The following is a 144,179-nucleotide window of genomic DNA, read 5'->3' as shown; positions in this document are numbered from 1 at the left end:
TCTCTCTCTCTCTCACACACTCCCCGTCTTTATCTCTCTCACACAATCCCAGTCTCTCTCTCTCTCAGACTCCCAGTCTCTCTCTCTCTCTCTCACACTCCCTGTCTCGCTCTCTCTCACACACTCCCAGTCTCTCTCTCTCTCTCACACTCCCAGTCTCCCTCTCTCACACACACTCCCAGTCCCTCTCTCTCTCTCACACTCCCAGTCTCTCTCTTTCTCTCTCACTCCCAGTCTCTCTCTCTCACAAACACACTCCCAGTCTCTCTCTCTCTCCCTCACTCCCAGTCTCTCTCTCTCTCTCACACACTCCCAGTCTCTCTCTCTCTCACACACTCCCAGTCTCTCTCTCTCTCTCACACACAAACTCCCAGCCTTTCACTCTCTCACTCTCTCACACTCCCACTCCCAGTCTCTCTCTCTCACACACTCCCAGTCTCTCTCTCTCCTCTCACACACACTCCCAGTTTCTCTCTCTCTCTCACACTCCCAGTCTCTCTCTCTCCCACGCACTCCCAGTCTCTCTCTCTCGCTCAAACACTCCCAGTCTCTCTCTCTCTCACACACTCCCAGTCTCTCTCTCTCACACACTGCCAGTCTCTCTCTCACACACACTCCCAGTCTCTCTCTCTCTCACACTGCCAGTCTCTCTCTCTCACACACTCCCAGTCTCTCTCTCACACACACTCCCAGTCTCTCTCTCTCTCACACTGCCAGTCTCTCTCGCTCAAACACTCCCAGTCTCTCTCTCTCTCACACACTCCCAGTTTCTCTCCCTCACACACTGCCAGTCTCTCTCTCACACACACTCCCTGTCTCTCTCTCTCTCACACTGCCAGTCTCTCTCTCTCACACACTCCCAGTCTCTCTCTCTCATGCACTCCCAGTCTCTCGCTCTCGCTCACACACTCCCAGTCTCTCTCTCTCTCACACACTCCCACTCTCTCTCTCTCTCACACACTCCCAGTCTCTCTCTCTCACACACTCCCACTCTCTCTCTCTCTCTCACACTCCCAGTCTCACTGTCTCACACACTCCCAGTCTCTCTCTCTCACACTCCCAGTCTCTCTCTCTCTCACACTCCCACTCTCGCTCTCTCACACTCCCAGTCTCTCTCTCTCTCACACTCCCACTCCCAGTCTCTCTTTCTCTCACACTCCCAGTCTCTCTCTCACACAGACACTCCCAGTCTCTCTCTCTCACACACTCCCAGTCTCTCTCTCTCACACTCCCAGTCTCTCTCTCTCTCACACTCCCAGTCTCGCTCTCTCACACTCCCAGTCTCTCTCTCTCACACTCCCACTCCCTGTCTCTCTCTCTCTCACACTCCCAGTCTCTCTCTCACACACACACTCCCAGTCTCTCTCTGTCTCACACAGTCCCAGTCTCTCACTCTCTCTCTCTGACACTCCCAGTCTCTCTCTCACGCTCCCAGTTTCTCTCTCTCTCACACACACACTTCCAGTCTCTCTCTCTCACACTCCCAGTCTCTCTATCTCTCTCTGTCTCTCACACTCCCAGTATCTCTCTCTCTCACACTCCCAGTCTCTCTCTCTCTCACACTCCCAGTCTCTCTCTCTCTCTCTCACACTCCTAGTCTCTCTCTCTCTCACACTCCCACTCTCTCTCTCTCACTCCCAGTCTCTCTCTCTCTCACTCCCAGTCTCTCTCTATCTCTCTCTCACAAACTCCCAGTCTCTCTCTCTCTCTCTCGCACACACACTCCCAGTCTCTGCCACTCACACACTCCCAGTCTCTCTCTCTCTCTCTCACTCACTTCCAGTCTCTCACTCTCTCACACTCCCACTCCCACTCTCTCACTCTCCCAGTCTCCCTCTCTCATACTCCCAGTCTCTCTCTCTCTCACTCCCAGTCTCTCTCTCTCTCACACTCCCAGTCTCTCTCTCTCTCTGTGTCTCACTCCCAGTCTCTCTCTCTCTCACACACTCCCAGTCTCTCTCTCTCTCTCACACTCCCAGTCTCTCTCTCTCTCACACTCCCAGTCTCTCTCTCTCTCTCACACACACACTCCCAGTCTCTCTCTCTCTCATACACACATTCCCAGTCTCCCTCTCACACTTCCAGTCTCTCTCTCACACTCCCAGTCTCGCTCTCTCTCTCACACACTCCCAGTCACTCTCTCTCTCTCTCACACACTCCCGGTCTTTCTCTCTCTCACACAATCCCAGTCTCTCTCTCTCTCAGACTCCCAGTCTCCCTCTCTCTCTCACACTCCCTGTCTCTCTCTCTCTCTCTCACACTCCCAGTCTCTCTCTTTCTCTCTCACTCCCAGTCTCTCTCTCTCTCACACACACTCCCAGTCTCTCTCTCTCTCCCTCACTCCCAGTCTCTCTCTCTCTCACACACTCCCAGTCTCTCTCTCTCTCACACACTCCCAGTCTCTCTCTCTCACACACACAAACTCCCAGCCTCTCACTCTCTCACTCTCTCACACTCCCAGTCTCTCTCTCTCCCACGCACTCCCAGTCTCTCTCTCTCGCTCAAACACTCCCAGTCTCTCTCTCTCTCACACACTCCCAGTCTCTCTCTCTCTCACACACTGCCAGTCTCTCTCTCACACACACTCCCAGTCTCTCTCTCTCTCACACACTGCCAGTCTCTCTCTCACACACACTCCCAGTCTCTCTCTCTCACGCACTCCCAGTCTCTCTCTCTCTCACACACTCCCAGTCTCTCTCTCTCACACACTCCCACTCTCTCTCTCTCTCTCATACTCCCCGTCTCTCTCTCTCTCACACACTCCCAGTCTCTCTCTCTCTCTCACACTCCCAGTCTCTCTCTCTCACACACTCCCAGTGTCTCTCTCTCACACTCCCAGTCTCTCTCTCTCTCACACTCCCACTCTCGCTCTCTCACACTCCCAGTCTCTCTCTCTCTCTCACACTCCCACTCCCAGTCTCTCTCTCTCTCACACTCCCAGTCTCTCTCACACACAGACACTCCCAGTCTCTCTCTCTCACACACTCCCAGTCTCAATCTCTCTATCTCACTCTCCCATTCTCTCTCTCTCCCTCTCACACACACTACCAGTCTCTCTCTATCACTCTCACACACACTCCCAGTCTCTCTCTCACACACACTTTGTCAGTCTCTCTCTCCCTCACACACACACCCAGTATCTCTGTGTCTCACACTCCCAGTCTCTCTCTCTCTCACACTCCCAGTCTCTCTCTCTCACACACACACTCCCAGTCTCTCTCTGTCTCACACAGTCCCAGTCTCTCACTCTCTCTCTCTGACACTCCCAGTCTCTCTCGCACACTCCCAGTTTCTCTCTCTCTCTCACACACACTTCCAGTCTCTCTCTCTCACACTCCCAGTCTCTCTCTCTCTCTCTGTCTCTCACACTCCCAGTCTCTCTCTCTCTCACACTCCCAGTCTCTCTCTCTCTCACACTCCCAGTCTCTCTCTCTCTCTCTCACACTCCTAGTCTCTCTCTCTCTCACACTCCCACTCTCTCTCTCTCTCTCACTCCCAGTCTCTCTCTATCTCTCTCTCACAAACTCCCAGTCTCTGTCTCTCTCTCTCTCGCACACACACTCCCAGTCTCTGCCTCTCTCACACTCCCAGTCTCTCTCTCTCTCTCTGAAACTCTTCCAGTCTCTCACTCTCTCACACTCCCACTCCCACTCTCTCACTCTCCCAGTCTCTCTCTCTCACACACACTCCCAGTCTCCCTCTCTCATATTCCCAGTCTCTCTCTCTCACACTCCCAGTCTCTCTCTCTCTCACACTCCCAGTCGCTCTCTCTCACACTCCCAGTCTCTCTCTCTCTCTGTGTCTCACTCCCAGTCTCTCTCTCTCTCACACACTCCCAGTCTCTCTGTCTCTCTCACACTCCCAGTCTCTCTCTCTCACACACACACTCCCAGTCTCTCTCTCTCTCGCTCTCTCTCACACACTCCCAGTCTCTCTCTCTCTCTCTCACACTCCCGTCTCTCTCTCTCTCACTCTCCCAGGTTCTCTCTCTCTCTCTCACACTCCCAGTCTCTCTCTCTCTCACTCTGCCAGGTTCTCTCTCTCTCACACACCCAGTCTCTCTCTCTCACTCTCCCAGGTTCTCTCTCTCTCTCTCTCACACTCCCAGTCTCACTCTCTCGCTCTCACTCCCAGTCTCTCTGTCTCTCACACTCACTGCCAGTCTCTCTCTATCTCTCTCTCACGCACTCCCAGTTTCTCTCTCACACACTCTCAGTCTCTCTCTCTCTCTCTCTCACACTCCCAGTCTCTCTCTCTCACACACTCCCAGTCTCTCTCTCTCACACACTCCCAGTCTCTCTCTCTCACACACTCCGCATCTCTCTCTCACACTCCCAGTCTCTCTCTCACACTCCCAGTCTCTCTCTCACACTCCCAGTCTCTCTCTGTCTCTCACACACACTCCCAGACTCTCTCTCTCTCTCACTCCCAGTCTCTCTCTCACACACACTCCCAGACTCTCTCTCTCTCACACTCCCATTCTCTCTAACTCTCTCACACTCCCAGTCTCTCTCTCTCACACTCCCAGTCTCTCTCTCTCTCACACTCCCAGTCTTTCTCTCTCACACTCACACTCTCTCTCTCTCCCTCACACTCCCAGTCTCTCTCTCTCACACTCCCAGTCTGCTCTCTCACACTCCCAGTCTCTCTCTCTCACATCCCAATCTCTCTCCCTCTCACACTCGCAGTCTCTCTCTCTCTCTCACACTCCCAGTCTCTCTCTCACACACTCCCAGTCTCTCCCTCTCTCTCACGCTCCCAGTCTCTCTCTCTCTCTCTCACACTCCCAGTCTCTCTCTCTCTCTCACACACTTCCAGTCTCTCTCTCACTCACACTCCCAGTCTCTCTCTCTCTCACACACTCCCAGTCTCTCTCTCTCACACACACTCCCAGACTCTCTCTCTCTCACACTCCCATTCTCTCTAACTCTCTCACACTCCCAGTCTCTCTCTCTCACACTCCCAGTCTCTCTCTCTCTCACACTCCCAGTCTTTCTCTCTCACACTCACACTCTCTCTCTCTCCCTCACACTCCCAGTCTCTCTCTCTCACACTCCCAGTCTGCTCTCTCACACTCCCAGTCTCTCTCTCTCACATCCCAATCTCTCTCCCTCTCACACTCGCAGTCTCTCTCTCTCTCTCACACTCCCAGTCTCTCTCTCACACACTCCCAGTCTCTCCCTCTCTCTCACGCTCCCAGTCTCTCTCTCTCTCTCTCACACTCCCAGTCTCTCTCTCTCTCTCACACACTTCCAGTCTCTCTCTCACTCACACTCCCAGTCTCTCTCTCTCTCACACACTCCCAGTCTCTCTCTCTCACACACAATCCCAGTATCTCTCTCTCTCACACACTCCCAGTCTCTCTCTCACACTCCCAGTCTCTCTCTCTCACTCACACACACTCCCAGTCTCTCTCTCTCACACACTCCCAGTCTCTCTCTCTCTCACACTCCCAGTCTCTCTCTATCTCTCACACACTCCCAGTATCTCTCTCCCTCTCTCACATTCCCAGTCTCTCTCTCACTCTCACACTCACTCTCTCTCTCTCTGTCTCACACACTCCCAGTCTCTCTCTCTCTCTCACACACTCCCAGTCTCTCTCTCTCTCTCACACTCCCAGTCTCTCTCTCCCTCTCTCACACTCCCAATCTCTCTCTCTCTCTCACAAACTCCCAGTCTCTCTCTCTCTCTCGCTCACACTCCCAGTTTCTCTCTCTCTCTCTCTCACTCCAGGTCTCTCTCTCTCTCTCTCACACGCACAGTCTCTCTCTCTCTCTCACACACACACACTCCCAGTCTCTCTCTCTCACACACACTCCCAGTCTCTCTCTCTCTCACACTCCCAGTCTCTCTCTATCTCTCTCTCACAAACTCCCAGTCTCTCTCTCTCTCTCTCTCTCATACACACTCCCAGTCTCTCTCTCTCTCGCACACACACTCCCAGTCTCTGCCTCTCTCACTCTCCCAGTCTCTCTCTCTCTCTCTCTCACACACTTCCAGTCTCTCAATCTCTCACACTCCCAGTCTCTCTCTCTCACACACACTCCCAGTCTCCCCCTCTCATATTCCCAGTCTCTCTCTCTCACACTCCCAGTCTCTCTCTCTCTCACACTCCCAGTCGCTCTCTCTCATACTCCCAGTCTCTCTCTCTCTCTGTGTCTCACTCCCAGTCTCTCTCTCTCTCACACACCCCCAGTCTCTCTGTCTCTCTCACACTGCCAATCTCTCTGTCTCTCACACACACACTCCCAGGCTCTCTCTCTCTGTCTCTCACGCTCCCAGTCTCCCCCTCTCATATTCCCAGTCTCTCTCTCACACACTCCCAGTCTCGCTCTCTCTCACACTCCCAGTCTCTCTCTCTCACACTCCCAGTCTCTCTCTCTCACACTCCCACTCTCTCTCTCATCACACTCCCACTCTCTCTCTCTCCCTCACGCTCCCAGTCTCTCTCTCTCTCACACACTCCCAGTCTGCTCTCTCACGCTCCCAGTCTCTCTCTCTCTCACACACTCCCAGTCTGCTCTCTCACGCTCCCAGTCTCTCTCTCTCTCTCACAATCCCAGTCTCCCTCTCTCACACTCCCAGTCACTCTCTCACACTCCCAGTCTCGCTCTCTCTCTCACATACTCCCAGTCACTCTCTCTCTCTCACACACTCCTGGTCTTTCTCTCTCTCTCACAATCCCAGTCTCTCTCTCTCTCTCACACACAAACTCCCAGTCTCTCACTCTCTCACTCTCCCACTCCCAGTCTCTCTCTCTCTCACACTCCCAGTCTCTCTCTCTCTCTCTCTCTCACTCCCAGCCTCTCTCTCTCACACTCCCAGTCTCTCTCTCTCTCTCACACTCCCAGTCTCTCTCTCTCTCACACACTCCCAGTCTCTCTCTCTCTCACACACTCCCAGCCTCTCTCTCTCTCTCTCTCACACTCCCAGTCTCTCTCTCTCACACTCCCAGTCTCTCTCTCTCACACTCCCAGTCTCTCTCTCTCTCTCACACTCCCACTCTCTCTCTCTCCATCACACTCCCAGTCTCTCTCTCTCACACTCCCACTCTGCTCTCTCACACTCCCAGTCTCTCTCTCTCTCTCACACTCCCAGTCTCTCACTCTCTCACACTCCCACTCCCAGTCTCTCTCTCTCTCTCACTCCCAGTCTCTCTCTCTCACACTCCCAGTCTCTCTCTCTCTCACACACACAAACTCCCAGTCTCTCTCTCTCTCTCACACTCCCTGTCTCTCTCTCTCTCTCTCTCTCACACTTCCAGTTTCCATCTCTCTCACACACTCCCAGTCTCTCTCTCTCTCTCACACACTCCCAGTCTCTCTCTCTCACACTCCCAGTCTCTCTCTCTCTCTCTCTCACACTCCCAGTCTCTCTCACTCTCACACTCCCAGTCTCTCTCCCTCTCTCACACTCCCACTCTCTCTCTCTCCATCACACTCCGAGTCTCTCTCTCTCACACTCCCACTCTGCTCTCTCACACTCCCAGTCTCTCTCTCTCTCTCACACTCCCAGTCTCTCACTCTCTCACACTCCCACTCCCAGTCTCTCTCACTCCCAGTCTCTCTCTCTCTCACACACTGCCAGTCTCTCTCTCTCTCTCACACACAAACTCCCAGTCTCTCACTCTCTCACTCTCCCACTCCCAGTCTCTCTCTCTCTCACACTCCCAGTCTCTCTCTGTCTCACACACACTCCCAGTCTCTCTCTCCTCTCACACACACTCCCAGTTTCTCTCTCTCTCTCACACACTCCCACTCTCTCTCTCTCACACAGACTCCAGGTCTCTCTCTCGCACTCCCAGTCTCTCTCTCTCTCTCACACACACTCCCAGTCTCTCTCTCTCACACACTCCCAGTCTCACTCTCTCTCACACTCCCAGTCCAATTCCAATTCCAATTCCAATTCAAATGCTTTATTGGCATGAAAGTTTACAGAGAACCATATTGCCAAAGCTTACATAGCAAAAAGGTACAGTTTTCCAACATTCTGTAGGTGTCAATCGATTTGACATTTGTTGGGTACATACAATATTACTTTTAAACAATATTAATTTTAAACAGTCTTTGTACTTCTTTTGGTATGTTCAATATTAATTTTAAACAGTCTTAATTTTAAACAGTCCTCAGGGTGTGACATGTTGTTACATATTTGGCCCCAAGGTATGGTCTGTCTCCTTCTCCTAGGACTAATCTGAATTTTGACAGGTCATCCAATTCCTTGAAATCTGGGGTTGTTTGGCTTAGCTTGTTGAATAATATGTTTCTTGATGTGTTGAATTTTTCGCATTTTAGGAGGAAATGCATTTCTGTTTCAACCTCGCCGGCCAGACATTGATCGCATATTCTATTCTCTCTAGGCTGCCAGGATTTCTTGTATCTGCCTTTTTCAATTTCCAGTTGGTGGTCGCTTAGTCTGTACCTGGTGAGGGTCTGTCTCTGTTTTGTGTCTCTGATGGTCGTGAGGTAGTCTGCCAGTTTATATTCTCTTTTTAGGGCCCGGTAACATTCTAATCTGCTTTGGCTTTCGGTTATTTTGTTCCAATGTTCCAGGTAGGTTTCTTTGCATTGTTTAATGATTTGGTTCACTCGGATTGGTGTTTGGACGGCTGTGTTGGTCTGGGGCTGGTCAGGGTCCGGCTGAGTACTTAGTTTCAGTAGCAGCTGACTCAGGGGACTCTTTTCTGGGTTTAGCTCTTGGGTCTGAAAGGCTTTGAAATGAAGGGTGTCTGGGGAGCTAGATTTGAGGTGATTTAGGAAGTTTAGTGCTCGTTTTTGGATGTTTATTATCAGTGGGTATCTGCCTAGTTCGGCTCTGCATGCATTTGTTGCCGTTTTTCTTTGGGTGCGAAGGATGCTTCGGCAGAATTCTGCATGTAGGGCTTCTATTGTGTGTTTTTCCCATTTAGTGTAGCTTTGGTGATTTAGCGGGCCCCATACTTCACTACCGTACAGTGCAATGGGCAGGATTATGCTGTCAAATATTTTGAGCCAGATTTTGATTGGGATTTGGATGTTGTAGAATTTTCTTTTTATTGCATATAGGGCTCTTCGGGCTTTTTCTTTTAGTGCATTCACTGCTATGCTGAAGCTCCCTGATGCTGTAATAGTTAGACCAAGGTAGGTGTAGCTCATAGTGTGTCCTATAGTGGTATCACTGAGGGTAAACTGGTATTTGTTTTCCTGACATCTGGGCCTTTTTTGAAAAATCATGATGTTGGTTTTCTTTAGATTTACTGTTAGGGCCCAATTTTGGCAGTATTTGTCGAGTAGGTCTAGTTGTTGCTGTAATCCCTGTTCTGTGGGAGACAGCAGAACCAGGTCGTCCGCATAGAACAGGGATTTCACTTCTCCATCCAGGAGACGGAGACCTGGTGACTCGCTTTGCTCCAGCATGTCTGCTAATTCATTTATGTATATGTTGAACAGGGTCGGGCTCAAATTGCAGCCCTGCCGGACGCCTCTTCTCTGGGTGAAGAAATCGGTGCGTTTGTCTCCAATTTTGACCCCGCATTTGTTTTTCAGATACATTGATTTAATAAGGTCATAGACTTTGCCCCCTATTCCACACTGAAGAAGTTTATAATAGAGCCCTTCGTGCCATATAGAGTCAAAGGCTTTCTTGAAGTCGATGAAACAGGCGAATATTTTCCCATTTTTTGTTTGGTGTATATGTTTTTCAATGAGGGTGTGAAGGGTATAGATATGGTCGGCGGTGCGGTGTTTTGGAAGAAAGCCTATTTGGTTTTTTCTGAGGATATTATGTTTGTTAAGAAAATCAAGTAATCTACTATTTAGAATACTGCAGAATAACTTCCCTAGACAACTGTTGACACAGATGCCGCGGTAGTTATTTGGGTCTGATTTGTTTCCACTTTTATATATGGGGGAGATTAGTCCTTGGCACCAGATATCGGGAAAACAGCCTGAACGTAATATGATGTTGAATAATTTGAGTACCGCACCCTGCATCTCCATATTGCTGAACTTGAGCATTTCATTTTTGATGTTGTCTGGGCCACAGGCTTTCTTTAGGTGGAGAGATTTTGTTTTTGTGGCCAGTTCTTTCCATGTGATTGGGGAGTCTAGAGGGTTTTGGTTGTCTTTAATTGTTGCTTCTAATGTGTGGAGTTTTTCTGTGACCTGATGTTGACTTGGGTTTGTTTCGTTTATTGGGATGTCTTTGTAGAGGTTTTCAAAATGTGTTCTCCAGATGTCGCCATCTTGGATTGGTAATGCTTGCAATTGTGTTGTACTCAGGTTATTCCACATTTCCCAGAATTGTTTTGGATTGGTGGAGTTTTCAATTTCTTCGAGTATTTTGTGGGTATAGTTTTGTGTTTTGTTCCTAATGGTGTGTTTATATCTTTTGAGGGTTTCATTGTATCTAGTACGTAGGTCCGGATTGTTTGGTTGGCGATGCTTTTGGTTTGATATTTTTCTCAGGTCTTTTCTGGCATTTTTGCATTCGTGGTCAAACCATTTCTTATTTTTATTTTGTCTTTTGTGACACTTCCTCTTCTGTTTCACAAGGTCGGCTTTTACAGCTGCCTCATGGAAGATCATATTTATATCCTCTATGGCCATGTTTACATCATCTCTGGTGATCTCGTATGGGTTTTCTTTAAATTTTGATATTTTACTTGTGAGATCAGGTGACATTAGTGCTGTGATGAATTTTTCTCCACTGTCTGGGGCCCATCTGTATGTCTGGTTTATTTTATGGAGCTTACTGGGTTCCTTTTTTGTGTCTGTAGTTTGGGCAGAAAGTTTAAGGTACATATTTATTTGGTTATGGTCTGAGAGGGGGGATTGCTGCCTGACAGTGAATGAGTTGATATCGCAGGGGTCCAGGTCAGTGATTGTATAGTCCACCACACTAGACCCAAGCGTTGAGGAGTATGTGAGTCTCCCTAGGGAGTCCCCTCTGAACCTACCGTTAACTATGTACAGGCCTAAGGCTCGGCAGAGTTGCACTACCTCCCTACCGCTTTTATTTATTTCATGATCAAGGTTGTTCCGATTTGCGATGGCTGGTGTGACATCTAAAGGGGTCTGGCCAAACACATGGTTGTTTCCCTGTGGGTCTATGAAGTCAGGTTCACAACCGGTCCTTGCATTTAGGTCCCCACATATTATCACCTTTCCTTGGGCCTGGAAATGGCTGATTTCCATGTGGAGAGTATCAAATAACTCCTCTTCGAAAGATGGCGATTCCATTGGAGGTATGTAGATCGCACATAAGTAAACATCTTTTTTTGCTATTCCTATATTTTTATCTAGTTTTAGCCATACGTGTGATTTTCCCTGTTTTACCGGTGAGATGTGTTTGTCCAGTTCTCCCTTATACCACACCAATATTCCCCCGGAGGTTCTGCCCTTGCGTGTTTTAGTGTTCTTTACTGAGGGCACAATGATTTCATGGTACATTGGAGGACAGTGGGTCGGCACGTCTTTTTGGCACCATGTTTCTGTTAACACAATTATATCAATGTCTTTTATAGCTTTTAGGAATTCAGGGTCTGTACTCTTCATCCCAAAAGTTCAGGAGCGGAGGCCCTGGATATTCCAGCAGCTTATGTGGAAAGAACGCATTTATATAGTTCAAAAAAAAGAAATAAAATGGACCTATTTTGTGGGATGAGTGTGGAAACACTATTTTCTATAATGCTAAATGATGATTTAGTATAAATTTCATGAGGCATGCACATATATCTATCTAATAATAGTAATAATACTGATAAGATAACAATAATCTCTCTCTCACACTCCCAGTCTCTCTCTCATCACACTCCCACTCTCTCTCTCTCCCTCACACTCCCAGTCTCTCTCTCACACTCCCAGTCTGCTCTCTCACGCTCCCAGTCTCTCTCTCTCTCACACACTCCCAGTCTGCTCTCTCACGCTCCCAGTCTCTCTCTCTCTCTCACAATCCCAGTCTCCCTCTCTCACACTCCCAGTCACTCTCTCACACTCCCAGTCTCGCTCTCTCTCTCTCACACTCCCAGTCCCTCTCTCTCTCTCTCACACTCCCAGTCTCTCTCTCTCTCACACACTCCCAGTCTCTCTCTCTCTCACACACTCCCAGTCTCGCTCTCTCTCACACTCCCAGTCTCTCTCTCTCACACACACTCCCAGTCTCTCTCTCTCACACTCCCACTCTCTCTCTCATCACACTCCCACTCTCTCTCTCTCCCTCACACTCCCACTCTCTCTCTCACACTCCCAGTCTGCTCTCTCACGCTCCCAGTCTCTCTCTCTCTCACACACTCCCAGTCTGCTCTCTCACGCTCCCAGTCTCTCTCTCTCTCTCACAATCCCAGTCTCCCTCTCTCACACTCCCAGTCACTCTCTCACACTTCCAGTCTCGCTCTCTCTCTCACACACTCCCAGTCACTCTCTCTCTCTCACACACTCCTGGTCTTTCTCTCTCTCTCACAATCCCAGTCTCTCTCTCTCTCTCACACACAAACTCCCAGTCTCTCACTCTCTCACTCCCAGTCTCTCTCTCTCTCACACTCCCAGTCTCTCTCTCTCTCTCACACTCCCAGTCCCTCTCTCTCTCTCTCACACTCCCAGTCTCTCTCTCTCTCACACACTCCCAGTCTCTCTCTCTCTCACACACTCCCAGCCTCTCTCTCTCTCTCTCTCTCACACACTCCCAGTCTCTCTCTCTCACACAGACTCCCAGTCTCTCTCTCACTCACACACACACACTCCCACTCTCTCTCTCACACTCCCAGTCTCTCTCTCTCACACTCCCAGTCTCTCTCTCTCACACTCCCAGTCTCTCTCTCTCACACTCCCAGTCTCTCTCTCTCTCTCTCTCACTCCCAGTCTCTCACTCTCCCACCCTCCCACTCCCAGTCTCTCTCTCTCACACTCCCAGTCTCTCTCTCTCTCACACGCACCCAGTCACTCTCTCTCTCTCACACACAAACTCCCAGTCTCTCATTCTCTCACTCTCTCACACTCCCACTCCCAGTCTCTCTCTCTCTCACACTCCCAGTCTCTCTCTCTCACACACACACACAGTCTCTCTCTCTCACACACATTCCCAGTCTCTCTCTCTCCTCTCACACACACTCCCAGCCTCTCTCTCTCTCACGCACTCCCAGTCTCTCTCTCTCGCTCACACACTCCCAGTCTCTCTCTCTCTCACACACTCCCAGTCTCTCTCTCTCTCACACACGCCCAGTCTCTCTCTCACACACACGCCCAGTCTCTCTCTCACACACACGCCCAGTTTCTCTCTCTCTCTCACACACTCCCACTCTCTCTCTCATCACACTCCCACTCTCCCTCTCATCACACTCCCACTCTCTCTCTCTCCCTCACACTCCCAGTCTCTCTCTCACACTCCCAGTCTGCTCTCTCTCTCTCACAATCCCAGTCTCCCTCTCTCACACTCCCAGTCACTCTCTCACACTCCCAGTCTCGTTCTCTCTCTCACACACTCCCAGTCACTCTCTCTCTCACACACACTCCCGGTCTTTCTCTCTCTCTCACAATCCCAGTCTCTCTCTCTCTCTCCCAGTCCCTCTCTCTCTCTCTCACACTCCCAGTCTCTCTCTCTCTCACACACTCCCAGTCTCTCTCTCTCTCACACACTCCCAGCCTCTCTCTCTCTCACACACTCCCAGCCTCTCTCTCTCTCTCTCTCACACACTCCCAGTCTCTCTCTCTCACACAGACTCCCAGTCTCTCTCTCACTCACACACACACACTCCCACTCTCTCTCTCTCTCTCACACTCCCAGTCTCTCTCTCTCACACTCCCAGTCTCTCTCTCTCACACTCCCAGTCTCTCTCTCTCTCTCTCACTCCCAGTCTCTCACTCTCCCACCCTCCCACTCCCAGTCTCTCTCTCTCACACTCCCAGTCTCTCTCTCTCACACGCACCCAGTCACTCTCTCTCTCTCACACACAAACTCCCAGTCTCTCATTCTCTCACTCTCTCACACTCCCACTCCCAGTCTCTCTCTCTCACACTCCCAGTCTCTCTCTCTCACACACACTCCCAGTCTCTCTCTCTCACACACACTCCCAGTCTCTCTCTCTCCTCTCACACACACTCCCAGTCTCTCTCTCTCTCACGCACTCCCAGTCTCTCTCTCTCGCTCACACACTCCCAGTCTCTCTTTCTCTCACACACACTCCCAGTCTCTCTCTCTCACACACACTCCCAGTCTCTCTCTCTCTCTCTCACACACTCCCAGTCTCTCTCTCTCTCACACACTCCCAGTCTCTCTCTCTCTCACACACACTCCCAGTCTCTCTCTCTCTCACACACACTCCCAGTCTGTTTCTCTCTCTCTCTCACACACTCCCAGTCTCTCTCTCTCACACAGACTCCCAGTCTCTCTCTCTCTCTTTCTCACACTCCCAGTCTCTCTCTCTCTCACACTCCCAGTCTCTCTCTCGCTCACACACACTCCCAATCTCTCTCTCTCTCACACACACTCCCAGTCTCTCTCTCTCTCTCACACACACTCCCAGTCTCTCTCTCTCTCTCTCACTCCCAGTCTCTCTCTCTCTCACACACACATTCCCAGTCTCCTTCTCACACTTCCAGTCTCTCTCTCACATTCCCACTCTCGCTCTCTCTCTCACACACTCCCAGTCAATCTCTCTCTCACACACACTCCCAGTCTCTCTCTCTCACACACACTCCCAGTCTCTCTCTCTCCTCTCACACACACTCCCAGTCTCTCTCTCTCTCACGCACTCCCAGTCTCTCTCTCTCTCTCACGCACTCCCAGTCTCTCTCTCTCGCTCACACACTCCCAGTCTCTCTCTCTCTCACACACGCCCAGTCTCTCTCTCACACACACGCCCAGTCTCTCTCTCACACACACTCCCAGTTTCTCTCTCTCTCTCACTCACTCCCACTCTCTCTCTCTCACACGGACTCCAGGTCTCTCTCTCACACTCCCAGTCCCTCTCTCTCTCTCTCTCTCTCACACTCCCACTCTCTCTCTCATCACACTCCCACTCTCTCTCTCTCCCTCACACTCCCAGTCTCTCTCTCACACTCCCAGTCTGCTCTCTCACGCTCCCAGTCTCCCTCTCTCTCACACACTCCCAGTCTGCTCTCTCACGCTCCCAGTCTCTCTCTCTCTCTCACAATCCCAGTCTCCCTCTCTCACACTCCCAGTCACTCTCTCACAGTCCCAGTCTCGCTCTCTCTCTCACACACTCCCAGTCACTCTCTCCGTCTCACACACTCCCGGTCTTTTTCTCTCTCTCACAATCCCAGTCTCTGTCTCTCTCTCACACTCCCAGTCTCTCTCTCTCTCACACAGTCCCAGTCTCTCTCTCTCTCTCTCTCTCACTCCCAGTCTCTCTCTCTCTCTCACACACTCCCAGTCTCTCTCTCTCTCACACACTCCCAGCCTCTCTCTCTCTCTCTCTCACACACACACACTCCCACTCTCTCTCTCTCTCTCTCACTCCCAGTCTCTCACTCTCTCCCACTCCCAGTCTCTCTCTCGCACACTCCCAGTCTCTCTCTCTCTCACACACACCCAGTCTCTCTCTCTCTCACACACACAAGCTCCCAGTCTCTCATTCTCTCACTCTCTCACACTCCCACTCCCAGTCTCTCTCTCTCTCACACTCCCAGTCTCTGCTCTCTCACACACTCCCAGTCTCTCTCTCTCTCTCACTCCCACTCTCTCTCGCTCTCACACTCCCAGTCTCTCTCTCTCTCTCACACACACACTGCCAGTCTCTCTCTCTCTCTCACACACACACTCCCAGTCTCTCTCTCTCTCACACACACTCCCAGTCTCTCTCTCTCTCTCTCTCTCACTCCCAGTCTCTCTCTCACACTCCCAGTCTCTCTCTCTCTCTGACACTCCCAGTCTCTCTCTCTCACACTCCCAGTCTCTCTCTCTCACACACACTCCCAGTCCCTCTCTCTCTCTCACACTCCCTGTCTCTCTCTTTCTCTCTCACTCCCAGTCTCTCTCTCTCTCACACACACTCCCAGTCTCTCTCTCTCTCCCTCACTCCAAGTCTCTCTCTCTCTCACACACTCCCAGTCTCTCTCTCTCTCACACACTCCCAGTCTCTCTCTCTCTCACACACACTCCCAGTCTCTCTCTCTCTCTCACACACTCCCAGTCTCTCTCTCTCTCACACACACTCCCAGTCTGTTTCTCTCTCTCTCTCACACACTCCCAGTCTCTCTCTCTCACACAGACTCCCAGTCTCTCTCTCTCTCTTTCTCACACTCCCAGTCTCTCTCTCTCTCACACTCCCAGTCTCTCTCTCGCTCACACACACTCCCAATCTCTCTCTCTCTCACACACACTCCCAGTCTCTCTCTCTCACACACACACTCCCAGTCTCTCTCTCTCTCTCTCACTCCCAGTCTCTCTCTCTCTCACACACACATTCCCAGTCTCCTTCTCACACTTCCAGTCTCTCTCTCACATTCCCACTCTCGCTCTCTCTCTCACACACTCCCAGTCAATCTCTCTCTCTCTCTCACACACTCCCAGTCTCTCTCTCTCTCACACACTCCCAGCCTCTCTCTCTCTCACACACTCCCAGCCTCTCTCTCTCTCTCTCTCACACACTCCCAGTCTCTCTCTCTCACACAGACTCCCAGTCTCTCTCTCACTCACACACACTCCCACTCTCTCTCTCTCTCTCACACTCCCAGTCTCTCTCTCTCACACTCCCAGTCTCTCTCTCTCACACCCCCCAGTCTCTCTCTCTCACACTCCCAGTCTCTCTCTCTCTCTCTCACTCCCAGTCTCTCACTCTCCCACCCTCCCACTCCCAGTCTCTCTCTCTCACACTCCCAGTCTCTCTCTCTCTCACACGCACCCAGTCACTCTCTCTCTCTCACACACAAACTCCCAGTCTCTCATTCTCTCACTCTCTCACACTCCCACTCCCAGTCTCTCTCTCTCTCACACTCCCAGTCTCTCTCTCTCTCACACACACTCCCAGTCTCTCTCTCTCACACACACTCCCAGTCTCTCTCTCTCCTCTCACACACACTCCCAGTCTCTCTCTCTCTCACGCACTCCCAGTCTCTCTCTCTCGCTCACACACTCCCAGTCTCTCTTTCTCTCACACACACTCCCAGTCTCTCTCTCTCACACACACTCCCAGTCTCTCTCTCTCTCACACACTCCCAGTCTCTCTCTCTCTCACACACACTCCCAGTCTCTCTCTCTCTCACACACACTCCCAGTCTGTTTCTCTCTCTCTCTCACACACTCCCAGTCTCTCTCTCTCACACAGACTCCCAGTCTCTCTCTCTCTCTTTCTCACACTCCCAGTCTCTCTCTCTCTCACACTCCCAGTCTCTCTCTCGCTCACACACACTCCCAATCTCTCTCTCTCTCACACACACTCCCAGTCTCTCTCTCTCTCACACACACTCCCAGTCTCTCTCTCTCTCTCTCACTCCCAGTCTCTCTCTCTCTCACACACACATTCCCAGTCTCCTTCTCACACTTCCAGTCTCTCTCTCACATTCCCACTCTCGCTCTCTCTCTCACACACTCCCAGTCAATCTCTCTCTCACACACACTCCCAGTCTCTCTCTCTCACACACACTCCCAGTCTCTCTCTCTCCTCTCACACACACTCCCAGTCTCTCTCTCTCTCACGCACTCCCAGTCTCTCTCTCTCTCTCACGCACTCCCAGTCTCTCTCTCTCGCTCACACACTCCCAGTCTCTCTCTCTCTCACACACGCCCAGTCTCTCTCTCACACACACGCCCAGTCTCTCTCTCACACACACTCCCAGTTTCTCTCTCTCTCTCACTCACTCCCACTCTCTCTCTCTCACACAGACTCCAGGTCTCTCTCTCACACTCCCAGTCCCTCTCTCTCTCTCTCTCTCTCACACTCCCACTCTCTCTCTCATCACACTCCCACTCTCTCTCTCTCCCTCACACTCCCAGTCTCTCTCTCACACTCCCAGTCTGCTCTCTCACGCTCCCAGTCTCTCTCTCTCTCACACACTCCCAGTCTGCTCTCTCACGCTCCCAGTCTCTCTCTCTCTCTCACAATCCCAGTCTCCCTCTCTCACACTCCCAGTCACTCTCTCACAGTCCCAGTCTCGCTCTCTCTCTCACACACTCCCAGTCACTCTCTCCGTCTCACACACTCCCGGTCTTTTTCTCTCTCTCACAATCCCAGTCTCTGTCTCTCTCTCACACTCCCAGTCTCTCTCTCTCTCACACAGTCCCAGTCTCTCTCTCTCTCTCTCTCTCACTCCCAGTCTCTCTCTCTCTCTCACACACTCCCAGTCTCTCTCTCTCTCACACACTCCCAGCCTCTCTCTCTCTCTCTCTCACACACACACACTCCCACTCTCTCTCTCTCTCTCTCACTCCCAGTCTCTCACTCTCTCCCACTCCCAGTCTCTCTCTCGCACACTCCCAGTCTCTCTCTCTCTCACACACACCCAGTCTCTCTCTCTCTCACACACACAAGCTCCCAGTCTCTCATTCTCTCACTCTCTCACACTCCCACTCCCAGTCTCTCTCTCTCTCACACTCCCAGTCTCTGCTCTCTCACACACTCCCAGTCTCTCTCTCTCTCTCACTCCCACTCTCTCTCGCTCTCACACTCCCAGTCTCTCTCTCTCTCTCACACACACACTGCCAGTCTCTCTCTCTCTCTCTCTCACACACACTCCCAGTCTCTCTCTCTCTCACACACACTCCCAGTCTCTCTCTCTCTCTCTCTCTCACTCCCAGTCTCTCTCTCACACTCCCAGTCTCTCTCTCTCTCTGACACTCCCAGTCTCTCTCTCTCAGACTCCCAGTCTCTCTCTCTCACACTCCCAGTCTCTCTCTCTCACACACACTCCCAGTCCCTCTCTCTCTCTCACACTCCCTGTCTCTCTCTTTCTCTCTCACTCCCAGTCTCTCTCTCTCTCACACACACTCCCAGTCTCTCTCTCTCTCCCTCACTCCAAGTCTCTCTCTCTCTCACACACTCCCAGTCTCTCTCTCTCTCACACACTCCCAGTCTCTCTCTCTCTCACACACACTCCCAGTCTCTCTCTCTCTCTCACACACTCCCAGTCTCTCTCTCTCTCACACACACTCCCAGTCTGTTTCTCTCTCTCTCTCACACACTCCCAGTCTCTCTCTCTCACACAGACTCCCAGTCTCTCTCTCTCTCTTTCTCACACTCCCAGTCTCTCTCTCTCTCACACTCCCAGTCTCTCTCTCGCTCACACACACTCCCAATCTCTCTCTCTCTCACACACACTCCCAGTCTCTCTCTCTCACACACACACTCCCAGTCTCTCTCTCTCTCTCACATTCCCAGTCTCCTTCTCACACTTCCAGTCTCTCTCTCACATTCCCACTCTCGCTCTCTCTCTCACACACTCCCAGTCAATCTCTCTCTCTCTCTCACACACTCCCAGTCTCTCTCTCTCTCTCACACTCCCAGTCTCTCTCTCACACTCCCAGTCTCTCTCTCTCTCTCACACTCCCAGTCTCTCTCTCTCTCTCACACTCCCAGTCTCTCTCTCTCACACTCCCAGTCTCTCTCTCTCACACACACTCCCAGTCCCTCTCTCTCTCTCTCACTCCCTGTCTCTCTCTTTCTCTCTCACTCCCAGTCTCTCTCTCTCTCACACACACTCCCAGTCTCTCTCTCTCTCCCTCACTCCCAGTCTCTCTCTCTCTCACACATTCCCAGTCTCTCTCTCTCTCACACACTCCCAGTCTCTCTCTCTCTCACACACACTCCCAGTCTCTCTCTCTCTCTCACACACTCCCAGTCTCTCTCTCTCTCTCACACACACTCCCAGTCTGTCTCTCTCTCTCTCTCACACACTCCCAGTCTCTCTCTCTCACACAGACTCCCAGTCTCTCTCTCTCTCTTTCTCACACTCCCAGTCTCTCTCTCTCTCACACTCCCAGTCTCTCTCTCGCTCACACACACTCCCATTCTCTCTCTCTCTCTCTCTCACACACTCCCAGTCTCTCTCTCTCTCACACACACTCCCAGTCTCTCTCTCTCTCACACACACTCCCTGTCTGTCTCTCTCTCTCTCACACACACTCCCAGACTCTCTCTCTCTCTCTCACACTCCCAGTCTCTCTCTCTCTCTCTCTCTCTCACACACACACACTCCCAGTCTCTCTCTCCCACACAGACTCCCAGTCCCTCTCTCTCTCTTTCTCACACTCCCAGTCTCTCTCTCTCTCACACTCCCAGTCTCTCTCTCTCTCTCACACACTCCCAGTCTCTCTCTCTCTCATACTCCCCGTCTCTCTCTCTCTCTCTCTCACACTCCCAGTCTCCCTCTCTCTCTCTCACACTCCCAGTCTCTCTCTCTCTCTAATACTCCCAGTCTCTCTCTCTCACACTCCCAGTCTCTCTCTCTCTCACTCCCAGCCTCTCTCTCTCACACTCCCAGTCTCTCTCTCTCTCTCACACTCCCAGTCTCTCTCTCTCTCTCACACACTCCCAGTCTCTCTCTCTCTCTCACACACTATCTCCCAATCTCTCACTCTCTCACTCTCTCACACTCCCACTCCCAGTCTCTCTCTCTCTCACACTCCCAGTCTCTCTGTCTCACACACACTCCCAGTCTCTCTCACTCACACACACTCCCAGTCTCTCTCTCCTCTCACACACACTCCCAGTTTCTCTCTCTCTCTCACACTCCCAGTCTCTCTCTCTCTCACACACTCCCAGTCTCTCTCTCTCGCTCACACACTCCCAGTCTCTCTCTCTCTCTCACACACTCCCAGTCTCTCTCTCTCTCACACACTCCCAGTCTCACTCTCTCTCTCACACACTCCTAGTCTCTCTCTCTCACACACTCCCAGTCTCTCTCTCTCTCTCATACTCCCCGTCTCTCTCTCTCTCACACACTCCCAGTCTCTCTCTCTCTCTCTCACACTCCCAGTCTCTCTCTCTCTCACACCCCCAGTCTCTCTCTCTCTCACACACTCCCAGTCTCTCTCTCTCACACTCCCAGTCTCTCTCTCACACTCCCAGTCTCTCTCTCTCTCACTCTCTCACACTCCCAGTCTCTCACTCTCTCACATTCCCACTCCCAGTCTCTCTCTCTCTCACACTCCCAGTCTCTCTCTCTCACACACACTCCCAGTCTCTCTCTCTCTCACACACAAACTCCCAGTCTCTCACTCTCTCACTCTCTCACACTCCCAGTCTTTCTCTCTCTCACCCTCCCAGTCTCTCTCTCTCTCACTCACAATCCCAGTCTCTCTCTGTCACACACACTCCAATCTCTCTCTCTCCTCTCACACACACTCCCAGTTTCTCTCTCTTTCTCACACTCCCAATCTATCTCTCACACTCCCAGTCTCGCGCTCTCTCACACACTCCCAGTCTCTCTCTCACTCTCACACACCCAGTCCCACTCTCTCTCTCATACACACTCCCAGTCTCTCTCTCTCTCACACTCCCACTCTCTCTCTCTCACACTCCCAGTCGCACTCTCTCTCTCACACACACTCCGAGTCTCTCTCTCTCTCTCACACTCCCAGTCACTCTCTCTCTCTCACACTCCCAGTCACTCTCTCTCTCTCACACTCCCAGTCACTCTCTCTCTCTCACACTGCCAGTCTCTCTCTCTCACACACTCCCAGTCTCTCTCTCTCTCGTACTCCCCGTCTGTCTCTCTCTCACACGCTCCCAGTCTCTCTCTCTCTCTCTCTCACAGTCCCAGTCTCGCTCTCCCTCTCACACTCCCAGTCTCTCTCTCTCACACTCCCAGTCTCTCTCTCTCACACTCCCAGTCTCTCTCTCACTCCCACTCCCACTCTCTCTCTCTCCCTCACACTCGCAGTCTCTCTCTCTCAAACTCCCAGTCTGCTCTCTCACACTCCCAGTCTCTCTCTCTCTCTCACACTCCCAGTCTCCCTCTCTCACACTCCCAGTCTCTCTCTCACACTCCCAGTCTCGCTCTCTCTCTCACACACTCGCAGTCACTCTCTTTCACACACACTCCACGTCTTTCTCTCTCTCTCACAATCCCAGTCTCTCTCTCTCTCTCTCACACTCCCAGTCTCTCTCTCTCTCTCACACTCCCAGTCTCTCGCTCTCTCTCTCACACACTCGCAGTCACTCTCTCTCTCTCTCTCACACACACTCCCCGTCTTTCTCTCTCTCTCACAATCCCAGTCTCTCTCTCTCTCTCACACACTCCCAGTCTCTCTCTCTCTCACGCTCCCAGTCTCTCTCTCTCTCTCTCACACACTCCGAGTCTCTCTCTCTCTCTCTCTCAAAAACATCTCCCAGTCTCTCTCTCTCACACTCCCACTCCCAATCTCTCTCACACTCCCAGTCTCTCTCTCTCACACACACTCCCAGTCTCTCTCTCTCTCTCTCTCTCACACACACTCCCAGTCTCTCTCTCTCTCTCACACTCCCAGTCTCTCTCTCACACTCCCAGTCTCTCTCTCTCACACACTTCCAGTCTCTCTCCCAATCTCACACACCCAGTCTCCTTCTCTCACTCACACACACTCCCAGTATCTCTCTCTCTCTCACACACTCCCAGTCTCTCCCTCTCTCACACTCCCAGTCTCTCTCTCTCACACACACTCCCAGTCTCTCTCTCTCTCTCTCTCACACACACTTCCAGTCTCTCTCTCTCTCTCACACTCCCAGTCTCTCTCTCACACTCCCAGTCTCTCTCTCTCACACACTTCCAGTCTCTCTCCCAATCTCACACACCCAGTCTCCCTCTCTCACTCACACACACTCCCAGTATCTCTCTCTCTCTCACACACTCCCAGTCTCTCCCTCTCTCACACACTCCCAGTCTCTCCCTCTCTCTCACACTCCCAGTCTCTCTCTCTCTCACTCCCAGTCTCTCTCTCTCTCTCACACACACTCCCAGTCTCTCTCTCTCTCTCTCTCACTCCCAGTCTCTCTCTCTCACACTCCCAGTCTCTCTTTCTCTCTCACACACTCCCAGTCTCTCTCTCACACACACTTCCAGTCTCTCTCTCTCTCTCTCACACACTCGCAGTCTCTCTCTCTCTCACACACACTCCCAGTCTCTCTCTCTCACACACACACTCCCAGTCACCCTCTCTCACACAGACTCCCAGTCTCTCTCTCTCTTTCTCACACTCCCAGTCTCTCCCTCTCTCACACTCCCAGTCTCTCTCTCTCACACTCCCAGTCTCTCATTCTCTCACACTCCCACTCCCAGTCTCTCTCTCTCTCACACTCCCAGTCTCTCTCTCTCTCACAACTCCCAGTCTCTCACTCCCACTCCCAGTCTCTCTCTCTCACACACACACTCCTAGTCTCTCTCTCTCACACACACTCCCAGTCTCTCTCTCTCACTCTCACACACACTCCCAGTCTCTCTCTCACACACCCAGTTTCACTCACTATCTCACACACACTCCCAGTCTCTCTCTCTCTCTCTCACACCCAGTCTCTCTCTCTCTCTCACACACTCCCAGTCTCTCTCTCTCTCTCACACACTCCCAGTCTCTCTCTCTCTCTCTCACACACTCCCACTGTCTCTCTCTCACACACTCCCAGTCTCTCTCTCTCTCACACACTCCAGGCTCTCTCTCTCTCACACACTCCCAGTCTCTCTCTCTCTCTCTCTCATCCCAGTCTCCCTCTCTCTCACACTCCCAGTCTCTCTCTCACTCTCACACTCCCAGTCTCTCACTCTCTCTCTCTCACATACTCCCAGTCTCTCTCTCACACACTCCCAGTCTCTCTCTCACACACACTCCCAGTCTCTCTCTCTCTCTTTCACACTCCAAGTCTCTCTCTCTCTCACACTCCCAGTCTCTCTCTCTCTCACACTCCCAGTCTCTCTCTCTCTCACACTCCCAGTCTCTCTCTCTCTCTCACACACACACTCCCAGTCTCTCTCTCTCAAACACACTCCCAGTCTCTCTCTCTCTCTCACACACTCCCAGTCTCTCTCTCTCTCTCTCTCACTCCAGTCTCTCTCTCTCACACTCCCAGTCTCTCTCTCTCGCACTCCCAGTCTCTCTCTCTCGCACTCCCAGTCTCTCTCTCTCACACACTCCCAGTCTCTCTCTCTCTCTCACACTCCCAGTCTCTCTCTCTCTCACACTCCCAATCTCTCTCACTCTCACACTCCAATCTCTCTCACTCTCTCACACACTCCCAGTCTCTCTCTCACACACTCCCAGTCTTTCTCTCTTCCCCCATTCGCTCTCTCTTCTCCCCAGCTGTTCTCTCTCTTCCCCCCAGTCGCTCTCTCTGTTCCCCCCAGTTGCTCTCTCTCTTCCCCTCAGTCGCTCTCTCTCTTCCCCCTAGTTGCTCACTCTTTCCCCCCGCGCAGTCTCTCTCTCCACCCCACCCCCCTGCAGTCTCTCTCTCTCTCTCTCTCTCTCTCTCTTCCCCCCAGTCACTCTCTCCCCCCCCAGTCTCTCTCTTCTCCCCCCAGTCTCTCTCTCTCTCTTCCAACAACAACATGCCCTCAAAAAAACCCTCGGCACTGCCGGGCTCTCCTGCTAGTCTATATATATAAAATTGCCCTTCTGTCTGTCCTTCCATCTGTCTGTCTGTCTGTCTGTCTGCTATACACTCAAATGTTATAGAGCGTACCTGCACGTGCATTTCATCAAAAGAAAGGTTACGATTCCGGAACGGTCAAAAGCATATTTACTTTTTGCTCAGACACAAATTGTGCCGACGGTATACAAAAAACGTTCAAAATTCTGCTCATTATCCACTCATTAGCATCAAGTGATGTCAAGTTGACCAATCGTACAGTCGAGCGACCCGACAGTCGACCAATCGCTGCGTCATGCGGCGGGCCGTCCTAGAGTCGAGTGACGTGACTATTGACCAATCCTACACTTCAGTGACCTGACGGTTGACCATCGGTGCATGTGTGGGCGGGCTAATCATTCTGAACTGAGGTAAGTGGCCGCCATCTTGATTCCAAACTCTTCATTTCTTTTTCCCACTTTCTGCGTGTTTCTTTTCAAATCCAGAGTTCCAGCAAAAAAAAAATTGCATTAAAACACAAAGGCCTAGCAATTCAGTGGCCTGCGCCACCTGTTTGCATCCAAAGAGGGCGCTCAGTGGCTTTAGCGCCACTGGCCACACTGGCGGGGCGCTAATGGCGGCGTTAGCCTGTAGCGCTGCGCCACCACCGATGACGTCATCGGTGTGCGCAGCGCCCCGCTCCCGCCTCGATGACATATTTGGTCACGCCTGCCTCTTCAGCGCCGGCCGCAAATAGCGACCGGTTCACAGGGGTCTACCTGTGGCGGTAGTGGCGCTAGTTAAGGTGGAGGTGCGGCCCAAGTTCTTTTTTTAAAAAGTTAATTAATTTGTAAATCTTTTCTCTAACCTCTATAATTTTCCTACCTTTCACCATTTTTGCAGGCCTGGAAGCCGGGGCCTCTGTTTCCCAGCCATGCCCGAGCTAGGCACCTCCCGTCCCGCTCAACAAGCGGCCTGCGATTGCCGCCATCTTTGTGAAGGCTGGAGGGGCGGACCTGAGCCGAGCGTTGCCACCACCGCCATCTTAGTAAAGGCGGGCGGGGCAGGAGTCAGCGCGCGCGTCAACGTCGGCTTGGACCACGCGCGTCAACATCGGCCCGGAGCACGACCTGGGTCCGGCCGGGCCTCACGTGATAGGTCGCGCACCGGCCGGCTCTGAGCCGCTGATGAGCGGCAGCGTCTCTCTCTCTGGTCTTGAAGACAGCTCGGGCGGGGGGGCGGTGCTCGGGAGGGCGGGGCTCGGGAGGGCGGGAAGGGGGGGAAGGGTTACCCAGCAACTGGGCCCAGCCATCTCTCACAGCCTCAAGCCAGCTCACGCCCATTCCGGGGGCTTGTCTCCAGCGCAGGCGCAACCGCAATCGGCGGTCTTGAAGCTGGCTCGGGCGGGGAGCCAGGGCTCAGGAGGGCGGAGTGTGGGACTCGGGAGGGCGGGAAGTGGGGAAGGGTTACCCGGCAACCGGGCCCGGCCGTCTCTCACAGCCTCAAGCCGGTTCACGCCCGTTCCCGGGGCTTGCTCCATTTGTGGCCGCGGGCACGCGCCCTCTCTCTCTCCTTCCCTCTGTCTCTCTCTGCTCCCCCCTCCCTCCTCCCCTCCCCTCCCCCCTCTCCACCCCCTCACCCCCCTCCTCTCCCCCCTCCCCTCTCTCCCCCACCCTCTCCCCTCTCCCCTCACCCTCTCTCTCCCCCTGCCTCACCCTCTCTCTCTCCCCTGCCTCCCCCTCTCTCCCCCTCCCTCCCCCTCTCTCTCTCCGCCCCTTCCCTCCACCTCCTCTCTCTGCCCCCTCCCTCCCCCTCTCTCTCTCCGCCCCCTCCTCCCCCTCTCTCTCTCCGCCCCCTCCCTCCCAATCTCTCTCTCCACCCCCTCCCTCCCCCTCCCTCTCTCCGCCCCTTCCTCCCTCTCTCTCCCCCCTCCCTCCCTGCCCCCCTCCCTCCCTGCCCCCTCCCTCCCCCTCTTTCTCTGCCCCCTCCCTCCCCCTCTTTCTCTGCCCCCTCCCTCCCCCTCTCTCCCCCTCCCTCCCCCTCTCTCTCCCTCCCTCCCCCTCTCTCTCCCTCTCTCTCTCCCCCTCCCTCCCCCTCTCTCTCCCTCTCTCTCTCCCCCTCTGTCTCTGTCCCCTCCCTCCCCCTCTCTCTCCCCTCCCTCCCCCTCTCTCTCCCCCTCTGTCTCTGTCCCCTCCCTCCCCCTCTCTCTCCCCTCCCTGCCCCTCTCTCACCCTCTCGCTCTCCCCTCCCTCCCCCTCTCTCTCTCCCCTCCCTCCCCCTCTCTCTCTCCCCTCCCTCCCCCTCTCTCTCCCCCTCTCTATCTGCCCACTCCCTCCCCCTCTCTCTCTGCCCCTCCCACCACCTCCCCTCTCCCCCCTCCCTCCACTCTCCCCCTCCTCCCCCTCTCTCCCCTCCCTCCCCCTCTCTCTCGACCCCCTCCCTCCCCCTCACTCTCTCGACCCCCTCCCTCCCCCTCACTCTCTCCCCCCTCCCTCCCCCTCTCTCTATCCCCTCCCACCCCCCTCTCTCTCTCCCCCTCCCTCCCCCTCTCTCTCTCCCCCTCCCTCCCACCCCCTCTCTCTCTCCCCCTCCCTCCCACCCCCTCTCTCTCTCCCCCTCCCTCCCACCCCCTCTCTCTCTCCCCCTCCCTCCCACCCCCTCTCTCTCTCCCCCTCCCTCCCTCTCTCTCTCTCCCCCTCCCTCCCTCCCCCTCTCTCTCCCTCCCCCTCTCTCTCCCTCCCCCTCTCTCTCTACCCCTCCCTCCCTCTCTCTCTCTTCCCCTCCCTCCCTCCCCCTCTCTCCCCCCCCTCCCTCCCTCCCCACCCCCTCTCCCTCCCTCCCCCCCTCTCTCCCCCCTCCCTGCCCCTCTCCCCCCTCCCTCCCCCTCTCCCCCTCCCCCTCTCCCCCTCTCTCTCTCCATTCCCCCCTCCCCTCTCTCTCCCCCCTCCCCCTCTCTCACCCCCCTCTCTCTCTCCCCCCCTCTCTCTCCCCCCACTCTCTCTCTCCCCGTCTCTCTCTCACCCCCAGTCTCTCTCTCTCCTCCCCCACTTCCCTCTCCCTCCCTCCACCCCCTCCCCGCTCTCCCCCTACACCCCTCTCCCCCTCCCCCTCTCTCCCTCCCTCTCTCTCCCCCTCTCTCTCCCCCCTGCCTCACCCTCTCTCCCTTGCCTCCCCCTCCCTCTCTCCCCCTCTCTCTGTGCCCTCTCTCTCTGCCCCCTCCCTCCCCCTCTCTCTCTGCCCCCTCCCTCCCCATCTCCCTCTGCCCCCTCCCTCCCCATCTCCCTCTGCCTCCCTCCCCCTCTCTCTCCCCCCTCCCCCCTCTCCCCCTTCCTCCCCCTCTCTCTCTCCACCTCCCTCCCCCTCCCCCTCCCTCCCCCTCTGTCTCTACCCCCCTCCCTCCCCTCTTTCTCTGCCCCCCTCTCTCGCTCCCCCCTCTCTCTCTCTCACCCCCTCTCTCTCTCTTCCCCCCAGTCACTCTCTCTCTTCCCCCCAGTTGCTCTCTCTCTTCCTCCCAGTCGCTCTCTCTCTTCCCCCCCCAGTCGCTCTCTCTCTTCCCCCAGTCACTCTCTCTCTTCCCCCCCCAGTCGCGCTCTCTCTTCCCCCCAGCCACTCTCTCACTTCCCCCCCAGTCGCTCTCTCTCTTCCCCCCCCAGTGAGTCTCTCTCTTCCCCCCAGTCGCTCTCTCTCTTCCCCCCAGACGGTCTCTCTCTTCCCCCCAGTCGCTCTCTCTCTTCCCCCCAGTCGCTCTCTCTCTTCCCCCCAGTTGCTCTCTCTCTTCCCCCAGTCACTCGCTCTCTCTCTTCCCCCCAGGTCGCTCTCTCTCTTCCCCCCCCCCCCGTCGCTCTCCCTCTTCCCCCCCAGTCGCTCTCTCTCTCTCTTCCAACAACAACATGCCCTCGAAAAAGCCTCGGCACCGCCGGGCACTCCAGCTAGCCTCTATATATAAAAGCGGTACTTCTGTCCTTCTGTCTGTCTGTCTGTCCGGCTATACACTCTCAAGTTATAGAGCGTACCTACACGTGCATTACATCAAAAGAAAGCTTACGATTCCAGAACGGTCATAAGCATATTTACTTTTCGGTCGGACAAAAATTGCGCCCACGGCATCCAAAAAGCATTCAAAATTCTGCTCATTATTCAAAATTCCGCTCATTTTCCGCTCATTAGCATCGAGTGACATCGAGGTCGACCAATCGTACGGTCGAGCGACCTGACGGTCGACCAATCACTGCGTCGCGGGGGCGGGTTCATCACACGTGCGGGCAGGCCCTCCTAGAGTCGAGTGACAGGACGATTGACCAATCCTACACTTCAGTGACCTGACGGTTGACCAATCGGTGTGTGTGTGGGCGGGCCTAATCGTTCTGAACCGAGGTGAGTGGCCGCCATCTTGATTCCAAACTCTTCATATATTTTTCCCGCTTTCTGCGTCTTTATTTTCAAATGTACATTTCCAGCAAAAAAAATTGCTTTTATTGTTTTTTAAAAAAGTTAATTCATTTGTAAATATTATTATCTCTAACCTGATTCTTTTTCCTACCTCTCCCCGTTTTTGTAAGCCTCGAAGCCTGGGCCTCTCCTGCCCAGCCACGCCCGAACTAGGTAATTATCCCACGGCTTGTGGCAAGCTCCTCCCCCCCCAGTCTCCCCCGTCACGTTACGCCAACGGCTTCGGCCGCGAGGGACACGGGACAGGCACAGGGTGCGAGCGCAGCAGGCGACACACAGAAGCCCGAGGCATAAAGCATGGGAAGCCAGCAGGTGAGATGCGGCGTCTCTCTCTCTCGCTCTCTCTTCCCCGCTCGGCGGTCTTGAAGCCGGATTACGCTGGAGAGCGGGGCTCGGGAGAGCGGGCGGGACTCGGGAGAGCGGGGGGCAGGGCTCGGGACTGCGGGAGGTCGGGGCTCGGGCTGACCGGGGTGCTGCGCTCGGCTGGGCCATGTCAGTGCATGGGGTGGCGCGGAGCTTCGCGGAGCCATCGCCAGCAGAGGGGAAAGGGTCTCCTGTCTCCCCGTCAGTGCATGGGGCAGCACGGAGCTTCACGGAGCCATCGCCGGCAGAGGGGAAAGGGTCTGCTGGCTCCCCCCCTCCCTTTCTCCCCTCCCTCCCTCCCTCCCTCCCCTCCCTCCCTCCCTCCCTTTCTCCCCTCCATCTCTCCCTTGCCCCCCGCCCTCCCCCCTCCCTTCCCACCCCCAAACCCTTCCCACCCCCCCACACACCCCTACACACCGCACCCACCCCCCCACACACCCCTACACACCGCACCCACCCCCCCACACACCCTCCCCCTCCCCCCACACCCCCCCCCACACACCCCACTGCCCCTCCCCCCCTCCCTTCCCTTCCCCTCCCCCCTTCCCCTCCCCCTCCCCCCACCCTCCCCTTCCTCCCCCTTCCCCCAGTCACTCTCTCTCTTCCCCCCAGTCGCTCTCTCTCTTCCCCCCCAGTCGCTCTCTCTCTTCCCCCCAGTCACACTCTCTCTTCCCCCCAGTCGCTCTCTCTCTCTCTTCCAACAACAACATGCCCTCGAAAAAGCCTCGGCACCGCCGGGCACTCCAGCTAGTATATATAAAAGGATCCGTCCGTCTGTCTGTCTGTCTGTCTGTCCGCTATACACTCAAAAGTTATAGAGCGTACCTACAGATATGTTATATCAAAAGAAAGCTTATGATTAGGGGAGCGTCATAGGTATATTTACGTTTTGGTCAGACAAAAATTGTTCGGACAGTGTACAAAACACGTTCAAAAATTCGCTCATTAGCGGTTGACCAAGCCTACCGCTCATTAGCGTTGAGTGACGTGATGGTTGACCAATCCTACAGTTCAGTGACCTGATGGTTGACCAATCGGTGCATCACGGGGGGCGTTTCATGGCGTGTGTGGGCGGGGCCTAATCTTTCAAACTGCCGTTAATTCGGCCATCTTTACCTCAGCTTTTAGTTTTTTCACATTTTAACAGCTTCATTTTAACAGCTTGCAGCCGCGGGCCGGGGACTCTGGTTTTCCCCCCCTCGGCCCGGTCCCGGGGCTCAGCTCCGTTTGCGGCCACAGGCTAGGGACTCGGGCTTTCCCCCCCTCCACTAGGCCGCAGGCAAGCCACTGCGACGGTCCGGAGCGGGAGCCGCCACGCACAGCCTTCCCCGCGACGTCAACGGCACGGCCCGAGAGCCTGACCGAAGGTGAGCAGGGCTCCGGGTCACCAAGGCCCCTCACCTCCCTTTCCCCCTCCCCCTTTCCCCCTTCCCCCCACACACCCCCCTTTCCCCCTTCCCCCCACACACCCCCCTTTCCCCCCCACACACACCTTTCCCCCCCACACATAAGAACATAAGAACATAAGAAATAGGAGCAGGAGTAGGCCAATTGGCCCCTCGAGCCTGCTCCGCCATTCAATAAGATCATGGCTGATCTGATCCTAACCGCCAATCCACTATGACAGGACTATCTCCTGAATCTAACAGAATTAGACACACGAAACAGGAGCAGGATCAGGCTACACGGCCCCTGGGCCCGCTCCGCTACCCACAGGGCCATGACCGATCCGAACCTAGACTCATGTCCAAATTCCTGCCCACTCCCCGTAACCCTTAATTCCCTTTTTTTCTAGGAAACTGTCTATTTCTGTTTTAAATTTATGTAATGATGTAGCTTCTACAGCTTTTTGGGGCAGCATATTCCATGGACCTACCACCCTCTAAGTGATGTAGTTCCTCCTCATCTCAGTTTTGAAAGAGCAGCCCCTTATTCTAAGACTATGCCCCCTAGTTCTAGTTTCACCCATCATTTGGAACATCCTCCCTGCATCCACCCGATCCAACCCCTTCACAATCTTACATGTTTCAATAAGATCGCCTCTCATTCTTCTGAACTCCAATGAGTAGAGTCCCAATCTACTCAACCTCTCCTCATATGTCCATCCCCTCATCCCCGGGATTAACCGAGTGAACCTTCTTTGTACTGACTCGAGAGCAAGTATGTCTTTCCCCCCCACAGCCCCCCCTTTCCCCCCACACACACCCCTTTCCCCCCACACCCCCCTTTTCTCCCCCACACACTCCCATTTCCCCCCCAACACCCCTTCCCCCACCCCTTTCTCTCCTTCCCTCTCTCTTTCCTTCCCTCTCTCTCTCTCTCCTTTCCTCTCTCTCTCCCTCCCCCTCTCTCTTTCCCTCTCTCTCTCCCCCCCGTCTCTCTCTCTCTCTCCCCCCAGTCTCTCTCTCTCTCTCTTCCCCCCAGTCGCTCTCTCCCCCCAGTCTCTCTCTCCCCCCATCTCTCTCTCTCTCTCTTCCCCCCAGTCGCTCTCTCCCCCCCAGTCTCTCTCTCCCCCCCGTCTCTCTCTCTCTCTCTTCCCCCCAGTCGCTCTCTCGATCCCTGGGCCTCTCTCCCCACCCCCAGTTTCTCTCTCTCTCTTTCCCTCTCTCTCTCCTTCCCACACAGACAGACAAACTCATTTATATATATAAAAATTATTTCTACTTTTTTCAATAACAACATGCCCTCAAAAAGCCCTCGGCACCACCGGGCACTCCAGCTAGTCTACTTATACAATAGCGTAACCCGGGGATCCAACAGTGCATCCCCTGGTATATGAACTGGATAATGGGCCAGAAATTCGCGGCCAAAGGCGTGAGTGCGCTCGGGGTACTCACGCATCTGGCCGTTGGAAATGCCGGCGTTCAGCATGAACGGCGCATGTGGGGAACGCCGGCATTTCCAGACCTCGAGCACATGCGACTGCACAGGCAGCGCTTGCGCAGTGAACTTCGTAGATTTCATTCATGAAATCCGTGAGGGTAAGTCCTCAGAAGTTACACTTGAAAAAAGCAAGTGTAAAGTGGTTCATTGGCTGCGGAGGAAGAAACATTTTATCGTGGAGCTTCTGAAATGCAATATTTTTGTTTGGGAAAGGGAGGGAAGTTATTTTAAGAAATTTTAAGTAAGTTTTAAAGTTAAAATTTTTTTTTTTTTTTTTTTTTATAAAAGGGTTTTCAGAACGGTAGGTAGAAGGAGCAATTGTGGCTGTGTGAATGGAATGTGAGAATGAGTTATGTATGTATGTCCACATATATTCCTTTACGTATATGTATGTATGTTTTATATTCCTTTACTAATGTGTATGAATGTATGTTTTTAATTATGATTTTCCAATAAGTTACTTTCTCTGAAAGTCATAATTAAATAATACATTCATACACATAAGTAAAGGAATATATACATAACACGCAAAGGAATATATACAGACATACATACTTTCAGAAGCTCCACGATAAGAAATATCTTCCTCCGCAGCCTCTGGAGCAACTGTACCCATGCTTTTTTCATGTGTAAGTTGTAAGGACTTGACCTCACTGAAAGCAGTAATGAAAGCGGCGAATTATACTGCGCACGCGCTGCCTGTGCAGTCGCACGCGTTCTGCCTCTGAACCCCTTCGTTCAGAGGACAGGAAATGCCGGTTTTCCCCAAAAGCACTGTGCATGCTGAAAACCGGCATTTCATCCGGCCAGATGCGTAAGTACCCCGACCGTACTCGCGCAGTTGGAAGGGAATTACTGGGCCAACATTTTACATGTCAATAAAATGAAAAATTTAACAATTGCACGACTTGCCCCCTCGCATCTGCGACTGAGGGTCCAAGGAGGTGCATTGCGCAAGAGGTCATCATCGTACGTATCCTCACACTGTTCCCTTTGGGGAACTGTATGAAGTGGTGGAAGGATTTATGGCCGTGATTAACGCTCATTCTGTGACCGTAACCATCTTTGAACCAGCCATTAGGGTGGTTAGTCCTATGGCGGGAGGGTTTTACGGGCTCCCACAACCCATCTGAGGGGGGGGGGGCCCACCAACACCCACGGACGCAAGTATCCCGCTGGATGTCCACCCAGAATTTAAAGTTGGAACTCCGACTCCACTTGCCGGGACTGTCTGGAGTGGGGTTCAAAACCCTACTCCTTCTGGCCCAGCGGCGGGGATGCTTACTGCTACGCAAAAGGCCCACTCCGCACAAAAGGTGACACCCATATGTTTCCTGTGCCTTTTCCCTCCCCGTGACTGGAGCCCTATGCAGCCATTTCACGTTGCTAATCGGATTGGGCCTTTGTCATAGCGGTAGGATCCCCGCCGCTGGGCCAGATCAGGGTAGGGTTTCGAACCCCGCTCCAGACAGTCCCGGCAAGTGGAGTCGGAGCTCCGGCTCTAAATTCTGGGCTGACATCCAGTGGGATATTTGCGTCCGTGGGTGTGGGTGGCCCCCCCTCCTTGTATAGCTTGTGGGAGCCCGTAAAACCCTCCCGCCATAGGACTAACCGCCCTAATGCCTGGTTCAAAGATGGTTACGGTCACGGAATGAGCGTTAATCATGGCCATAAATCCTTCCACCACTTCATACAGTTCCCCAAAGGGAACAGTGTGAAGACACGTATGACGACGACATTGCTAAATAAATAAATGGAATTAAAAAAATTCTTTTAGGGCTTTTAAAAGTCTTTAAATTGCTTTAATTCTGTTTAAAACTACTTCAGATTACTCAAAATAATGTAAACATTTTAAAAAGTTTATAAAAGTTACCAAAATCTTCAAAAAACTTCCAAAAACCTATTTAAACTGCTGCTTTGCATGTAAAAATGCTTAGCAGCTTGACAGAAACATTGGGGGCGTGTCCAGTGAAACTGAGACCTCAAGGGGCGTGTCTCACTTGCACTGCACGCTCCTGGCTTCGCGCTGGCTGCACTCCTGGGCGGCGTGACGTCATACGCTGCCCGGGATTCTTCTTCTGGAAACACCAATTCCAGGCGTCCCTGGAGCTGATCGGCAGTAGCGCGGGGTAAGTGCAGAAACGGGGCTGCAAGCCCCGTTCACCAATTTCTGGCCCATTGTGTCTTTTACATATGCTCCTATGTACACTGCTCCAATCTTTCAATAGGCAGAACTGCTGAACACTCTGGTATGACAAGTCAGTGATAAAACAAAAAGCTGCTTTATTTTGAAGAATGCACATGACTGAACGAAAGGACCGATACCAGACTTTTAAAACGTTTTCCCTACAGTGCTTCCCACAACAACACAAAACAATAATTACACATTACACAATCCCGAACAGCAGATGGAATATTCACTTTTTGATTTATTTTCAGATCAGCTTTCAGCTGGGAAAACCAACCTGCCATATTATAATTCCCAGTTTAGGCCAAGAGCTGCTTCTAGACTTCACTGATCCTTAACATGGGTTTTCCTGTCCTTTTTGTTAATTCTGACCTGAGGAAGCGTAAGCTGACAAGATTTCCCTGACAACTACCTCTGCTGAGCTCAGATGAATCGAATCACCTCAAACAGAATAGGTGCGTATGATTCACTGAAATATCTAAACTTACTTTGTGTCTGAAGCATGCTGGTTCACACACCCCATCTGAATCTTAATCTCTACCTCCCAGCCCTGTGAATTTAACCTTTTGTGGCAAGAGTCAGAAATCCTAAACGTGGCATGTAAACGAGGGAAAGCAGGGAGCTAAGAATGAACTCATGGGATAGTCTGGAGATGACCATGTGGGGGCTGGAGATGTGCTGGCTTTATGCAAGTGTCATAGCTGAAATGAGAGCTAGCTTGAAAGCGGGTTTGGACGTGTAGTGGCAGAGTTGCGTATTTTATTATTATGGTAAGAGGTGTGGTAGGAAATAGTTGAACCTTGCTGTGAGAAGTATTCTGCTCATTCACGTAGTTCAGCTAAAATAAACTAGTTTGTTGGATTAAAATCATACTTTGTCTCACTGGAATGCTTTTCACTCCACCTTCCATAAAAACAAGAAAATGCACATGGGGGGGATGTGCATCATCACAGTATCCAGTACACACAGAGTTCAATGCTATAATCCCTGGGTCACACGATCATTTTAACTAGATACTGGACAGTAAATGTACACTCCAGATCTGCTTACAGGAGTGACCAGTGATGCCAAAATTGACAGAATATCTAGTGCAGACCCATGAGCAGCCCTCACTCCTATAACATTCCTTACACCTTCAACTTTGCAAACCCCCCTCACTTTCCTACGAGCCATTGCTACCTGTACCCCATTGAAGGATGCAGTGAACCATTGGATTGCCCAATTGTATTTTACTTCACTGTTGTCTTCTGTATGTCTTATTCCTCCAACCAACCTATCAAATATCCTATTCAAATCCTTGTGTTTCATTCCGCGAGGATGGATAGGCAGAGGCCACGTCATGCTCACTCCCTTATTGCCACTCAGCCTCATCTGTTCTACTGAACCCTTGGTTGACCATATCTATTCTCCCTCACCTAGTATTCCATCATCCTGCACACACTTATCTGCTGTCTGTACCTTTGTATACCCCTTCCCCTATGCCAGGTCACATTATCTGCCTAAAGCAGTGTGAGGGGAAAGCATGGGACTCTATTATCACCCTCATGCCTGTTCTATCTCACCAATAACATGCCCTCCCTTCCAATCATACCATCAGCAAGTCAGAGAAAGAATGGGGCAGAAGCAGAACCGAGAAACACTGCCATTAAGCGGAGAAAGATAAAGTTGCCAGGAGCATGGTAGAGCAAGCAGAGAGTGAATTTTATAAAATTTAATGAAGGCAAACTGCAAGGCAACCCAGAATCTAGAGATGATTTGAATAAATAATTTAAGTGAGGCAGAATGGGAATGGGTCAGACCTAACTGATTCTGGTTTATATAAAATTTAATAGCCAGACAGCTCTCAACAAAGCAGCAACTACAAACAATGGAACAAGTGGACCAGAGGCTGGAGCAGGAGAAATGAGCTTCATGAACATCAGCCTTGAGCAAGGGGATGGGCAGTCCAGAGGTAGGCAGAGCTGGAACTGGAGCGCAACAGAGATGGAGTGGAACCCTTTAAAAGGGGGCGGGTAGGCAGAGTTGAGAGTGGAACCCTTTACACAGGGGCTGGTAGGCAGAGTTGGAGTAGAACCCTTCACAAGGGGGCGGGTAGGCAAAGCTGGGAGTGGAACCCTTTACAAGGGGGCTGGTAGGCAGAGTTGGAGTAGAACCCTTTACAAGGGGGCGGGTAGGCAGAGTTGGAGTAGAACACTTTACAAGGGGGCGGGTAGGCAGAGTTGGTGTAGAACCCTTTACAAGGGGGCTGGTAGGCAGAGTTGAGAGTAGAACCCTTTACAAGGGGGCGGGTAGGCAGAGTTGGGAGTGGAACCGTTTACAAGGGGGCTGGTAGGCAGAGTTGGGAGTGGAACCGTTTACAAGGGGGCGGGTAGGCAGAGCTGGGGACAGAAGCGCAAAATAGCTGGGAGTTGAACCGCTTTCAAGCAGCTGAGCAAGCTGGCGAGAGGGAGGCAAATCCCAGAGCGAGGCCTATCTTGTTTTACACACTTTGTATAAAATAATAAATTGCAGGACAACGGAGTATTACAGTTTAACTCTTTTATTAAGCATTAGGTCTGTGATCTTACTCATAGCAGCACCAGTGGGGAAAAGCCTGGCATTAGGGCCCCTAGCCTGGGTCTTCCAAACAATAGTAGTCCTTACAGATGCCTGCAGGCCAATGACAACTCAGCATGTGATCACATGTGAATATAATAGGTATTCCTTACAGATGCCTGTGGGCCAATGATAATTCAATATGCAAATGCTACATCCCCTTTTAAAAGAAAAATGTTATGCATTACTTTTAAACCTTTCTTCTACATAATGTTCTCGGTAGCATAAACATATAAGTAAACTCAGCATTTAACTAGCACTGAAAACATCTCAACATTTCAATAACGATGTACAGTTTTTTTTTAGGGCAGCGATCCGCCTACACCCTTTGACAGTTCACAAGTCAAGGATAACTCTAGGCTTGACCTCTCGTCCCGACCTTGTGTGGTATGAAACTGAGCATGCTCCTGAATCGGTCAACAATTCAGGTTCAGGTTTAGGTTCAGGTAAGTATGATGTGTTTTGTGTATTGCTCTGTTCATCACACTCTGTTGAACTGATCCTCTCGTCGGAATGACAGTGTTGTTACTTGGTGTTCAGGAGGTGCCTGCGATTGCGGCGGTGCACCTGTCCTTCTGGGGTGCGGACGTGATATGATCGCTCAGTGTCAGCTGGCTGGATGACGACTGCTGGCTTCCAGTAGTCATGCTCCTGGATTCTGACGGATTCTCCATTGTGCAGTGGTGGCAGTAGTCAAGCTGACCTGTCATAGTATCTCTTTTGGTGTTGCTGTCTCTGTACATGTTTTGCATGTACTTGCTTGCAGCTGACAACCTCTGGCTGCATCTGTTGGTTGGTGCTTAGAAGGATTGAGTGAAGTCTGCGGCTCATCAACAGCTGTGCTGGTGACTTGAAGTTGTCAACCGGAGTGTTGCAGTACTCAAGGAGACTGATGTAGGGGTCTCTTTTGTCCGCTTTGGCTTTGTCCATGAGTGTTTTTGCAATCTGGACAGTTTTTTCAGCAAGGCCATTACTTTGAGGGTAATGTGGGCTTGATGTGACATGGGTGAAATCCCATGCCTTGGCAAATGACTCAAACTCTTTTGATTTGTATTGGGGGCCATTGTCTGAGACTAAAGTCTCTACCATGCTATGCCTGGCAAAGGCTGCCTTTAGCTTGTGGATCACAGCTGCAGATGTGGTGCTGTGAAACTTGTCCAATTCAAAAAATCTGCTGCAGTAATCAACAGTCACTATGTAGTCATCAACAGTCACTATGTAGTCCTCGTTGTTCCATGTGAACAGATCCGTTGCCGTGACCTGCCAGGGCCTGTCTGGGATACGGTGAGGTATCATGGGCTCTTTGACATTTGATGGGTGGCGTTCTAGACAAATGGAACATTTTCCGACAATGTCCTCAATGTGTTTGCACATTCCGGGCCAAAACATAATGTCACGTGCTCTTTGTTTGCATTTTTCCATGCCCATATGTCCAGCATGAATTTTTGTCAACATCTCTTCTCTGAGACTAGTAGGAATGATGATTTTCTCCCCTTTGAAGACGATTCTGTTGATTTGTGACAGTTCATCTCTGGTTCAAGAATTCAGATATGCTCTGAGGGCATTTCCTCCTTTCCTCAGGCCATCCTTCATATATGACTTTGCTCAGCAGTGTGAGTTGTGCATCTTTCTCTGTTCCTGCTCGGATCACCTTCAGTTTTGAGTCACTCACAGGTAAGCTGTTGTACACCATGTGCACCTGCACATCCATGCCTTCACTGAGGCTGCTGTCCTGGTAGCTAAGAGACTTTCTGGAGAGCGTGTCTGCGACAGGAATGTCTTTGCCTGGAAGGTGAATGATTGTGAAGTCGTACTTCTGTAGCTGAAGGATCATTCTCTGTAGCCTTGGTGGGGCTGCAGCTAGTGGTTTCCTCATGATTGACTCGAGGGGCTTGTGGTCGGATTCCACAATGACTTGTTGGCCATAGACGTACTGGTGGAAACGCTTACATCCAAACAGAATTGCATATAGCTCTTTCTCGATTTGAGCATAGTTGATTTCACTGTCTGGAGAGAGATCTGGAAGCGTAGCCGATGGGCTTTCCTTCTTGCAGTAATACTGCGCCTAGTCCGTACTTTGACGCGTCCACTTCTAGTCTGAGCTCTTTATTGGGGTCAAAGTAGGCAAGAACTGGTCCTGGTTCTCTGGTGATTAGGTCTTTCATTTTCTGAAATGCTGTGTCATGTTGTTTGTCCCACAGGAACTCATTGGATTGTTTGAGCAACTGACGCATGGGTGCATTGATTTCGGAGAGGCTCGGGGCAAAGTTGGCTAAGTAGTTAACCATCTAGTACTGTCTCTAGCTCCACGCAGTTCTTCGGCGGCTCCATCTTCTTGATGGCGGAGATTTTCTCTGGATCCGGCTTAATGCCATCAGTTGAGAGGTGTTGTGTATTTTGAATGTGTATTAGAATTGTCCCACATGGGATACCGTAGTGGTGATTTGCAATGCACTATGGGAAATGTAGTGCATTGAGTGAGGAAGCACATTGTAAATAAAATGGCCGTTAACTAAACTCTCCACCCCGCAGTCCTTCTTAATTGTTATTTAGGTAAGGGTATAAAATGCCTTGAGACACAACAAAACTGACGACGAGGACGATGGACTTGCGCATCACTTTGCACTGGAATCGGCGATGTTTAAAGTAAGAAGTTCCTGTCTTTTCTTAATGGCGTGCCCGCAGTTTAGTGCTGATGCAATCGCCTCGTAAAGGTGGCGGTTCGTGTGTTACACAAATAAGAAGGGGGAGAGCAACGATACAGTGAAACGAAGTGGAGGAAAAGGACTGTAAAAATAAAATTAAAAAGTGGAGGAAAAGGACTGTAAGGAGAAGAAAAAAGATAACAAAATGGCTATGCTAACCAGAGCGTTTGACCATTTGATGAAACGGCGAAGCAATGGAGTGCTTATACAGAGCGTTTCAGGTTTTTCGTGACTGCAAATGGCATTAAAGATGACGTGAAAGTGGCGACGTTCCTCAGTGTGATCGGAGCAAAAACATTTGGCTTGTTACGGAGTTTGATGCACCCGGATAAGCCCGGCGCTAAGACATATGATCAGATTGTGGAAGTTTTGGAAACACATTACGCACCCAAGCCGCTGCTGATTGCTGAGAGGTTCAAGTTTCACAAACGAAACCAAGGGGAGGGTGCGTCCATAGCTGAATATGTTGTAGTGCTAAAGAAGCTAACTGAGCATTGTGAGTTTGGTGAAACTCTAAATGACACTGTCCGTGATAGGTTTGTGTGTGGATTAAGATGTGAAGCAACAGAGAAGTGTATGCTCACGACTGACAAACTGACGCTTAAATCAGCAGTGGAGCTCGCTGTGTCTACGGAGTTAGCAGCTAAAGATGCACAGCTGTTGGGGGCTGCAACAAGAGTGCACAGGGTAGCAGCTACACCGGATAAGCATGCAAGGGGCGCCAGAGAATGTTACAGATGTGACTGCTGGTGTAAAGACCTGACCTGTCGGAAATGTAAAAAGAAAGGACACATTGAGCATGTGCGTAAAGGGCAAAGCAAATAATCCTACACAGAGACACACAAAAACAAACAAGGAAACACATCCAACTGGCGTTCTAAAAAGAAAAACCTACACATGGTGAAACAAGAACAGGAAGACAGTGACACAGACTCTGATGGGGAGCTGAATCTCCATGTGTTAACGGTGAATGGAGGCTCATCAGGCTATGGAGTCACTCTACTACTGGAGGGAATACCGGTCAAAATGGAGCTGGATACGGGGGCCGCTGTCTCCTTGATTTCAGAGAAGCTATTCAAAGAAAAACAACCACCTATCACTGATGCCGGCCAAGCGCATCTTAAAGACCTACACTGGGGAAACAGTCCCAATGCTGGGTAAGACTGAGGTCAAGGTGGAGCTTAATGGACAAACCGTGATGCTGCCAGTTTACGTGGTCAAGGGTGACTATCCATCCCTGATGGGCAGGCCATGGTTGGAGAAAATTCATCTGGATTGGAAAAAAGTGAATGCGGTGTCAGTCGAAGAGGCAGGGCTAGTGGCAGTGTTGACAAAGCATGCGGCTGTCTTTGACGGAGAATTGGGGCGTATGAAGGGGATTACGGTCAAACTCAAGGTGAAGCCTGACAGCCAGCCACGATTCCTGAAGGCCAGGAACGTTCCCTACGCCCTCAGACCAAAGGTGGAGGCTGACCTGGAGCAGGGGTCCTGGTGCCGGTTTCGCACAGTGAGTGGGCCACGCCCGTGGTACCAGTGATGAAGAGTGATGGCGCGGTTCGCTTATGTGGAGATTTCAAAGTAACAGTGAATCCTGTGCTCTCAGCTGAACAGTACCCCCTCCCCATCATTGAAGATCTTTTCGCGGGTCTAGCAGGTGGTCAGAAGTTTAGCAAGATTGATCTATGCCAAGCCTACTTGCAGATGCATGTAGAAGAGGACTCACAGAAGTACCTCACCATCACCACCCACAAGGGCCTCTACAGGTACTGCCGCCTACCCTTTGGTATAACGTCAGCACCAGCATTGTTTCAGCGGGCTATGGACCAGATCTTAAGCGGCATTCCAGGGGTACAATGTTATCTCGACGATATTCTTGTCACAGGAAAGGATGACAATGAGCATCTGCAGAACCTGACGAAGACACTGGGAAGACTTGAAGAATATGGCTTACGCGTTCGCAAGGACAAATGCGAATTTTTCAAGCCATCAGTGGAGTACCTAGGCCATGTCATCGACGCGGACGGCCTACACACAGCACCGTCAAAAGTGAAAGCCATTGCCGACGCTCCTGCACCTACAAATGTCGGCCAGCTGCGGTCATTCTTAGGTCTCCTGAACTATTACGGAAAGTTTATTCCACAGCTGGCATCACTGTTGAAGCCATTACATGACTTGCTGTGTCAGGGCAAGGCCTGGGCGTGGATGAAGGAGTGCGAAGCTGCATTCAAGAAAGCCAAAGCAGCTTTGACTGACCCCAGAGTGTTCACGCACTTTGACCCGTCGTTGCAGATTCAGCTGGCCTGTGACGAGTCACCTTATGGCGTCGGCGCGGTCGTGTCCCAAATCTTTCTCTGAGGCGAAGAGAAGCCGATTGCATTTGCGTCAAGGTCCCTGAGCAAGGCGGAGGTGAAATACCCGCAGATCGAAAAAGAGGCTTTGGGCATCATCTTTGGAATCAAAAAGTTCCATCATTACTTGTTCGGAAGGAAATTCACCTTGCTGACGGATCATCGTCCTCTGACATCGATCTTTGGTCCACACACAGGAATACCCTCCCTGGCAGCGTGCAGGATGCAGCGCTGGGCGCTGATGTTAAGCGCTCACAATTACAACATCAAATACCGGAGGTCAGCAGCACATGGCAATGCGGACGGATTGTCAAGACTTCCGCTGCCTGTGCCCTCTGAAGGCTGTGAGCAGAAGATTTTCTACTTTGACATGGTGAGCAATGCCCCTGTCATGGCCCGGCAGGTCAAGAAAGAGACCAGAGTGGACCCTACGCTATCCAAGGTGCTGGATCGGGTGATGTGAGGAGACGGATCAGGGGTGCCTGAGCTCCTACCTTACCTGTCAAGAGGGAAGGAGTTGTCTGTCATGTCAGGATGCCTCCTTTGGGGCATGCGAGTGATCATACCACCAAAGCTGCAGAAACATGTCCTCAATGAGCTGCACTCAGGACATTGTGGTATTGTCCGGATCAAGGAGCTGGCACGAAGCTACTTCTGGTGGCCCGGTCTGGATCATGAAATTGAAGTTGAAGCGAAATCATGCCCATCATGCGAGACAACCAGGGATACGCCAAGAGCATTGCCACTGCATCCATGGGAATGGCCGGCGACACCGTGGCAACGGATCCATCTGGACTTCGCGGGACCAGTGGAAGGAGCGATGTTCCTGGTCGCGGTGGACTCCCATTCCAAATGGCCGGAGGTTGCAGTAACGTCCACTACCACTACGGAGAAAACCATCGAGACTCAGAGAGATGTTCGGGCGATTTGGTCTGCCGGAGCAGATCGTAACCGACAATTGAACACAGTTCACATCCCAGGAGATGGAGGAGTTCCTCAAGAGCAATGGAATCCAGCACACGTTCTCCGCGCCTTATCATCCATCCACGAATGGATTGGCGGAGAGATTTGTCAGAACGCTGAAATGCGCGTTGAAAGCGGCAAGAAGTGATGCACCTCCTAAAGCAGCGCCTGAATGCTTTCTTGCTGAAATACCGAAACACGCCTCATGCTACGACTGGAGCATCTCCTGCTTACCTACTCATGGGAAGGCAGCTACAGACACGCCTTGACCTGCTGAGGCCAACGTCCACAGAAGCAGTGGTGCACGCCAATCAGCAGGATCAAGTCAACAGACGAGCTCAGAGGTCCAAAGAACGACACTTTGTGGTGGGGGGCAAAGTCCTCGCACGTAACTACACCACCCCGGAGCGGTGGGTCCCGGCTACGGTCATTCAAAAGACGGGCCCAGTTTCATACCGAGTCCGCACCGGAGACGACCAAACATGGAGACGGCATGTAGACCAGTTACTGCCAAGACAGTCGCCACAGGTAACCCAAGAAACAGAGGATCAAGGACCTGCTGGGGGCTCCAGCAGGGACTAGTCGTCCGACCCTGAGACGGTGGCACCATCCACTCTTGTGCCATCGAGGGAGGAAGCCACGCCTGCAGGGTCACGGGAGAGCCAGCCAGAGCCTGCTCCTGAGACTAGGCGTTACCCCCAAAGAGAAAGGCAGCCTCCAGAGTGCCTTAGTTACAGTTAGTGCTAACCTGTGTGCATGGGGCAGAATAATCCCCAGGGTTAGCAGAATGTAGAGGTAGTCTACCCTCTCTTCCAAAGTTATAGTCATTTTCAGTTATTCTGTTTTGTGGACATTCTATTTTAAGGGGGAGGAAATATGTTGTGTATTTTGAATGTGTATTAGAATTGTCCCACAAGGGATACCGTAGTGGTGATTTGCAATGCACTATGGGAAATGTAGTGCATTGAGTGAAGAAGCACATTGTAAATAAAATGGCCGTTAACTAAACTCTCCACCCCGGAGTCCTTCTTAATTGTTATATAGGTAAGGGTATAAAACCTCCTGAGACACAACAAGAGGCGATGCCCGAAATAACTGATCTCGGTGGATCCGATTATGTTTTTCTCGGGGTTGAGCCGGATACCTTTCTCCCGTGATCTTTGTAGCATCGCACGGACATTCCTGTCATGTTCCTCTCTATTCCTGCCATAGATGAGGATGTCGTCTACAATTGCGACTACTCTGTCGAGGCCTTCATAGGTTTTGTCGATCTTCCACTGGAATTCATCCTGAGCTGAGATAAGACCAAATGGTAAACGCAGAAATCAGTAGCGTCAAAATGGTGTGTTGAACGTTGTTAGCTTAGATGACTCTTCCGTGAGCTTGATAGTCCAGTATCCTGATCGTGCGTCCATTACACTGAAGTAATGTGCTCCCACTAGCTTGGGTGTGATGTCATCTAGCGTTGGTAGAGGGTAGTGAGGGCATTTGATAGCCCTGTTCAAATCTCTGGGGTCGAGACAGACTCTGAGCTTGCCTGTACGTGGTTTCTCAACCACTATTAACGCATTGACCCACTGTCGGTTCTGTTTCCCGGACGATGATTTCTGTATTCTCCATGCTCTGCAGCTCCTCCTTCAGGTGACTATGTAGAGCAAGGGGTATCCTTCTCGGTGGGCAAACCACAGGGGTTGCTGCTGAGTCAAGGTGAATAGTGCATTCACCTGGGAATAGTTCGATTCCTTTGAAAAATTCAGCAAACTCCTCCATGACTGTCTCCTTCTCAACTGGTGCTTTCAATGATAGCACTAGCTTGATGAGGTCCATGTCTAAACATGCCTTTAGACCTAGCACTGGAGGTGCTCGAGTGTCAACGATGTAAAAGTCCAACATCATGTCACTTTCTTTGTACTTGCATTTCATCACGCATGTGCCTTTTACAGTGAGCTGCTCACCCCCATAGCTGGTCAGTCTGCGTGAGGTGGGCTGTAGCTCACACTTATCCTTCAAGCTGTGATACTCACTCAGAGGAATTACATTAACCTGAGCTCCAGTGTCTAGTTTAAACTTAAGTTCTGTGCCCTGTTTTCCTATCTCAATATCTGCAAAGGCTTGCTCAGTCTCTGAAATCTGTTTTTTCTGTGACACAGAATCAATAAACAGTTCCTCTGCATTTGGCTCTCTATCTGGCATTTGGCTGTCACTCACTGTGTGTACTGCTATTCAGAAAACAGTCCTGTAAACTTTAGCAAAGTGGTTCCGTTTACCACATAAGAAATAGGAGCAGGAGTAGGCCAATCGGCCCCTCGAGCCTGCTCCGCCATTTAAGAAGATCATGGCTGATCTGATCCTAACCGCCAATCTACTATCACAGAACCATCTCCTGAATCTAACAGAATTAGACACACGAAATAGGAGCAGGATCAGGCTACACGGCCCCTGGGCCCGCTCCGCTACCCACAGGGCCATGTCCGATCCGAACCTAGACTCATGTCCAAATTCCTGCCCGCTCCCCGTAACCCTTAATTCCCTTTACTTCTAGGAAACTGTCTATTTCTGTTTTAAATTTATGTAATGATGTAGCTTCTACAGCTTTTTGGGGCAACATATTCCATGGACCTACCACCCTCTGAGTGAAGTAGTTCCTCCTCATCTCAGTTTTGAAAGAGCAGCCCCTTATTCTAAGACTATGCCCCCTAGTTCTAGTTTCACCCATCATCGGGAACATCCTCCCCGCATCCACCCGATCCAACCCCTTCACAATCTTATATGTTTCAATAAGATCGCCTTTCATTCTTCTGAACTCCAATGAGTAGTGTAGTGTATGTACTTTGCAGAAGGAACTATATTCTGCAGCCCCTGTATACTGCAGTACCAGTAGTGACCACCCCTGTATATAAGCCTGTGTAGTAACTTTTGCATAGTAGTTCCAGTTTGTCTCCACTCAATAAAGACCTGTTGTAACCAACTCCTGCAGTCCGTGTCTTAATTACACACGGACATAATACTGGCGACGAGCAGATCCGAACTTACCTACAGTTCTGCACCACCTCATGGGGATCCATCCCTGAAGCGAAGTTGTTAGAGGTCGAGGCCAGAAGGAAGAAAAAAAAACAAACAGAAGAAACGGGCGTCGACCGTGGGCAACCGCCTCTGATTCATCGGAGTTGAAGATTTGCAGGAGAGGCTGTCGAGAGCGGGGCTTGGTTATCCTGTCTATGGTGTTCCAGCTAATCGGGCTGGTGGCAGGTAGTACACTGATCCTTCCTGGGCTGCGGCGGGCTAGAGCTCGATCGGCTGGCTTTTCAACGGGGCCGAGCAGCGTTGTCGGGAAGAGGAGAGAGAGGGTGGAGCACACAGGGCGCGGCCGGTGCTACGAAGCCGGGCAGCGTACAGACCCGAGAAGAGGGAGGAAAGTGTCCCGTAGGGTTGCTCTGACGACGGGAAAATAAAAGAAATTAGAAGCGCAGAAAGCCGTGAGGAGCTGCAGTTTGCCACGGGAACCGCAGAGAGCGGCATTAGCAGCAGCGCGGGGGGGGGGGAAGTGCGCGAAGACCATAGGGCGTCGCCATCAAGGCATAAAACGCCAGCAACAGCGCTAGCAGCAGCGGAGAAGACGTAAAGCGCGGGAGGCGCCATCTTAATCCAGCGGGGAAGAAGGCAAAGCACGAGAGGTGCCATTTTGTTAAATCGGGGAAGGCGGCAAAGTGCGGGAGGCGCCATCTTAGATTTCCAAGATGCCGAAGACTGGCAATATCACTGCCTTCGATAATGCAATAGAAGACTGGACCACGTATGTGGAAAGAGTCGAAGTATATTGCAAGGCAAACGAAGTAGCCGATGAGAAAAAGGCATCGGTACTACTAAACTTAATGGGCGCAAGAACGTACGGCCTATTGCGGAACCTGATCACTCCAGCCAAACCGATGGCGAAGAGTTTTAACGAAATTGTTGATATCCTACAGGAACACCTAAATCCTACACTGCTGCTGATAGCAGAAAGATTTAAATTCCACAGGAGAAATCAGCATAAAGATGAGAGCAATGCTGATTACCTTACGGAACTACGCAAGCTATCAAAGCACTGCCAGTTCGGAACAGGACTGACAGATACTCTACGGGACAAATTTGTCTGTGGACTCCTGAGTGAAGGAACCCAGAAGAGGTTACTCTCAGAGAAAGAGCTGATGCTAGATAAGGCTTTCAGCGTGGCAGTATCATACAAAGCAGCAGCAAGGGGAGCTGCGGAAATACAGCAAAAGCCACAGGAATACGGCACCCACGAAATGACATGGGGATTTGAAAAATGTTATCGCTGCGGCAGAACAACCCATGACCAGAAGGACTGCTGGTCCAAGGACAAAATATGCAGGCAATGCGGAAAGATGGGACACATTGCACGAGTTTGCAGGTCTGGGAAGAAGACTAACGACAACAAAAAGGCTACTAAGGAACAGTACAGGAAAGTACAGAAGATGACGGACAGTAGTTCTGAAGACCAGAAGAGCGATAGTGAATCCGGGAACAAGAGACTAAGCTGTCTCAAATTTCACAACGTAATCGCAAAAGAGGATCACCGAACCATGTGGGTCACCCTCATGATAGCGGGGTCCCAAGTCAAAATGGAATTAGATACAGGATCAGCCCTGACCGTCATGAATCGACGAGACTACGAGCAGCTATTCTCACACATACCCTTGAAAGAGACATCCATTGTCTTGAAGACGTATATGGGGCAGAAAGTATACCCCAGAGGGAAAATAAGGGTGCCTGTCGAATACAACGGCAAGGAAATACCGAAATTGTATCTGTACATACTGCAAGATGGTGGACCACCGTTATTGGGACATGAATGGATCAGAAAGATAAGTTTAGACTGGCACTCCATTCAGGCACTGACGGTGGCTGGTAAAAAGGATGACGATGTCACACCTGGACGATTGTCAAAAATCTTAGCTAACGCCAAAGAGGCATTTCAACAAGAACTGGGAACTCTTAAAGGCGTAACCATCTCGATAAAAATAGAAGAGAATGCAATTCCCAAGTTTTTCAAAGCAAGACCGGTACCGTATGCAATTCGCCCAGCCGTCGAGGCAGAGCTAGAGAATCTGGAGAATGCAGGCATGTTATCTAAGGTAGACTGGAGTGAGTGGGCGACACCCATCGTTCCTGTCATGAAGAAAACGTTAAACAATAAGTCTGAGGACCCAAGGAAGGTTCGCATCTGTGGGGACTTCAAGGTGACGGTGAACCCAGTCCTTCACACAGTACAATATCCTCTCCCGAGGATAGAAGATATTTTTGCCTGACTATCTGGAGGGAAGCGTTTTACAAAAATTGACCTAGCACAAGCATATTTGCAGATGGAGGTTGAGGAATCCTCTAGGAAGTATCTCACGATAAACACTCACAAAGGTCTTTACCAGTATAATCGAATGGTATTCGGAGTAGCATCAGCTCTGGTGATATGGCAAAGAGCGATGGAACAAGTCCTGCAAGGGATTCCGGGGACTCAGTGTTACTTGGACGACATCCTAGTGACAGGTGAAGATGACAGTGAACACCTTGCCAACCTAGAGCAGGTGCTCACTAGACTAAGAGAACATGGGCTACGAGCCAATCGCCCCAAGTGCGAGTTTTTTAAGAAACAGATATCGTATTGTGGCCACGTGATTGATGAAGAGGGGTTACATAAGTCCCCTGACAAAATTGAAGCGGTGGTTAAGGCTCTAACACCTGAAAATGTGTCGCAACTGAGGTCATTCCTCGGATTGGTGAATTACTACCATAAGTTTTTGCCGAATTTGTCCACAATTCTGCACCCACTGAACGCCCTACTACAAACTGGAGTAGCATGGAAATGGAGCGATGAATGTAAGCGGGCCTTTCAGAAGAGTAAAGACCTAATCACTTCAAGAGAAGTATTGGCTCACTACAACCCATCACTACCGATAAGACTGGCGTGTGATGCATCTCCCTACGGCATTGGAGCGATACTGTCACATAAATTCCTTGATGGTTCAGAGAGGCCGATAGCTTTTGCGTCACGCTCGTTGACTTCGGCCGAGTGTAAGTATGCCCAGATTGACAGAGAGGCCTTCAGCCTGGTGTGGGGGTTGAAGTTGTTCAATCACTACCGGCACGGTCAGAAATTTACTCTACTAACTGTTCATCAACCTTTTGTCTCCATTTTCAACCCTCAGAAGGGCGTCCCAATAATGACAGCACAACAGCTACAGAGGTGGTCCTTTTTCCTAGGGGCACACCAATATGACAGGGTACAAAGGAACTAAACAGCATGGGAATGCTGATGGATTGTCGCGCCTACCGTTGCCGACGGTGGAAGAAGCACCTGCAGTGGATCCTGTGGAGATATTCCACTCGACCACAGTCAAATGTCTACCTGTGATGAATGCAAACATAGAAAAGGAAACACAAAATGACCCGACACTCTCCTGGGTCTATGATTTAATGGTGAAGGGATGGCCAGCACATGGCGAACCACTGTTGCCAGCATTCTCGCCGAGAAGAGAACAGCTGTCAGTGTGCAGAGGAACCTTGATGTGTGGAACCAGAGTAGTAATTCCACCCAAATTGAAGGATAGAGTGCTCAATGAGCTTCATGAGGGTCATCTGGGAGGGGTAAAAATGAAGAACTTAGCCAGAGCGTTTGTGTGGTGGCCGGGAATCGATAGAGAAATCGAAGAGATGACCAAGAGCTGTACAGGATGCCAGAAGGTCCAAAACGCCCCACCACAAGCCCCTCTACATCCATGGGAATGGCCCTCATCTCCATGGCAAAGGGTACACATTGATTTTGCTGGTCCATTTATGGACTCGATGTTTTTAATTCCAGTGGATGCACATTCAAAGTGGCCAGAGGTAATAAAAATGTCCTCAACCACCACAGAAAAAACTATCACAGTCTTACGAACCATATTCGCCAGAAATGGGCTGCCTGAACAGATTTGCTCCGACAATGGACCACAGTTTGTGTCTGAAGAGTTCCGGAGGTTCTTAAAGAACAATGGTGTTAAGCATTACACATCCGCCCCATATCATCCAGCCACCAATGGATTGGCTGAGAGGTTCATTCAAACATTCAAGAAGGCTATCAAGGCAATGTGCAATGAAGACATACCCCTACAACACAAGGTAGATAACTTCTTGTTTGCCTACCGGAATGCGACACATGCGGTTACCAACCAAACTCCAGCCATGATGTTCTTCAATCGAAGACTACGATGCCGCTTGGATTTGGTTAAGCCAAACATCAGAAGAGATGTGGAGAACAGGCAGTTTCAGAATATGAATGAAAGGCCGACCAGAAGTTTTAAGATAGGTCAACCAGTTTTGGCCCGGGACTACCGCACAGAGAAATGGCAGCCAGGAATGATCTGCACACGGCAAGGATCCCTAATGTATACCGTGGATGTTGGAGAGAGCATTGTAAGACGCCATGCTGACCAGATTCTAGAGTCACTGGAAAACGTCAATTCCACACCACGATCCGATACACCTGGTGATGAAACCGAAGTACCAATTGCATCTACCTCAGAATCGGTGATATTGGAAACAGACGAACCAAACAACGACGTTGATCCCGAATCAACTTTGCCAGAAGAACCTGATACCCCAAAGAGGCGTTATCCAGACAGAATCAGGAAGCCTCCTCAAAGACTGAACTTATAATTGCTGAACTTCAGCTAATGCATCTAGCAACTGTAATTGTAAATATGTTATTTAATTATTAATCGAATGTTATGTACTGTTTAGCTAAAAGGGGAGGAATTGTAGTGTATGTACTTTGCAGAAGGAACTATATTCTGCAGCCCCTGTATACTGCAGTACCAGTAGTGACCACCCCTGTATATAAGCCTGTGTAGTAACTTTTGCATAGTAGTTCCAGTTTGTCTCCACTCAGTAAAGACCTGTTGTAACCAACTCCTGCAGTCCGTGTCTCAATTACACACGGACATAATAAGTAGAGTCCCAATCTACTCAACCTCTCCTCATATGTCCATCCCCTCATCCCCGGGATTAACCAAGTGAACCTTCCTTGTACTGACTCGAGAGCAAGTATGTCTTTTCTTAAGTATGGACACCAAAACTGTATGCAGTATTCCAGGTGCGGTCTCACCAATACTTTGTACAACTGAAGCAATACCTCCCTATTTTTATATTCTATCCCCCTAGCAATGAAAGCCAACATTCCATTGGCCTTCTTAATCACTTGCTGCACCTGCATACTAACCTTTTGAGTTTCGTGCACCAGGACCCCCAGATCCCTTTGTACTTCAGTACTTTCAAGTTTCTTGCCATTAAGATAATAACTTGCTCTACGATTTTTCTTGCCAAAGTGCATAACCTCACACTTTCCAGTATTGTATTCCATCTGCCAAATCTCTGCCCACTTACTTAGCCTGTCTATATCCCCTTGCAGGTTTTTTATGTCCTCTTCACTCACTACTTTCCCTCCCATCTTAGTATCATCTGCAAACTTTGATATGTTACACTCGGTCCCCTCCTCCAAATCGTTAATATAGATTGTAAAGAGTTGGGGACCCAGCACTGACCCCTGTGGAACACCACTAGTTACTGATTGCCAGTCCGAGAATGAACCATTTATCCCAACTCTCTGCCTTCTGTTACATAGCCAATCCTCTATCCATGCCAGAATATTACCCCCAATCCCGTGATTTTTTATCTTAAGCAATGATCTTTTGTGTGGCACCTTGTCAAATGCCTTTTGGAAGTCTAAATACACTACGTCCACTGGTTCCCCTTTATCCACCCTATATGTTACTTCCTCAAAGAACTCCAGCAAATTTGTCAAACATGACTTCCCCTTCATAAAACCATGCTGACTTTGTCCTATTAAATTATTATCCAAATGTCCTGTTACTGTCTCCATAATAATGGACTCCAAAATTTTACCTACCACAGATGTTAGGCTAACTGGTCTATAGTTTCCAGCCTTCTGTCTACTGCCCTTTTTAAAATAAGGGTGTTACATTAGCAGTTTTCCAGTCTGCTGGGACCTTTGCTGAGTCCAGGGAGTTTTGGAAAATTATTACTAATGCATCCACAATCCCTACCACCAGTTCCCTCAAGACCCTAGGATGTAAGCCATCAGGTCCAGGTGATTTATCCGCCTTGAGTCCCATTATTTTACCGAGTACCACTTCCTTAGTGATTTTGATCGTGTTTAGCTCCTCCCCCCCCCCTTATAGCCCCGTTTGTCCAGTGTTGGGATATTCTTAGTGTCCTCCACTGTAAAGACTGATACAAAATATTCATTCAGTGTTTTTGCCATCTCCATATTTCCCACCATTAATTTCCCGGTCTCATCCTCTAAGGGACCAACATTTACTTTAGCCACCCTTTTTCTTTTTATATAACTGTAAAAACTCTTACTATCTGTTTTTATATTTTTTGCTAATTTACTTTCATAATCTATCTTCCCTTTCTTAATCAATCTTTTTGTTATTTTTTGCTGTCTTTTAAAGTTTTCCCAATCCTCTATCCTCCCACTAGATTTGGCTACCTTATATGCCCTTGTTTTTAGTTGAATACTATCCTTAATTTCTTTACTTAGCCACGGATGGCTGTCTTTTCTTTTACACCCTTTCCTTCTCAGTGGAATATATATTTTTTGGAAGTTGTAAAATAATTCCTTAAATGTACACCACTGATCATGTATCATCTTACCCTTTAATCCATTTTCCCAATCCACTCTACTCAATTCTGCTCTCATACCTTCATAGTCTCCTTTATTCAAGCTTAGCACGCTCGTTTGAGATCCAACCTTCTCACCCTCTAATTGAATATGGAATTCAACCATGTTATGGTCACTCATTCCAAGGGGATCCTTTACTAGGACATTTTTAATTAATCCTGTCTCGTTACACAGGACCAGGTCTAAGGTTGCTTGCCCCCTGGTCGGTTCAGTTACATACTGCTCAAGAAACCCATCCCTAATACACTCAATGAACTCATCCTCAAGGCAGCCCTGCCCAATTTGATTTGTCCAATTAATATGATAGTTAAAATCCCCCATAATTATAGATGTTCCCTTATTACAAGCCTCAACTATTTCCTGATTGATACTCCGTCCAACAGAGTTGCAACTGTTCGGAGACCTATAGACTACGCCCACTAGTGTTTTTTTCCCCTTATTATTCCTTACCTCCACCCAAACTGTTTCATTATCCTGATCTTTTGACCCAATATCATTTCTCTGTATTAGTGATTCCTTCCTTTATTAACATAGCCACCCCACCTTCCCTTCCTTCCTGCCTGTCCTTCCTGATCGTTAAATAACCTGGTATGTTTAATTCCCAGGCATTGTCACCCTGCAGCCATGTTTCTGTAATGGCCACAAGATCATACCCATATGTAGTTATTTGTGCCATTAACTCGTCTATTTTGTTACGAATGCTACGTGCATTCAGATAGAGAACTTTCAAATATGTTTTGTGACACTTAGTTCCTGCTTTTGCCCTTTTTATTACTTTACCTTTTACTCCATACCTTCTGCCCCTTCCTGACACACTCTGGTTTTTAATTTCCCCACTGCTACCTAAGTCTATGACCTTCTCTGTTGTCATTTTTATTATTTGCTCTCTCGGAACCTCCACCCCACTAGTTAGTTTAAAGCCCTCTCTACAGCCCTAGTTATATGATCCGCCAGGACTCTAGTCCCAGCACTGGCCAAGTGAAGCCCATCCCAACGGAACAGCTCCCTCCTGCCCCAGTACTGGTGCCAGTGTCCCAGGAAGCAAAACCCATTTCTCCCACACCAGTCTTTGAGCCACGCATTTAACTCTCTAATTTTATTTGTCCTAGCCAAATTCGCTCGTGGCTCAGGTAATAATCCAGATTATTACCCTTGAGGTTCTGTTTTTTAATTTGACCCCTAGCTGCTCATACTCCTTTAACAGAACTGGCTTCCTAGTCCTATCTACGTCGTTTGTACCAACATGGACCACGACAACTGGATCCACCCCCTCCCACTGCAAGTTTCTTTCCAGCCCAGAGGAGATGTCCTTAACCCTGGCACCGGGTAGGCAACACAGCCTTTGGGACTCTCACTCTCGGCTGCAGAGAACTTTATCTATCCCCCTAATAATACTATCCCCTACCACTACAACATTTCTATTTACTCCCCCCTCTTGAATGGCCCCCCGTTCCACGGTGCTGTGGCCAGGTTGCTCATCCTCCCTGCAGTCCCTGCTCCTGTCTCCACAGGGAGTAAGAACCTCGAACCTGTTGGACAAGAGCAAGGGCTGCAGCTCCTCCAGCTCTACCTCCTGGATCCCCATACCTGCCTCACTCATAGTCACATTGCCTTCCTTTGGCAGGGCCATGCTCCTTTTCCCCATTCACCTTGTTTCCACAATATCCAGTTTTTGAAGCGTTTTATGTCTGTGTCACTCATTTTTAGAACTCTGTTCTGAAACACGCTCTTAGTGCACGCAGTTAATAGACACACACCAGTCTGTTCACGCGAGCTGCTCGTGGCGCCGGTTATGGTTTTCAACTGTGCTTGGGCTATCTCGTGCGATCTAGCTATGTCCATAGCTTTGTCCAGCGTTAGCCCGGACCCAACATTCAAAAGTTTCTCGCTCACTTTAGCTGAATGTATTCCAAACACGATGCAGTCTCTGACCATCTCATCTTTATCTGCATATTCACAGTCTTTTACCAGCAGTTTTAACTCAGTCACGAACTGTTCAAACGACTCACTAGCTCCTTGTACTTTCTCCTGAAACTTGTACCTAGCGAATATCGTATTTGTCTTGGGCATCACATATGCTTCAAAACGGTCAAAATAACTTTTCAGTACCTTTGCTTCATCCGCGGTGAGAGACCATGTGTTAAAAATATCTCTCCCTTTTTCTCCGATCCACAGGAGTAGGTAGCTGCATCTTTCTTCCTCCCCTTTGCTTTTCAGCGGACCCGAGAACATCAACTCCACGTGTTGCTTGAACTTGCGCCATTCTCCAGGTAAGTTCAAAGATTCCCAATCCATTTGAGGCAAGGGAGCTCCAACGATGTCCATTTACAATCCCACTTCTGACACCATGTCTTGTTTTGCACACTTTGTATAAAATAATAAATTGCAGGACAACGGAGTATTACAGTTTAACTCTTTTATTAAGCATTAGGTCTGTGATCTTACTCATAGCAGCACCAGTGGGGAAAAGCCTGGCATTAGGGCCCCTAGCCTGGGTCTTCCAAACAATAGTAGTCCTTACAGATGCCTGCAGGCCAATGACAACTCAGCATGTGATCACGTGAATATAATAGGTATTCCTTACAGATGCCTGCGGGCCAATGATAATTCAATATGCAAATGTTACAAGGCCATTTGCAAACAAAGCACAAAGTAAAAAATGTTTGTAGTTAAGTGTCAGCTTATCAGTGAGTGAATCGGGAGTAGAATGGTCCAGGCAGGGGGTGGGCGGGAAGCTCCCAGTGGCAGGAAAGCCGGAGCAATTGGAGAATGCTAGGAGAGACCATCAAGAAACCTTGCTTGACGGAATGGAGGAGACCAAAGGGAACAGGGGAAGGCTAGGGCTGGCAATTTGAAAGCAGCAGGCCAAGGCTTTACAGTGGAGCACAAAGGGGACAGGGCAGGTAAAGGGGAAAGAGGCAGCCAAGTGACCCAAAATGTGATGGGAGACCTAGAACGGGGTAAAAAGTTTAAAATTTAAAAATATATTAAACAAAAGTCAACATTTTATGTAAAAAGTTAATATAGGGCTGGCAGAAAAACAAGATGGTAACACAGTGGGAGACCTCAACCAGTTACTCCACAGAGCTACCTAGTGGCTAAAGCCTAGTTACAGACAACTCTTTCCATACCAAATTTACACTGTAAATGTTTACATAGACAGCTTTAATGTTAAATGTTGAAATGAAAACAATTAAACAATGGGATGTTGGACAGGAAGTTCACAAGTTTTCATAACATACAAATATGTTTTACTGAATTAAATCAAATTCTATTTGTATTGAATGGTATTCTTGATTTTTCCTGGTGTTTTGGGGATCAAATTGCATGACTATTGTGAAAAAATTAGTTTTAATTTTTTTTTTTTTTTTTTTATACTCAATTTTTGTCCCATGCCAGTTTTAAAGCCGAGAATATAGAATGCAAGCTGTACCAGTTGGAGTTAGATAGCTGGTGTTTAGCAGTACTGGATAAAGTGCGTTGGGGTTAATTGCATGGGGGCTTCACTTTGGTAGAACTGGGGGATGTTCCTGGGATAGGGCTGTGGGAGTTTTGCAGCACGAGAACTCTGGTCAAACATTTAAGCTAGAATGCATGTGTTGTGATGTGGACGGATTACATTTTAAGCTCACCTTTAGGCTCAGGGAAAGTGACCTTTACATTCCTAATTTTTAAATCCAAAACCTGAAAAAGTGTATATAAAGCTCCAAGCAGTCAAGCAAATGGAATAGCCTCAATAATGGTTAATCAAAAAGGGAAGATTTTTACCTTTTCAGACCGGCAGAATGATGTGAATATTGAAATACTGAAACTTAACACAAAAATATTTTATTTCAACGCAAAAATAACATCCAAGCCAACAACTGTTCTAAATGTAGACATTTTAACTTTTTCCAACACTGGAATTTTTAGGATTTACAGAACGAGGAAATACTTTTCAGCAAAACTAACACATCCATCTGTAAGAAAATAAATTGCCATTTTGCCAAAATTCCCAGAAATTCTCAAGAGCATTTGGCAAGAAACTCATTTAAATCAAAATGCCATTTAAATCAAGAGATTACAAACAAAAACACTAACCAAAACTAAAGGCTATCCTCCTTGGATAGCATTGGCTCCAAGTTCCTGCAGTGTAGGTTTACCACTTAATAATCTTTTTCACAAATCCGTATTTCAATCTTTGGAAGGGTGTTATATTTGATGAGACAGCACATAAGAAAGAGGCAGATTAGAAAAGTAACCTGGAAATACTCAGCAGGTCAGGCAGCATCTGTGGAGAGAGAAACAGAGTTAACGTTTCAGGTCAATAAAGGTAATTGACCAGAAACGTTAACTCAGTTTCTCTCTCCACAGATGCTGCCTGACCTACTGTGCTGAGTATTTCCAGCATTTTCTGTTTTTATTTCAGATTTCCAGCATCCGTGGTATTTTGCTTTTGTAGAAATGTACCCCATTGTGCAAAAAGTACATTTCTAAACAAATCCATTAAATAAATACAACTTAAACCACCAAATGTATACTTAATTTTGGAGGTGTGTGCGTGCACGTGTGTTTGTGTGGGATGGGGCGGAGAGAAAGAGGAAAAAGAGGGAGAAAACGGGTTGCCGTTTAATATTTTCTGGGTGCACCTTTGGGAAATGCCTTCTAGAACCTAGGTTCACATCTGAAAATAAAAATTAGGCAAAGGTAAGTTAGCTACTACACTTCGCTCCAACAATGTCTTAGTTTTTCCAATACAGTGATTGATGGTTTGTAATTTTAATCTCTCCTCTTCTGGGACAGTGGAAAGGAGAAAATTGACAGGGCTAGGGGAACAACACAGCCCTGATCGCAACACCATCCAGCACAAGGATGTGCTCGCATGTTTTCCACATCAATATACTTCTACTATGCTTAAAAAATGTCCTTTGGTTGAGAATTTGCTGTGATTGCTGCAGCGTACTTTAATGCCTTAATAAGCTACAGGGGGTAGGAAAAGAAAGCATGTACACAGATGTGTGCTCACCACTACACAAGCAACTTGTATTGTGGGATTCAGCAAAAAAGGACATTTTGCCAACATAGTATTGAGGTGAACATCAGGTCGATTTAGAGTGGGCTTAAAAGATCAAATTTGGTATGAATTTTTTTTTAAACTGCTAGAACCAGAGCATAAGTATGTAACAATAACTGCAATTATGACTAGCCAAATCAGAAGCAAGCCAAATATGCACACTCAACGAGCCAATATATACAAACATTTCATTTTCCCCACTGTACAGATCAGGTCATAATAGGAATGCTGTCTTTCCAATTATAATAACCACAGGGTTGGAGATACAGCAGTACTAACTGTTAATATTAATTCTACAACTAAGGCAAACTCGAGTCAACAGATCACTGCTTACATTTGGACAAAAAAATGCTTTTTTTAAAAACAGCATATACTCGCCATTGTCTTTTTGGCATAGAATTATGCAACCCTCAGAGCATTTCTATGCATATTTCCTGCTAGAGTTCACTTATTAAACATCACTGTTCGTCACTTTATACCCAGATTTAAGCAAAAAATACAAGGAACACAACACAATTTTGCATTTTTTCCCCCCCACAGGAGCCCATGAACCGCAACAGTGATCGCCAAAGATTCCGGGACAGTATTTTTAGAAGACAAAGGGCCTTCCTTCTCTGTCTGAAGATATTGAGCATTCCCGCCTTCATTCGCAGATTGTTCTTTCTGGTTTCCTCTCAATAGGTCCTCATCAGCTCCCAATCTGGTTATTACAAATACATCATCAGCAATGGTCGCAAAACAAAACAACTTAAAAACTACTAGATTCAGTGCCACTTGTCTCAGAATAAATTAACATAACAAGGATCAGAAAAGAAGGATTTTATAAAAGAACTATTTCCGTATGAAGTTTACTTTTTAGTGCATCATTTAATATAACTCAATGAGGTCACCCTTTGTTTCTAAACTACTGAACTTGAGATTCTCAAATCCCTCCTCACAATTCATCTCTATACAATTGGAATCAATCTTGTTGCACCCTCTCCACTGCATATATAGATTTTTGTGGCATTCGTGACCAGAATTCACTCAGTGTGATCTGACCAGTGCATTGTGAAAGCCCCAGTATACGGTTTTGAAACATTAGGATCACATTGAACAGCAAGTACCATCTTGTAGTTTAAAAAAAATACCAGCTATCAAGCAGTGTTGAATGGCCCTTCACTGCTCCCAGAGGTCTGTTTGTAGCCACCTGTATCTGCTGTCTCCCTTTGTCCTTTTTATTTTGAACTACAGTAGTAGCGACTCGGGCCGAGTACGTGAAGGTTTGACCTAATTTTACTAACACATTGCGGTGTTTAGCTCCTTCTGCATTAGACATCGTCACCTGATTCCCACCATAACTTACAAATGACATGCAGTGAAAATCCTAAAGACCTGTACCCTTTCATTCTGGCACTACATCCCAGTATTCTACCTGCATTTAAAAAAATTATTTTACCACATATTTCAGATATTGAGAGTGGAGTCGGTTATCACTCCCATGCTCTTTTCCAAGTCTCTTGACAAGTTGAACCCCATTGATTTTATACTCATGCTACACATTTTTGAAACCAATGTACAATACTTCAAATTCATTGATGTTAAAATTAAATGCTCTAACTATACAACAGGTCTAAATACTTCTGTAAAAGTTGTGGCATCTTCTGTCTCTACTTCTTTCCCTAATTTAGTGTCAACAGGAAACTTGACAAGTTTTAAATTTGGTTGCAATATTCAAGTAACTAATATAGAAATAAAACAATAGGTGTCTGAGCACCAAACCCCTGCATCATTCCATTCAACTCTGTTCCTCCTCTCCTAACCCGAACACCCTCCCCCCCCCCACCCCCAAGTGCACTGTTCACAAATACTCAACAAAATATTGGATCAAATTTGAGATCAAATCACTGTACTGGTTGTTACTGGCACTTATTGCACAAAACAGTCCAACTTACAGAGTGTCTCTGAACATGGCATATCCATTCAGAGGGATCCAAAAACCGTCGGCCACAAAATTCACAGGGAAATCGGGTTGCTTTAGTTGAACGGTGATGTCTTATGCACCTCTGAATCCCTTGCGGGACAAAAAAGGTAAATCTATATGGGACTTAACGCAGCATTTTATATACTGAAACTTCATCACAGTATATTCCCTTATTTATAGTGACCATTTTGGAAAAATATCACATGGCCAAAGGCTAGTCTTTTGAAGCTATTATACCCAAACAGTTTTATTTACACAGTAAGTGTCCAGGTCATTTGCAATTATTGCTGTTGTGAGCTCAATGTCCTGTTTCCCCTGTTTAAAAGAGTGTTTCCGTAAGTTTTGTACAATCCGTTAAAGCGACAGGGATGATATGGAACGTGACCATTGGTAAAAAAAAATAGCAGTGTGATCAGAATGCAAGGAGAGATTGGATTGATCAATAACCAGCACTTGGATCTCACTCCGTGTGGATTGTGGCTTATCCCCATCCTAAACAGAACAAAGAACTCAACTGGGTGTGTCAGCCAATGGCTCAGTTGGTAGCACTCTTGCCTGAGTCAGAAGGTTGTGGGTTCAAGTCCCACTCCAGAGTCTTGAGAACATAAATCTATGCTGACACTCCAGTGCAGTGCTGAGGGAGTGCTGCACTGTTGGAGGTGCCGTCTTTCGGATGAAACATTAAACCCTCAGGTGGACGTAAAAGATCCCATGGCACTATTTCGAAGAAGAGCAGGGGAGTTATCCCCGGTGTCCTGGCCAATATCTACCCCTCAATTTCCATCACTAAAACAGATTATCTGGGCATTATCACATTGCTGTTTGTGGCTGCCGTATTTCCTATATTACAACAGTGACTACACTTCAAAAAAAGTACTTAATTGGGTTTGGGATGTCCGGTGGTCGTGAAAGGCGCTATATAAATGCAAGTCCTTCTTCCTTTTTGTAGTACCTCTGGATGCAGGAAAGAGGAAAAAGATGCTTCCTAAAAGCTCAAACGGAGGTGATGGCAGAGTAAAACCCCATTTCTTCTTCTCCACCGCATTAGTAATGACCCCACCCCACTCAGTGCAAAATGCAGCACCTCTTTGCGATGGCTGGGTGTCCAAGGCTTTGATGCAGAGAGCAGTAAAACGGTGCTAGAAGAAAGTGAACAGACTCAACAAAGCTGGGGAAAGGCAGGCAAGCTCCCTCAAACACTGCAGAGTTCATTTTTTGAGGGAAAAAAGTGAGCCCTTTAACACCAGGCTATACGCCTAAAATAGGAACCAGTAACCCAAAATGAAGTTAAATCCAGTGAGGCAAACTGATTTAGACATCTTTGAGGGGGAGGATGGGCTGATCTCTTGGGCAATTGCCTACCGTTAGGGAAGCAGACTCTCTTTTGTGGTGCTTTAGCACTGGCCAGTGCTGGGGTGACCTCCATCTGTGCCAATCAAGAAAGGGAGTGCAAACTAATAAATGAGCATCAACAATACAAAGAGTCAGCTGGAGCACAGTCCTTGGTGCCAGGGGCGAAAGAAATGACTGGCACTGTTCATTTGCGCCCAGCTGGCACGGAGCTGATGTATAAGCTGATTCTGTGCCATCTAAGTGATAGTTTACCATTTTTGGACTGAATGAAGCACATCATTTGAGGATCCATTAAACAGTTTCAGTGGACTGTGGTGCAAAAACCACAGGAGCTTCCACAAATAGCTATGTCATTCTTACTGGACAGGTGGCAAATGTAGTGGTGTTGACTACAATCTTGAAAGTCTGGCTACATTTCTCTTAGTGCTTTAGTTCTCTAGATGGAATTAGTTAGTGGTGGCAAAAAATGTCCCAAAGAGCAGAAACAAAAACCTGTGTGTCATTTTGAGACAGCATGAGGCCAGAGCATCTTCAGGCAGGTATTCACAGAATCACAGAAACCCCACAGTGCAGATAAAGGCCATTTTGGCCCATCGAGCCTGCACCGACACATATTCCACCCGATCCCCGTAACCCCTGCACCAACACATATCCCACCCTATCCCCGTAACCCCACGTATTTAATCCCCCTAACACTAAGGGTCAATTTATCATAGCCAATCAACCTAACCTGCACATCTTTGGACTGTGGGAGGAAACCGGAGCACCCGGAGAAAACCCACGCAAACACGGGGAGAATGTGCAAACTCCACACAGGCAGTCACCCGAGGCCGGATTCGAACCCGGGTCCCTGGCGCTGTGAGGCAACAGTGCTAACCACTATGCCACCGTGAAAAAAAAAATTAACTGGTGCATCAGACTTGACTCACCACTTGTACAGCACAGGAGTGAGAAACTTCTTGCAGGTGATGTTCCCAATATTATAATATTGCATCAAAATAGCTAATAGTTGCATTCCCTTATTACCCTTCCTTGCCTAAATGGTCACCCAAGGTTAGCCTCACCTAATTACAACTTACTGAATCACCTTGTGCTCTCCTTACATCTTACAAGTGTCCTGCACTATGGGTCTTAAACCTTCACTTTGGGTTTCTCAATAAACAAGTTGCCCCTCTTAATTAGTTATCTTGTGCCAGCAAGCCAAGAGTTCAGCAAGAATCCCAGGGGCCAAGGTACAGAATGATACATGGAAGAGGCCCCAATGCAGCTCACTAGGCCAAAGTAAACCACAAAAGAAGCTTGACACCATAAAGGACAAAGCAGTCTGCTTGATCAACAACTGAAACAGCCACTCCTTCCACCACCAGCATACTGTGGCTGCAGTGTGTACTATCTATAGGATGCACTGCAGCATGTCATCAAGGCTTCTTTGGCAGCATCTCCCAAACCCATGACCCCCCACCACCTGGGGAACACAATCACCTCCAACTCTCCCTTCAGTTCACATACCATCCTGACTTGGACATAACACCGTTCCTTCATCATCGCTGGGTCAAAATACTGGAACAGTCTACCGAACAGCATTGTGGGGGTATCTTCACCACATGGACTGCAGCGGTTCAAGGAGAAGGCACATCACCATCTTCTCAAAGACAACTATGGATGAGCAATAAATGCTGGCCTTGCCAGCGACATCCATATCCACAGAATGAAAAAAGATGCAGAGAAATAACATCGTCCTCCCCAAGTCCTGAATATCAGGATACTCGGGTAAGACAGTTTTCCAATTCAAAAGACTTTGGTTACTCCTCTACCAATGTGTCCAGATTGGATGAAAGGCAATGATGAGGCACCGCACAGATATCAAGAGCATTACTAGAGCCTGTATTTCTGTGCTCATCGTTATAATTGTACCCAAGGGGAAAATATATCATTTTATTACATACTACTAGTAAATTCCCCATGGTCTGATGAATGTTATATACACAAGATGCTCACTACATTGGGAGCAACTTCAGAACTTCGCTTCACAGCACCACCTATTGGCCAATGCCTGCTGCTTACATGCAGGATGTTCATTGAAACTGACTATGTAAACATTTAGAATGTTAAACGTTGAACAAAAATCATGATGACAACAAATATGCACATACACAAGGTTTTTAAATAATTACTAGTCAATCATTATTGCTTTGCACACAGGGAGTCAACATCAAGTGATCAAGAGTTGCGGGGTTGGAGGGTGAGAATAATTGGACCACAGTACGCAGATAAAGCCATACAGATATAATACAGTCCCTATTTTGAAGTTGTGCATTATTTCCTTATTTTTATATAAAACATTGATTTTATATTAAAGAGCAAAACTTATGGCAATTTGGGAAACAGAAAAATAGCTGGTTGCAACATAGGCTGGTCACTGCAGTACAAGTTAAGGAGCTAGGAGATGCAAGACTGAAGCACAACACCACCACCACTGGTGGGAGAGATTACAACTTGACAAGTTAACATGAGCAGTTTTGGACATAGGAAGTTATCATTGAAAAAGTTGAAACAAAAGTTTGACAAAAGCATCATGACAGGCAGGAAGATTCTGAGGACAGGAAGTGCGTGTAGATATAAGATTTCTGTCTGCCAGTTAGGGTAAATATTGCATGCTACTGTCCCCTGATGTGTATATAACTATATGCCACAAGGGTTCTTTGAAAGTGCATCAAGTGTCTTAATCTCTTAATGCACCAACTAACAAGTCAACTCCACTACAACCTAATGATCTTTCAGCAAAGTATTAGTACTGCTCACTTTTCTTTTCACCGTGGCTTTTCTGGAGTCTCTTCCTTTGGAACTCTTCAATTTCTATAACTAGGTCTGCTTCATTTAGGTTAACCTCACCAACCAGGTCAAAGTTGCACTTCACCTATTTAATAAACACACACATTAACATGTTTATTGTCAAACAACTGATGATTCACAGATTAATCATAGGACAGGTACATTGTACAGGAAACTTTCGATTAACCGGCCCCTAAATAACCAGAACGCTCTATCCACTGGCAAAATTCAAGAGTCGGTTCAGGTAACTTTTTTTTTACTTTTATTACTTTTTTTACTCCATTTGTTGCTGTGCAAGGGTGTAGCTGAAGCTGTTGCTAAGCTACAGAGACGCTTGCAACTTGTGCCGATTGTTTTGAAGCTGAGCAACGGGGTTTGTTGCTTTATACGGAGCTCTGAGCTCCGTATCTTCTACTATAGCGTTTGGTTACCCGGAATTGTTGATAAACCGGCACCACGTCGGTCCCGTCCGTGCCGGATACCAGAAAGTTTCCTGTAAAAAAAATGTCCCATAACAATTCAAGCAAATATTAGAATATCCATCAATTTAACTGGTCAGAGTCTGATCAACATGCTGAATGACATCATAAAGAGCAAATTTACTCCCCAGGAATCTTGAGTTATTAAAAATTAAGTTAATCAATAGATTTGTAAATCAATGATTCATTTAAAATAGATAAAATAACACTTGTATTTATTTAAAGTACAAGTATTTTCAATAAAATAGAAACCATTAGTTCAGTTGGCTTTGAAAATAAAACACATCATGTGGAAAGTCTTGAAACTACACTGATCACCAAAGATAAATTTTAGCCTTGATTTTTGGGAACTAATGAATAGAATATCTTTTATAAAATCAGATTTTAACCAAAACGATGATACTTTTGGCACAAATTGATGAAGCTAAACGTTAAACTAAATCACGACCATTGGTAAAATATTCATTATCTGCAGCATTTCTTGTTCATTACTGAATCATGTTTATTAGCCCTTAAACTCACCAAGACTTCTAGGACCAACCTTTTATAAGTCAGCTCATGCATTCCAATGATTTAAAAAAATCACCTAATACACTAATAATGTCAATGTTCTACAAACTTTAATTCTGATCTGCCGATTTTCTTTCATCTATATTCTCTATATTAAATTTTGTCCTTTTTTTTTTAAATACTAAACTTACATATTCTTCTGTGTCTTCATGTCCCACCATCCACTCTGGAGTGGATAACTATTCAAGTATAATGATGGCTGCAACTGACTAACAACCATTCCAAAACACCCGTTTTTTCCACTCAATAGAATAGAGTTGACTTTCTTGAGTCACTAAAGTGGCCATAACACATTTGGCACTTTTATTTCAAGCTGTGGCTCCAAGTACACATGAAAAACTAGCAGCCCAGAGACTAAATGCACCAAAACAAGTTATTTCATCATACTTATTTTCAGTTCTGACAAAAGGTCATCGACCTGAAAGGTTAACTCGGTTTCTCTCTCCACAGATGCTGTCTGACCTACTGAGTATTTCCAGCATTTTCTGGGGGGTTTTCTGATTTCTAGCATCCGCAGTATTTTGCTTTTTTATTTCTTCAAACATAACCAGAGTGGTAATGTTTGAATAGAGCTTTCTAATGAAAGATTCCAGGACAATAGGGAGACTGGAATTCAAAGCACTGTATTACACCATCACAAAGTTGATACCGATGAAGAAGAATTTAATGAAAAATAAAACAAGTTCAAAAAATACTGAAAATGATAGGGGTGTTAAATCTTTTTACTTTTTTGTAAATTATACAGCAGTAGTTGATATCAATTGGTGCTACTCATGGTCAAAAATTAAAATAAAGATTAGATTGTTTGATTGTAACTCAACCTCTGGATACAAGCGAGTAGTGTGCTCCAAATAGAGGGGAAAACAAGGGAGGACAGTATTCCTTTAAGACCATGGCACTGTATTGGTCACGTGCTATCCTCACTATCCACACACACACACACACACACAAACAGCTTTGTACCAGAATTACATCTCAGTTCTTGTGAAGTGGACAGTGACCACAGGTTTTAATACAAAGAAGTTGTTAAAATAGAATTCAACATTTACTACTCTTAAGAGCATTAAGTTGATGTATGATGGCACAGTCACACAGTGGAGAATATTAAAGTGCATGCTGCCTGGACTAATCTTCATTTAAAAATAATGTTATTCTCACACAATAACAAATAGAATTAGCAATGGATATCAAGATACTGCGTGCATGATGAAACTCTGCTAACACGGGCATAAGTCACTTGTAAATGATCAGGTCTTCCTTTTGCATAGGAAAAACAGGCGACCATAGCCATCTATATCCTTTTCCATCTCTTCTATATACATTGGAAAGTACCTTGTGCTGCTCCTGCAGGTGAGTCTCCAGCTCTGTCTGTAGTCCAGCTTCAAAGAAACAGAGGCGACACTTGTACGGTTTCACTGGGCTGTGGGTGTCCATGTGACGTATTAGGCTGTCCTGGCTAAGTGTAATGAATGTACACCAGTCACAACAGAATACCTTCCCAGGAAAGAAATGCAGCAGTTCAAGTTGACACTCTTTCACATAAGCCACCTGTCCATCTGAAGACCAAAGCATAGGCAAATGTCAGAGATGACATTTTTAATACTAGAAGGGAATACAGTTACCTGAATTGCTACAAAAACAGAAATACCCATAGATTTGTTGAGGTCGCTTGGTCCTTCTGTTTCTTGGTTTTATGTTGGCACACCCTGTTCATAGAGTCATGGGACTAGCATTGCCGAAGCAATTCTATAGAAAATGCCTAATCCCACTTTACCTCTAATAAGCAGTTTTAAAAGCATTAAAAAAAAATCCAAAAGATGTATACATGTACTTCATTCTCCCAATTCCAGCTATTCAGAAGCAGCACAAGAACAGGCCTTTTTTTTGTACAGCTCATGCTATGGTGAGGCTCCAGTGACTATATTAATGGAAATATTGTCAATCTACCACATGCATGGCGTCATCACCACGGCAGAGGAAACTCAACATAAAGGTCTCTGCCAGGCTGCCTTTGACTTGCAGTTAAACTAGGTGTTATGTTCATTAATAACTAGACATTCTTATTATGAACACAGCTAGCTTTTAGCTAGTCATTTATTCAGTACACATTCTCTAGGTACAGCATCTGTAGAGATTCAACATGTGTACTTCTGTGTGCAGGCTTCCATCTTGACTACTGCCTTCTGGGTAGCCTAGTGCATCGTGGGTAGTGTAGTCGTAAACACATACAACTAAATATACAGCTCTAAAGCTCCACCTAGTGTACTATTCTAGAATGACATGTTATTGATCATTACATCCCCCTTTCTTTGAGGTTAAACAAAATCAACATCAATCAATATCAAGAAAAACGATAAAGATGATATCAGTAACACTTTTGCTAGTGCTCTATAAACAAACATTTTCACAACTGTCAACACACTTTCAAAGTAGTTTTCTTTGTACTCAAAGATTAAGTCTATCAGGCTTTTTTACTTCACGTGTGGATCTTCTCAGCACGGGTAAGTCTGATGTGTTTTCATGAGATTGTTCTGGTGTTTCTGACATGTCTCACATCTGCCCATCATGTTCTCAATGTCCTTATTTATGCCAGGCCAATAAACAGTGTCTCCTGCTCTCCTTTTGCATTTTTTAATTCCGAGGTGTCCCTCATGAATCCTTTTGAGCATGTCTTGATGTAGAGCCTGTGGAATGACTATTCTGTTCTGTTTTAGTAATAGTCCACTTGCGGCACTCAATTCTGACCTTGTGAAAATATTTTGAACAGGAACCTTTTAGCCAACCATGATGAATGTTCTCTATTACTGTTTGTAATACTGTATCATTTACTGTTTCTTCTGCTATTTGCTTTGATTTTGTGTCTGACACGGGCAGCGCAGCAATGACCATACTCACACGAACATCCACGTCTTCTTCAGTAGAGCTCACATGACTCATTGCGGCTGCTCAAGATAGTGTTAGCAGATGCACTATGTATTTGCCTGGTGTGTAGATCAATTCAAAGTCATATCTTTGCAGCTTCATCATGAGTCGGTGAATCCTTGAAGACATCTCATTCAGGTTCTTTTTTATGATGGCAGCCAGTGGGCTGTGGTCTGTCTCAACTGTGAAGGTGGGAAGTCCATATATGTAGCCATGGAACTTTTCTAATCCAACTACCAAGCCTAGACATTCCTTTTCAATCTGGGCGTATCGACACTCAGAATCAGTCATAGACTTGGAGGCATAGGCAACAGGCTTCCAATCTTCACCCTCTGCTTGTAGCAAGACTGCGCCTAGGCCATCCTTTGATGCATCCGTTGACACTTTGATTCTCTTTGTTGGGTCAAAGAAAGTGAGTACAGGTGTGGTTGTCAGCACTGTTTTGATGTTCATCCACTCTTGTTCGTGTCTTTCTGTCCATGTGAACTCATTTGTTTTATGTAGCAGGTCTCGCAGACAGGTTGTCTTGGCTGACAAGTTAGGAATGAACTTTCCAATGAAGTTTATCATCTCCATGATGCGTAGCACTCCTTTTTTATCAGTGGGTTGGGGCATTTTGAGTATGGCGTTTACTTTTTCCATATCTGGCTCTATTCCTTTACCAGATAGATTATCTCCTAGGAAAGTGACTTCCTGGATGCCAAACTGACACTTGGCTTTGTTGAGCTTCAGTCCATTCCAGCGTATGCTCTGTAGCACTTTACTCAGTCTCTCATTGTGTTCTTTCAGTGTGGAGCCCCAGATGATGATGTCATCAACATAGACCCGAACTCCTTCCAGACCTTCAATTATGTGTTCCATCGCTCTATGAAAGATTTCAGATGCAGATATTATCCCGAAAGGCATTCTGAGGAAACAATACCTGCCAAATGGTGTGTTGAAGGTACAGTATTTGGTGCTCTCTTCATCCAGTTTTAGTTGACAAAATCCTTGTGAGGCATCGAGCTTTGTAAAGTATCTGGCACCTGACATTTCACTGGTGATTTCTTCTCGCTTGGGAATCTGGTAGTGTTCACATTTTAGGTTTGCATTTAAGTCCTTTGGATCCATGCATACTCTTAGATCATTGTTCTTTTTCTTTACACATACCATGGAGTTAACCCAGTCTGTTGGCTCTTTGACTTTCCTGATGACTCCTAGTGTGGTCATTCTGTCCAGTTCTTTCTTGAGCCGGTCACGCAGGGGTGCTGGAACTCTTCGTGGAGCATGTACCACTGGCTGAGCATCCTCCTTTAGCTGGATCTTGTATGTGAATGATAGAACTCCAAATCCTTTGAACACATCCTGGAAATTATTTACTACAGAATCCACTGAGTCATCTGGTCTGTTTATGGCACAGTTTATACGGTATACTCTCTTGACCAGTTCTAAGTCTTCACAAGCTTTGTCACCCAGTAGTGAATCAAGTCCTTCAGCCACAACAGAAAACATGAGATGATGCACTTTGTCTTTGACTGTCACTTTAAGTCTGCATACACCTAAGCTATCTATTTTCTGTCCATTATAGTTCTTCAGTAGTACTGACTTTTTCTGTATTTTGGGCTTTTCTTTCATGTTTTTAATGTCACTCCTACTGATTAAGTTTGCTTTTGCCCCAGTGTCTAGTTTCAATGTAATTAATGCTCCATTTACCTGCAGTGGGATCATCCATTTGTCCTCTTTTACTGCATTAACATTATGTTCAGCATTGTCCATATCTGAGGGCTGCACATTTTCTGTATCATTTTTGACATTGTCACATGACACCATTCGTACAAAAAATGTCTCACTTAAATCAGTGTCCTCAATCATATTGACTTGTTGCCCTTTCTTTGTTGTTACTTTTGAAAAGCATTGTTTGGCAAAGTGATTCTTTCCATGACATTTTGTGCACATTTTTCCAAACGCTGGGCATTGTCTTAACTGGTGTTTGTAACCACAGCGTTTACAATTAAAATTTCCTTCCTCCGATTGCTTTTCATTTCTGTTCTGCCCATGTTTCTTCCCCTTATAGGACACAGCACTGACAGCAGCACTTACTACAATCGCATCATTATTGATTTCACTGAAAGTCTTCGCGTGCTGTCGAGCTAGCTCACTGGCTTGGCATATTTTCACAGCATTTTCCAATGTCAGTTCGGTTTCTCTCAACAGACGTTCCCTGACCTTTTTATCCTGAATACCAAACACAATCTGGTCACGAATCATGGATGATTTCAGCTCAGAGAAATTACATATCTGTGCTTTCAGTTTCAGATCAGTCAAAAAGCTATCAAAAGCCTCATTTTGCTGTTATGTCCGAGAACAGAAAACATACCTCTCATAGGTTTCATTCATTTTGGGAGAACAATGTGTATCAAATTTCTTTAGCACATCGTCTAATTTTTCTCTGTTCTCCTCTGGATTAAATACAAATGTATTAAATACCTCTATCGCCTGTGGGCCTGCAACCATGAGCAGCAACGCTATTTTTCTTGCGTCTGGCTTCGTACCGAATCCGATGGCAGCAATGTAGAGTTCGAATTGTTGTTTGAAAGTCCGCCAATTGTAGTCGACATTTCCCGTGAGATTCAAAAACTCCGGTGGCCTCAAATTCTCCATGTCGTTTTTCACGATTTTCAGCAGATCTTCACCAATCCTGGTACCATGTTATGTTCATTAATAACTAGACATTCTTATTATGAACACAGCTAGCTTCTAGCTAGTCATTTATTCAGTACACGTTCTCTAGGTACAGCATCTGTAGAGATTCAACATGTGTACTTCTGTGTGCAGGCTTCCATCTTGACTACTGCCTTCTGGGTAGCCTAGTGCATCGTGGGTAGTGTAGTCGTAAACACATACAACTAAATATACAGCTCCACCTAGTGTACTATTCTAGAATGACATGTTATTGATCATTACACTAGGTAGGGAACATACCTCCCATTATACAATTATTCAAATAAATTGCTTTTAAAATGGGTGTGTAAGAAGATGAATAATCCAGAAGAACAATAACCACCCATGAACATAAATAATCCTTTTCGCACTTCTGCCTCGGCATGTTTGTGCTCTCGATTTTAGATCTACAGTATATGGTGATCAGAACACTAGTAAAGAGCACTAAGATGCAAGGCAGATCTTTTAAATTTTAGCAATGTGCCTGAAGCTCCAACTTTAAAAAGGGAATCTTTTAAACCTCCAGCATCAGTCTCATTCTGGTGAATCTGACAAGGCTGCCAAAGTGCATCAGAGCCTTAGGAGCGGAACAACCCAAATGCGATAGTTTCATTCAATTGGGAACTTCCGAATATTCATCATAGTAATAAAACAAGGTTGTATTTGTGCATATCCATGTGATCTAGGTGCGGAGTGAAAATATACTTTAGATTCAATAAATTTATTAACACTAGCAGATAGCCCACAGTTTTGATGGCAAGTCGGATGATGTGTTGTTTTACAAGTACAGGACTTTTATACCATGTAATGCACGCTATTCTGCTAAGGTAGAACTGTGTTCCTTGAAGACCAAAACTTCTAATTAGTGTGTAATTGTAGCTTGGTCAGGAAATTTTGCAGACTGGAATGTGCTCTTCAGTTTCAACTCAGGACCCTGTATTTTAAGATTACAGATGCAATAATTAATATAAAATTCTTGATGGTAGCTTTGTTTAAAGTGTCAAATTTATTACCTTATACTGAGTAATGGGGAAGACACTCTTCGTTATTATATGTACTTCAAAAACACTCACATTTATATAATGCTTTTAATGTAGTAAATGTTGCACGTATAAAGATGAAAAAAATTCAAACAAATTATCTGGTTAAAGACGTCTGTCCATGAAGTTTAAACTCTCAACCTGACAGTCCTTTGCAGAGCTTTAAATATGAAATACTTAATTGGAATAAGACCTTACTTTTGTGTTCCAGAATGTGATTGACCAGTCTGCTTTTGTGCTTGGTGTAGTAGAGGCACACAGGGCAATGCAATACTCCAGATTCCCCCTCAGTTGAAGCCAGGCCAAAATCTTCCTTAAAGAGAAGTGTACTCTCATTTTCACTCTCTGCAATGCGACAACTTTCTTCAAAGGTGTTTTTATCCATCTTCCTTGTAGAATAACTCAGATCACCTACTGGGAGTTCACATACTTCTGCATGCTGAGAAAGGGCATTTCTGGAAATAATTCAAAGACAATAAAGAGTGATCTTGCGATGTCCTTCTCAGACAACACAGTAAATAAAATTGAATTCTTTCTCATTTTATTTTCTAAACTTTTTCCAAATTTTACATTTTAAAAACAGCCCAAGCATTTTGCCAGGTAGATGCTGAACAAATTTTAAAAGATGGGCCAATTAGAAGTAAATTACAATACATAAAATTAAGAGACAAAAAAGCCATAACTGACAAAAAAGCAGAGAAGGAAAAACTACTGGAGCTAAGAAACGATCAAGACTCAACCAGGTTCTATATTCTATTGGAAAGATTCCAGACTCGGGCAATTAACATATCAAAGAGCAAACACCACCATCGGAAGGCCAAGTATCAGTATGGCCTTGCCATAAAAATACACACTTACAAACTACCTTGTATTTAGCAAGAACAAATGCAGTATTGTGAAGGGATGCAATGAAGAACAGATTAACCAAGGCTGCTAAGGCCAGCCTGGAAACTATGCCCACCAAATTGTCCAAGAATAATTACCCTAGTCCAGAGATTTGCTCAAGGTCAGTACCAGAAAATAGAACCAGGATAACTAGGTGCTGTTTGCATCCCCAACCAGTTTCCTTGTTCTCCATTTTAAAAAAACATATGGATTAGGGGCACACTGGTTCACACCCCCTGCACCCAAGCTCCCTCTTCCATGAAAAAACTAGTGACTGCTGTTACAGCCAAGTTAATATGTTATTCTCGAACTCAAGAAGTGGAGAGCATTGGTCGCGCTCTGACCAATGTGCAAGGATGTTCTTTTTTTTTGGGAGGGGGCAACAGCGTATGAACAAATACGCAAAAAGGGCAGATACCAACAAGCTTAGGATATGCATAGAATGTCTGAGGTTTGTAATCAAATGAGAGAAACCTTATTTGTGCCTAGAAATACCCCTTCAGTTGAAGCCAGGCCAAAGTCTTCCTTAAAAAAGAGTACACTTCTCTTTAAAGAGGCTTCTTGCAGACCTAACCTTTATATGCTATGCATTTCCTACTCTTGATGGCATCAACCATCTTTGTGGTACCACATGTATATGGTCTCCCTGCCATATCTGCATATAAACTGAAAAGAGGCTTCAGAGACCAGATGCAACTTATATGTGCAATCCTAAATTTAATCCACATTCCAATGACCCCTATCTTCTCCAATCTGCACAGGCTCCCAGTGCCCCAGCATGTTGCTTTCAAGATTCTCAACATCTTTTTTGATTCTGTTCATGTCCTTGCCCCACTCTACCAGTGCTTTCTTCCTGCTTTATGTCTCCGCAGGTACCCTTTGCTCCTCTAACCCAATAGGGCTACATTGTGTGGCATCAAGGAGCCCTAGCAAAACTGAAGTCAATGGGAATCAAGGGGAAAACTCTCCATTGGTTGGAATCATACCTAGCACAAAGGAAGTTGGCTGTGGTTGTTGGAGGTCATTCATCTCAATCACATAACATCACTGCAGGAGTTCCTCAGGGCAGTGTCCTAGGCCCAACCATCTTCAGCTGTTTCATCAATGACCTTCCCTCCATCATAAGGTCAGAAGTGGGGATGTTCGCTGATGATTGCACACTGTTCAGCACCATTCGAGACTCGTCAGATACTGACGCAGTCCGTGTCCATATGCAGCAAGACCTGGACAACATTCAGACTTGGGCTGACAAGTAACATTCGCACCACACAAGTGCCAGGCAATGACCATCTCCAACAAGCGAGACTCTAACCATCTCCCCTTGACATTCAATGGCATTACCATCGCTGAATCCCCCACTATCAACATCCTGGGGATTACCATTGATCAGAAACTGAACTGGACCAGCCATATAAATACTGTGGCTACAAGAGCAGGCCAGAGGCTGGGAATTCTGCGGCAAGTGTCTCACCTCCTGACTCCCCAAAGCCTTTCCACCATCTACAAGGCACAAGTCAGGAGTGTGATGGAATACTCTCCACTTGCCTGGATGAATGCAGCTCCAACAACACTCAAGAAGCTCGACACCATTCAGGATAAAGCAGCCCGCTTGATTGGCACTCCATCCACCACCTTCAACATTCACTCCCTCCACCACCGGCACACTGTGGCTGCAGTGTGTACCATCTACAAGATGCACTGCAGCAACTCGCCAAAGCTCCTTCAACAGCACCTTCCAAACCCACGACCTCTACCACTTAGAAGGACAAGGGCAGCAGACGCATGGGAACATCACCACCTACAAGTTCCCCTCCAAGCCACACACCATCCTGACTTGGACCTGTATCGCCGTTCCTTCAGTCGCTGGGCCAAAATCCTGGAACTCCCTTCCTAACAGCATTGTGGGTGTACCTACACCATATGGGCTGCAGCGGTTCAAGGCGGCGGCTCACCACCATCTTCTCAAGGGAAATTAGGGATGGGCGCTAAATGCAGGCCTAGCCAGCGACGCCCACATCCCATCAATGAATTTTTAAAAAATTGTAATAGAGCCACCTGGTGGACTGCTGATGTATATAATAATTCTTCTTCCTCTTAAGAACATAAGAAATAGGAGCAGGAGTAGGCCAATCGGCCCCTCGAGCCTGCTCCGCCATTCAATAAGATCATGGCTGATCTGATCCTAACCGCCAATCCACTATCACAGAACCATCTCCTGAATCTAACAGAATTAGACACACGAAATAGGAGCAGGATCAGGCTACACGGCCCCTGGGCCTGCTCCGCTACCCACAGGGCCATGACCGATCCGAACCTAGACTCATGTCCAAATTCCTGCCCGCTCCCCGTAACCTTTAATTCCCTTTACTTCTTCTTAGGCAGTCCCTCAGAACCGAGGATGACTTGCTTCCACATTAAAAATGAGTTTGCAGGTGACTGATGAGTCCAATGCGGTACCTACAGTCTCTGTCACAGGTAGGGCAGACGGTGGTTAAAGGTGGGTGGGGGGGGGGGGGGGTGCTTGGGATGACGTGTACTCCTTGCGCTGCTTCAGTTTGCTCCCGGTGAAGAGACTCGAGGTGTTCGGCGCCTTCCCAGATGCTTCTCCGAGATTTAATAATAAAGCTATGTGCAATACAGTTCTTACTGGAAGCCATGTTGTGCTGTTGTATATATGCTGTGTCTCAAGATATCACAGAATTGGCGATGAGGATGCGATTGTGGATTCCCTAGCTGAAATTTTTGTTGGAGGATAATCTTGCCAACCGACGGAGGGACTGTTAGAGGTGCTTAGTTTTTCAGTTCCACTCTCAAGAATGTCTCTGAACTTCGATCATTTTTGGGTCTTTTGAATTATTATGGAAAGTTCCTCCCAAACTTGGCTACATTGTTACATCCACTGAATGAGCTGTTGAGAAAACAGGTCCCTTGGAAGTGGTCAAAAGATTGCGACACAGCATTCAAAGAGTGTAAAAGCCAGTTAGTACAGAGTACCATGTTAGTTCACCATGATGTATCTAAGGAGATCAAGCTAGCGTGTGACGCCTCTCTGTACGGAGTTGGGGCAGTGATCTCTCATGTACTAGATAGTGGGGAGGAGAGACCAATTGCTTTTGCTTCACACATTCAGTGGAATCATGCGCAGATCGAAAGGGAAGCTTTGTCATTGATTTTGGAGGTCAATAAGTTTCACAAATACTTGTTTGGTTGTAAGTTTACCAGTTACTGACCATAATCCCCGACAGCAAAATATATATATATATGTTGCATCTCAAGCCATCGCATATGTCTCTAACAATGACTTATTTTTCCTCCCCTGCACCATTTCCAGGATCTATTCCTTAGCCCCCTACTTTTTTCCCCATTCTCAGGATGTGGGCATTACTGGCAAGGCCAGCAGTTATTGCCCATCCCTCATTAGCCTGATAGTGGGCCTACTTCAGAGAGCAGTTAAGAGTCAACCACATTGGTGTGGGACTGGAGTCACATATAGGCCAGACCGGTAACGACGGCAGGTTTCCTTCCCTAAAGATCATTAGTGTACCAGTTGGATTTTTATGATAATTCAACAGCTTCACAGTGACTTTTACAGATACCTTCTCTGCTCTTAAGATCAACCCCAGCTTCTCCAGTCTATCCACATAACTGAAGTCCCTCATCCCTGGAATAATTCACGTAAATCTTTTCTACACCCTCTCCCAGGCCTTCACATCCTTCCTAAAGTGCGGTGCCCAGAATTGAACACAATACTCCAGTTGAGGCCGAACCAGTGTTTTATAAAGGTTCATAACTTCCTTGCTTTTGTACTCTATGGGCTGGATTTTGTCAGCCCCGAGGAGGCAGGTATGGAGGCGGGACTGCCAGTAAAGTTGCAGAATTTGGGGGCTGGTGGCAAGCCCGCCCCCAACCTGCCTCCATGCCTTCTTGCCAGGAGGCAGGAAGCCGTCCTGCTCCAGGTCCCGTCTCCTCGAGGCGTGAAAGGGATTAAATCCTATTAACTGCCTGTTAACAGGTAGTTAACAAGCAGAAAATAGGATTAGCCCCATTTTTCCATCCAAAGTGCAGGCTTACCGACCTCGGGGAACCCCACCAGGGTGTAGCAGGTCTGCGGGGGTCGGAGGGGTCTGAAAGTGCAATGCAGAGGTGACTGATGGGTGCAAGTGTGGAGTGGTAAATATGTAAGGTGAGTGTAAAGTATTAGAAAATGTTTACTTACCTTTGTTTCTGCCTACAGCCTTCAGCTGCTGTGGAGCCGGAGTCTCGACATCTCCATTGTAGATTTCACAGACTGGCTGTTGGATCCTCCGAGCCAACAGCCAGGTGATTTCTGCAAAGTTGAAAGGTTTGATGAGTCCTAAACACAAGGGCCTAGAAATTCAGTTGTTTGCGCCAGCCGCTAGCGCCTTAGGAGGAGGAGATGTTGGGCGCTAGGCGGCTAGCGGCCGGGCGCAGCACGATCTGCGCCTCTCCCCAACTTCAGTAAAGATTTAGCGGCGGCGCAAAGCCTTTGCGTGCGCTCAGCTGCGCGCGCAGATCCTGACGTCATTTCATCGTGCAACGCCTTTTGTTCACCCCAAACCGGAAATTCAGTGGCGCCGGCCTATTGTGCACCTGGCGCCCCTAGCGACTGGTAGAGGGGAACGGTTCTCAGTCGCTGCGGGGTGCGAATTAAAGGGCACTCCTCCTGCAGTAGAAAAGGCAGCCATTTTGCAACACTCCTTCTTTGTGAGAGACGGATCTTTGCAGAGAGACAAAGGTAGAGAGCTTTCTGGTTTGGCTCAACACTCGCACAGGTACTTGTGGCTTCAGGCCACAGCTTTGCACTTGTCTTTAACTTCAGAGCCATATCATTGATTGGAAACATATAATGGGGGCTGCAATGGGTGCAAACGTTGGCCTTCTCCATTGCATTCAAAGGGCTCAGAGACGCGGTGAGAGTGGCAGTCAAACAAATCCACCCTCCCCCTTTAAGAGCTCACCGGCGCCAGAGTGTCTGCCGTCAATCAGCAACTCGCCGCACCTGCGCTGCGCCCGCCCTCGGGGGTATCGCCCCGGGCCGCCGGCTTAGCGCCTAATGATAGTCGTGCATCGCCTGTTTTAGCGCAGCAGCAACCTCTTGGGGCGATGCCACTGAATATCGGCGAAGGTGGCGCGAAGTTGCGCCGGGCGCAAACTTTGGCGGCCGCCCGGCTGTAGCGCCCCAAACATGGCTATACTGAATTTCTAGGCCAAGGACTCATCAAACTACACAGAATGTCAGTGTTTGACAGCTTCAGAGAGCTGTGTGGTAAACCACTGTTTGTATTCCTGTTTGTCCTGTTTGTATTCCACTGTGTACATGCCTGGACATGCCTCGGCTGACTCCTCCCACAGGTCCTAGTATAAAGGTGACTGCTCCCCAGCCCTTGGTATCCTGGACCGGTCGACCACTCGAGGCAGACCTCCATTCTGTTGTTAATAAAAGCCTTTAGTTACTCTTCTAACTCTCAGTCTTTTATGAGTAATTGATAGCGCATCAATTTTATTAACAACATTTTTATAATGGAGAAGATCCTCACACCAGCATGCCTGGACTTAGATCATCGGGAGGCGGACTCATCCACCAAGTTTACTCACTGGCTTAAGTGTTTCGAAAAATTCCTGACCGCCTCCGAAGCAATCAAATCGGACGAGGACAAACTGGATGTCCTGACCTCCAAAGTGAACCACCGAGTGTACTCGGTCATCCAAGACGCGACCTCGTACGCGGACGCTATCAAGCTCCTCAAGGACCAGTACACGCGCCCAGTGAACGAAGTGTACGCCAGGCACCTCCTGGGGAGTCGTAAACAACAACCTGGGGAATCGACCGTGGAATACCTTCAGGCACTGTCTGTGCTTGGCCGGGCCTGTGGTTGTAAGGATGTAAAGGCCGCCGTGTACACAGAGGAACTTATCCGGGACGCTTTTGTAGCGGGCCACAGATCCAATTACACCCGACAGCGACTGTTGGAGCAGAGTAACCTCGACCTCAACAAGGCCTCTGAACTCGCACTATCGTTGGATGCAGCCTACCAGGGCATGGATGCCTACTCCTCTGCACCGTGGACGCCGCGGGGAATGACAGCCTGGGACACGGTAGGACCGCCTCATAGCGCCGTGCCACCCCAGCCACACCCCAACAACGGCCCAACTACCGCAGCAGTGTCCCAAGGCCAGACAGCAGTGCCCCAAGGCCAGAAATGCTACTTCTGTGGCCAGGCAAAACACCCCAGAGCGCGCTGCCCGGCGAAAAACGCGATCTGCTCGGGCTGCGGGAAGAAGGGACACTACGCTAGCGTCTGCAGGGCCAAAGCCACCCCGAACCCCAGCAGCGCCGCGTGTGGGCCATGCGGGCCGCCATTTTGGACCTCCCCGGCCGTGTGCGAATCACCGGTACAGCAGCCATTTTGGACGCCTCCAGCCACATGGGGATCATGGATGCCGCCATCTTGGACGACAGCCGGGACGCAGCAGGCCCCCGACACCGCCTCATCTGATACCCGCAGCGACACACCGACCCCTACGCTGGCATCCGTTACACTGGACCAAGCGAGACCGCACCAACTGGCCAGTTCCACAATGGACATTAAGGTAAATGGTCACGATACAATCTGCCTTTTTGACTCTGGGAGCACGGAGAGCTTCATCCACCCCGACACGGTGCGGCGTTGCTCTCTCCCAGTCCTGCCTGCGCAACAGCGGATTTCTATGGCCTCCGAGTCCCAGTCGGCGGACATCGGCGGCTACTGCGTGGTGACACTCGTAGTAGACGGGACCGTGTACGATCATTTTAAACTTCTGGTCCTGCCTGACCTCTGCGCTGCCGTCCTGCTGAGGTTAGATTTTCAGTGCCACCTTAAAAGTGTTACGATGGCGTACGGTGGGCCCCTACCCCCACTCACAGTCCGCAGCCAGCAGCTTCCAAATTGCCCGCCGCGCACCAGGTGCAACCTCTCCACACTCAGAGTCACCACCCCACCACTGTTTGCTAACCTCACCCCCGACTGTAAGCCCATCGCCACAAAGAGCAGGCGATACAGTGCCGGGGACAGGGTTTTCATTAAAACCGAAGTGGAGCGGCTCCTGAAAGAAGGGATTATTGAGGGCAGCACCAGCCCCCGGCGAGCCCAGGTTGTGGTCGTTAAGACCAGCGAGAAGCAGCGCCTGGTCATCGACTACAGCCAGACAATAAATCGCTACACCCTGCTGGACGCCTACCCACTCCCCCGTATAGCTGATATGGTCAACCAGATCGCGCAGTACCGCGTCTTCTCGACCATTGACCTGAAATCAGCGTACCACCAGCTCCCCATCCGCCCTGAGGACCGCCAGTACACTGCCTTTGAGGCAAACGGCCGCCTCTATCACTTCCTTAGGGTTCCCTTTGGCGTCACCAACGGGGTCTCCATCTTCCAAAGGGAGATGGACCGGATGGTAGGTCAAAATGCGTTGCAGGCCACTTTCCCATATCTGGACAATGTGACCATCTGCGGCCGTGACTTGCAGGACCATGACGCAAACCTCGAAAAATTCCTCCGCACCGCCCAACTCCTAAACCTGACATATAACAAGGAGAAGTGCATATTCCGCACAAACCGCCTCGCCATCCTTGGCTGTGTTGTGGAACACGGAGTCATCGGCCCCGACCCCGACCGGATGCGTCCCCTTATGGAACTTCCACTGCCCCACTGCCTCAAGGCCCTGAAGAGGTGCCTAGGGTTTTTCTCCTATTACGCCCAGTGGGTCCCCTACTATGCGGACAAGGCCCGTCCGCTGATCAAGTCCACCTCTTTTCCCTTGACGGCAGAGGCCCGCTTAGCCTTCCACCGTATCAAGGAGGACATTGCCAAAGCCACCATGCACGCAGTGGACGAATCCATCCCCTTCCAGGTGGAAAGCGACGCGTCCGACTTTGCCCTGGCCGCTACCCTCAATCAGGCGGGGAGACCCGTGGCCTTCTTTTCACGAACCCTCCAAGGCCCGGAGACCAGACACTCCGCTGTTGAGAAGGAGGCCCAGGCGATTGTGGAGGCTGTGCGTCATTGGAGGCACTACCTGGCCGGAAAACGATTTACCCTGCTCACTGACCAGCGTTCAGTTGCTTTTATGTTTAACAACAAGCAGAGGGGCAAAATCAAAAATGACAAGATCTTGAGGTGGAGAATCGAACTTTCCACCTACAACTACGAGATCTTGTACCGGCCCGGGAAGCTAAATGAACCCCCGGATGCGCTATCGCGTGGCACCTGCGCCAGCGCGCAGATCGATAGACTACGGGTCCTCCACAATGACCTCTGCCACCCGGGAGTCACCAGGTTCTTCCACCTCATCAAGGCCCGCAACCTGCCTTACTCTATTGAGGAGGTCAGGACCATGACCAGGAACTGCCAAGTCTGCACTGAGTGCAAACCACACTTTTATAGACCAGACAGGGCCCACCTGATAAAAGCCACTCGCCCCTTCGAGCGCCTGAGCGTTGATTTTAAAGGGCCTCTCCCCTCCTCCGACCGCAACGTGTACTTCCTCAATATTATTGATGAGTACTCCCGTTTCCCGTTCGCCTTCCCCTGCCCGGACATGACCAGTGCCACGGTCATTAAATGTCTGAACAACCTCTTCACCCTGTTCGGCTTCCCCAGCTATATCCATAGCGACCGGGGCTCATCGTTTATGAGCGACGAACTCCGTCAGTACCTGCTAACTAGGGGTATTGCCACAAGCAGGACCACCAGTTACAACCCCCGGGGGAACGGACAGGTGGAAAGAGAAAATGCGACAGTGTGGAAGGCCGCCCTGCTAGCTTTAAAGTCTAGGGGCCTTCCAACCTCCCGCTGGCAGGATGTGCTCCCCGATGCGCTCCACTCTATTCGGTCACTGCTCTGCACTGCCACTAACGCCACCCCTCATGAGAAAATGTTTGTCTTCCCAAGGAAGTCCACATCGGGGACATCGCTACCGCCATGGCTGACGTCCCCAGGGCCGGTCCTACTGAGAAGACACGTGAGGACCCATAAAACGGACCCCCTGGTCGAGAGGGTCGACCTCCTCCACGCCAACCCCCAGTATGCTTACATCGCATACCCGGACGGGCGGGAGGACACAGTCTCCATAAGAGACCTTGCACCCTCGGGGACCACAGTAACCCACTACCCACTACCAACCCCCCCCACGATCCGATATCCAGCCCCAGCAGACGGCAGGCCTGGGCCCCGCGACCCGCTCGACATCTACGAGGACGACACGCCTGTGCCACAGCCTACGCTGGACTCGACGCCGGAAGCTTCACTACCCCTGCCGTCGCCACGCCGATCACAGCGGCAGACAAGACCTCCGGAGAGACTCCAATACACTAACTTTTAATACACTTCACCCCGCCGGACTCAATTTTAAACAAGGGGTGAATGTGGTAAACCACTGTTTGTATTCCTGTTTGTCCTGTTTGTATTCCACTGTGTACATGCCTGGACATGCCTCGGCTGACTCCTCCCACAGGTCCTAGTATAAAGGTGACTGCTCCCCAGCCCTTGGTATCCTGGACCGGTCGACCACTCGAGGCAGACCTCCATTCTGTTGTTAATAAAAGCCTTTAGTTACTCTTCTAACTCTCAGTCTTTTATGAGTAATTGATAGCGCATCAAGCTGTCAAACGCTGACATTTCTTCTTTCAAAAAATCCTGACAGATGGCACGTCATACGTTGACATGCTCGGTCAGTGACTTCCCCCTAATTGGCCTGCTGAGTCCGCTGGGCGGGCTTAACAAGGTCAATCAGGGGAAAATCCCGCTGGTTGGCCAGAAGCTGATGGAGGCAGGATTGAAAGCCGGCAAGCAGCAGTCCCGCCTCCAAAAGCTTCTCATTGACAAAATCCAGCCCTATGACTATTTATGAAGCCCAGGATCCCGTATGCTTTTTTAACCACTTGCTCAACCAGCCCTACCATCTTCATTTGTGCACATATACTCCCAGGTCACTTTGTTCATGCACCCCCTTTAGGATTGTACTCTTTAGTTTATATTGCCTCTCCTCGTTCTTCCTACCAAAATGTATCACTTCGCATTTTCGCGTTAAATTTCATCTGCCACGTGTCCGCCCATTTCACCAGCCTGTCTATGTCTTCTTGAAGTCTATCACTATCTTCCTCACTGTTCACTATACTTTCAAGTTTTGTGTCATCTGCACATTTTGAAATTGTGCCCTGTAAGTCCAAGTCATTAATATATATCAAGAAAAGCAGTGGTCCTAGTACCAACCCCTGGGGAACACCACTGTACACCTTCCTCCAGTCTAAAAAACAACCGTTCACCACTACTCTGTTTCCTGTCACTTAGCCAATTCCATATCCATGCTGCCACTGTCCCTTTTATTCCATGGGCTTCAACTTTGCTGGCAAGCCTATTATGTGGTACTTTATCAAACACCTTTTGGAAGTCCAGGTACACCACGTCAACCACATTGCCCTGATCAACCCTCTGTTATCTCATCAAAAAAACCTTGATCAAGTTAGTTAAACACGATTTGCTTTGAACAAATCCTTGCTGGCTTTCCTTAATTAATCCACGTTTGTCCAAGTGACGTTAACTTTGTCCCTGATTATTGCTTCTAAAAGCTTCCCCACTACCAAGGTTAAACTGACTGGTGTGTAGTTGCTGGGTTTATCCTTACACCCTTTTTTGAACAAGGGTGTAACATTTGCAATTCTCCAGTCTCCTGGCACCACTCCTCTGTATCTTTCCCACAAGTTGGTGGCCTATAGAATACACCTAGTAGTTTAATGGCACCTCTATTATTTCTTAACTCCAACCAAATAGATTCTGTCCTTGACCCCTCCAGGACCTCCTCTCTCTCCAGCACTGTAACATTCTCCTTAACCAATACTGCCACCCCACTTCCTTCCTTTCCTTCCATATCTTTCCTGAACACCTTATATCCAGGAATATTTAAAACACAATCCTGCCCTTTTTTGAGCCATTATCACCACGGCATCATATTCCAATGTGGCTATTTGCACCTGCAGCTCACCAACCTGGTTTACCACGCTTCATGCGTTTGCACACATGCACTGTAAACCTATCTTAGGCCTTCTTGTATTCTCTCAGTCTGACCCCACCTAATACCTTACTATTTCTTAATCTAGTGCTATCAGTCTCTCCCAATCTTTTGTGCACGTTGTTTCTCCTTTCTAATGCTACATCCTGGTGCCCAACCCCCTGCAAAATTAGTTTAAACCTTCCCCAACAGCACGAGCAAACACCTGCCTCCCCCCCCACCCAGAGGATATTGGTTCCGGCTCTGTTGAGGTGCAACCCATCCGACCTGAGCAGGTCCCACCTCCCCCAGAACCGGTCCCAATGTCCCAGGAATCTGAAGCCCTCCCTCCTGCACCATCTCTCCAGCTACGCATTCATCTGCTCTATCCTCCTATTTCTATAATCACTAGCTCGCGGCACCGGGAGTAATTCAGAGATTACTACCTTGGAGGTCCTGCTTTTTGATCTCTTTCCTAGCTCCCTAAAATCTGCCTGCAGGACCTCAGATAGAATCTCTTTCTATCTGTGTCGTTGGTACCGATATGGACCACGACCTCTGGCTGTTCACCCTCCCCCATTAGAATGTTCTGCAGCCGCTCAGTGACATCCTTGACCCTGGCACCAAGGAGGCAACATACCATCCTAGAATCACATCTGCGGCCACAGAAACGCCTGTCTGTTCCCCTAACTATCGAATCCCCTACCACTATTGCTTTCCCGATCTTCTGCCTCCCCCCTGCACAGCTGAGCCACCTGTGGTTTTGTGGACTTGGCTCTGGCTGTACTCCAGAGGAACCGTCGCCCTTACTAGTATTCAGTACTGGTTGGAGAGCAAGATGCACTCAGGGGACTCCGGTGCTACCTGTCTGGTTCTCCTAGTCTGTCTGGCGGTCACCCATTTCATCTCTGCCTACACACCCTTACGCTACGGGGTGACCACCTCCTGAAATGTGCTATCCATGTAGCTCTCAGCCTCAAGGATGCACCGCAGTGACACCAGCTGCTGCGCAAGCTCCAAAACCTGGAGCTTGAGCTCCGCCAGCTGACGACACTTCCTGCACACATGGTTGTCCAGGACACTGAAAGCATCCTGGAGTTTTCACATGGCAGAAGATGTGCATTCCACGGGACTGAGATACCCTGCTAACTAGCTTAACAGAAATAAACTCAAAAAAAGAACAATTACCAGTTACTCACCAATTTTTTTTTCCGCTTCAGCTCCTTCCCTTATACTGACATCGCCTCTCCCTCTGGGCTCTCGGGCCTACCTTTATCACCGGCTGCTCCTCTTGCTCTCTCCTCCTAATTCCCACTCTCTCCAAATTCCCAATTTAGCACTCTGTTTAGGAGCACTCTGATATAGCTAATAGATATATAGCTGTAGCTAATCTGCTGGTCATATCACTTTTATGATCTACAGACCACCATTTTGGACTATTCCTTCAAGGCAAAGGCACAGAACCCCGAGGTACAGAATCAGCCAAAATATTTTTGGAACGAGAGAAGTCTCCCCCTCCCTGAAGGTTTCCTGGCTTGGTCAAATCTTCTTAATTGTCTGTGAGCACTTTTGTTACTCAAAAAGGTACCTCATCATCCTGAAACTGTCCTGGGAATATCTGAGGGTTGTCCATTATATGAAGGGAATATTCTTCCAAGATCTCCATAACACATGCATCTAGTAGAAACTTCAGTCAAATTGTGTGAAATAGTCAAATATGCCTCCCCCTTCTTCTGGAGCCCTCTGTTGTAGTTGAAGATGTTGAGGTAGGGGTCACGAGGGGCAGCAGATTTTTTTCTTTTCTGGGTTTTGCTGACCATCTTAACAGGATGCAGTATGTCCAGGGTGAATTCACTCCTATTCTGAGAAAGAAGATTGGTTCTCGACAGAGGAAAGCCTGATCTGTCCATTTAAAGACATCCACAAACATTTTTTGTGCCTTTGAAAGCAGATTACCGCTGCAGAAGATTTCCAGACTGTTACTCAAAAATATCAACTCCATCAGCCTCTTTTGGGAATCAGGTGAAAAGTCTTAGGGGGAAAAATTCGGTTGCTTGGCGCTAATGGGTGGTAAAGCAAATAATGCTTGGGCGCGGCGATGTTTGTGTCGCTCGCGAAATTGAGCATTTTGCGGTGGCGCTAAACACTACCGCCACGATCTCCTGCTCCCGCAGATTGTGACGTCACTTGAGCGTGCAATGCCCTGGACCGGATATTGAGTGGTGCACCCTGCCTTACCGCCTGCCGCTAGCAACGACAGGTTGAGGGGAATGTTCTGCAGTCGGGAAGGGACTGGGGGAGCGCTATTTAAAGGCAACTGCTTCCTGACTTTTTTTTGTCGGCGACATTTTTGCACCACACATTCTGAGAGAGAGAGAGAGAGACAGAGACAGAGAGAGAGAGACTGAGACTGACTTCTGGAAAGATTCAACGCTGTGTGAAGGAGGTTTGGGTACTGAGCTGCACTTTGCAGGTTCATTTTGATTTGTCCTTCCTTGCATTGATTTAGAAGAGACTATGGGGGCTGCACTCAGCTCTTTCCCTGGGCCTCTCCATTGTTCTTTCCAGCAGAATTTATGTACAGGTCTCTCCAGGCCGAGATTCAAGGCTGCAATGAGCAGGGTGTGGATGGAGAGCAAGATCGACCCTCCCCTTTAAGAGCGTCTGTGTTCCATTGCTAACTGACATCACGAGCTTCGCCACCGCTCTGAGGTAGCGCCTCGCTCCTCGGCATTAGCACCTTGAGGTGTGTAGCGCCTGATTTAGCACGTCAATCACCTCCAGGGGCGATAGAAGCCAAGTTTGCAGTCGGAGGTGATAATTAGCACCAGGCGCTAAACTTTGCGCCCGGCCGATAATTGTGCCCCAAACGGGGCGATACCGAATTTCTCCCCCTTAAACTCTCAGTCAAGTGAAGTGTTAAAGGATAATGCCTCCTTTCCCCAAGTCGAGGATGATGAAATCTGTATGGTAGTCAGGTCAGTTTAGGTAGACTTCTTGTGCATATATTTCACCCAATGTGCCTGGTAAGAAGCTATACACATTGGAAATAACAACAGAAAATGCTGGAAATACTTAGCAGGCCAGGCAGCATCCGTGGAGAGAGAAACAGAGTTAATGTTTCTCTCTCTCCAAGGATGCTGCCTGGCCTGCTGAGTATTTCCAGCATTTTCTGTTGTTATTTCAGATTTCCAGCATCCACAGTATTTTGCTATCGTATACACATTGGAGTCTGATTGGAGCTTCTTATGCAGTTGTTTACACCCGTCCTCAGGAGGAAATGGAGCTTTCCCTTGGACAGAGGACTTACTACATTTTACATTTTGTCTGAGCCTGGAAGATGACTGTAACATAAGCCTTCAGATATCTGGAGGTCACAAAGAGCCTGTCCAGCTTGGACACTGCCACAATTACCTATAACAGATTTTCCCCACATTAATCTTTGTTGCTGCAAACAGGGAACAATAATTTATAGCCCTATAGTGCTAATTACATTAAAAGATGTCTGATTAGGGTTCAGGATAGTGTGAACAAATTGAGAGGAAAGGGAAAATTTGAAGAACATCAGGAGAGGCAAATGCACGGGTGAAGAGGGTTCAAGGAGGGTTCTAAATGCAGGGAGGAAGCTCAAGTGGGCAAAGATAAAGTGACCGAAGGAGTTGACGATTGGAGGGTGTGCATAAGAAAATAAGGCTGGGGGAGCTCACAGGAGGTAGGGAAAGACTATGCCATGAAGGGATTTGAAGGTGAGGTTGAGAATCTTAAAAGTAATTTCTGTGGGAAACCTGGAAGCGTGGCAAGGACACAGTTGATGGATTGTGGGCCTTAGTGTGGGTAAACAAATGGGCATTCTGAATGACCAAGAGGCAGAAGTGGGGAGGCAGGCAAGGAGTGTGTTAGAAGTCTTCCAGCTGTAAGGTGATAAAAGCATGGATTAGGGTGTGTGCTTAGGTTTTTACTCTATCGTTATCTCTGGTTGTCCTGACAAATTTACTGGACCATGGCTTAAGCTATAAAACAACACAGATTTATTGACAAGTAAATGGATGTGATTAGAAACAAGGATGCACTGTTGATTTACAGTAGTTACTGCCTTATCTATCCCTCTACAGAAGCAGAAGATAGAAATCCAGAACAGTCATATCTGCTGGCTTGTACTTTATTGTATTGCAAATTGTTGTGTCTCAAGGGGTTTTATACCCTTACCTATATAACAATTAAGAAGGACTCCAGGGTGGAGAGTTTAGTTAACGGCCATTTTATTTACAATGTGCTTCTTCACTCAATGCACTACATTTCCCATAGTGCATTGCAAATCACCACTACAGTATCCCTTGTGGGACAATTCTAATACACATTCAAAATACACAACATATTTCCTCCCCCTTAAAATAGAATGTCCACAAAACAGAATAACTGAAAATGACTACAACTTTGGAAGAGAGGGTAGACTACCTCTACATTCTGCTAACCCTGGGGATTATTCTGCCCCATGCACACAGGTTAGCACTAACTGTAACTAAGGCACTCTGGAGGCTGCCTTTCTCTTTGGGGGTAACGCCTAGTCTCAGGAGCAGGCTCTGGCTGGCTCGCCCGTGACCCTGCAGGCGTGGCTTCCTCCCTCGATGGCACAAGAGTGGATGGTGCCACCGTCTCAGGGTCGGACGACTAGTCCCTGCTGGAGCCCCCAGCAGGTCCTTGATCCTCTGTTTCTTGGGTTACCTGTGGCGACTGTCTTGGCAGTAACTGGTCTACATGCCGTCTCCATGTTCGGTCGTCTCCGGTGCGGACTCGGTATGAAACGGGGCCCGTCTTTTGAATGACCGCAGCCGGGACCCACCGCTCCGGGGTGGTGTAGTTACGTGCGAGGACTTTGCCCCCCACCACAAAGTGTCGTTCTTTGGACCTCTGAGCTCGTCTGCTGACTTGATCCTGCTGATTGGCGTGCACCACTGCTTCTGTGGACGTTGGCCTCAGCAGGTCAAGGCATGTCCGTAGCTGCCTTCCCATGAGTAGGTAAGCAGGAGATGCTCCAGTCGTAGCATGAGGCGTGTTTCGGTATTTCAGCAAGAAAGCATTCAGACGCTGCTTTAGGAGGTGCATCACTTCTTGCCGCTTTCAACGCGCGTTTCAGCGTTCTGACAAATCTCTCCGCCAATCCATTCGTGGATAGATGATAAGGCGCGGTGAACGTGTGCTGGATTCCATTGCTCGAGGAACTCCTCCATCTCCTGGGATGTGAACTGTGTTCAATTGTCGGTTACGATCTGCTCTGGCAGACCAAATCGCCCGAACATCTCTCTGAGTCTCGATGGTTTTCTCCGTAGTGGTAGTGGACATTACTGCAACCTCCGGCCATTTGGAATGGGAGTCCACCGCGACCAGGAACATCGCTCCTTCCACTGGTCCCGCGAAGTCCAGATGGATCCGTTGCCACGGTGTCGCCGGCCATTCCCATGGATGCAGTGGCGCTGCTCTTGGCGTATCCCTGGTTATCTCGCATGATGGGCATGATTTCGCTTCAACTTCAATTTCATGATCCAGACCGGGCCACCAGAAGTAGCTTCGTGCCAGCTCCTTCATCCGGACAATACCACAATGTCCTGAGTGCAGCTCGTTGAGGACATGTTTCTGCAGCTTTGGTGGTATGATCACTCGCATGCCCCAAAGGAGGCATCCTGACGTGACAGACAACTCCTTCCCTCTTGACAAGTAAGGTAGGAGCTCAGGTGGTGCGTCTGACACCCGTGATCCGTCTCCTCACATCACCCGATCCAGCACCTTGGATAGCGTAGGGTCCACTCTGGTCTCTTTCTTGACCTGCCGGGCCGTGACATGGGCATTGCTCACCATGTCAAAGTAGAAAATCTTCTGCTCACAGCCTTCAGAGGGCACAGGCAGCGGAAGTCTTGACAATCCGTCCGCATTGCCATGTGCTGCTGACCTCCGGTATTTGATGTTGTAATTGTGAGCGCTTAGCAGCGCCCAGCGCTACATCCTGCACGCTGCCAGGGAGGGTATTCCTCTGCGTGGACCAAAGATCGATGTCAGAGGACGATGATCCGTCAGCAAGGTGAATTTCCTTCCGAATAAGTAGTGATGGAACTTTTTGATTCCAAAGATGATGCCCAAAGCCTCTTTTTCGATCTGCGGATATTTCACCTCCGCCTTGCTCAGGGACCTTGACGCAAATGCAATCGGCTTCTCTTCGCCTCAGAGAAAGATGTGGGACACGACCGCGCCGACGCCATAAGGCGACGCGTCACAGGCCAGCTGAATCTGCAACGACGGGTCAAAGTGCGTGAACACTCTGGGGTCAGTCAAAGCTGCTTTGGCTTTCTTGAATGCAGCTTCGCACTCCTTCGTCCACGCCCAGGCCTTGCCCTGACACAGCAAGTCATGTAATGGCTTCAACAGTGGTGCCAGCTGTGGAATAAACTTTCCGTAATAGTTCAGGAGACCTAAGAATGACCGCAGCTGGCCGACATTTGTAGGTGCAGGAGCGTCGGCAATGGCTTTCACTTTTGACGGTGCTGTGTGTAGGCCGTCCGCGTCGATGACATGGCCTAGGTACTCCACTGATGGCTTGAAAAATTCGCATTTGTCCTTGCGAACGCGTAAGCCATATTCTTCAAGTCTTCCCAGTGTCTTCGTCAGGTTCTGCAGATGCTCATTGTCATCCTTTCCTGTGACAAGAATATCGTCGAGATAACATTGTACCCCTGGAATGCCGCTTAAGATCTGGTCCATAGCCCGCTGAAACAATGCTGGTGCTGACGTTATACCAAAGGGTAGGCGGCAGTACCTGTAGAGGCCCTTGTGGGTGGTGATGGTGAGGTACTTCTGTGAGTCCTCTTCTACATGCATCTGCAAGTAGGCTTGGCATAGATCAATCTTGCTAAACTTCTGACCACCTGCTAGACCCGCGAAAAGATCTTCAATGATGGGGAGGGGGTACTGTTCAGCTGAGAGCACAGGATTCACTGTTACTTTGAAATCTCCACATAAGCGAACCGCGCCATCACTCTTCATCACTGGTACCACGGGCGTGGCCCACTCACTGTGCGAAACCGGCACCAGGACCCCTGCTCCAGGTCAGCCTCCACCTTTGGTCTGAGGGCGTAGGGAACGTTCCTGGCCTTCAGGAATCGTGGCTGGCTGTCAGGCTTCACCTTGAGTTTGACCGTAATCCCCTTCATACGCCCCAATTCTCCGTCAAAGACAGCCGCATGCTTTGTCAACACTGCCGCTAGCCCTGCCTCTTCGACTGACACCGCATTCACTTTTTTCCAATCCAGATGAATTTTCTCCAACCATGGCCTGCCCATCAGGGATGGATAGTCACCCATGACCACGTAAACTGGCAGCATCACGGTTTGTCCATTAAGCTCCACCTTGACCTCAGTCTTACCCAGCATTGGGACTGTTTCCCCAGTGTAGGTCTTTAAGATGCGCTTGGCCGGCATCAGTGATAGGTGGTTGTTTTTCTTTGAATAGCTTCTCCGAAATCAAGGAGACAGCGGCCCCCGTATCCAGCTCCATTTTGACCGGTATTCCCTCCAGTAGTAGAGTGACTCCATAGCCTGATGAGCCTCCATTCACCGTTAACACATGGAGATTCAGCTCCCCATCAGAGTCTGTGTCACTGTCTTCCTGTTCTTGTTTCACCATGTGTAGGTTTTTCTTTTTAGAACGCCAGTTGGATGTGTTTCCTTGTTTGTTTTTGTGTGTCTCTGTGTAGGATTATTTGCTTTGCCCTTTACGCACACGCTCAATGTGTCCTTTCTTTTTACATTTCCGACAGGTCAGGTCTTTACACCAGCAGTCACATCTGTAACACTCTCTGGCGCCCCTTGCATGCTTATCCGGTGTAGCTGCTACCCTGTGCACTCTTGTTGCAGCCCCCAACAGCTGTGCATCTTTAGCTGCTAACTCCATAGACACAGCGAGCTCCACTGCTGATTTAAGTGTCAGTTTGTCAGTCGTGAGCATGCGCTTCTCTGTTGCTTCACATCTTAATCCACACACAAACCTATCATGGACAGTGTCATTTAGAGTTTCACCAAACTCACAATGCTCAGTTAGCTTCTTTAGCACTACAACATATTCAGCTATGGACGCACCCTCCCCTTGGTTTCGTTTGTGAAACCTGAACCCCTCAGCAATCAGCAGCGGCTTGGGTGCGAAATGTGTTTCCAAAACTTCCACAATCTGATCATATGTCTTAGCGCCGGGCTTATCCGGGTGCATCAAACTCCGTAACAAGCCAAATGTTTTTGCTCCGATCACACTGAGGAACGTCGCCACTTTCACGTCATCTTTAATGCCATTTGCAGTCACGAAAAATCCGAAACGCTCTGTATAAGCACTCCATTGCTTCGCCGTTTCATCAAATGGTCCAAACGCTCCGGTTAGCATAGCCATTTTGTTATCTTTTTTCTTCCCTTTACAGTCCTTTTCCTCCACTTTTTAATTTTATTTTTACAGTCCTTTACCTCCACTTCGTTTCACTGTATCGTTACTCTCCCCCTTCTTATTTGTGTAACACACGAACCGGCACCTTTACGAGGCGATTGCATCAGCACTAAACTGCGGGCGCGCCATTAAGAAAAGACAGGAACTTCTTACTTTAAACATCGCCGATTCCAGTGCAAAGTGATGCGCAAGTCCGTCGTCCTCGTCGTCAGTTTTGTTGTGTCTCAAGGGCTTTTATACCCTTACCTATATAACAATTAAGGAGGACTCCGGGGTGGAGAGTTTAGTTAACGGCCATTTTATTTACAATGTGCTTCTTCACTCAATGCACTACATTTCCCATAGTGCATTGCAAATCACCACTACGGTATCCCATGTGGGACAATTCTAACACACATTCAAAATACACAACACAAATTGGACTAGACAGAAGGTTGCTGACCTTTACATAAGTTTGTTGCGGTCACCGAGTCACTCTCTGGCCTATCTATCTCTGATAATTTAAAGTGGACAGGCTGAAAAATACTTGTAAAAAAGTGACCAGCACAACTTAAATTTAAATACGTGGTCTCTTAAACTGAAAGAAAACCTGCCAAACATACAGATAAATAATAAAATTCGCAAGATGCTTGCATTTACTTTAGATGCTTGCATTTACTTTAAATGCTTTGCACCTGCCTTGTACACCGGCCCAGACACAATGCTTATGGCTTACCACCTCACACCCATCCACTGATTTTTTTTGTGGATCTGGGGCATGCAGAGGCAGAAAGTAATTCTGGATTCAGGTCCACAGGGGGAAACCATATCCACCCCAAATGCGTGGGAGCATGATAAATACATGCAAATGTAAAAACACAGCCTCCGGCATGTTTTTTGCCAATTACTCTCTTGGAAGGCTGGACACAAGTGTCACAAGTTAGGCCCCACATCCAAAATTGAGAGACTGGCAGAGGGTGGCCAGGAGCAAAAACCGAAGAGGGCCCTGTGCAATTGCTCTCAGACTGCACAGGTTCCATCATCCAGAGAAAGAAAATTTTTGAAAAATAAATTATTTTTAAAAGGCAGGTTAGCAACCACCTCTTCCTTACGCAGCAACTCTCGCTGGTAGTGCTCCATGGCAAAAGGCTGGGGAGCCCACTTCCTGCATGTAAATGAGCCACAGCTAGAAATATGGCCAGAGAGGCAGAAAACCTGCCACATCAGAAATGTGTTACAATTAGGAGGGGGGGGGGTGGTGGGGGCGGGGGGGAGGAATCAGAAAACCTAGGCTGATGTCTATATTCTGGGTTTGTATCAAAATTAGCTGGAGCATTTTCTGTGAGTGAATCTAGGCTCAGAGTTTCTGCTCAAGTTACACTGATTCCCTGATGCAATTCAGCTGGATCGATCGTCTGGATGCTTTTCACCCTCTCTGCTTCCAGTGTTTCTCACCAGAAGTTACCAGAGGCATGCAATACATCCACCCATGTCTGGACATGCAAAATGTAATGAGGGAAATAAGTAATCCATGTATTTCCTGTCATTTCACCAGAGCAGTCAATGCTAAACATATCTGTTAGACCCTGGCAGTGTTGCTATGAGTGGTGTTAGGGCTACTTAAATAGCCAAAAGCTTGTGCAATCAATCGCTGAAAGATTGCAAGGCTTGGATACCAAATTCAAAACTATTTTAAGTTATTTTCAAATTTATACTGGCAACACAGTAGATGTCAGCACTGCTGCACAGGTCTGAGGTTTGCTGCAGCAACTCTCCGGCCCGGTTTCAGGCATGCTCTACAGCAGAGTCTGGGGAGCCTGTTAACATAAGAAATAGGAGCAGGAGTAGGCCATACGGCCCTTCATGCCTGCTCCGCCATTCAATAAGATCATGGCTGATCTTCTATCTCATCTCCATATCCCTTGATTCCCTTAATATTCAAAAATCTATCGATCTCGAATATACTCAACGACTGAGCCTCCATAGCCCTCTAGAGAATTCCAAAGATTTATCACCCTCGGAGTAAAGAAATTTCTCCTCATCTCAGTCCTAAATGGCCGACCCCTTATTCTGAGACTGTGACCCCTGGTTCTAGACTCACCAGCCAGGGGAAACATCTTCCCTGCATCTACCCTGTCAAATCCTGTAAGAACTTTCTATGTTTCAATGAGATCACCTTCCATCTTTCTAAACTCTAGAGAATATAGGTCTAATCTATTCAATCTCTCCTCATAGGACAATCCCCCCATCCCAGGAATCAGTCTGGTGAACCTTCGTTGCACTCCCTCTATGGCAAGTATATCCTTCCTTAGGTAAGGAGGCCAAAATTGTACACAATACTCCAGGTGTGGTCTCACCAGGGCCCTATATAATTGCAGTAAGACGTCTTTACTCTTATACTCAAATCCTCTTGTAATAAAGGCCAACATACCATTTGCTTTCCTGACGTGGGGTCATTGACCTGAAACGTTAACTTTGTTTCTCTCTCGACAGATGCTGCCTGGCCTGCTGAGTAGTTCCAGCATTTTCTGTTTTGATTTCAGATTTCCAGCATCTGCAGTATTTTGCTTTCGTATTTGCTTTCCTAATTGCTTGCTGTACCTGCATGTTAACTTTCAGTGATTCATGTACAAGGACACCAACATTTCCCAATCTCTCACCGTTTAAAAAAAAAAAACTCTGCTTTTCTATTTTTCCTACCAAAGTGGATAACTTCACATTTCTCCACATTATATTCCATTTGCCATGTTCTTGCCCACTCACTTAGCCTGTCTATATCCCCTTGAAGCCTCCTTGCATCCTCCTCACAACTTACATTAAAATTATACAATGACCCCAAGGGCATAAAAATCAGCTGGAATCAGAACTGTATCTCTGGGGGCAGGGCGCCCTACCACACTGAAGCAGCTCCCCAATTCTGCTAAAGAGAAAATTCTATTCCCTGTTTTTTAACCCTAAATATACTGTGATAAAAAAAAGTGATGCATCAAATAAAACCTTTATTTTTGACAGCGTAGGTAGCATCAGAGGTAAAAGAAAGTGACTTTGTTGATGGAACTGATGCAAGGATAGAAGCAGAGTTGAGGGGTAGCAGCAAGCCAAGGTTCTGCGTCACTGGGCTTAGCCACAGTGGCAACCGGGAAGGAAATGGAACTAAGGCTAGCAAGTGTGCATGCATTTGCAAGTGCTGAAGAAGATGGCTGACATTAAGCTAGAGAAAGCTTTGGCTCATCCAGTAGCAACCATGGTCACTGGAGCAGGGTGCAACAGAGCTGGATGTCATCAACATATAGGTAAAAATTGACCCCATGTTTTCTGGTAACATTACCTAGAGGCACACATGTAAACAAAGAGGGCTACAGATAGATTGTGGGGGTACAACAGAGGTTACAATACAGCACAGCAAGATAAATTATTTGAGGTGTTGCAATTTTTATGGAGCAACAGCTCAGAGTGGAACCAGGGAAGCACCTTGCCATGTAGATGAACTGTGGAGGAGAGGTGTTCAAGGAAGGTGAAGCACTAACAGTGTTAAAGGCAACAAAGGTCGAGATAGTATGGTGAGACGTATTCACAGTAACATGCCAGTTTGGTTTCAGTGCTATGGAACCTGGATGGCTTTGAATAGGGAGTTCTGGGATCATCATTTAGAGGCAACAATGTGGTCCAGGACTTCAGAAAGAAAGGGAAAAGCAACAACTGAACCCTACAATAACCTGACTGGTAGATATATCTACCAGTTCCATATTGAAATTCTTGTCCATCCTGGTTGTCAACCCACAAATTACCAGATTTATTCACTTCAATTTCATAAATTGTCACGGTGAGATTTGAACACAAACTCGGGGCTGCTAACCAGAACCAGAACCACGACACTAACATACCCAGATTTGGTACTGACTCGATAAAATTCAAATGAACTTCCTCCCAACAGAAAACCAATAAATGGTGATTTAAACCTTTTGTGATGTAGGAGGCAGCGAGATCTGCTGCAAACAACAGCAAAAAATAAAGAGTACTTTGGGTGCACACTACAACAGAAGCAGAGCGAGAACATCACCTGGCCACTCAGAGCATGAATTTCTTAAAAGGAAAAGTATCCCAGATCATTTTCCCTTGTGGGATTAAAACAATTACTATCTGTATGTGGCCGCTCAATGAATGAGGAAGAACATCCATCTGCAGTTGTTCCCGAATTCCATTTTCTATTATGTAACCAATTTTTGCAGGGGGGGGAAAAAAACTAGTTTGCAATTTTCTTCAAATTCAATGTCACATCATCTTTTTCACAAGCCACTTGGGAAACATTTCAAGTGCTTTGTACAAAGCCCACATAATAATCGTTTTCATCCACAAATGACAGGGCAACTTCAAAAACAATTCGGCATGAACAAGGTTCTGCATAAATATTTGCGCAAAATATCTTGATATGATTGAAAAATTTTTACTCTAGTACTAAGGTTAAAGATGGAAGTTTCAGTCTCGGGGCACCTTTTGGAAGAAAAACCACATTATTTTGTCATTTAAAAAAATATGTAATTTTTGTTTAATATGTGAATGCCAATTACATTCCCTGCAGTGATTTTGCTGACTAGAATTACATCCCTTTTAGAAAATCTGAATAATTTTCACCATTTCTAGTCCTTTTTCTGTCACCTTTCTTCACCCAACACTTATTTCCAACAGTAATCTACAAATACAAGTTTTTTGAAATTAAAATACATGCAGTTATTCAGAATGCAACACTATGGGGACAAATAAATACCTAAAAATCCATCATCTCCGTATCTGTTCTGGTAATAGACCACTGAAACTTTCAAAGAAACTTACTTCTTCCCACTAAAGAAGCAACACTTTCTGCATTCAAAATACAGATTCTCACGATGTACTTTACGATAATGACTCTTCACATTCTGGAACTGACAAGTGGTAAAGTCGCAAAATTCACATGCGTAGTTCTTCACTTCAGCAGGCTTTGGCAAGGATTTCAATGCAGAGTCAGAAGTCTGAGTGACACATTCCTGGCAATCACTGTGCGGAAACTCCAGAAAGACATTTTCTGAAATGACAAAAAATTCCCATAAATCCACTCAACAGCCTAAATCTATAGGAACAGCAATTTGGAATTCTGATGAGATGTTGGATGGAGGGGGAAGAGAAGGAAGAACGAATAAACTTGCATTTATATTGCACCTTTCACACACTCAGGACATCCCAAGGCTTTTCACGACCAAAGAAGTACTTCTGAAGTGTAGTCACTGCTGTGTAAGCAATCGCAGCAGCCAATTCACGCACAGTAAGATCTCACAAACATCGATGAGATAAGTAACCAGATAATCTGCTTTGATGTTTTTTGTGGGATAAAAGTTGACCAAGACACTGGGAAAACTCTCCTTTTAATCGTGCCATGTGATCCTTCATGCCCACCTGAGCATCCTAGCCAATAATTATCCCTCAATCAACATCACTAGAACAGATTATCTGGCATTATAACATTGCTGTTTGTGGGAGCTTGCCGTGTGCAATTTGGGAATAAATATGCCATCTGGGAAGAAATTTAAAATATATATTTTGCACCCTCTCTTAGGGTGCAGAAGAGATTTACTAGAATGGTACCAGCAAAGAGGGACTTCAAATTATGTGGAGAGACTGGAGAAGCTGGGGTTGTTCTCCTTAGAGGAGATTTGATAGCGGTGTTCAAAAACATGAATAGTTTGATAGAGTAAATAATGAGAAACTATTTCCAGTAGCAGAAGGGTCAGTAACCAGAGGACACAGAGTTAAGGTGATTGTTATATAAAAAAAGGTTCTTTTGACAGAGTGAGTTATGATCTGGAATGCACTGCCTGAAAGGGTGGTGCAAGCAGATTCAATTGAAACTTTAAAAAGGGAATTTGATAAATGCTTGAAGGGAAAAATTTTTACAGGGCTCTGGGGAAAGAGCAGGGGAGTGAGATTAATTGGATAGCTCTAACAAAGAGCCAGCACAGGTACGATAGGCCAAATGGCCTCCTTCTGAGCTGTATCAGTTCAGCTGGGTGGGACTGCACTCGCCTGGTTCCATTCTTATCTATCTAATCGTAGCCAGAGAATCACCTGCAATGGCTCCTCTTCCCGCTCCCGCATCATTACCTCTGGTGTCCCCCAAGGATCTATCCTTGGCCCCCTCCTATTTCTTATCTACATGTTGCCCCTTGGCGACATCATCCAAAAATAGTGTCAGTTTCCACATGTACACTGACGACACCAAGCTCTACCTCACTACCTCATCTGTCGACCCCTCCACGGACTCTAAGTTGTCAGACTGCTTGTCCGACATACAGTTCTGGATGAGCAGAAACTTTCATCAATTAAATACTGAGAAGACCGAAGCCATTGTTTTCGGTCCCCGCCACAAACTCTGTTCCCTAGCCACTGACTCCAAAGGGCTAAGAAGTGATATGCAAAGATGAAGTGAAAAGAAACCCAACATTTAGGCATGAGTCTGCAAGCCAGTCAGTGTGCAACCAACACTTGACTCCCTGCATGAGATAGTTGTAAGGAAGGTGGTTCTCCTTGCACTGCTGACCCATGGGTCAGCAGTGCAACATGCCCTGAAGGAAGTGAAGGCAGGTTTCAGTCTCCTACTGGCCAGTACTGTGACTGCCTGTGCCAATCCTATGTGGCATGGTAGCTACAGATGTCCCATCAACTAATGGCACAACTCTGCATCTAGCTTTGATGACGACCCTGTGAAGACAGTCATTCATAGTTGATGCCAGATAGGTGCAACAATGCCTGCACATGATTGGTGGTATCTTGATGGGTATTTCAAGCTATGCTGTCTATTGATTACTCTGGCATGCCTTCTTTCATGTAGTATCATTAAAAGAGTGATTTACTGTGAATGGGGTGCTTCTGAGGAACATCTAAATACAAGTTGCATTTATATAGCACTTTTTAAGTGTAGAAAAATGTCCTAATGTGCTGCACAGAAGTGTAATCAGAAAAATGGATACCAAATCAAAAAGGAGAGATTAGATGGGGTGACTACACCCCAGTCAAAGGGGCGTGTTTTAAGGAGGAGATGGAGAGGCAGAGGTTTAAGGAGGGAATTCCAGAGCATAGGGTGTAGGCAGCTGAAGGCACTGCCACCAATCATGGCGTGAAGGGAGGGGGAATGCTCAAGAGTACAGAGTTAGAGGAATGGAGAATTCAGGAGTGACTGTAGGGCTGGAGGCGGTTGTAGTGATAGAGAGGGACAAGGCCACGAAGGGATTTAAACATGAGGATGAGATTTTTAAACTTGAAGGATTAGGCACCGAGAACCACTGTAGGTCGGTGAGGACAGGGGTGATGGGTAAGCGGAATTTTGTATGGGATAGGATACGTGCAGTAGTTTTGGATGAGCTGACGTTTACGGAGGGTGGAGAATGGGAGACCAGCCAAGAGAGCACTGGAATAATTAAGTCTGGAGGTGACAAAGCATGGATGAGGGTTTCAACAGATGGGCTGAGGCAGGTGCTGTGGCAGGCGATGTTATGGAGGTGGAAGTAGGCAGTCTTTATAATGGATAGGAAGTAGGGTTAGAAATTCAGCTCTGCATCAATAGGGTGCCGAGACTGCTAACAGTGCGGGTCAACCTGAAACAGTGGCTGGGGAAGAGATGGAATTGGTGACAAGGCTACAGAGTTTAGAGCAGGGCCAAAGAGGAGGCTTTGGTCTTCCCAATATTTAACTGGAGGAAATTGCAGACATGTTGGAAAGCAGTCTGAAAGGTAGTGGAAGGGTCAAGAGAGGTAGATGTGTCATCAGCATACACATGGAAGCTGGCCTTGTATCTACAGATGATGTCACCAAGGGGCAGATAAAGAGCCAAGGATATATCTGGAGGCAAGAGTGGGAGGAGATGCCATTGCTGGAGATGCTCTGGTTATGATTGGATAGGCAAGAGTGGAACCAAGGCAGTTACACGGAGCTGGACAATGGAGGAAAGGCACTGGGAGGAGGATGATGTGGTCGACCAAGTCAAAGGCTGCAGGGAAGTCGAGGAGGGATAATGCACCATGGTCGTCGTCACACCGGATGCCATTTATGACTTTGGTTAGTGCAGTTTTGGTGCTGAGGGAAGATCAGAACCCTGAACAGAGAGATTTAAACATGTAGTTGTGGGAAAGATGGGCAGAGTTGGGAAACAACAATACATTCAACGACTTGAGAGGAAAGAAGATGGGGGTTTAATAAAATAGTTGGCAGTGGGCTATCTTTGCTTTCCAGGATAATCCTGGAGTATCTTCTTTATATTTTACCCCAAGATTAGCTTCCGACCACATATGTGCTCCTTCACTAAGGCGGCCTACTTCCACCTCCATAACATCACCAGTCTCCACCCCGGCCTCAGTTCATCAGCTGCTGAAACCCTCATCCATGCCTTTGTTACTTCTAGACTGGATTATTCCAATGCACTCCTAGTCGACCTCCCAACCACCCTCCGTAAACTTGAGCTCATCCAAAACTCTGCTGCCCGTGTCCTAAGTTGCACCAAGTCCCGTTCACCCATCACCCGTGCTCGCTAACCTATATTGGCTCCCGGTCCGACAACGCTCCGATTTTAAAATTCCCATCCTAGTTTTCAAATCCCTCCATGGCCTCACCCCTACCTATCTCTAACCTCCTCCAACTCTACAGATAGTTGACCATTCCTAGTTGACCATTTCCCCATCAGGCCCTGCCGGTTTACTGCAAGACACCGTATCCCTGTCCTCTTGACGTACTAGCTGAGCACGGCAGGTTTTGTTTGGGAACAACCTAAGCTTGTAGCTGCAAGAACCAGACACGTAGATAACTGATGGGGAACAACAGGCTACTGTCAGGGACATGGCCAGAGTGTACGTAATTAGACCCCGGTATATGGGGTATAATTAGAAGGCTAGTAGTCAGGGGTTTTTAAGAGCTCTCAGGTGTCCGGTTCACCCACCTTACAACTTCCCTGCTGGAAGTCAGGGTCTGATCAGCTCGCAATCCAGGGTAGCCAGGTTGTATAATTGCTTACTGTTATCATACGAAAACTGTTACTTAGTTGGTTATCTTTAACAAACTTGATCTTTGTATGGAACCTTGCCGTCCAGACTCTGGCTTTTGCACAGTAGTCACAAGCTTAGTTAGTAAGGCACATCTTATCTTATCGGCTGATGTTTCAACAACCCTGGTTATGACATGCTGGAGACGCCGTCCACCGTGTCATCAAAGCAGGGTGACTGATGATTGTTGGCGGAATTGACCAATCAAAGCAAGGGAAACCAAGCTGCAACTACATCATAAATAAATTAGACGACTGAAGTGCAGGAAGAAGCGGGATTATCCGGTGAAAGACAGAGGGCTAGTGGGTGGTGCATTTGTGAAAGAATGGAGCAAAGACAGTGCGCCAAATTTAAGAAAGTAAGGTTTATTTAACCAGTATCTTTTAACTTAAAGTACTTGGATATCTTGTGTTCTTACTAATTGAGGGGCTTTATTCAACCCCTAGTTCTAAGGAACTCTGGTCCCAAAAAATGTATTTATTTTCATAGATGCTGATTGAGCCATTTGTTTTTTTGGTTTCAAATTTCTAGCATATGGAGATTTTTTTAAATCTCATCAATCTTTACAGCCCACAGCTTCACTTTTTAGGCCCTTTAGTCTTTGCTTTTAGCTTGTGTGCAGGGATACTGAAATAAATACGAGCAGTACATTAGTTTAGTGGGAATGGGGTCAAGGGAGCCAGGAAGTGGGTCGCATTCAAACAGAAAGAGCAGGAGGCAAGGGAGAAACTAGAGAAAGACATAGGTTCAGGGCTAAGGCACAGGGGAGCCTTGGGAGAGGTTTGGTTTGGTGGACAAGGGGATTGATGGGTGTGGCAGAGGAACAGATCGTTTTAATCTTCGTGACAAACAAGTCTGTGAGCTCCTGCCATGTGTTGTTGGCGAGAACATTGGAATTTCCATAATACATACACTGGAGAAAATTCTGAAAGCTGAAAACCTTCAACTATAGGAGGGAAAGTGGGCTGAAGCAGGAGCAGACTTGGGCAATGAGCAGGAGGTGGAAGTGGGCGGTCTTTGTGAGGGAGAGGATTATGGAGTTGGAAGTTCAGTTCAGAGACACTGTGGTGGCAAACCATTTGGCTCAACCGGAGATAGTGGCCAGGGAACAGAGAAGGAATCAGTGACCAAAGAACAGAGTTTGTGGTGGGGCTGAAAACAATGGTTTAGGGGTTCCCAATGTTTAACTGGAGGAATTTCTGGCTCATCCAGGATTGGATCTCAGACAAGCAATCTGACAACACAAAGGTAGTGGAAGTGTTGAGAGAGGCGGTGGAGAGGTAGAGGTGGGCGTCAGTCAGTGTACAGAAAGCTTGGAACCAACGATGGATGCTGATTGATTGTACTTTGTGGTCATCAGTGTGCAAACTAAAGACAGGAACATGGGCAAACCGGCAGACTAGTGATGGTTGATGGAGGTTATTCTCTACACGTATTCCACTAGCATAAGCAACAAAGTCGTCATGCCGGTTTTCTTTAAATGCGGAGATAGCACAGCATCGTTAATGGGCAGTGATATGAAGAAAGATAGTGGGTATGAAAAACTGACGTTCCTGAAAAGCGTTACTGTATTATTTATAAACGTTGTCTGAATGCGCTTCAATAGTGTGACGTCACATCTGTGGTAATTATACGCACATTTATTTTGCATTTGTAGTGTATATATGCAACTGGTAAAAATGTTTACCTCGCTACACTGCGCAACCTACATTTTCCATCCTGGCTACTGTGCTGTGCTCCCACTCTGTGCCTCCCCGGATTTGGTTTAGAAAATATGGTTACCCTACATTAGAACCCATGAACATTCAATAATGAGTGATGGGAAATTGGAGATTTAAAGTGTTAGTGAGGTATTGAAAGTGAGAGAACAGCTATGATATTGTTTATTTTTGCATGTTACCCAAGGCTACTTCTTGAACCGCTGCAATCCATATGGTGAAGGTACTCCCACAGAGCAGTTAGGTAGGGAGTTCAAGGATTTTGATTCAGCGACAATGAAGGAACGGCGATATATGTTCATGTCAGGATGGAGTGCGACTTGGAAGGGAACTTGGTGGTGATGCAGTTCCCATGAACCTGCGGCCCTTGTCCTAGGTGGTGGAGGTCGTAGGTTTGGAAGATGCTGCCGAAGAAACTTGGCAACTTGCTGCAGTGCAGCCACAGTATGCCACTGGGGAAGGGAATGGATGTTTAAGCTGGTGGATGGGGTGCTGATCAAGTTGACTGCTTTGTCCTGGATGGCGTTAAGCTTCTTGAGTACTGTTGTAGGTACACCCATCCAGGCAAGTGGAGGGTATTCCACGACACTCCTGACTTGAACTTTGTAGGTGGTGGAGAGGCTTTGGGGGATCAGAAGGTGGTAAGCCACTTGCCGCAGAATACACAATCTGAGCTGCTCTAGTAGCCACGGTATTTATGTGGCTGTTCCAGGTGAGTTTCTGATCAATGGCGATTCCCCCAAGATACTGGGGGCTGTGTGCCCCACTTCTGACCTTATGATGGGGAAGGGGGTAGGTCATTGATGAAGCAGTTGAAGATAGTTGCGCCTAGGACACTGCCCTGAGGAACTCCTGCAGCAATGTCCTGGGGCCAAGATAATTGGACTCCAACAACTACAGCCATCTTCCTTTATGCTAGGTATATGATTCCAGCCACTGGAGAGTTTGCCCCGATTCCCATTGACTTCAGTTTTACTAGGGCTCTTTGCTGCCACACAGTCAAATGCTGCCTTGATGCCAAGGGCAGTCACTCTCAACTCACCTCTGGAATTCAGCGCATGTCTGTGTTTGGACCAAGGCTATAATGAGGTCTGGAGCCAAGTGGTCCTGCTGGAACCCAAACTGAGCATCGGTAAACAGGTTGTTGGTAAGTAAAGTGCCACTTGATAGCACTGTTGACAATTCCTTCGATCACTTTGCTGATTATTGGGAGTAGGCTGATGGGGCTTTAATCTGGGTTGGATTTGTCCTGCTTTTTCTGGACCAGGGAATTTTCCACATTGTTAGGTAGATGCCAGTGTTGTAGCTCTACTGGAACAATTTAGCTATGGGCCTTTGCTGTGTCCAGTGCACTCAGCTGTTTTTTTTGATATCATGTGGAATGAATTGAATTAGCTAAAGACTGGCATCAATGATGGTGGGACCTCAGGAGAAGGATCATCCACTTGGAACTTCTGGAGGAAGCTGGTTTCAAATCCTTCAGCCTTGTCTTTTGTACTCATGAGCTGGGCTCTGCCACTGTTGAGGATGGGGATGTTCATAGAGCCTCTTGTTGCTTAATTTTTCTACACTCCTTATTGAACCAGGGTTGGTCAACTGGCTTGATGGCGACGGAGGAATGGGAGTTATACCGGGTCCTGAAGTTACAGATTGTGGTGGTATACAATTCTACCGCTGCTGATGGCCCACAGTGCCTGATGGATGCCCAGTTTTGAGATGCTAAGTCTGTTCGTAATCTATCCCACTTTGCACGGTGGTAGTACCGTACGACTAATGTTCCCCGTAATTTTGTGTTTGGGCCACACGACCCCTTTAACAGGCTGCACGGCCCACATCGAAAAGTCCGCGCATGCGAGTTTTTTTCAAATTTAAAGGCCAGCTCACCAGCTGTGCAGGACACTTGGAGCGCTGCGTGACCACACAGCTTAAAGGGAACATTGCATACAACATTGTGGAAGGTGCCCTCAGTGAGACGATGGGACTTGGTCTCCACAAGGACTGAGCAATGGTTAATCCTTGCTACCTTTAGCACTTCCTCCAAGTCGTGTTCAACATGGAGGAGTACTAATTCATCATCTGAGGGAGGGCAGTAGGTAGTAATCAGCAGGATGTTAGATTGCCCATGTTTGACTTGAAGCCATGAGATTGCATTGAAGCTGGAGTCAATGTTGAGGACTCCCAGGGCCATTTCCCTCCACTGTATACCACTGTGCTGCTACCTCTGGTGTATCTGTTCTGCCGGTGGGACAGAACATACCAAAGGATGGTGATGGAGGATTTTTGGATGTTGGCTGATGGGTGTGATTGTGCCTTTGTCATGTCTTGATGCATACACACACACACACAACCTTCCGCAATAGATCAATTGTTAATTTTAAATCAGAGATTGATAGATTTTTGTTAACCAAAGATATTGAGGGATATGGGGCAAAGGCAGGTATATGGAGTTAGGTCGCAGATCAGCCATGATCTCATTGAATGGCAGAACAGGCTCAAGGGGCTAAATGGCCTACTCCGGTTCCTAGGATTAACCAGTCCAGTAACAAACACTACACTCTCGTACCCTCTGGTCTCCATACTACAAAAAAAGGAATTGAAGCACAGGAGAAAGTGCAGAAAAGATTTATAAAGATGTTACCAGAATTGAAAGGATACAACTTTCAGGAAAGATCGAGTAGCCTGGGGCTATTTGTTCTGGAAAAGAATCTGAGGGGACATGCTAGAGGTCTTTAAAATTATGAAGGGATTTGATAGGGTGCATGTGGAGAAACTGCCCACTTTTAAGCAAGTCCACAACAAAGGGGCATTTGCCCATATTACACCTTTGACTACACTTCAAAAGTACTTCACTGAAGCCTTTGGGATGGACAGAGGACATGAAAGGCACTACAAGTTCTTTCCTCTGTATCTCATTGGTCATTTCAGACAACACTTTGGGCATGTATTCATCATGAACAGCCATCCACCATAAAATATATTATATAGCTACGATAAATCTAGATATCTTCATTTTATATTCACTTCAATCGTCTCATGCTGCTTGCCCTATATAGCTAGTATTAGTTTAATCTCTTGGCTAGGTATTTGTATTTCATTGCTCACAAGAAATTTGATTACCTATTTTGAGACTTGGGGGACGAGAGAGAGAGAGTGCGTGTTCAAGCTATGCTTTATTATCCTGGATCCATCAAGCTTTCTGTCCCAAGAACTTTCCTTTGGTCTAGCTCATATAGTTAGCCTGCAATTTGGCCAGAGAATCCTCCTCAGCAAAGTTAGTTACAACAACTGAACAGCGATGGTTCCTGGTAGACCAGCTCACTCGAGTAGAGCAGGGGAAGTGGAATGTTTTAAAACTTTTTCCTGCACAGAAGGTCCAGGTCCACTATTAATTCAGCTATATCATCAAGTAACCAGCTCCTACTGGTAAACAATTAGAAGCAGCTAGCTATCATATGATACCCCAGTCAATGTAGTTAATAGTTACAGACAATTTATCATTTAAAAACCCTTTACTATACACTTTCACTGTCTTTGAACAATTGAGTTTCTCGCAATGTTGCCCAATTTTGGTGATTTTATTTAATAGGCAAATCATACAACTGAATAGAAAGTCATCATAGTGCACTGGGAAAAGAGGGAGTTGTTTCACTGAAACAAAATTACAAGAATAATTTTGTGCTATTAAAATAGAAAAATCAAAGTGTAATCTACTATTCTTGCACAAAAGTACTGCTGCATTTAGTGCTGAAATTTGCATACGAATCCAATGTCCATTTTTCTACTGACTCAGTAACCACTTCATTTATGGTCAGTTTCACAAGTCAGCAGGTAGGAAGAAAATGAAAGCTGCTCTCACTTTCCCAAGTTATCCCTTGCATACATTGCGCCTGAACAAAAATGTTATTGAAAATTCTTATGCTGGTACTCACAAGGATCAAGGCTGGCTTGAGTCAATTCAGAAATTACAGAGTTTGTTAGAGATTAACCTGAACCAAATTTATACATACAATTTTCCTTTTTGCAGATCGGACATGCTACAAGAATGACCCAAAAGCACAGAAAAATTAAACAATTCACCCAGGAGTGGCAACATAAAACAGGAAATTATTAAATAGTTGGCCAAGTCCAACAGATCCACTGACACCAGCGGCAAGCTAACTGGAAGGATCTGAAACACTGAGGACAATACAGAAGTTAATAACATTTATATAGAATAAGAATTATACAGAACAACATCCCTAATACATCAGACAGGTATTTCATCTCCCTATATTTATTGATTATTCATTTACTTTTACAATAAATTAGCTAAAACACGAGCATAACTTGACCTCAGACGACCTCCCTTACCCAGCACAACCCCCACCCATAAAAACGGCCATGGAAGTCCTACCATTTAATGCTTGGTACACATATCCTCCAGCCTTTTGAGCATCTGAAACTGCAGCACGCAATTTTGGCATAAGAAATCTTCCGTGCACTTTGAGTGAATGGGACCTTAGCTGCTCAATCAATGGCGTAGAGTAAGAACACCTGGGGCATCTGTAGCTTCTGCCTTCTGTAACATTTTCATATAAGAAATGCATTTAGTTATTAAAAAAAAGTACATTAGCTTATTCACAATTCTACTTTCTAGTACAACTGGTAAAAATCATGCTAATGTCTCTACCTCCCACCCCAATAAAACTAAACTTTGCAAGTGTTTATGTAGAATTTAACTTCACTGTGGCCTTGAGAAATAACCCACAAGAAAAATAAACTTATTATTGCCCATCCATAATGTAATTCTGCATAATAATATTCTAGTATTGCAAACAATTTACTTTAGTAACTTTCATCTCCTAAATAGGAGCAGCTCGGATTGTGTGGCCTTTAAAATAAGTCAAATATAATGACAGCCAAAATTTAACAATTCAAAGCAAGCTATCATAATACCTGAGCTAGCAGTCTGGATGCCATTTTTCAAGCTGCTCTTGCTTTTTTTACTGAGGTAAAAAGAAAAAGAAAATGAGCTTTTCAAGCACAATTCAAGGTCCTCTTAATTACCATACTGTATTCTCCACTTAAAATTAACAAGAAATTTCATTCTGAACTCTTCCAGGTGTTTTCAATTTACTGCCTGTAAGATTAATGAATGGACTCAGACGAAGTATAAAATCTTCCCCATGTGCAGGAATTATTTGTAGGCCTTGCATCTAGCCTCTGTTTGAACCAGTGTACCTGTGGTAAAGGTTAAATTGACTGAAGATATGCATTGAGCTGTGTATTATCAGAAAGAGGTATTTGAAATGTAATTTGTAGAGGTTTTAAACATCAATGTGTAATATATTAGAAACAAGACACCATTTAGTGTAAATATAAAACATTAGCCCCAGCAGCGTAGGATCAGTTTTGACCCCCTCAAATCCTCCACCCTTAGCATTTCCAATCAGGTATGCTGTCACATGAGCATATTGGATTTCAGAGCAGAAGAAAGCATGCACGATTATAACTTTGGGCCAAACCCTTAAAGTACCATTAGCAGAGACCTGACAGCAGATCATGCTGCCGGCCTTCTCAGCTTCACAGTTTACAAAAATGGGAGAAGAAACTTTGCAATTTTATTTAATTCTCTGCGTCTCCACACACCGCTTCCCCCCCCCTCCCAAAAAAGACAAGTTTTCAAGCATGACCAGTGTTAATAAGGAAATTAAGTAACACTTTGATGAAATCTCTCACTAAAAATGAGACATGAGTCAAAATCATACAATTTAGTCAAAACACTAAAACGGAGGATGAGGAAGAGGAAGTAGCTAAAAGCTTGTGGACAAGTACAAAAAATAATTTAAAATGCTAATGGATGCTGGCCTTTATCTCAAGAGGGCGGGAATACAAAGGGGTGGAAGTTATGTTACAGCTGTGCAGATCTCTAGTGAGACTCCATCTGGAGTACTGCATTTAGTCTGGGCACCAAACCTCAGGAAGGATATACAGGAAACTCTCTTTACCAGCACCTAAATAACCGGAACTCTCTCTTAACCAGCAAAATTCAGGAGTAGGTTCAGGTAAGTTTTACTTCATATTAGTGGCCGTGTAACCGGGGTTCCTGCACCTGTTGCCATGCAACAGGGACGCCTGGATCTGTGGCTGTGTACAGGGCTCTCGTACCTTAGTAAGCATACCTCTCTGTAATCCGGACTTTTTGATCAACTGGCAGCATGCCGGTCCCGGATAAAAAGAGAGTTTCCTGCATTGGTCTTGGCGGCTGGCGGGGGGGGGGGGGGTGGAGAAAGAAAGGGTTGCAGGGTGGGAGGTGGAGGTGGGAGAAAGAGAGATATGGTTGCGGGGTGGGAAAGATGGGGTTGGCTGCCCACCCCCCCGTCCCGCCTCTGTTAAAACCAGAAGTGGGCGGGATTCTGTTTTTTTTTTAACATTTTAAGCTCCCACCCAACCCCAACCCACCCGTTTTTTGGTGTTAAAATTCCCCCCTATGTTCCTAGGGATCAGGTGAAGGGAGCCAAAACAGCTCCCTGCCGGTCCAGCTTATGCCAGTTTACTCGCTAACAAATGAGGAAATTCAGGCCAGTGGAAGTCTCAGTGGGTAAAAACTCTATGACAATCTTTGGTCTGGTTTGAATTTGCTGATCTTGACCAGGACTAAAGCAGGGGCAGTACAACTAGTCCCAGTGCCCCTGGGTTAGGAAAGGGAGGGGGGAAATTAATGAACCAGGGTTCTCACTTTTGGCCAATAGCCAGTAACTCCTGCTGGTAAGCTTGCATGTGTGGAGATTTCAGTTGAATACAAGCGTAGACTTAGATACAATTCTTCCTATCCCATCCAAATAGCTTGCCAAAACTTATTGTCTTGGTTACCATGTGAATAACCCTGTGGCTGCTACCAACAATGGGACCAGCTAGAGCCTTCAAGGCAGAGATAAGAAGAAAATTGAGGGAAAAAACATCAAACTTTAAAAAAAATCATTAATGCACAAGATAAACTTTTAGCCTGAGTTCACTAACCACCCACCATACCCTATCCAAACTCACATACTTTGAAAAGGTTAAACTGCTGACGAATCAATCCTCTGCTAAGACCACTCAGTAACCAGCCATTTAAGTGCATGAGAATCCTCTTAATTTACTTCACTTGTACCTTCCCCAATGATAGCACAGCAGTACACGGACACTCTTGGTTTGCATGGAAAACATAGGCTAGTTGACAGTATGAAACATGAAGTTAGAATGAGATAAAAATGCACAAGCTAGATCTGCCCTTTTTGTAGAATCTTCACCATAGCTTTATCAATAAAGAGGAAGTTCCTAATTAGTTATCCTAATTATTCCACACAAATAAACCAAACTAAATCACTGCAAACTCAGTTTGATGCCTCAAGTTTTTTTGGAAGTGGGTGGGGAACAAGAGGAAAGAAAAACAGATTATCTGCTTTGCAAGGTTTTCTTCATTTTTCATATAATGTTCCTTCCCCACACATCATAGGAGTATAATCTAGTTTGATAGGCACTAGGAAAATCATATGCAGAGTGTTGAGAACAGTAATAACTTTGCTTTATGAAATTGAACCAGAGAAATTTCCAATGCCGTTCTAATGAGACAAGAATATTTTCATCCTTTAGGTCTACAGCACCTAACAACCTGTTCCTTAGGCACACTGTCCAGATAATCTGTGGAAATGGAGTTTCTCCAATTTTAGAAATCAGCTTTGGAACCTGAAATCTTGTATAGGGCAAAGTTCCCCTCCTTTTTCTGGGTGCTGCAGAAAAACTAGAGTACAAATCTGTCCTCATGTGATTAGGGTAAACTCCTTTTTGTTGTGTATATACCTTTAAGAGAAGAACTGATTCTATACTGCAGTACCGGCAGTGACCACCCCTGTATATAAAGCCATAGCAGGCTTCTGTACTTCAGTCTTAAGTTATACCTGTTATTATTGTTCTCCTGCAGTCCGTGTATTATTTATACTCGGACACTACATTGGCGACGAACAGGTTCGAACTCACCTGCAGTACTGCATCACCTCACGGGGATCTTTCCCTGAGAAGAAGCTTCTTGGAGGTCGAAGTCAGAACAACAGGCGTCGATTGCGGGCAACCGCCCAAGGATCCATCGGAGTTCGGAGAGTTGCAGGAGAGGCTGTGGACCCTTCCGGACTGCGGCGGGCTCGAGCGGCTCTGCAAAGGGGCTGTGCAGCGTCGTCGGGAGGAAAATAGAGAGGGAGAGAGAGAGAGAGAGAGAGAGGGAGGGTGGAGCGCACAGGGCGTGGTCGGTGCTCAAGAACCGAGCAGCGTAGCGAAAATAAAACAAGGAAAAGTGAGACGCGCTGAAGCCGCGGGTCGCCGCCATTACCCTGCAGAACGCTCAGAGCAGCGTGGCAGCAAGGGGAAGAAGGAAAAGCGCGGGAGGCGCCATTTTATTCCATTGGGGGAAGAAGGAAAAGCGCGGGAGGCGCCATTTTAATCCATTGGTGAAAAAGAAAAAAGCGTGGGAGGCGCCATTTTAAATCACCCAAGATGCCGAAAAGTGGCAGTATCACTGCTTTCGACAACGAGGTAGAAGACTGGACCACATATGTGGAAAGAATTGAAGTGTACTGCAAGGCAAATGAGGTGGCCGATGGAAAGGCGGCGTCGGTATTATTAAATTTGATGGGCGCGAGAACGTACGGCCTATTGCGGAATTTAATTACCCCAGCTAAACCAATGGAGAAAAGTTTTGAAGAGATTGTTAATATCTTACAGGAACACCTAAACCCTACACCGCTGCTGATAGTAGAAAGATTAAAGTTCCATAAAAGAAACCAGCACAAAGATGAGAGCAATGCGGACTATCTTACGGAACTACGCAAGTTATCGAAACACTGCCAGTTCGGAGCAGGACTGGCAGACACCTTACGGGATAAGTTTGTCTGCGGGCTCCAGAGTGAAGGAACCCAGAAACGACTACTTTCGGAAAAGGACCTGACGCTAGAACAGGCTTTCAGAGTGGCAGTATCCTACGAAGCAGCAGCACGGGGAGCTGCGGAAATACAACAGAAACCACAAGAATACAGCGCTAACGAAATGGCGTATGGAGCAGAAAAGTGCTATCGCTGCGGCAGAACAACCCATGATCAGAAGGACTGCTGGTTTAAGGACAAAGTACGCAGGCAATGTGGGAAAATGGGACACATAGCAAGAGTCTGCAGGTCGGGAAAGAAAACCAACACGACAAGAACTACTAAGGAAAAGTACAAGAAAGTAAAGAAATTGACAGACAGTAGTTCGGAAGATCAGGAGAGTGATAAGGACTCCGGGAGCAGGAGACTAAGTTGTCTAAAGTTACACAACGTGATCGCAAAGGAGGATCACCGAACCATTTGGGTCACCCTCATGATAGCAGGGTCCCCAGTAAAGATGGAATTGGACACAGGATCAGCCCTAACTGTCATGAATCAACAAGACTATGAGCGGCTATTCTCACACATACCCTTGAAGGACACGTCCATTGTATTGAAGACATACACAGGGCAAAAAGTCTACCCCAGAGGAAAAATAAGGGTGCCAGTTGAATACAACGGCAAGGAAACACAGAAACTGTACCTATATATACTACCAGATGGAGTACCACCATTATTGGGACGTGAATGGATCCGAAAAATACAATTGGATTGGCATTCCATTCAGGCGCCAACTGTGACTGATGAAAAGGATGATGACATCACACCTGGACGACTGTCAAAGATTCTAACTGACGCGAAAGAGGTGTTCCAACAAGGACTTGGGACTCTAAAAGGAGTAACGGCAACGATAAAAATCGAAGATAACGCAAACTCAAATTTTTTTTTGTTGTTTTTTTTTTTTTGGAAGGATCCGCCCAGCCGTTGAAGCAGAGCTGGAGAGTCTGGAGCGTTTGGGTGTGCTGTCCAAGGTGGACTGGAGCGAGTGGGCCACACCCATCGTTCCTGTAATGAAGAAATCATTGAGCAGCACGCCTGGGGAACCGAAGAAGGTTCGCATCTGTGGAGACTTCAAGGTAACTGTGAACCCAGTCCTGCACACAGTACAATATCCACTTCCATGGATAGAAGATATTTTCGCCTCACTATCTGGAGGGAAACACTTTACAAAGATTGATCTCGCCCAAGCGTATCTACAAATGGAGGTGGAAGAAGCGTCTAGGAAATACCTCACGATAAACACTCACAAAGGCCTTTACTAGTACAATCGACTGGTATTCGGGGTAGCATCAGCCCCAGCTATTTGGCAGAGGGCGATGGAACAAGTCCTGCAAGGGATCCCGGGGACCCAGTGTTATTTGGACGACATCCTGGTTACGGGCGAAAATGACAGTGAACACCTTGCCAACCTGGAGCAGGTGCTCACGAGATTACAGGAATATGGGCTACGAGCCAACCGCCCCAAATGCGAGTTCTTCAGGAAACAAATCTCGTATTGTGGCCACATGATTGATGAGGAAGGGTTGCATAAGTCGCCGGACAAGATTGAGGCTGTAGTCAAGGCTCCGGCACCGGAAAATGTGTCGCAACTGAGGTCGTTCCTCGGGTTGGTGAACTACTACCATAAGTTCTTGCCGAATTTATCTACAATTCTGCACCCACTGAACGCCCTACTGCAAACTGGAGTAACATGGAAATGGAGTGATGAGTGTAAGCGTGCCTTTCAGAAATGTAAGTGCCTAATCACTTCAAAAGAAGTATTGGCCCACTACAATCCAACACTACCGATTCGGTTAGCATGTGATGCATCTCCCTACGGCATCGGAGCGGTGCTGTCACACAAATTCCTTGACGGTTCAGAGAGGCCAATAGCCTTTGCGTCGCGCTCGTTAACCTTAGCCGAGCGTAACTACGCCCAGATTGACAGGGAGGCCCTCAGCCTGGTGTAGGGGGTGAAGAAGTTCAATCACTATCTGCACGGGCAGAAATTCACCCTACTGACTGATCATCAGCCCCTGGTCTCCATTTTTAACCCAAAGAAGGGCGTTCCAGTGATGACGGTGCAACGGCTGCAAAGATGGTCACTTTTTCTAGGGGCACATCAGTACGACATAGAGTACAAGGGTACGAAACAGCATGGAAACGCTGATGGGCTGTCGCGCCTACCGTTGCCTACGGTAGACCCTGCAGTGGACCCTGTTGAGATATTCCATGCGACTATAGTCGAATGTCTACCGGTTACAAACTCAAGTATAGAGAAGGAAACCCGAAATGACCCCGACACTCTCTCGGGTCTATGATTTGACGGTGAAGGGATGGCCAGCACATGGCGACTCACTGTTGCCAGCATTCTCGCCAAGGAGAGAACAGCTGTCAGTGTGCCGGGGGACCTTGATGTGTGGATCCCGAGTGGTAATTCCACCCAAGTTGAGAGATAGAGTGCTCAATGAGCTTCATGAGGGTCATCTGGGAGGGGTAAAAATGAGGAGCCTAGCCAGGGCATTTGTGTGGTGGCCGGGAATCGATAAAGAAATCGAGGATATGACCAAGAGGTGCACAGGATGCCAGAAGGTCCAAAACGCTCCACGACAAGCCCTGCTACATCCATGGGAGTGGCCCTCATCTCCATGGCAACGGGTACACATTGATTTTGCTGGTCCATTTATGGACTCAATGTTCCTAATCGCTGTGGACGCCCATTCGAAATGGCCAGAGGTCATCAAAATGTCCTCCACCACCACGGAGAAAACTATTGCAGTCCTACGGACCATCTTCGCCAGGAATGGCTTGCCAGAACAGATTTGCTCCGACAATGGGCCACAGTTTGTGTCCGAGGATTTCCGGAGGTTTCTGAGGAATAATGGGGTGAAACATTACACATCTGCCCCATATCATCCAGCCACAAATGGATTGGCTGAGAGGTTTGTTCAGACCTTTAAAAAGGCAATAAAGGCAATGCATAATGATGACATACCACTACAACACAAGGTGGATAATTTCTTGTTTGCTTACCGGAATGCGACACATGCAGTCACCAACCAAGCTCCAGCCATAATGTTCTTCAACCGAAGGCTAAGATGTCGCCTGGATTTGCTCAAACCAAACATAAGACGAGATGTTGAGGATAAGCAATTCCAGCACATAAATGAGAAGCCAACCAGGAGCTTCAAGATAGGGCAACCAGTCTTGGCCCACGACTACCGAACAGAAAAATGGCAGCCAGGAACGATATGCACACAGCAGGGACCACTAATGCACACAGTGGATGTTGGAGAGAGCATCGTGAGACGCCATGCTGACCAGATTCTAGAGTCACAGGAACAAGCCAAACCCATACCACGAGCAGGTGCACCTGGTAATCAACCCGAAGTACAGATTGCATCTACCTCAGAAGCAGTGGTATTGGAAGCTGACGAGCCAACCAATGACAATGAGCCAGAATCAACTCCGCCGCAAGAACAGGATACTCGAGAAAGGCACTATCCAGTCAGGATCAGGAAGCCTCCTCAAAGACTGAACTTATAAATGATTATTTCAGTTGATGTATATAGTACAGAGAAATTGTAATTGTAATTAGTTATTATTTAGTTGTTAAATGAGTGTTATGTACTGTTTATCTAAAAGGGGAGGAATTGTTGTGTATGTACCTTTAAGAGAAGAACTGATTCTATACTGCAGTACCAGCAGTGACCACCCTTGTATATAAAGCCATAGCAGGCTTCTGTATTTCAGTCTTAAGTTACCCTCTGTTCAGTAAATACCTGTTATTATTGTTCTCCTGCAGTCCGTGTATTATTTATACTCGGACACTACACTTTTCGTCAACCCCGCCGATGTTATTGGGTTGTTTAACTCAGCTGACACACTGCTAGGTGGTATTGTGTTAGGGTCTTGCAGGTGGTCTGGTCTGATCACCCCATGGAATCACAATGGGGTCCTTGTCAAATTGAGGATTAACTTTTCTGATCATGTCTATGACCCATGCGTCTGCAGAAATGCTTCCCTATATGGCTGTTGCTAGCCTCCTACCCATAGGTAGCAGGGGAAAATCCAGAGTTACTAATGAAAGGCCTGAGGTAGCCTGGATGAATGGGTGAATCCTCAGTGGAAGCCTCAGAATGTGAACATTGCTATAAAGACACTCAAGAATTTTGGGGTGTTGACACAAATAGGCTGAGGTTGAATCACGTGCTTTGGTATGCTCTATTTAAGCAAGATCTCTGAGCTAAGGGATCTCTGCCTGAGAGGAGTCCCATGTTATTAGACGGATAGTACCTCCTTGGAGGCATCAAATGTAGTCCACTTTACACAGAACTTGACACTGGTCAGTGCCATCATTCTTCTGGTACCAACACTATCATGAATCATTCTGGAATGCAAAGATAAACCTCAGCTCCTATTCTCTACTGCTAACCATCTTCTTAAACCCTCTCCCCTGTCTCCTCCACCCTCACGTGCGAGCAGCTCATGGACTTTTGTCTCTAAGATTGAGACCATCTGTTCAGCTGCCTCTGCCACTTCCCTTCCTTCCCCTAGCCCACTGGGCCAAACTTCCTCCAAGGTTCCCCCCTGCCCTAGCTCTGAATTCACATCTTTCTCCAGTTTCTCTCCGATCTTCCCTCATGACCTCTCTGCGCTCATCTTGTCTATGAGACCCAGCCCCTGCTCCCTCGACCCTATTCCCACCAAACTGTTGACCACTCAACTTCCTTTTCTGGCTCCCATGTTAGCTGACATTGTTAACGGTTCTCTCTCCTCAGATACTGTCCCCCTCTCCCTCAAATCTGCCGTCATCACCCCTCTCAAAAAAACAACCCTTGATCCCGCTGTCCTTGCAAACTACCGCCCCATCTCCAACCTTCCTTTCCTCTCCAAAGTCCTTGAACGTGTTGTCGTCTCCCAAATCCATTATCATCTTTCCCACAATTCCATGTTTGAATCCCTCCAATCAGGTTTCCGCCTTGCCACAGTACCGAAACGGCTATCAAAGTCACAAATGACATCCTTTGTGACTGTGAAAGGTAAACTATCCCTCCTTGTCCTTCTTGACTTGTCTGCAGCCTTTGACACAGTTGACCACTCCATCCTTCTCCAACGCCTCTCCACCGTCATCCAGCTGGGTGGGACTGCACTTGTCTGGTTCCATTCTTATCTATCTAACCGTAGCCAGAGAATCACCTGCAACAGCTTCTCTTCCCACTCCCGCATCGTTACCTCTGGTGTCCCCCAAGGATCTATCCTTGGTCCCCTCCGACTTCTCATCTACATGTTGCCCCTTGGCGACATCATCCGTAAACACAACGTCAGCTTCCACATGTACGCCGACGACACCCAGCTCTACCTCACCACCACTCCTCTCGACCCCTCCACGGTCTCTAAATTGTCAGACTGCTGGTCAGACAGACAGTTCTGGGTGAGCAGAATTCTTCTCCAATTAAATATTGGGAAGACCGAAGCCATTGTTTTCAGTCCCCGCCACTAACTCTGGTCCCTAGCCACTGATTCATCCCTCTCCTCAACATCTGTCTGAGGCTAAACCACACTGTTCACAACCTTGGTGTCATATTTGACCCTGAAATGAGCTTCTGACCACATATCCGCAGCATAACAAAGACCGCCTATTTCTACCTCCGTAACATCGACCGTCTCCGCCGTTGCCTCAGCTCATCCGCTGCTGAAACCCTCATCCATGCCTTTGTTACCTCTAGACTTGACTATTCCAATGCACTTCTGGCTGGCCTCCCACATTCCACCCTACATAAACTTGAGGTCATCCAAAACGCAGCTGCCCATGTCCTAACTCGCACCAAGTCCCGTTCACCCATCACCCCTGTACTCGCTGACCTACATTGGCTCCCGGTTAAGCCTTGATTTCAAAATTCTCTAATTCTGCCCTCTTGAGCATCCCTAATTATAAATCGCTCAACCTTTGGTGGCCGTGCCTTCTGTTACCTAGCCCCTAACCTCTGGAATTCCCTGCCTAAACCTCTCTGCCTCGCTACCTCTCTTTCCTCCTTTAAGACGCTCCTTAAAACCTACCTCTTTGGCTAAGCTTTTGGTCACCTGCCCTAATTTATCCTTAAGTGGCTCGGTGTCAAATTTTTTCATCTTATAACACTCCCTGTGCAGCGCCTTGGGACGTTTTACTATGTTAAAGGTGCTGCAGGGCCTTGGTGAGACCACACCTCGAGTATTGTGTGCAGTTTTGGTCACCTTATCTGAGGAAGGATGTTCTTGCCATGGAGGGAGTGCAGCGAAGATTCACCAGACTGATACCTGGGATGGCAGGAATGACGTATGAGGAGAGATTGGGTCGATTAGGCTTATATTCGCTCGAGTTTAGAAGAATGAGAGGGGATCTCATTGAAACTTATAAAATTCTAACAGGACTAGACAGACTAGATGCAGGAAGGATGTTCCCGATGGCGGGGGAGTCCAGAACCAGGAGTCACAGTCTAAGGATAAGGGGTAAGCCATTTAGGACTGAGATAAGGAGGAATTTCTTCACCCAGAGAGTGGTGAACCTGTGGAATTCTCTACCACAGAAGGCAGTAGAGGCCAATTCATTAAATATATTCAAGGAGTTGGATATATTTCTTAAGGCTAAAGGGATCAAGGGATATGGGGAGAAAGCAGGGACAGGGTACTGAATTTGGATGATCAGCCATGATCTCATTAAATGGCAGAGCAAGTTCGAGGGGCCGAATGGCCTACTCCTGCTCCTATCTTCTAAGTTTCTATATAAGTACAAGTTGTTGTTGCTATCATCTAACTGTCAAGTCCTCAGCACCATGCAATGGCAGCATGTTCCCAGCACCAAATGTGTGCGCAGCTTACTGTACTTGTCCAATTTGTTCTGGTGTGCCATTCCTGATGGGTGTGTTTCATGAACCTGAAGCTAATCATGGCATTATATTTAGGTGACAAGTATTTTGTACAATTGCGAGCATCACAAATTGTAAATGGACTACTGTATTTTGCATGGAACGTAAAGACTTTGGCAGATGTTGATTCAGACATGCTGAACAGTCCATTTTTGATGCAGGCAATGTATCGCATGGGTCAGTGCGGAAAGGGATACAATACAACCATTGTTTTAAGTGGAGTACACACACTGTGCTGAGTGTAACATTCCAATTGGTCTCCTGCTGTACCGTACAATTCATGGAGTATGGTTTTTTTGTATTCTTGCTCTGAGAAGAACAGTACTGTATGGTAGTTTTGGAGGCTTATCATCACCTGTTCTGAATACCTTAGGCTCATGAAAAACTGAAAATGAAATGCAAAAACCTGGACAGGCAGGATTAAGCTAACAATGCTTGATGTGGTAACGTATGACTAATCTAACCTACTCCCATGGAGAGGCTGAAGACTCTATCCCAAAATTTTGGAGAGAGATAGCCAACACGAGTTCAAAGAATCTTTAGCTGGGGAAAGTCAAACTGGCACAGTGGCAGAGGTCCTGTGGCTTTATATGATGCAGGAGTAGGAGATCACATGTAGCATCATCTATCTGCAAAAGTCACATTTTCACAAATGTGGTTTATCCAGAGACCATCAAGTTAGGTTATACTCCCAGTGTGTGGAGAATGTAGCACGAACAAAACATCCTCCAAAAAAGTCACACTAATTAAAATCAAGCACCAATTGCATGTAGATATTACAAACATAGGTTTGAGTAAATAAACCAGTATTACCTGCTCTTGGTAGCAGGGCGGTGACACATTTTGGGTGGAAAGTGAGTCTTTTCATGGTTACGAAGTCCTGCCAGTGCTTTAAAAAGCCGTGCACAGTGCCTACAACGATACCCTTCCACTGCAGTACTGCTCTTCACTGTACTCTCTGAATATTCTTCCTTCACGCTAGTAGCCTGTTCTCTGCTTGACACCTCATTTCCTGGGATCTTAACAAATGACCGAACAAAAATATAATGCATTAATTTTTGAGCCAACAGCCAAATAGGGATGTTTTACATTCTACTTTTAAAATCATTAAAAGCTGCAGTTTAATGTTCCCAATGCTTTCTCACACTACTTTGTTCCATTCTCTCTATAGTGTTTGATATACATTCAGGTGAATTAGTCACCTTTAGCTATATAGTTATTCCTCAAATGAAGGATATATTCTTCATACAAATCAGTTAAGGGAACATATTATGCAAGCTGGAGCAGGCTGGAAGAGAGGGAGAAAAGGGAACACAACCTATCTGTTGAAGGGTTTTAAAGGCATGCAATCCGCCCTTATTGCGCACATCTCAAATAAAAGCAGTGAAGAGAGCTCACTAATTAATTTTTAAAAATCAAAAAACAGGGATAAACCCCCTTTCCCAGAAATGTAATTTCAGTATATTAAAGTGATGTAAGGTTTGTTTACAACATATTCCGTAACAGAAAAGAGAAAGGATATAAAATACGTATCTGTGTTGAAGTGGAAACCACATCTCCCCAAGATTTACAAAGTGAGTAGTTGAGCTATACAGGCCAGCAAGATCCCAGATTGGATCACCTGTCTGTGCGGAGCATGTTGTTTTCTTACAAATAAAATAGAATTTACAGATTATTTGCACATTAACATTTTTTTTTTTTTTAAAAACATCAACCATTGCGTTCCTAACAATGTTGCAAAGACTTGAGACAGATTTTGTTTCAAGCCAAATACAACAAAAAAATGGAATGAGAAATACCCATTGGAACCATCAACTCCATTCCATCCACAGACCATGTAAAAATATAGACGCCAGCCCATTCATTCTCCTTAGGAAAACAATAACAACTTGCGTTTAAGGGTGTCTCTAACGCAGAAAGACATCCCAAAGCACTTCACAAGCATAATTTTTTTAAAAGCCACAAGACTGGATGTTGGACAAGCAGTCAGACAACATAAAGGCAATGAAGAGGTCAACAGAGGTGTTGGAAAGAAAGACTTGCATTGATATAGCGCCTTTTACAACCTCAGGACATGCCAAAGTGCTTTACAGCCAATTAAGCACCTTTGAAGTGTAGTCAATGTTGTAATGTAGGAATGGGGAGAAGTACAGCTGGTTGTCATCAGCGTAGATGTAGAAACTGACCCTATGTCTGCGGATGATGTCGCCAAGGGGCAGCATGTAGATGAGAAAAAGGAAGAGGTCAAGAAATTCAATGCAAAAAAAAGTGTGAGGTGATACATTTTGGTAGGAAGAATGAGGAGAGACAATACATGCTCAATGATACAATTATAAAGGGGGTGCAAGAAGAGAGAGACCTGGGGGTGTTTGTGCACAAATCTTTGAAGGTGGCAGGACAGGTTAACAAAGCAGTAAATAAAGCATATGGGATCTTGAGCTTTATAAATAGAGGCATAGCGTACAGAAGTCAGGAAGTTACACTAAACCTTTGTAAAACACTCGTTTGACCCCAGCTGGAGTATTGTGTCCAATTCTGGGCACCACACTTGAGGAAGGACACAAAGGCTTGAGAGGATACAGAAGAGATTTATTAGAATGGTTCCTGGGATGAGGGATTACAGTTACTGTACATGGATAGACTGGAAAAGCTGGGATTTTCTCCTTACAGCAGAGAAGGTTAAGAGGAGATTTGATAGAGGTGTTTAAAATCATGAAGGGTTTAGATAGGCTAAATAAAGAGAAACTGTTTCCAATGGCTGAAGGGTCGATAACCAGAGGACCCTTCCCAAGGTGATAACCCAAAGGTGAGTGGCAAAAGAACCAGAGGCGACATGAAGAAAAACCTTTTTTTCCCCCACAACGAGTGGTTAGGATTTGGAATGCACTGCCTGATAGGGTAGTGGACACAGATTAAATAGTAGCAGTCATGAGGCAATTGGATCAATGCTTGAATTCACAATTCTCTGAAGACTGACCTCTTCTTTCCTCATCATGTTTCAGCACCATGCAGGATCACACTCCATATTAAACTCTTCACTGCTAATCTTTTTTTCAGTTCTCCGTTCAATTGTCCAGTCAATATCGTCTTTCTTCTATTAAAGCAACTTTTCCAATTGTAATCCTTGCTCGCACCACCTTGGCACATCTGCAGACATTATACTTCCCAGATATTTAAAATTGTCTCATCTGAGTCAGCTGTTCCTCACTTATTAAAATGCTCACTCTTTTACCTGCATAACTTTGGTCTTGCCTATATTTATTTTCATTGCATAATCCATTAATGCAGCATCTAGGCTATCAACAACTATTGGCAAATCAGACAGCTTTCACTAGCCTACCTCCAACTTTCACTCCTATCTTATTAAGCATTTCTCATGCCATTACTTCTACATGCACATTGAAAACAGATAACAAACAGCATACATGTTGCACTCCTCTTCCAATCACTCCCGATTCTGACTCTCCATCTACTACCCTGAAATTTGCAGTTTGCCCCATATACAAAGCTTTAATTAGGTATTGCACTCTCGCCAATCCAAATCAATATTCTTGAATACCTTCATTATTGTGATCCAGTTCACTATCAAAAGCTTTTTTTAAAATCTACAAAGCAAATGTTCTTTACTCCTCATACAGAAATCTCATTATCCCCATTACCTCTCTTGTTCAATATCCTCAGTGACATCTAAATTGATCTCTGTCGAGCAAAAGCAGAACGATATCTTGACACTCTTGTAAGTAATCGGAGCATAATCTTAGAGACATGTACAGTCAAACTGATGGTACAAAACTCTTCACATTTGCCAGCATTTATGTTTTTTTCCTAGAGGCATCATGATTATTTGATGAAATAATCTGCCCATTCACCCTTTCAAGTACATTGCTTTACACAAATCAATTGAGTTTGATTGTTGACTCCTCTCCCATGTTTTTAATTAATCAGCTGGAATCTCATTGATGCCTGTGGCATTTCCATTCTTGAGCTCACTTATTGCAACCCTCACTTTACACTCAAGGACTTCAGAGCCCCAACAATCAACTTCCATCTCCCCTATTAAGGTCAACTGGATTTTTCTCTTACAGTTCAACATATTCTTGCCAACTCTTTCTTACTTTAATTGGGTCAGTTCTAATAATTACCCACCTTTATTTTGATTGCTTTAACTCTCATTCCTCATGTATTTAAATCATCCACTCTTCAGACTCGTACAGATCAGCTCGACCCCTCCTATCGAACAAACTCTTCTCTAGTCTAATCAGTCTCACTCCTGAGCTCATTGTTCAATCTCCTGTATTTATTTTTTGCCCTCGTGTTCACATTTTTCCATTCCCTTCCTTCATCCATTTTAACCAGCATTTCATTAGTCACCCATAATTTCTTCACCCTTTTTCCCTTTACCAGACCCAGTTTGCTCAGCACTTTGCTTTCAGCCTACGCCATCTCTCATTTACACTTATATTTAATATATATTGTTTTCCTTCACTTTATTACCAGTCTCTTTTCTGAACCTTAACCCACTTTCACCATTCAGCTCTTCCAATTTCTACTTTCTCCTACAAGTACTATGCTTTACTCCATCCAACTTCAAAAAAGTTTCCATCACAACCAAGTTGCAGTCTGAATCAGCATCTGCTCCAGGTGAAGTATGAGCTATCTTACATTTATGTACATTAAAATTCATATAGAATTTCTTGGCCAATCAGCTTTATTTAACCAAATAGCTCCAAATGTTATTACCCATTTGCTTATACACACCTGGCCACAAATTTAAAAACTCTCCAAAATATTGCTGATGAATTATGTAAACAGCACAGGAAGTCCCAATACAGACTTGTGCATTACTCTAATCAGAACTTCTTCCACTAATTGCCTTTTTCTTTATTAGCATGCTATTAATTATATCAACATTAATCTACTATAAAAGGGAATAGCAGACAGGGTCAAGACATTTTTTCCCAAAAAAGTTTGATGAACAATTTTCCAAGCGTCTATTGCAATTTAATGATCCTCTGAATTAAGTGTCCCATTCGAGGGTTCATTACCAGTTCATATGCCAGATGATTGTGACAGAGTTTACTCTTGACAAGTGGCAAGAAACCGTGGTCCAATTCTTAAGGACAAAGACCTTTCTCTTGTTGCCAATTTTCTCATTCAATTCTGACTCAAGTTTCAGAAAAGGTTTTCTGTTAAACACCACAGCAAATTAGTTCCCAAATTTAAGTGATCAAACTGGCTTCAATAGCAGAAGCCTGTCACTCACTAAACTCTGGCTCTTTTTAAATAAACATTAGTCGATCTCCGGTGGCATTGCACACAGCAAGTCAAGGAAAATGGTTACTTCCTTACCTTTCTGATGTCTTCATGTTGCTAATTCCCTCTGTCTCTTCCCTTCTGCTTCTGTCTCTCTCTCTCATTAACTCTTTACTTCTCTTTCTGACCTGTTGTGTTTGTCTTTTTCTTCTTTCCATTCAGGTGGTTTGATAGAAATAGGAGCCACGAACATCTGCAGGCTGCGTTTGGGCTGGGGATTGCAGGGAAAATGTGGCCCTCAATGGCTCCTCCCCCCTCAATCACTTGCGCTTTGCCCACCCTCTCATTCCCACCATGTCCCCAACCCAGCTTGCAGCTGCATGTGGCTACTTTCCCCACCATACCAGCCCCTACTACCTATTCCCCTTCACTCCTATCATTACTGTTACTTCTTCCTCTTTGGACAGCCTACAGAAGCCCAGTATGCTTCACTTCCCCCTTGTTCTACTGTCACTCGTCACCCTCCATTCACTACCCTAAAGGTGGGTTTGGGGGGGGTGGGCAGCGAATGAAGAGGGGGTTGCCAAGAAGCCAAAGATCCCTTCGCGGTCAACTAGTTTCACTTCTCTTCTCCCTTCCAATCTGCTTCCCTCAGAAGTTTCATTTGCTTTCAAATTTCAAAAAATCTAATTAGAATGATAAAAAACTGCCTATGTGCCTTTCTCTTTGCTGGTCTTATTTCAGGTGTGCATGAACAATGACCTTTTCCATCAACAAAAGATGAACAATTATTTGACTTCAAAATTTGTTTTTGAAAGTTGTTGAAGTTACATTAAAAGGACTTTCTCTCTCTCTTTCTGACCCCTCTAACTCGTGTTTCTCAGCCCTTGCCCTCAGCTTAATAGTTTTTAAAGTTTATAGAACATAAAACAAGTGCTAAAACGGGTGTGTAATCAAAACTTTGTCATTTTCTTTCTCACTCACACACAGCTTTTAAAAAAAAACATTTTAATGTCAGTAAAGGTTTTTAAAAATTTCTTCTCGTTTTAAATCAAGATATTTGAAGAAAAAGATACTTTAAGAAAATGATACCGAGCAAAATGTGCAAGGAGGTGAAAAACAATCACAACAGTAGAACTGATTGAATGGTACTGATGCATACTAGGAAATAAGGTGCACTGCACATGCTCAAACTGCACAATCCAAATTCACCCAAGTCACAGATCTGGGCAAAAATATCAAGTCCAAGCCCAGGTTTTTGGGGAAGACTGCAGCCCTAAAGCAAAGGCTTTAATGAGGGCATTAAAAGACAATTGAATTATTTCATTTAATTATGAAATAAGTATTTTTTGATTTATTTTGCTTAACCCCTTATTTTATACATTAGAAATTTCAGTTACTGAGGAAAAAAACAGCAGATGAAAAAAGTCACAAAGCATTTTGAAAGATTTATGGGAAGCCAGACTGTAATCTCAGGCTCAATCACTGAATTCAATATAGGAAGGATGCACCAAGAGATCACAGTGATTCAAGTTAAGAAGTTTTTAATGACCAGGTGTACCCTGAATTTTCCTGACTGCATATCTTACCATGCCCATAGTATATGGAGTATAAAAGAATTCAAGTTAATTAGAACCTCTGCTTATTTGATGAGGGTTCAGGATCTCAGTATTCGCTGCAGAAAATTCTTATTAAAACAATTTTGTAGAAGCAAAATAATAGTTGTAGATACAAACTAAAATGCAAAGGAGAAATAACCTAGGAAATTTACTCTGCCTAGTACAAACTGAAATTACACACACATCCTGGATTAATGAGATCATCTGATGTTAATGAAGCTCTCTTACATTATCTGAATAAGTAAATCCTTCACACCAAGTAGCTCTGATCTTACTAACATTTACTGTTTAAACAATTTTCAAAGGAAATTCGTCAAAAATGGACTAAAAACAGTGAAGATAGGTTTGACTTTAGCAAGGCACCAAATGGGGAGACCTGCTAAGCAGAGCTGACTTTATTTAGGTTTGTTAAAAACAAAAACAGAATTTAAATTGTTCCCAATCATTTCTAATCTCTACATGTCATACCAAAAATAAAATTAAGAACCAGCCAACCATACCAGGTCTCCTTGTTGCCATTCATCTTCAGCACCAAATACATATTCCTGGACTGTTGCTTTATACTTCATGTTATTCAAAGGATCACCAAATTCACAAAAATGGTCACTGCTGTCAACGTTTTGCTTTTCTGGCATTATGAGGTTATATCCCAAGCACCGATTGCCACGTCTGCCTGGCGGAAATCTTTTGGACGGCAATCTGGTTACATTTATTGAGTTTATAGCCATGGTGTAAGAACTGTCGATTTTCCTCCCATAATGGCTTGGCCTATTGTTTTGATTCCTCAAGTGCTCTCTGACTGGCATTGCTTTTACCAAGCCTTCACCCCCTTTACAGCTGACCAATTCCAGTTCATTTCCATCACTAAAGGTTAAAGGCTCCTCGGTTTTAACCTCACTCTTTGTACTCATTCCCCAGTCCAACACAGCATTTACACATTCACTTCCATTCTCTCTGAAAGTGTTTATTTCATAAAATTGCGGGTCTAGGTTAGTTATATGCAAGTTGGCATTATCTTTACACTCAATAGTGCACCTATTTTGGGAATAAAATCTGGGATGTCGCAATTTATAATGGAACAAAAGTTCTTTTTGAGTAATAGCCTTAAACGAGCATAACATACATCTCTGTTTTTCCATACCAGCCTTCAGATCATCATTACTGGATACCAGAGAAGCAAGTTCATTATGACCGGTCTTCATGCCACGAGAGCTATACGGAGGTTCAATATCATGGTATATGAGATAGTGATTAATGAGCCCTTTCTGAATTAAATGAGTGTACTCACACAAGGCACATTTGAAAACAATATCAGAGTCTTCAACTTGAGCACAAGTAATACTCTGCCTGATGCAATAATGTCTACAAATAACTCGCCTTGATGAGCAGGTAAAATTACAGACCTGGCACTGAAACACCACCTGTGTCTCACTGCTAGAGGTTGAGGTGGATCCTCGTGGTGCCCTGACCTGTAGATTGTTGACAATTTGCCTCTCTGATTCTTTCTGGTTACAATTTTTGGCTACTTTTATAGATGTATGAGTTTTCTGGTAATGCTCAAATAAAGAAACCCAGTCTCCACTGTATGAACAGTGTTCGCAGAAATACAACTCAGAAGATCCACGAAAGCAGGGCACAGCTGGATCAGTAGATTCTGAATCAAATGAAAACATGGTGTGTATGGACAAAGGCAAATTCATCTCTGTCGACATGTTCGTCTTACGGCTGTATTTCCGAATCCTGTTGCAGGATATATTTTCTTCAGGGTGTTGTCTGTGGTAGTGCGAAAGGACAGACATAATGTTAGTACTTGAAAAAGGACAGATGTCACACTTGTACATAAAACTGCAAACATTTCCAGATTCCTTTTTTGCACTTGATGTAGAACAGAGAATTTTGCTTTTGTCTTCTGTTGATTTTGCTAATTTCCCATCAGCATCGTTATTTCTGTAAACCTGTGCATCGGTCCTTTTATCATCATCTGTATCAGATAGCACCACTTCAATTTCAGCTATTGTGTCAAGCAGACAATCATCATCACACATGGAAAACTCTGCCGCTCTTTCAATCTTCTGTTGATTTAAAAAACTATATGCCTCCATCACCCACTCAGCCTGCTGCTCCTCTGTTGTTCTACAATATGGAATGCTGCGCCTGGGCTTTGCACTTCGATTATTTAGTACGGCAACTGCTGGCCTGCATTTGATTGGTGATGCCATACGACTTTTCAGGGTTTTCACAATGGCTTCCAATGCCAGGCATTTACTAGAAGGCACACCTTTAATGTTCGGACTACCATCATTTGCCTTCTTGTAAGGAGTCATTAAGGTTGAAAAACATGAAGGAGCTCCAATAGTTTCTTTAGACATTTCTGAACTTGCCTTAACATCTGAATCATTAACCAGAAGACAAGGTACTGAAAATTGTAATTGATCATTAATCTGCTGCACCAACAATGCCTCACAATCAGAGTCAATGTGCTGCTTACTTAAACAATTATTTGATTCAGTAACATCCAATTTATTAGGGCAAAACAATGGTTTTGCAAAGGAGGGCACCAAATTTACATTTTCACTTCTTATATTAGTATCTGGTATTGACGTAGGAAAGTCGTTTCTTTCTAAGGATAACATACTGCTGCCCGAAGTTAACTTTTTTGAAGTGCACTGCCTTTTACAAAGCTTCAGTATTCTTAAGCCACTGGAAAAACTAACAGAGCGTTTAAGTTTACGACTTCCGCTGGGGTGGAGATGCACATTTCTGACATGGCGCAAGACACGACGACGGTACAAAGTGTGAAATGGACAAATAACACAATGAAATAAACACAGTCGTTTTATATAGAGTACAGTTTGGCTTTTTTTAAGTTTTAATGTTCTCAGATTTTTTGGCCCAAAAGTAGGATGCAGTACAGATTCCTGTGGCATGCTCTCCGAAGGTTTGCAACCATCAATTTTTGGGATGTCATCTGTAGTATCTTTTCTGACAGGATTCTCACATTCAGGTCTAATTGGCTCACTTTTCCTCACTACTGTCTCTCTTTTCAGAGGAGCATAATTAATTGAATGAACTTGAGAATTCAAGTAATTTTCTCCACATCCTAAGCACTGCAGCCCCATTGTGGTGGTTGGCACTTCTTTGCCAAATTCAAAGTGGCTGTGAAGTTCTTTGGCATGATCTTCAAAGCACTGTTTATTACATGTGTAGTATCCACACCACATACAGGACATTTTACCAGTCTCCATTACTGGTTTTCCATCTACTTGCAGTTCTGGCCCATCTTCAGTTAGTTTATCAGGATTAATCTGTTTGGATGTATTATTCTGTGGTCCATCTGAAGTAACAAGAAAAAAAAAATCTTCAGACAATTCACTTTCCTTAGTTACTTCTAAAATGGTTTCATTAGGTTTTGTATGGCCCAGGTCTTTTATTCCCAGTTCTTCAGCACTGGCACTTTCGAAGTACAAAGCAACATTATTAGTGTCCTTTAGCAGAAGATGATCCAATTCCGATTTCTTGGTGGAAAACCAGTGTTTATTACTTTCATTATCATCATGTGCAGTACTACATGCATCCATCACCTGCTCGCTGGTGAATTTAACATCAGTGCTTAAATTGCAACTGGAAAGAGCAACTTGTTTGTTTGAATCTTCCAGTGTTCCTAACTTGCCAATAGTCTCACAAAAGGCATTCATGTTTTCCCTGAGCATTTTATATCCATACTGATCATGGCAGTATTCACCGCTGATCTGCAAATGGTCAAGTGACTGATTGCTGTGACTGCTGGGGATCAAATCCTCACTGAAGGCATTCTCGTTCCAAAATGTTAAATCTTGTCCTATACACCAGGGAGAAGTGGAAATATTACAATAAATTACATAGAATTACATAGAATGTACAGCACAGAAACAGGACATTCGGCCCAACTAGTCTGTGCTGGTGTTTATACTGCACATGAGTCTCCTCACATTCCAACTACCTCATCTCAGCCTTTCAAAATATCCTTCTATTCCTTTTGCTCTCATGTACTCATCTAGTTTCCTTTGGAAAGCATCTAAGCTATTTGCCTCAACCACTTCCTGGGGTAGTGAGTTCCACATTCTAACCACTCAGAGTAAAGAAAATTCTCCTTATTGCATTTAAGAACATAAGAATTAGGAGCAGGAGTGACCTCAACTCCACCTTCCCGCACTATCCCCATATCCCCTTAATATCAAAAAAATCTATCGATCTCTGTCTTGAATATACTCAACAACTGAGCATCCACAGCTCTCTGGGATAGAAATTTTCAAAGATTCACAACCCTTTGTGAAGAAATTTCTCCTCATCAGTCCTAAATGGCTGACCCCTTTTCCGGAGACCGTGACTGCAGTTCTAGACTCCCCAGCCAGGGGAAACATCCTCCCAGCATCTACACTGTCAAGCTATGTAAGGATTTTATATTTTTCAATGAGATCACCTCTCATTCTTCTAAATTCTAGGGAATATAGGCCTAGTCTCCTCATAAGATAATCCCCACATCCCAGAAATCAGTCTGGTGAGACATGGCTCCAGGGTGACCAAGACTGGAAATTCAACATCCAGGGGTATTCAATATTCAGGAAGGACAGGAAAAAAGGAAAAAGGAGGTGGGGTAGCATTACTGGTTAAAGAGGAGATTAATACAATAGTAAGGAATGATATTAGCCCTGATGATGTGGAATCTGTATGGGCTGAGCTGAGAAATACCAAGGGGCAGAAAACGATGGTGGGAGTTGTATACAGACCCCCAAACAGTAATGCCGAGGTTGGGGATGGCATTAAAACGGGAAATTAGAGACGCGTGCAATAAGGACACAGCAGTTATCATGGGTGACTTTAATCTACATATAGATTGGGCTAACCAAATTAGTAACAATACTGTGGAGGAGGAATTCCTAGAGTGTATACGGGATGGTTTCCTGCAACAATATGTCGAGGAACCAACTAGAGATCAGGCCATCTTAGACTGGGTATTATGTAATGAGAAAGGATTAATTAGCAATCTTGTTGTGCGAGGCCCCTTGGGGAGGAGCGGTCATAATATGATAGAATTCTTCATTAACATGGAGAGTGAAGTAGTTGACTCAGAGACTAGGGTCCTGTGGTAAACCACTGTTATACCTGCCTGTGTGGGTGTTTGTATTCCACTGTGTACATGTCTGTACATGCCTCGGCTGACTCCTCCCACGAGTCCAGGTATAAAGGTGACTGCTCCACAGTCCCTCTGTATTCTGGACTGGTCGACCACTCGAGGCACACCTTCATTCTCTTGTTAATAAAAGCCTGTTAGTTACTCGCTTAACCTCAGTCTTTTGAGTAATTGATAGCGCATCAGGTCCTGAATTTAAATAAAGGAAACTACCATTTGTAGGGAAATGGTGTTAGGGAAATTGATGGGATTGAAGGCCAATAAATCCCCAGGGTCTGATAATCTACATCCGAGGGTACTTAAGGAAGTGGCCCTAGAAATAGTAGATGCATTGCTGGTCATCTTCCAAAATTCTATAGACTCTGGAACAGTACCCATGGATTGGCGGGTAGCTAATGCAACCCCACTATTTAAAAAAAGGTGGTAGAGAGAAAACGGGGAATTATAGACCAGTAAGCCTGACATCAGTAGTGGGGAAAATGCTAGAGTCAATTATAAAAGATGTAATAGCAGAGCACTTGGGAAACAGTGACAGGATCGGACAAAGTCAACATGAATTTACAAAAGGCAAATCGTGCTTGACTAATCTACTGGAATTTTTTGACGATGTAACTGGTAGAATAGATAAAGGGAGAACCAGTGGACGTGGTGTATTTGGATTTTCAGAAGGCTTTAGATAAAGTCCCGCATAAGAGATTAGCGTGTAAAGTTAAAGCACAAGGGATTGGGGGCAAGGTATTGACTTGGATAGAGAACTGGTTGGCAGACAGGAAGCAAAGAGTTGGAATAAACGGGTCTTTTTCTGAGTGGCAGGCAGTGACTGGTGGGGTACCGCAGGGATCGGTGCTAGGACCCCAGCTAGTCACAATATATATTAATGATCTAGACGAGGGAACTAGATGTAATATCTCCAAGTTTGCAGACGACACAAAGCTGGGTGGGCTTGTGTGCTGTGAGGAGGATGCCGAGAAACTCCAGTATGATTTGGACAGATTGGGCGATTATACTGCATCTGCCGTATGTGGATAAATGCGAGGTTATCCACTTTGGTGGCAAAAACAGGAAGGCAGATTATTATCTGAACGGCAATAGATTGGGAGAAGGGGAAGTGCAACGAGACCTGGGTGTCCTCGTGCACCAGTCGCTGAAGGTAAGCATGCAGGTGCAGCAGGCGGTTAAGAAGGCAAATGGTATGTTGGCCTTCGTAGCGAGAGGATTCGAGTACAGAAACAAGGATGTCTTGCTGCAGTTGTACAGGGCCTTGGTGAGACCACACCTAGAGTATTGTGTGCAGTTTTGGTCGCCTTATCTGAGGAAGGATGTTCTTGCCATGGAGGGAGTGCAGCAAAGATTCACCAGACTGATACCTGGGATGGCAGGAATGACAGATGAGGAGAGATTGGGTCGATTGGGCTTATACTCGCTGGAGTTTAGAAGAATGAGAGGGGATCTCATTGAAACTTATAAAATTCTAACAGGACTAAACAGACTAGATGCAGGAAGGATGTTCCCGATGGCGGGGGAGTCCAGAACCAGGGGTCACAGTCTAAAGATAAGGGATAAGCCATTTAGGACAGAGATGAGGAGGAATTTCTTCACCCAGAGAGTGGTGAACCTGTGGAATTCTCTACCACAGAAGGCAGTTGAGGCCAATTCATTAAATATATTCAAGAAGGAGTTAGATATATTTCTTAAGGCTAAAGGGATCAAGGGATATGGGGAGAAGGCAGGGGCAGGGTACTGAGTTTGGATGATCAGCCATGATCTCATTGAATGGCAGAGCAGGCTCGAGGGGCCGAATGGCCTACTCCTGCTCCTATCTTCTATGTTTCTACGAATCAACATTTAATCCAGCCTGGAATGTAGCCATCCTGCAGATTTTGAGAGAACAGATTACTACTCTGAAATTAGTAAAGTAAAAGGTGAAAAGGACAGAGCACTCAGGTGTTACAAAAAGTTAAATCTAATTCTAGGAAGGAAACGACTTAATCAAATTAACACAAAAGCAAAATACTGTGGATGCTGGAAATCTGAAATAAAAACAGAAAATATTGGGAACACTCAACAGCTCAGGCAGAATCTGTGGAGAAAGTAACTGAGTTAATGACCTCTCATCAGAACTGAAGATGGTGGCAATGAACAGCTTTTAAGCAAATGCAGAGCCAGAGAAAAGGGGGCAGGGCGGGGGGTGCAGTGAAAGAGTAAAAGTCTGTGATAGGGTGGAGGGCAGGAGTGATTAAATGACAAGAGGGGTGATGGCGCAAGACAAAAGGAGGTGGATAATGGGAAAAACATGGAAACAAAAGATGGGTCCAGAGGAGGTATAAATTGTTACAGAACATCCAAGAGAAAATGGGAGCAGTCATTAATATCTAAAGTTGTTAAATTCATCTTGTTCAATGTTCAGGCCGGAAGGCTGTAAAGTGCCTAATAGAAAGATTAGGTGCTGTTCCTCCAGCTTGTAATGAGCTTCATTGAAACAGTATAGGAGGCCGATGGTTCTGGGAGGGAGGGAAAGGGGTAAGGGTAGAAGTGCGGGAATGGGGTGGATGCGGTCGAGGGCCCAGTCAACCACGGTGCAGAGGAATCCAAAACTGAGGGGGGGGGGGGGGGGGGGAAAAGACATTTCAGAAGCACTGGTGTGGATGGTAGCATAGTCCAGGGTGTGGGATTCTTGGGCAACAGGCATTCATGGTTTTAAATTCTAGATTATTGGCAGCTTTATTTTATTTGTGATAGGTATTTATTCGATTTCCTTTGTCCCAGTTTGAACTTCAAAAGGAGACAGGAGGTATATCTAGTTTGCAGTAGATCTTTAGTTTTTCTGGGCCCAATGAGATGGAGGAATACATATGCAGACTCCTTGAGCAGAGATTAAGCTTCACATGCAAGTTATGTTACAGATGTTAGTTTATGTAGCATTAGAGTGAGTGAAGTGTAATGACTATTATTATTTTTGTATACAGGAAGGAGTTCTGCAATCAAATGAAAGCTGGTATATTGACCTTCAGCTATGGTTTTAACTTCTACTTTTAATAAACCGGTTTAATAGTAGCCTGAAGTGCAGTCTGAGGCCCTAAAATTCTAACAGCGATGGAAGCAAAATGCAAAGAATATCACCTATGGGACAAAAGCAGGCTATTCAAATATAAAATAAATCATCACTAAAATGTAGTGGGAAAATCAGACACTTGGCTAAATAATGAGGATGGATGAGAATATAACATTCAGGGGTAGAATGTTCTTAAGAAAGTGGACAAAAAGGAGGTATTGTACCCCTATACATCAGGAACACCTGGGAAGTAATCAAGGTTGACCCTGCACATGAATGAAAGCTACAGAAAGAACTACTCTGGATAGATAGCGCTAGAACAAAAAAATACAAGCTAACACCAGGGGAATGTTTACATACCCCATTATTACCACCCACACTATTATTTTAAATGACTATTTTGACAACCTTTGTGAACACAATAAATTGGGTTATTTTCACTTGGGTTTTATTCTTGCAGATTTCAAGTCTGCCTTTGTCATGAAAAAGCCCAATATTTTACTATAAAAGTAGTTAGAAATTGGCCAGAAACACAATTAAAGTCTGCTCGACCTTAAGATTCCTCAAAAATATATATGGGCTCATCAAAAGATTATACATTTTATAAATACAAGTTTTTGGTAAAAAAATTAAAAAAAATCAGGAAACTGAAGCAATTTCATTTTCATTTAAACCTCAAATGATATTTGCAATGTTTTTATTAGAAATCAGAAAGCTACAATCCTACCTTCTTGGTTCATTTTAGATTTGTTTCCTTCCTAGTTGGCCTAGCTGTGTCACTGCAGATTTCTCAACACATTCCCTCTGCAATTGGAGGCAGACAGTCTGGACTGCAGACTATATTAGCAGCAGTCTAACTCCAGGAGGCATAATTCACCCAAATTACTTGAAACAAGAGCAGCTTTCCCCCAAACTAATCCAAATGAGCCAAGATTAAACTGTTAAGTAGCCCAAGTGCTCACACAATTTCTCATTTCTTCTCCCTTCATCTCCAAAAGCAGTGCCTTATACTGGGATGCAGATTCACAGATGCCAGCAGCTCATTCCTAACCATTCCATGAGTGAAGTAGTGAGGATCAGTGCGTTATTCAACTATGGAGAGCATCAGAATCAAGTTCTTTACACACATGTACTCAACAAAGGTCACCGGGTAACAATCAGCAGCACCAGCCTGGCCAATATTTCCTTTCCGTCCCAAACACAATGTCAATAGTAATTCCCCCACCAGTGCCCCAACTGAGATGAATTAACTCAGCGGAGACTTATAATTGAACTCAGGACCTTCTTGGATGGTACTGTTTAGTATGTAAGAAGTCACACGACACCAGGTTATAGTCCAACAGCTTTATTTGAAATCACAAGCTTTCGGAGCGCTGCTCCTTCTTCAGGTGAAGTGGAGAAATGCATAAAGACACAGCTTATATAGTCAGAGAATCATGTCAGGTGTTTACAGGTAACCTTTCCAACTGCCATTTATCACACCTCGGCAGAGAGATAATCACAGCAGTCAAAGGTGTGAATGGTGTCCAAACAGGTCAGTCAGGGAAACATTACATCAAAGAACAATGAGGTGGGGTCACAAGGGGTCAAATATTGCAGATGCTGGGGTCTGTATGAAAAACAAAAAAACAGACAAAAAACATTTTTTTTGGCTGGAAATCACAGCAGGTCCGGCCGCATCTGTGTAGAGAGAACAAGCCAATGTCGACTCGAGTCTGGATGACCCTGCATCAGGTGGGGTTACATGTAGCGTGACATGAACCCAAGATCTCGGTTAAGGCCGTCCTCATGGGTGCGGAACTTGGCTATCAGTTTCTGCTCGACGATTTTGCGTTGTCGTGTGTCTCGAAGGCCACCTTGGAGAATGCTTACCCGAAGATCGGAGGCTGAATGTCCTTGACTGCTGAAGTGTTCCCCGACTGGGAGGGAACACTCCTGCCTGGTGATTGTTGCGCGGTGTCCATTCATCCGTTGTCGCAGTGTCTGCATGGTCTCGCCGATGTACCATGCTCCGGGGCATCCTTTCCTGCAACGTATGAGGTAGACAACGTTGGCCGAGTCACATGAGTATGTACCATGTACCTGGTGGGTGGTGCTCACGTGTGATGATGGTATCTGTGTTGATGATCTGGCATGTCTTGCAGAGGTTGCTGTGGCAGGGTTGTGTGGTGTCGTGGTCGCTGTTCTCCTGAAAGCTGGGTAATTTGCTGCGAACGATGGTCTGTTTGAGGTTAGGCGGCTGTTTGAAAGCGAGTAGTGGAGGCGTGGGGATGGCCTTAGCGAGGTGTTCGTCGTCATCGATGACATGTTGAAGGCTGCGAAGAACATGGCGTAGTTTCTCCGCTCCAGGGAAGTACTGGACGACGAAGGGTAAGAACGGGATATGACGCTCGACTCGTCGATCGACAGTTCCGACGGGCCACAGCGAAAAATCGCATAGACCTCCTCAGAAGACAAACACGGGACACAACCAACAGAGTACCCTTCGTCGTCCAGTACTTCCCCGGAGCGGAGAAACTACGCCATGTTCTTCGCAGCCTTCAACATGTCATCGATGACGACGAACACCTCGCTAAGGCCATCCCCACGCCTCCACTACTCGCTTTCAAACAGCCGCCTAACCTCAAACAGACCATCGTTCGCAGCAAATTACCCAGCTTTCAGGAGAACAGCGACCACGACACCACACAACCCTGCCACAGCAACCTCTGCAAGACATGCCAGATCATCAACTCCCATCATCACACGTGAGGACACCACCCACCAGGTACATGGTACATACTCATGTGACTCGGCCAACGTTGTCTACCTCATACGTTGCAGGAAAGGATGCCCCGGAGCATGGTACATCGGCGAGACCATGCAGACACTGCGACAACGGATGAATGGACACCGCGCAACAATCACCAGCAGGAGTGTTCCCTCCCAGTCGGGGAACACTTCAGCAGTCAAGGACATTCAGCCTCCGATCTTCGGGTAAGCATTCTCCAAGGTGGCCTTCGAGACACACGACAACGCAAAATCGTCAAGCAGAAACTGATAGCCAAGTTCCGCACCCATGAGGACGGCCTTAACCGAGATCTTGGGTTCATGTCACGCTACATGTAACCCCACCTGACGTAGGGTCACCCAGACTCGCGTCGTCGTTGGCTTGTTCTCTCTACACAGATGCGGCCGGACCTGCTGTGATTTCCAGCCAAAAAAAATGTTTTTTGTCTGTTTTTTTGTTTTTCATACAGACCCCAGCATCTGCAATATTTGACCCCTTGTGACCCCACCTCATTGTTCTTTGATGTAATGTTTCCCTGACTGACCTGTTTGGACACCATTCACACCTTTGACTGCTGTGATTATCTCTCTGCCGAGGTGTGATAAATGGCAGTTGGAAAGGTTACCTGTAAACATCTGACATGATTCTCTGACTATATAAGCTGTGTCTTTATGCATTTCTCCACTTCACCTGAAGAAGGAGCAGCGCTCCGAAAGCTTGTGATTTCAAATAAAGCTGTTGGACTATAACCTGGTGTCGTGTGACTTCTTACATTTGTCCACCCCAGTCCAACTCCGGCATCTCCACACCACTGTTTAGTATCACATCATATAGTGTATTTACACACCGAAACATTAGGGTAAGCCTTCACACAAATTTGCTGAAAGAATTTCTTGGGAGGATTCAGCTTTTCAACTATATTTATTAATTGCCAAAAGGTCCTCTACTGGCTCAGCTGCTTTAACCAATGAATAAGTTATCCAGGTAAGAAAAGGTCTCAAGTTCAATCCCCAGTCTATGCCAAGCTAGCTGGTTTCAGACAGAACAGCAAGTGGGGCAGCATTACAACTGGCTTGTGTCCCTGGGTTAGAAAGGGGTAAGTCACCAATATTCATGCTCCTGAACCCATCCAAGAGTCACTAGATAGGATCAGAAGCATGAAAAATTGCAGGTGTGCAGATGTCAGGCGAGGACAATTTTGTGCTCAGCCATAATATTCCGCTTGCAGTCAAATAGAGTGCAATCGCACAATTTCAAGGTGCATGCTTGAATCATGGCCAAGGTACTGGAGGACAACCAGGACCCATGGAACAAAAATTCCTTCCCCCAATCCATTCAGAAAATGTTCAAAAAGGTGCGTTGCTACTTCACCTGAATTAATGCAGGAAACCCTCCTCTCATTATTGGCTACTTCAGTCTACTAGAGTGACCACATAGCTGCTTCTTACAATGTTCAGACAAACCTATGAACTTTAAAAACTGGTCAGTTTTTTCACTCAATTTCCAATCTGTTGGTCATCTCCAAGTCTTACCTTTTTATTTTAGTTGCAAACCGAGCACTCCTTCATTACTATAATCAACTACTCAGGTGAATCAAATATATCTATTGAGCAGTGTATGTCAAGAGAGCTATGGGCTTCACTGCTTGTATAATAGTTACTCTAACTCCACAATGATGCTGTGTATTATTTGTACAGAGTTACGTGCAGAAATAAGAAACTAACCAAAGAACAAAATACCAGAACGTTATGCATGGATTCTTACCAGGATTCACAGATGTCTGCACGTCAGGCTGAGTGGAATGCAAGCCAGAGCATGGCCAAAGTGGAAAAATCGGATCGGACGATTTCTCAAGAGGACCGTCATAAGACTGAAAGTCAGCATGAGTCTCCAGAATGTGAATGTCCAGCTCATCCACACACGTAGTCCATAAGTCACAATAATTACAATGAAACATCTCAACGGTAATTGATCACACCTTTACAGAAACTTTCTGAAAGAGAAAAATAATGTTACCTTTGTTCAGTTCCTTTCAATAAGTACTTTACCAGAAATGAGGCAGCACGATATCTGAATGGCAGATGCAAATCCAATTCCTCCCCACTCTAAATTTCCAATCTCAGCCATGCCACTGGGGCAGGGGCAGGGGGGAGAATGAAAAGAGAAAAAAAATCCAATGGTAAATTAGCACTGGGCCACTCCAATGTGTGTCCTAGCAGTTAGCCAAGCACCGCCCCCAACGGAGAAAAAAATAAACAAGAAAAGAGGGTCCTTGCCATTACAGGAGGTTAAACTCAGGGTGGCATTGTGGCTCTGGAACTGGTTCTTAGGAGGAATGCAAAAGCATGCTGGGGGCAATTTCCCCTTTTTATGTGAATTTTATGCTCAAGGTGAAGGATGCTATTTTGGGCACCCAACGCAAGTATCAAGATGTCCTAGATCAAGCATGATTGGATGAAGTTTAAACGCTTCCTGCTCCTGCCCCAGTAAAGTGTTTCAGCCGAACCTGAGAGGGGGGAGAGGGGAGGGGGTGGAGAGGGGGGGGGAGAGGGGGGGAGAGAGGGGGGGAGAGAGGGGGGAGAGGGGGGGGGAGAGAGGGGGGGAGGGGGGGGAGGGGGGAGAGGGGGGGGAGAGGGGGAGAGAGGGGGGGGAGAGAGAGGGGGGAGAGAGAGGGGGGAAGAGAGAGGGGGGGAGAGAGAGGGGGGGAGAGAGGGGGGGAGAGAGAGGGGGGAGGGGAGGAGGGGGGGTGGGGGGGGGGGAGAGGGGGGGGAGGGGAGAGGGGGGGAGGGGAGAGGGGGGAGAGGGGGGAGAGGGGGGGAGAGGGGGGGGAGAGGGGGGGGGAGAGGGGGGGGGAGAGGGGGGGAGAGGGGGGGAGAGGGGGGGGAGAGGGGGGGGAGAGGGGGGGGGAGAGGGGGGGGGAGAGGGGGGGGAGAGGGGGGGGGAGAGGGGGGGGAGGAGGGGGGGGAGGAGGGGGGGGGAGGAGGGGGGGGGGAGGAGGGGGGGGGAGAGGGGGGGGAGGGGGGGAGAGGGGGGGAGAGGGGGGGGAGAGGGGGGGGGAGAGGGGGGGGGAGAGGAGGAGAGGGGGGGAGAGAGAGGGAGGAGGGGGGAGGGGGGGATTGCAGACGGAGTGAATACACATGCTGAAGATGGGCTGCTGAGATTTTAGTGTTTTTAGTGTCTAAAGTGGGGAAAAAAAGTTTCATTTCATTTCAATTTTTAAAAGGTTTTAAAATTAAATTTAGTTCTAGTTAAGTTAGTTTAGTTTAGTTTAGTTTAAGTTTAGATTAGTCTAGACAAAGTAGAGAAGGAAAAGACCGCCAGAAAGACTACCAAAGAAAAAAAAAACCCAGAGGAAAATAGAGGAAAAAAAAAGCCAAAGCAAAAAAAAAAGCCAAAGCAAAAAAAAAAAAGAAACAAGAGAAGAACTACACAAACCAGTGAACGGCAGCCACACGGGGCTTCAGCAGCGGTGGTTGAGTCGGCGGCATCGGGACCGAGTTCGAGGAGGCGAGGTGACTCGGGCCGCAGCCCAGCGGTCCAGCAACCGGCACAGCCGAGGGGACTCGGGCCGCATCCCAGAAATCGGAACGCAGCCCGGCAACGGGCACAGCGGAGAGGACTCGGGCCGCATCCCAGAAATCGGCACAGCCGAGGAGATCCGGAACGCAGCCCGGCAATTGGCACAGCGGAGAGGACTCGGGCCGCATCGCAGAAATCGGCACAGCCGAGGAGATTCGGAACGCAGCCCGGAAATCCAGCAATCGGCACAGCCGAGGGGACTCGGGCCACAGCCCAACAATCCAGCACGGGAAAGGCCCGAGGAGCCAGGCCAGCAGGCACAGAGACCTCTGAGGAGAAGGAGAGCAACCAGAAGGCTCGCAACCAAGACCGTGAGTACAGGGCCCAGGGAGAGAGGCCCAGGGAAAGGCCCGAGGAGCCAGGCCGAAACAGAGGCCCAGAGACCTCTGAGGGGGAGGGGAACAGCCCGAAGGCACCGGGAAACAGCGGCTCACAGACTCAGACCTGAGAAGGGTGAACCCAGGAGCCGAGGCCCAGGGACCACGGGGTCGGAGAGGGGGACTGGGAAAGTTCGCGAACAGGGAGAGGGTAACACCAAACCCGGGGCCCCAGAAAAGCTTATTCTAAGATCAACAATACTTTACCAAAAATGAGCGAATCAGAAGATCCACAACAGCCCCGCTTCCAGATTCCCCCCAACACCACAAAAAAAGCTATAAAAACGATCAAGCATGCTCAGATGAGAGAAAAACCAGAAACTCTCTTTACTGACTGTTACAACAATGGGACAAAAAGTAACCTCATATTCTACTCAGATCAGCCAGCGGCTTGGATCAGAGCAATAAAATCACACTATACCAGTGTTAAGCTAAAAAATACCGCAAATGGGTCCATAATGAAAATTAACACACCAGGAGACAGTTCAATCACGACTGTCAACGCGTACAATACCGGAACAATATTAGTGCAAGGCAACCTCGACAAATTTGCAACGGCCTTCAGGACACTGAAAAGATCAACTACGAGGGGAATGAACAGCCCCAGAGTGGCCCGCACTCCCCCCAACATTGACAACTTACCAGGAGAAAATCTGCATGGTCAAGGGATGAACGAGCCACACAGTTCAAACCAGACACTAACCCCGGGGAACCACAGCCACACGATACAACTGACAAACCCCAGCATAACTACCACGGAGGAAGCCACACATAGTTCCCCTACCATTCCCAGCCCACCAAGAGAAGAGCAGCATAGCCAGGAAGTGAGTGAGCCTTCCAGGGCCGACCAGCCTAGCCAGGAAGTGAGTGAGCCTTCCAGGGCCGACCAGACACATACCCCGGGATCACACAGCCAGATACAACCAAAAGATAAATTTAATCAATTAGAGATAGAGATGGTTAAACTTAGAGAGGAGGTCCTCAAATTGAATGACAAACAAAAGCAGGAGAGGGAGAGACACAAGAGAGAGCTGAATAGACTTGATAACCAGGTGAATCTACTTAAGAATCAGGTGAAAGAGCTGCAGGAAAAAGAAGAGAGCCATAGAGGAGAGAAAACACCATTAGACCAGCAACCAGAGACTAGAGATAAGACAAGACAGAGCCGGACGGAACGGCTGCACTCCCACACGGAACAAAAGCAACAGACACACAATACAAGGGGTGCCACACAGACCGACCAGCATGCTGACTCGCAATCTTCCCCCACCACCATGGAACCACAAGCGAGCCGCTCACAAGAGGTACGCACACACCAGACACCCCAGCCCAGCACACACACTATGAGTCCAGGCGAAAGCCACCAGACAGTAAACACAAACAAGGCTGACGTCGTAATACTCATAGACTCAAATGGGAAATTTCTATGGGAGAAAAAGCTATTCCCTAGAAGTAAAGTAGAAAAGATCTGGTGCCCAACAACAGACAGAGCCATGGGATGGCTGACCAAAGCCAGATTAGGCTCCCCCCAACACATAATAATACACACGGGCACAAATGACCTAAAGGCCAAACAGAAAGAGGTAGCAACATCGCTCAGAGCAATGATTAGGAAGGCAAGCAGTACATTTCCAAACACTAGAATCACTGTTTCCACAATATTGCCGAGAACAGACTTCAACAACACAATTCATGAGATAAATGCCAGCATAGCAACAGAATGCGAATCAAACCACAACGTACACCTGGCCCAACACCCCACCCTCGATGAAGAATGTCTTTACGACCACGTCCACATCCAAAGGCAAAAAATATCGATCTTTGCTAAAGCCCTGAAGGACGTCGCTTTTAACCGGGTCCATACCCAGACTCCAAGAGGACCCCCCCCCGACCACCAGAGATCAGCGGGGTACATATCAGGAACACTACAAAGACCACCACCACACCAACCGAGACCGGAGAGGATCCCCATGCAAAACAACATTATCAGACCTGCACCACTCCTGTCCCACAGGGGAATAGGACCGCTACCAGCCAGACTGAGGGAGAGATGCACAGGACGTACGCAATACCTCAGACAGAAACAATCCATTAAGAGACAATAAGCAGATGTGCAGCAGCATCTACTTCCGCCTTATGGATCAAGGACTAATTAATAGAAAGAACTGTAACCAAATTGTATTAACTTTTGTAGACAACTGGGGTGATCTTTTTTTTCCCCCACACGTAGACACGACAAACACGTACCACTCTTTAACCTATCATAGAAAAAGATAAAACTTAACATGAAATCCTTATATATTTCGACCTGGAATATCCAAGGTCTACGCTCTTCAGTGCGAGAAGTGAAGAGTAGGACCCTAGAGTTCATAGAGGAAACTAAAGATCTAGACATTATCATTTTACAGGAAACTTGGTATAAAGGAAAAGGACACACCGGCTGTCCCCAAGGGTACACTGAGCTAGTGGTCCCCTCCAATAAATTACCAAGTGTAACCCAAGGCAGAGACTCCGGAGGCATACTGATCTGGTTTAAAACAGAACTTAAGAATTACATCAAATTTATAAAAAAGGGCGAAAACCATATGTGGCTCAAACTTGAGAGGGAGATTATCTCAAACACCCAAGATGTTTACATTTGCGCACTTTATATCCCTCCAATCGATTCCCCGTACTACAAAGAGGACACCTTCTCCAACATGGAGGGGGAAATTATCCAATACCAGGCCCAGGGGAACGTGTTGATCTGTGGGGACCTCAATTCAAGAACGGGCGAAGAACCAGACTTCACCAATAATCAGGGAAACAATTACGTATTCGGGAATAACCACTTTGACATCCCTTCCCTTCCATACAGGCATAACTGCGACAAGCAGTCAAATACCAACGGTAAACAGCTACTACAGCTCTGTCGAAACCTGGGTCTGTACATTGTCAATGGTAGGTTCATAGGAGACCTCCTAGGAAGATCGACCTACTGCTCACCTCTTGGCTGCAGCACAGTAGACTATATGATTACAGACTTGGACCCATCCTCTTTCAGAGCATTCACAGTCAAACCACAAACAACACTGTCAGATCACAGCCAAATTACTATGTTTCTCAAAAAGACAGAAACAAACAACATAGAAACACAACCCAGTAAACTGTACAACACCAAAAAATCGTACAGATGGGCCAAAAACGACACGGAAAAATACCAGAAAACAATTAGCAATGCATCAACTCAAGCTCTCTTAGACACCTTTCTGGATAACATATACACTCACAATAAAGAAGGCGTAAACCGGGCAGTTAGTAAACTAAACAATATTTTTGATAATTTGGCAACAAATGCAAACTTGAAAGCTCGCAAGAACAAACCCAAAACAAAAAACTATGAAAAATGGTTTGACCATGATTGCCATAACATGAGGAAAAAACTTAGAAAACTATCAAACCAAAAACACAGACATCCAGAAAACGAGGAATTACGCCTTACTTATTGTCAGACGCTAACACAATACAGAAACACACTCAGGACCAAAAAGAGCAATTTATTAAGAATACACTCAGCTCCATGGAGGAATCTATTGAGTTGAATTGTTTCTGGACAACTTGAAAACACTACACAAAAAACAACACGACGATTTGTCCATTCAAAATGCGGACACATGGGTAAACCACTTTGAAAAATTATACCAGAAAACACACTAAGACCAGAGCAACACCAAATACGCAAAAAACTGGAAAAGCTTGAAATGGCCATAAAAGATAACCAAAACCCGCTGGA

At 46.9% G+C, this 144,179-nt stretch overlaps 1 protein-coding gene across 4 annotated transcripts; it reads right to left on the bottom strand.

Moving 5' to 3' along the window:
• Positions 1-58,288: 58,288 nt before the first annotated feature.
• Positions 58,289-138,444, bottom strand: LOC147108412 (uncharacterized). Of its 4 annotated transcripts, none has more exons than XM_086005025.1 (11): positions 138,216-138,444; positions 125,960-129,297; positions 119,401-119,606; positions 107,706-107,755; positions 107,164-107,328; positions 96,824-97,052; positions 71,807-72,063; positions 66,279-66,502; positions 63,868-63,982; positions 59,684-59,802; positions 58,346-58,449 (listed from the first exon to the last, which is right to left on the bottom strand). In XM_086005025.1, exons 1-11 carry the CDS (start codon positions 138,406-138,408, stop codon positions 58,438-58,440), a joined length of 4,908 nt encoding a protein of 1,635 aa, XP_085861151.1. In that variant the 5' UTR covers positions 138,409-138,444; the 3' UTR covers positions 58,346-58,437. The 4 variants fall into 4 exon arrangements, 3 of the variants coding, with proteins under 3 accessions (XP_085861152.1, XP_085861151.1, XP_085861153.1); XM_086005027.1 differs by having other exon boundaries at positions 126,863-129,297; XM_086005026.1 differs by lacking the exon at positions 59,684-59,802 and having other exon boundaries at positions 58,289-58,449.
• Between the last annotated feature and the right edge of the window lie 5,735 nt (positions 138,445-144,179).

Source organism: Somniosus microcephalus, chromosome 13 (genome assembly GCF_052327205.1).
Source record: "Somniosus microcephalus isolate GS21.2 chromosome 13, FLI_Smic_1.0, whole genome shotgun sequence".
NCBI lineage: Eukaryota > Metazoa > Chordata > Chondrichthyes > Squaliformes > Somniosidae > Somniosus > Somniosus microcephalus.
This window is presented reverse-complemented; position numbering and strand designations above follow the sequence as displayed.

Coding starts and splice junctions, on each gene's coding strand:
- LOC147108412 (XM_086005025.1), bottom strand. CDS start 138,408: ATGTTTCATTGTAATTATTGTGACTTATGGACTACGTGTGTGGATGAG. Junction 129,298..138,215: donor GCAGACATCTGTGAATCCTG/GTAAGAATCCAT, acceptor CCTGGTGTATAG/GACAAGATTTAACATTTTGG. Junction 97,053..107,163: donor TGTGTACCAAGCATTAAATG/GTAGGACTTCCA, acceptor TTGTCATTTCAG/AAAATGTCTTTCTGGAGTTT.